Raw genomic sequence first — 144179 nt, 5'->3', positions numbered from 1 at the left:
TGATAGGCAGGGACGATGCCTCTACTCAGCCTGGAAGCAATTACAGAAGATAGCCCTTCTGCTTTCCTTAAGAATATAGGAGTAAAATCTTTGTGGGGGGAATGTAACAGGAGAGAAAGGGGCAGGGCACAACTTTTGAAAGAATGACATAGCCCAAGCACATAATATAAACCAATTAGAATCAGATGGGACCAAGATGGCAGACAAGACTAGATCCTGATCCTTAATCAGCAAGTGAAATGACACACCCAGAGGTGCCATGACAGTTCCAGTTTAGCTTAGTTCAGTCACTCAGTTGACCCAACTCTGCGACCCCATGGACTGCAATACGCCAGGCATCTCTGTACATCACCAAATCCCAAAGCTTATTCAAATTCATATCCATCGAGTCAGTGATGGCATTCAAACATCTTATCCTCTGAGGTCCCCTTCTCTCATCTGCATTCAATCATTCCCAGCATCAGGGTCTTTTCAAATGAGTCAGTTCTTCAAATCAGGTGGCCAAGTATTGGAGTTTCAGCTTCAACATCAGTCCTTCCAGTGAACACTCAGGACTGATCTCCTTTAGGATGGACTGATTGGATCTCCTTGCAGTCCAAGGGACTCTCAAGAGTGTTCTCAAACACCACAGTTCAAAAGCATCAATTCTTTGGCGCTCAGCTTTCTTTATAGTCCAATCTCTCATCCATAAATGACTACTGGAAAAACCAAAGCCTTGACTAGATGGACCTTCGTTGGCAAAGTAATGTCTCTACTTTTTAATATGCTTCAGGTTGGTCATAACTTTTCTTCCAAGGAGCATACATCTTTTAATTTCAAGCATCCTTTACATTCATCTTTTAATTTCACCATCTATATTGATTTTGGAGCCCAAGAAAATAAAGTCTTGCACTGTTTCCATTGTTTCTCCATCTATTTGCCATGAAGTGATAGGACTGGATGCCATGATCTTAGTTTTCTGAATGTTGAATTTTAAGCCAACTTTTTCACTCTCCTCTTTCACTTTCATCAAGAGGCTCTTTAGTTCTTCTTCACTTTCTGCCATAGTGGTGTCATCTGCATATCTGAGGTTATTGATATTTCTCCTGGCAATCTTGATTCCAGCTTGTGCTTCATCCAGCATGGCATTTTGCATGATGTACTCTGCATAGAAGTTAAATAAGCAGGGTGACAGTATACAGCCTTGATGTACTCCTTTCCCAGTTTGGAAACAGTCTGTTGTTCCATGTCCAGTTCTAACTGTTGCTTCTTTACCTGCATACAGATTTCTCAGGAGGCAGGTCAGGTGGTCTGGTATTCCCATCTCTTTCAGAATTTTCCACAGTTTATTGTGATCCACACAGTCAAAGGCTTTGGCATAGTTAATAAAGCAGAAATAGATGTTTTTCTAGAACTCTCTCACTTTTTTGATGATCCAATGGATGTTGGCAATTTGATCTCTGGCTCCTCTGCCTTTGTTAAATCCAGCTTGAACATCTGGAAGTTCACAGTTCACATGCTGTTGAAGCTTGGCTTGGAGAATTTTGAGCATTACTTTGCTAGCATGTGAGATGAGTGCAATTGTCCAGTAGTTTGAGCATTCTTTGGCATTGCCTTTCTTTGGGATTGGAATGAAAACTGACCTTTTCCAGTCCTGTGGCCACTGCTGAGTTTTCCAAATTTGCTGGCATATGGAGTGCAGCACTTGCCCTGCATCATCTTTCAGGATTTGGAATAGCTCAACTGGAATTCCATCACCTCCACTTGTTTTATTCTTAGTGATGCATCCTAAGGCCCACTTGACTTCACATTCCAGGCTATCTGGCTCTAGGTGAATGATCACACCATCATGGTTATCTGGGTCATTAAGGTCTTTTTTGTATAGTTTTTGTGTGTATGTGTATTCTTGTCACCTCTTAATACCTTTTGCTTCTATTAGGTCCTTACCATTTCTGTCCTTTATCTTGCCCATCTTTGCATGAAATGTTCCCTTGGTATTTTTAATATTCTTGAAGAGATCTCTACTCTTTTCCTATCTATTGTTTTCTTCTATTTCTTTGCATTGATCGCTGAGGAAGGCTTTCTTATCTCTTCTTGCTATTCTTTGGAACTCTGCATTCAGATGCTTATATCTTTCCTTTTCTCCTTTGCTTTTCACTTCTCTTCTTTTCAAAGCTATATGTAAGGCCTCCTCAGACAACCATTTTGCCTTTCTTTTCCATGGGGATGGTCTTGATCCCTGTCTCCTGTATAATGTCACAAACCTCTGTCCATAGTTCTTCAGGCACTCTATCAGATCTAATCCCTTGAATCTATTTGTCACTTCCACTGTATAATCGTAAGGGATTTGATTTAGGTCATACCTGAAAGGTCTAGTGGCTTTCCCGACTCTCTTCAATTTAAGTCTGAATTTGGCAATAAGGAGTTCATGATCTGAGCCACAGTCAGCTCCCAGTCTTATTTTTGATGACTGTATAGAGCTTCTCCATTTTTGGCTACAAAGAATATAATCAATCTGATTTCAGTATTGATCATCTGGTGATATCCATGTGTAGAGTCTTCTCTTGTGTTGTTGGAAGAGGGTGTTTGCTATGACCAGTGCATTCTCTTGGCAAAACTCTATTAGCTTTTGACCTGCTTCATTCTGTACTCCAAGGCCAAATTTGCCTGTTCCCCCAGGTATTTCTTGGCTTCCTACTTTTGCATTCCAGTCCCCTGTAATGAAAAGGACATCTTCTTGGGTGTTAATTCTAGAAGGTCTTGTAGGTCTTCATAGAACTGTTCAACTTCAACTTCTTCAGCCTTACTGGTCAGGACATAGACTTGGATTACTGTGATATTGAATGGTTTGCCTTGGAAAAAACAGAGATCATTCTGTCATTTTTGAGATTACGTCCAAGTACTGCATTTTGGAGTTTTTTGTTGACTGTGATGGCTACTTCATTTCTTCCAATGGGTTCTTGCCCACAGTAGTAGATATAATGGTCATCTGAGTTAAATTCACCCATTCCAGTCCATTTTAGTTTGCTAATTCCTACAATGTCGATGTTCACTCTTGCTATCTCCTGTTTGACTGCTTCCAATTTGCCTTGATTCATGGACCTAACATTCCAGTTTCTTATGCAATATTGCTGTTTATAGCATCAGCATCAGACTTTACTTCCAACAAAGGTCTGTCTAGTCAAGGCTATGGTTTTTCCTGTGGTCATGCATGGACGTGAGAGTTGGACTGTGAAGAAAGCTGAGCGCCAAAGAATTGATGCTTTTGAACTGTGGTGTTGGAGAAGACTCTTGAGAGCCCCTTGGACTGCAAGGAGATCCAACCAGTCCATTCTGAAGGAGATCAGCCCTGGGATTTCTTTGGAAGGAATGATGCTAAAGCTGAAACTCCAGTACTTTGGCCACCTCATGCGAAGAGTTGACTCATTGGAAAAGACTCTGATGCTGGGAGGGATTGAGGGCAGGAGGAGAAGGGGACGACAGAGGATGAGATGGCTGCATGGCATCACTGACACGATGGACGTGAGTCTGAGTGAACTCCGGGAGTTGGTGATGGACAGGGAGGCCTGGCATGCTGCGATTCATGGAGTCGCAAAGAGTCAGACACGACTGAGTGACTGAACTGAACTGAACTTACTTCCATCACCAGTCATATCCACAACTGGGTGTTGTTTTTGCTTTGGCTCTGTCTCTTCATTCTTTCTCCACTGATCTCCAGTAGCATATTGGGTACCTACCGACCTGGGGAGTTTGTCTTTCAGTGTCCTATCTTTTTGCCTTTTAATACTGTTCATGAGATTCTCAAGGCAATAATACTAAAGAGGTTTGCCATTGACTTCTCCAGTGGACAACATTTTGTCATACCTCTCCACCATGACCCATCCGTCTTGGGTGGCCCTACACAGCATGGCTCATAGTTTCATTGAGTTAGACAAGGCTGTAGTCCATGTGATCAGATTGGTTAGTTTTCTGTGATTGTCCTTTTCATTCTGTCTATCCTCTGATGGAGAAGGATAAGAGGTTTATGGAAGCTTCCTGATGGGAGAGACTGAAGGAGGGGGAAACTGGGTCCTGTTCTGATAGGCATGGTGATGCTCAGTAAATCTTTAATCCAATTTTCTGTTGCTAGCTGGAGCTGTGTTCCCTCCCTGTTATTTGTCCTGAGGCAAAACTATGGTGGAGGTAAAGAAGATAATGGCAACCTCCTTCAAAAGGTCCCATGCACACACTGCTACACAAAGTGCTCCCAACCCTGCAGCAGGCCACCACTAACCCACACCTCCCCCGGAGACCCCTGGACAGTCATGGGCAAGTCTGGGTCAGTCTCTTGTGGGGTCACTTCTCCTTTCTTCTGGGTCCTGGTGTGCACAAGATTTTGTTTATGCCTTCCAAGAGGTGGCTCTATGGTGGGGTAATGGTGACCTCCTCCAAGAGGGCTTATGCCATACCCAGGTCTACTGTTCCCAGAGCCTCTGCCTCTGCAGCAGTCCACTGCTGACCTCTACCTCCGCAGGAGACACTCAAACACAGTTATGTCTCATTTTCTGTGGGGTCTCTGGGTTTCCCGTTCAGTTCAGCTCAGTCACTCAGTCACATCCAACTTTTTGCTACCCCATGGATGGCAGCACGCCAGGCCTCCCTGTCCATCACCAACTCCTGGAGTTTACCCAAACTCATGTCCATTGAGTCGGTGATGCCATCCAGCCATCTCATCCTCTGTCGTTCCCTTCTCCTCCTGCCCCAAATCCCTCCCAGCATCAGAGTCTTTTCCAATGAGTCAACTCTTCGCATGAGGTGGCCAAAGTACTGGAGTTTCAGCTTTAGAATCATTCCTTCCAAAGAAATCCCAGGGCTGATCTCCTTCAGAATGGACTGGTTGGATCTCCTTGCAGTCCAAGGGACTCTCAAGAATCTTCTCCAACACCACAGTTCAAAAGCATCAATTCTTTGGTGCTTGGCTTTCTTCACAGTCCAACTCTCATATCCATACAAGACTACTGGAAAAACCATAGCCTTGACTAGACGGACCTTTGTTGGCAAAGTAATATCTCTGCTTTTGAATATGCTATCTAGGTTGGTCATAACTTGTCTTCAAAGGAGTAAGCGTCTTTTAATTTCATGGCTGCAGTCACCATCTGCAGTCATTTTGGAGCCCCCCAAAATAATGTCAGCCACTGTTTCCCCATCTATTTGCCATGAAGTGATGGGACCAGATGCCATGATTTTAGTTTTCTGAATTTTCAGTTTTAAGCCAACTTTTTCACTCTCTTTTTTCACTTTCATCAAGAGGCTCTTTAGTTCTTCTTCTCTTTCTGCCATAAGGGTGGTGTCATCTGCGTATCTGAGGTTGCTCTAGGTTCCCAGGCACTGTTAAAAGACCAAGGAATGGGCAGTGGCCCAAATCCTGGAAATCTCTGCCCTTTCCCAAAAATAGTTGGACTAATCCTCCCACTCATTAGCATATGAAATTACCCAGCGTAAAAACTAACCACACCATATTTTGCCCCTGCATTCTCCCTCTGCAATGGCCCACACTATGTCTGTGAAGTGTGCTTCTCTCTGTATCTGAATAAATCCACTTCTTACCAATCAAAAAAAGAAAAGAAAACATATGCAATACCCTTGGCAAAGTGGCTGATACATAATAAGAGATCAATAAAAATTAGCAACTAAAATTGTATTACTGTAAAGCTGAATTCCTCAAGGATAGGGACTGTGTTATCTCAGGGCCAGTATCATGCCCTAGAGAATAGGTTCTCTTTGAGTATTGTAGGTTGAATTAAATTGCCAGTTGAACTGAACCAAAATATATATTATATTTTATATATACATTTATACATTTTTTATTTCTGTTACTTTATAAAAGTATTTCATTATTGCAAAGAAAAAATTTATTAAGTATTTAAGTAGTTAACTGAGGATAATAAACTATTTTAAGTAATCTAAGTTAGTTTGGACTTCATTCTTACAAACCCAATGCTTTTAAACTCTATGTAGTCAGTAACCATGTTTGATAAGAAGACTTTTGTTTCAAAGAAATTGTAATCATTCTGTTAGTATTCCAATTGCTTTATTCATCAAAATATTTAATTTTTTCTTTGCTATTTCAAGTTGAGGAATTTGATTTCTGATCTTAAAAACTGATATTTCTTCCTGTCACGTGAATGTATGTTCCTCGGTTCTTTGTCTCGTCAGAACAAAGATTTGGAGCAACGGACATTAAAGCCCTCGGCGTGTCACAGCTCTCAGGTCTTGGACAAACTGTGCTACAGTTCTTAGGCAAATCAGTGTTACAGCTCTATTTTATTTAGAAGATAGCAGGAGAGTGAGAAGGAGAGAGAGAGAAAAGAGCGCACGCACATGGGAGAGAGACTCCAAGAGAAAGCGCTTTGGCTCCTCCTCTTATGTTTTTTCCTCCACCTGGGCCTGCCCTATGCAAATTGGGCTTAGCCAGGAGTGTTGTTTGTTCTGCCTGAAGTCTTCACTCTGGTCCTCGGACCTTCCTTTGACCTTCCTTGTCTTTTAGCCACTGCCATTTTGGACTCCTTTTCCCTATTCTACCTACCTAACATTCCCCCCTCAAGAGATGGGAGGCCCAATTCTTTGGGAATAGGGGCGTTGAGGTCTTTCTGGCTACTTCCTGCTGAACTGGGGCGGCGAGGGGTATTGGGCCTCCCCCTCTTGCTAGTCTCAAGCCTCAGAGTCCTTATAGCGGTGTCCGAGGGTGTGTGATATTTTCCGTGGTCAGGTGTAGTTTTATATCTTTGTTGAACTGGCACTGCATGTTGTAGCTGGTTGACCTGGGCAGAGACAAAACAGGTTAGACAATTGACAGTACATGGAATAATCATAAGCATCATCAATATAGCATAACAAGAACTAGTAGGGACATTGGTCAATTTTAAATTCACATTGCCAGGATAGCTCAAGTGCCTCTTTGTTCAAGAATCAGAAGATCTATCTCCTGTCTGTTTTGGAGTACAGTCTCTCTCAAGCTGTGTTGGCTCCTTAGAGCTATCCTGAGAAATCTTATCCCCAGAAACCAGATTTTGGGGGTGTTCATTAGAATGGCACTCATTGGTAGTTCTGAATAGGTATCTGAGATCTCCCAGGGGCTCACAGGTGTATTGAGTGTCCTCTTCTGTTTTCTTCCATGGCTTGACTCGTGAGTAGTGAATCCAGGAGTCATGTCCTGGTACCTTGACTGCTGTGGGTGTAGAAAGTATTACAGGGTAGGGGCCCTTCCATGTGGGCTGGAGTTGAGCCTTTGGGGACCCATCTTTCCAGACTTTAATTAGGACTTGAGTTCCTGGAGCATATAGCGGTGACTCTTTAGAGTCTTTTGGGTCCTGGTTCATACCCCACAAGCGTATATCCTGTTGGAATTGCCCAATGGCCATGGTATAAGACTGGAGGGTCTGAACCTCTGGATCTAGGAAGAGGTCATTGACATAAACAAAAGGTCTCCCATATAGCATCTCATAAGGACTAAGACCAACCTGTTCCTTAGGGGCAATGCGGGTGCAGAGAAGAGCTATTGGTAAAGCCTCCTTCCATCCCAGGGAGGTCTCCTGGGTTATCTTTTTTATCGCTGATTTTAAGAATTGATTGGCTCTTTCTACTTTTCCTGAAGATTGAGGCCTCCAGGCACAATGGAGATAATTAGTAATGCCCAATGCTTTTGAGACTCCTTGGGTGACCTTAGAAGTAAATGATGTCCCATTGTCACTTTGTAATGACCTGGGCAGACCAAATCTTGGAATGATTTCATGGAGAAGTTTTTTTACCACCTCCTCAGCCTTTTCAGTCCGGGTGGGAAAGCCTTCAATCCATCCTGTGAATGTATCTATCATGACTAATAGGTATTTATACCCTTGAGAAACTGGCATCTGGGTGAAGTCCATCTGCCAGACCTCTCCTGGGTAAGCCCCACGTCGTTGGATGGGCTGGGCCGGCTGGGGTCTTTGAGCTCCTTGAGGGTTGTTTAATTGGCAAATGGGACAAGAGGAGACCACCTGTCTTATAGTTGTTTGGAGGCCTGTTCCTCTGAAGGACCTTTCTAGTAATCTTTGGAGGGCCTTTTCTACTAAATGAGTAGTGGCATGTAAGGAGTTAACCAACTTCCATTGGAGGTTTCCAGGCAGAAAAAGGAGTCCCTCCTTTTGGAACCACCCCATATGATCTTCTTGAAAGCCCTTAGCTTTAAGAGTCTCACCTTCAGTATATGAAGGAGTTTCTGGCAAATTAGTCTGTGGAACTAAGGTGACAATCCCTATTAGGTCATGGTTCTGTAATGCTGCTCTCCTAGCTGCCTGATCAGCTGCTTGGTTCCCTCGTGCCACTTCCGTGTTCCCTTTTTGGTGTCCTTTACAGTGGGAGACTGAAACCTCAGTGGGCAGATGGACTGCCTCCAAGAGTCGAAGAATCTGATCACCATATTTGATTGGGGACCCTCGGATGGTCAAGTGGCCCCTTTCTTTCCAAACAGCCACATGTACATGTAGCACCAGAAAGGCATACTTGGAGTCAGTGTAAATGGCTATTCTTTTTCCTTTTCCCAGCTCTAAAGCTTGAGTCAGGGCTATGAGCTCAGCTAATTGGGCTGAAGTACCTGGTGGCAGAGGCTTAGCCTCTATGGTCTCAAAAAATTGGAGACTACTGCATACCCGGCTCTTCTTTTTCCATCCAAGACAAAGCTGCTTCCATCAGTGTACCAGATTTCCTCAGGATTGGTCAGAGGATCTTCTGACAATCCCTCTCAGTGTTTTGTCCAGTGGTCCAAGGTTTCTAGACAAGAGTGAAAGGGGAGAGAGCCCTCGGGGGTAGGGAGGAGGGTGGCTGGGTTAAGAACCTCACAAGGGGATATAGTGAGGCCTGGATTTTCTATCAGCATTACTTGATATCTGAGGATTCTTTGACCAGACATCCATAAGTGGCCTCTCCCATTAGGAGTTGTTTTACTTGGTGGCTGGTAAAAATAGTTAGTTCCCCCCAAAGGAGAGTTTTAAAGCATCTTCTATCATGATTGCAATAGCTGCAAGATTTCGAAGGCAGGGGGGCCAACCTCGGGAAGTTGGATCGAGCCTCTTGGATAAGTAAGCTACAGGCTGGGGCTCAGATCCCAACCTTTGAGTTAACACTCTCAAGGCTATTCCCTCTCTTTCATGGACATAAAGTTGGAATGCTTTTTCTGGGTCTGGCAACCTCAAGGCAGGTGCCTGAATTAAGGCCTGTTTTAGTGTAGCCTCTGCCTCCTTTTGAGGAGTTCCCCACATCAGTGGGATTGAATCATCTCGTCCCTTTAAGCTTTCATATAAGGGCTGGGCAATTAGACCATAATTGGGTATCCAGATTCTACAATAACCAGTTAGCCCCAGGAAAGCTCGCAATTGTTTTTGAGTCGTGGGGGAGGGCAACTGGAGAATTCCTTGTACCTGATCAGAGGACAGCCTCCTGGACCCGTGTGTAATCTGAACTCCCAGGTAAGTGACCTTTGTCTCGACCATCTGTGCCTTAGCACGGGAGACTTTATATCCCCTTTCTGCCAAGAAGTTTAGAACCTGAATTGCATGTTGTTGGGCACTTTTCTCATCTGGAGAGCAGATTAGTAGGTCATCTATGTATTGTAATATTTTCCCATTAGGTCCCAGGTCCAGATCTAGGAGATCCTGACTAAGGGCCTGTCCAAACAGGTGGGGGCTATCTCTGAACCCCTGAGGTAATACTGTCCAAGTCATCTGTTGGTGTTTTTCTACTGGGGCCTCCCACTCAAAGGCAAAAAGGTATTGGGATTCTTTAGCCAATGGTATGCAAAAAAATGCATCTTTGAAACCATTTGGCACTGGGTAGGATTTCTCCCAAGATTACATAGGGATTGGGTACTGTGGGATGGAGGGGGACTACAGCTTCATTTATGATCCGGAGATCTTGAACCATTCGCCAGGTTCCGTCTTTTTTCTTTACTGAAAGGGTTGGGGTGTTACATGGTGAACTGGTAGGGACCAGTAGCCCACAAGCAAGGGATTTATTTATTAAAGGCTGTAGTCCCTCCTGAGCCTCTCTTTTGAGAGGATATTGTTTCTGGTTAGGAAACCAAGTGGGATCTCGGAGGACAATGATGACCGGTTCAGCTTGGTGGGCTTGCCCAGGAATCCCCTGGTCCCATACCTGGGGGTTAATTTTGTCTTCCCATAGTTTTTGGTCCCTCTCTATTGAAGGTGTAATGGGTTCTTCAGTAGTAACCAGGAGCTGTAGAGCTCTAGGGGCTGAAAAACTTCCCATCACAAGGGTGGTCCCCAGTTTAGTGAGTATATCTCTTCCCAATAAGGGGGTAGGACACTCAGGGACCACCAGAAACTGGTGGGAAAATATTTGTCCATCCCAGCAACAAAGAAGTGCTCGGGTGAATCTTTTAGTAGTTGCTTTTCCTGTAGCACCCAAAATGGTACAGGTTTGGGAGGAGAAGGCTCCGGAGTAGGAAATCAAGACAGAGTAGGTAGCCCCTGTGTCAACCAAGAAATTCTCGGACCTACCTGCCATATCCAGTTGCACCCTTGGCTCCAGCCCCATGATGGTTATCTGTGACAGGCGGGCTGGCTGGAGCGGGCAGCCTCAGTCCTCTTGAACCATCGTGAGGGTAGGCTTGGCACTTGACCTTGAGGCTCTTGGGTCCCGAGGGCAGAGTGCCGCCCAATGTCCCAGTTGATGGCATTTGTGGCAAGCCGTTCTAGGAGACTTGTCACGGTTTGGACACTCTTTGGCCCAATGCCCCACCTGTCTACAGATCAGGCATTTGTCTCGTGCCTTGTCCCTCAAGGACTCGGGGTTTGCCATAGGGCTTCTCTGGAGGGCAGCCAACATCTGGGCATGCCTTGTCTCTTTCTTTCTCTCCTTCTCCTGGGCCTTGGCCTCCTTCTCCTGTTCCCTGTTATAAAAAGTATTGGTGGCTGTCTGGACCATCTCATCTAAAGAGGCAGCAGGGTCCTGCTGTTGTAGCTGCTGTAACTTAATTCTGATATCTGATGCACATTGGGACAGGAATTTGTCCTTTAAAATCACCCGTCCCTTGTAAGAGTCTAAGTCCAGGTTGGTAAACTTTTGGAGTGCCTCTTTTAGCCTCTCCAGAAAGGCAATGGGGTTCTCATTGGGCTCCGAGTTATTGCTGAGACTGGGCATAGTCCCACAAGTAATAGGCTTTTTTTTTTTTTAATGTTTCCATGGGTGGACTTCCTTAAGAGTGAGTCTTTCTAAAGCTTATCCTACCCAGAACGGTTGCAACCTGAGAGCCAGGCGTCCCTGGGTCAGGGTGCAGATCCCCAGGCAGGCTGAGGCGTGACAGCCTCCTAGAGATCGAATCCCAGGGCAGGTCGAGGCATGACGGCCTCCTGGGACCCCTGGGACTAGAGGATCCCCGAGCAGGTTGAGGCGTGACAACCTCTCGAAGACCGATCCCTAGGCAGGTCAAGGCGTGATGACCTCCTGGGACCCCCGGACTGGAGTTTGGGCGTCCCCAAGATCTCCAGTGTGACCAGATTGGGTAGGATTAGGGGTTGGATATTATAGAGTATTTCCCTCCCAAGGCATGAAACAGGAGGGAAGGGGGCAGAGCACAAACTTTGAAAGAATGACATAAACCAATTAAAATCAATTGGGTCCAAGATGACAAGTCAACTTCAAGTAAACCTTAATCCCCAATCTATAAGCCAACAGACACACCCAGAGGTGGCAAGACAGCTCCAAGGCACAAGGTCAGAAGAGGGAGAAATGGGTGGTTCCCCAATGGCTGGGATGATCCTCTCACTTATTAGCATATGAATTCCATCCCCTCACAAAACCTAGCCAGGCCTAATTCCATTGCCGAAGCCCTTGCCCTTGGCAATTGTTCACACCCTGAAGGGTGGCTTCTCTCTGGATCCTAACAAATCTACCTCTTATCGCTTTGTCTCTCAATGAGTTTTTGCAATGAGACATCAGAGCCTGAATTTCACTAGTTTTGGCCGGGCTTGAGTCCCGGAGAGCTGAAGGACAGGAGGAAAAAGCAGTGGGAAAAACATGCCAAGGAATCCCCTTCATAGCCCGCCGGAAAACTTGCTAAATATCTGACAGGTGCTCACAGTTTCATTGGTCTGATCTTTGGCACAGAAAAGAGAAAGGACAGAATAACCCCCACCGGCTTGTGTAACAGCTACTGGGGCTCAGCAGATAGCGCCTTTGGGACATGCTGAGGAGTAGCCTCTCCAGAGTCTCTCAATTGTGCCCCTGCCGCCCGCCTATTAGTGGGAGGTTCGAGGAAACAAGAAACGAGAGATTGTAAAGGTCCCTCCAGCCATAGGAGCGAGGATCTCTTACCTTAACCCGAGGTCTTCTGGAATCTGAGACTGGGCCGCATGAGCTTTCTGCTGAGTTCGTTTTTCGCTGTCCCGGTTTCCAGCATGATGGGGCTTCCCCTGCGCTGGGTTTCTTCACCTTCCGCTTCTATTGCGGGAGCTTCGCTGAGTTGGGCTCCTGTTGTGCTTGGCCTCTTCCACGCAGAGGTTGTTTCAGCCAGGTTAAATCCGAGTCACGGCACCATAGATGTCACGCGAGTGTATGTTCCTCAGTTCTTTGTCTCGTCACAAAACAGATTTGGAGCAACGGACATTAAAGCCCTCGGCGCGTCACAGCTCTCAGGTCTTGGACAAACCATGCTACAGTTCTTAGGCAAATCAGTGTTACAGCTCTATTTTATTTAGAAGATAGCAGGAGAGTGAGAGAGAGAGAGAGAGAGAAAAGAGCGCATGCACATGGGAGAGAGAGTCCAAGAGAAAGCGCTTTGGCTCCTCCTTTTATATGTTTTTTCCTCCACCTGGGCCTGCCCTATGCAAATTGGGCTTAGCCAGGAGTGCTGTTTGTTCTGTTTGTTCTGCCTGAAGTCTTCACTCTGGTCCTCGGACCTTCCTTTGACCTTCCTTGTCTTTTAGCCACCGCCATTTTGGACTCCTTTTCCCTATTCTACCTACCTAACATTCCCAAAGAAAGACAAAACATTTTGCTATTTCAGCTTTCAAGGGTCTGAAATCAGTTCAAGTCTCAAAGCTGATAGTGGCACAAATCCATTCAATTTAGCAAAGTGTGTTCTCTGTTCCTCTCTAAATGTTACAGAGAATTCATCATCATTTTTCCATTTAAAAAAATGAAATGATAAGCCAAGGGCATCAACACATCATGAACTCATGAGAGGAAAGCCTATCTTGATTGCTTACTTCTTGCTCTTACAATTTATCCCAACAAGATTTCTTGAAAGTTATACCAGAAAAATAAGACAGTGAGAATGTTTTATGACAGAAAGATTGTTTGCCGGGACAGAATTCAGGAATCCAGATTCCAGCCTTGATCCTACTAAATCACACCGTTTCTGCAGAATACCACTAAATTTCTCTGGATCTCAGCCTTCTTTTCTGGAAAATAGAGAGTATGATGTATATGTCCTTCTCCACAAGGATATGATTATGCTTCAAAAAGTAGTGAACACAGTTTAAATATGGGACATTTTTTTCTCCTATGTTGTCTGTTATGGCATATATTTTTCCCTATGAAAACAAGTATTGAGTAAGCCAATCCCACCAATAGATCTAATGTGGATTTAACAATGTACTCCAAACATTTACTGCATCCCAGCTGTGTATCATTTATTGCCTGCTTCTATGAACTAGGAGCTGGGTAGTTCTGAATATTCATTGAAAGGACTGATGCTGTAGCTCCAAACTTTGGCCACCTGATGCAAAAAACTGATTCATTAGAAAAGACCCTGATGCTGGGAAAGATTGAAGCAGAAGGAGAAGGGGATGACAGAGGATGAGATGGCTGGATGGCATCACTGACTCTATGAACATAAGTTTGAGTAAGCTCCGGAAGTTGGTGATGGACAGGGAAGCCTGTCATGCTGCAGTCCATGGGGTTGCAAAGAGTTGGAAATGACTGAGCAACTGAACTGAATTGATGAACTATGAACTTGAAATGTATGACTCTGATCTTTAGAAGGCAACTACTAGGTAGTCATTTTTATTCTAACTTGACAGAGAAAAAAAACCTTCAAGAGAGTCAGTCCTATATATTTCGTCCATCTGTGCTGAAAAAGTTCTAGGTTGGAGCCAGGAAACATGAGTATTCCCATTTTACAGATGGAGTTTCTGAGGCTCAGAAAAACTGAGTTTCCCAAAGTCAAAAAGAAGGTTTATGACCGATATAGGCTTCAACATTTCTGGGTGATGGATACTGGGAGTTCCATTTAACCTATGGGGAAACTGAGGCTCAGAGAGGTTTAAGAATCTGCCCTAAATTTCCCAGGCAGAAAGTACTAAAGCCAGGATTTTATCCCAGGTCTGTTGACCACAAAGCTAATGTTCTTTTCATTACCACACAGTGTAAAAGGAAGGACATTAGACACAAAATATACGTCCTCTTTTTATATAATACACATTATAAAATCAATCATTTTGCACTTTATAACTTCCTTGTTCAATTTTTCCTCCATTGTTGGCTACAAAGTCTCTCTTTTTTCTTCTACCTGATTTAGCTGGTCTCCAGAAGTCATATGTGTTCTGTTTCCTTTTCAGAGAAAAAGGCTTATATAGCATCATACCTTCTGTTTTTTTTTTTAATCAATTCTGCTTATATTGCTAAGAGTTCAAGGATTGTCTTCCTTAACAAAGCCACATCTTTGATGTATTCGATTTAGGAGAACAGCTTCAGCGTAAGGATGAATTGACAAAAAACTCTTTATTGAAGTTCAGATAGGAAAACTTTGTACCACTGCAAATAATCAAGATTTTAGCCAACTCTTTTTGTTCACCACGTACTATGTTGTCGATATTCTTTAGTGAACCTTCTCCCTAGGAAGCCTTCCTTCCTCAAAATGCCTTCTTTAGGTTAGCTGTTGGTACTTTAATACCTTTACTACTTTATTTCTGCTCAATGAAAACTTTTTAGTTTCTATTTTTCCTAGTTAGCACCATTGGAAGCCAGATAAAAGGCAGCTTCTCACTTTGCACTGATAGTTGATCAAGATAAACCCACAAACACAAAGGTTACAAAGATGATATTGTACAAGCTATGCTAAGGTCGGGTATCCAGAAACCCGATAAGGTGGATTAAGGGAAAAATCAGCACAGATAATCTTAAGCTTCCAATGTTTGCCCTGAAAAGACTCAGTGCTAGCCTATTTCCTGTGCTCTACATAAAAGAACACTGCTTTGCTTTGGGGGCCCTTCATTGTCATGAAATCAGTCATTTGAATCAAAATCCTTAAGGACATTTTCCATGCTGAGAGTCTTGCTTTGAAAAGTGTCTAATTATCTCAGAGTCCTGATAGCTATCCAGCATGCCCTACACTTGACAAATTATTTTCTATCATTGGAGCCCAGGAGAAAACTCTGCAAAGTAGATACTGTACTATCAGAAATATTTAACTCACTTCTTAGCCCCTAAATTCTTCTATGAACAAGAAAAAATCATTAGAGGATGCAGTAAAACATCATGGTTAGAAGGATGGGCTTTTAAAGTCATTCAGGCACAGGTTAAATCCAAGATTGACCACTTTCTACCTGTATGTCCTTGAGTAGTCACTTAACTGCTCTGTGGCTATAGTTTGCTTATCTGTAAAATAGGTAATTATGCCCACCTCATAGTAGTAGTAGTTTAGTTGCTAACTCGTGTCCAACTTGATTTAATTAGCTTGCTTCTCTTTCTCTAAATAATGACAATGATTAATATCATCCTGTACATAGATGGTATGTCAAAACCAAACAATAACTGTTGTGCAAGGAGTAAAGTGAGAATTATTGTATAGATTACTATAGAGGTTAAATAATATATGCAAAGTACATGGTAGGTGCTCTATAAACCATTACGAACTGACTCAAGCCAATTCAATATGCACAACTCTTAGATTCTTTATGGTAGATTATGTGGCTACCAGATCATGTTGAAAGCAAATCACAGACCAAATTGTGCAACACATATAGACCTTCTCCAGGGGATCTTCCCGACCCAGCAATTGAACCTGGGTCTCTCAGATTGCAGGAAGATTTTGAGCTACCAGGGAAGCCCCAATATAATGACAAATAGACATAAATCAGGTCACACCAAGAATTCTTTATAGCTTGATAAAGTTCCAGCTCTTAGTACAGTTAAGTGTTCCATGAACAGCTCACATGAAATATTTACTCAAAACAAACACATACTAGAAATTCTCTTACCCAATAGCTGGAACCAGTCTGTTTAGGACTCAAGTCTTAAGCATCATTTTTACTGCTAAAGCTTTCAGGCCTCCTTGAATTATTATACCCTGTTCAGGACTATGCCTCTAGAACAATTTTAGTCAGTGCACATATCCTGAAGAGCTTTAATTTTACCAATGAGACTGTCTTCTTATATTAATGATGTTGATCAATAAGCCAGCATTTTCACCTCTGAAAAATTATTTGCCATATAGTATGCTGTTTATGAATAATATAGAGTATTCCTATTTCTAACATATTTGCCATCTATGAAATAAGCTAGATTTAGATAGCATAGATATGGATGATAGAAGTGTGTACATTAGCATCTCATAGTGCATGGAACTTTTCACTTGAAAGCTAGCCGGCTAGCCCTGGACTAAAATTATTGAATAGGATGTTTTCAGCACGTGGAATGTACTCTCCATCAAATAACATACACACAGTACCAAGCTGCATATTTTTAAGGTAAATGAAAGATATCATAGCAAAAATCAATCCAATTTAAGTGCGAATTCTTTATAAATGAAAAAGAAAATATATATTTAAAAATCAGTGATTGTGACAATGATTATCTTATTTTTATCTACTGTCTCACCTTGGGTGCAGGCCTCAGAATAAGAAAGCTGATAACGAGGATTTGCCATGGGAGCCTCCATAGTATGCAATAACAGATTTGAATGGAAAAAAAAATTTTTTTTAAGGAAGGTGGGTGAGGGTGGCTGGTGTATATGGCTAAGATGACAATGTCTAGGGCTTACCAGCCAGTCTAAGCTTGGATTTCTCAACTCTGAAAGCCATCTCTTCCCTCAAGGCCTTTGCAGACCAGGTTGAAAAGTGGTCAAGATCTGCATAACCTCTAAAGATGGGGTCATTGCAAATAGTTTCTAGCTGAGGGAAAACACAGACAATAAGGTACATTGTTAACAAAAGTCTTTTATCCAAACTTGATAAGTGGTCTGATGACGCTGGAGGGAGACAGGAAAAATCTGCTACTTGTCTAGGCAAGTTGCACATCCACTTAAAAAAAAGAAAGTATCTACAATGCTTGTTTCAGACTTTGGAACCTACAATAGAGTTAAGTTTATTTGTTCTCTAGCTGCCTTAATGTCAAATTCTTTTCACCTACTGTGCTCCAGAAGAAGAAAGAGGAAAGTTCCAAATACACGATAGCTTCTTTGCCATTCCCTGTTTATAATTTTTAAAGGGAGATAACCAGGGGAGTCACATTACATTTCATGATAGAGCTTTACCAAGTACTAGTACATTTGTCTATGTCTCTATACTGTTCACTAACTGTGCCATTCAAGAGTTGAATATAGCAAACCTATCAATTAGGAAATACACTAGCAACTTTTCATTTAAATGATTCATTAGAGAACACATTTCAAAAGTACAATGTAAAAAAGAACACTGCTACAGTTCAAGTCACACATCTCTTTTAAATCAGATAAGAGAATAACATCACTGACAAAAATATCACCCTAAATTAATTTATCTAATACACATAAAAGTCATAATATCAAGGAAAATTCTGTAAAAATGTAGAATTATATAATATGTTTTTTAAATGTCATGGAGAAGAGGGACTTGTAGTAAAATATTAAAAGTTATAACAGCTCATGGTATTTGATCGTCATATATATATATATATGGATACATATATACATATATATGTATATAGAAATGCATATTCCCAGAAATACATATCAATTAGAAAATCAATTCTACCTTTTTCTCTAGAAATTCTTCTCTAAATAATCATAAAATCATTATCTTATTAATAATCACTCTTTACTATAAACAAGGTAGAATATTTACTCTTTGATCTGGATTTCTTGGAAGCAATACTTCCAGACGAGGCAGTCATGAGTCAGTTCTAGAGACAAATGTTCTCTTCCTCATTCAAATAAGACTCTCCGTGGCCTCCATTCTTCATCTGTAGATGAACTGTGTAAACCACATTTATCAAAATTCTTTTCTAGTTTTAAAACCTAGAAATAGTGAAATAACTGTTTCTGAAATCTTTAAGGATTAGAAAGACACAAAAACAGTTATATAAGTTGAAGGGAATAATTATACTTATTAAAAATACAACTTTGAGTCAAAACATATTTGCTAACCTTTTAGTAAAAAGAAAAAAAAATCACATGCAACTATTATCAAGCCCCCATGTGCATATTCTCTTGCTCGAGTGTTCCCATCAAATTCCCACAGCTCATTTTATTCTTTCTCTCAGCACATACTGAGAGTATCCTTCTCTCCTTCTCTGAATGAGGGCTCACGGATTACCAAATAACTTTCTCATTAATTGTAAGCCTAATGAATGTTATAAGGAGTGAGCAACCACTCTGCTTCTAAGAGGAAGTGTTATTTGAACCAGGATTTGAATGATGAAAAGGAGATTTCAGGCAGAAAATAGAGAAAAAGCTACTCCATGCAAAAGGAACAATGTGTGCACAGGAACAAAGGTGTCAGAGAAAATGCTGAGAAGTCCAACATGGCTAGCTGGAAGAAAGTAGCTAGTACAATTGATGAGTCTAGGGAGCTACAAACACGTATTGTGGCCAAATTGCCGGGAACTTCAGATTTTATTCTCTAGTTACGGAGAATCAGACTACATTTATAGACTATGAGGTACTGTGCCTAGATTATTATAGATGCTAATGTAATGTTGACAGTGATGATGAAGTGGATGGGAAGAAGAAAAGACCAGAGACGGGACGACATTAGGTGAATCTGTTCAAATAGTTTTAAATGAAATTCATGAGCTCTGAAGCGGGATAGTGAGGATTGAAATGAATAATACATTTTAGAGTAGATTATTGGAGGTAATTAAAAATTATGTTATAATTACTGAAAGCATTAAAAATATTTGTCAAATGAATTCATTAATGAATAAATGAGTTAATTCTACAATTTTTTTTTCAGGAACATAATTATTTACTGTTTTTTTTAAATTGGACCTGTGATTAATTTTCAGATACCTGTAAAGGGAAAAGAATGCTGACTACCAATTATTTAAGTATTTCCTATCCTTGGCAATGTTTTCTAATCTGTATTCTATAATCAAGAAAAAATAAACTAATGAGTTTGATAGTATTCCCTAAATATAAGAACTGTTGGGCTTTCAAAGAATACTCTGAACTGTTATCTTTCAGCATTTTTAAGACTGGTCAAACCAGACATCAATAGGATAAAGGGACCGTCACATTTTTGTGGCTTGTGGCAAATTCATAGGAAGAAGGTAACATTTCCAAGTAACTTTAGCAGGAAAATATTTCAGTGGATTCTGATTGGCCCATCTCAAGTGATGTAGCCATACCTCACCAATCAGGGGATTGGCCAGGATTCTAAATCCAGGCCTCAAATGAAGGGGGAAGGTAAGGAACAAAGGCTTGTGAATGACAATCCCTCCTGAAAGACTTCAAATCATCTTGTGTGATTTCTACAAAAGAAAGTGGGATGCTGGTAGCAGAGGAAGAAGAATAGGAGAGGTGCTGAGTAGGTAAAAAATCCTAACCATAGTTCACAGCCTGAATTAGATCATGCCTTTTTCACTTACCAATTGAGGATCTTGAATAAATTACTTAATCTTATTGGTCCTCAGTTTCCTTATTGATCAAACAGAAAAATTATCTCCCTTACATGATTGTTGTGAGAAATTGGTGATATCATATAAGCCATGGGCCTTGTCCAATTACTGCCTCCTGTCTAGCATCAGCAAACTAATCAGAATAATATTTAAGAGATTCACTGTGTTCTGCTCACTGCACTAAACACTGAAGGTAAAATAATGAGTGAGGATAGTCAGAGTGACTTTAATCATCACACAAACAAATGTGAAACTGCCTCTGTTTTATAAATGCTATAAAAGAGGGAATTCATACTTGAGTTTCTAGTAAGAGTGTGCATGTGTGCTAAGTCACTTCAGTCATGTCCAACTCTTTGCGACCCCATGGACTATTGCCCACCAGACTGCTCTGAGTATGGGATTCTCCAGGTGAGAATACTGGAGTGGGTTGCCACGCTGTCCTCCAGGGTATTTTCCCAACCCAGGGATTGAACCTGCATCTCTTATGTCTCCTGACAGGATAGTTCTTTACCACTGGCGCTACCTGGGAAGCCCTTCTAATAAGAGACATGCATGCTCAGTCGCTTCAGTCATGCATGATCTTTGCAATCCTGTGGACTGTAGCCCACCAGACTCCTCTGTCCATGGGATTCTCCAGGCAAGAATACTGGAGTAGGTTGCCAGGCCCTTTTCCAGGAGATCTTACTGATGCAGGAATTGAACCCGCGGCTCCTGTGTCTCCTGCATCACAGGCAGATTCTTTGCCCACTGAGCCACCTGAGAAGCCCCTCTAATAGGAGCGGGCTGATCAAATCAGAGGTTGGGGAAAACCTACTTGAAGAAGGGAATTTAGGGAATACTGAATTGAGATCTAAAGAATAAGAAGATATTTACTAGGCGAAGAGGAGCAAGTTGAGCAAAGCAGTCTAGGCAGAGGCAGAAGGAAGAGTACCGAATAAGTACAGGCTCTGAGATAGGAGAGAATTCTGAGGAATATCAAATGGCTCTTGCCTCTGGGGTAGGAGCACAGCATGAATTGACTTTGGAGAGGCAGTGAGGAGCCAGACCTCAGAACGTTTAAAGCCTTTCCTGTTTTGTTTTTTTTTTTATTCCAAGAGTAATGGCAAGCCACCAGAGTTCTCAGCAGAGGAGGTTATGTGATCGAAGTGTTACGTCTAACAGAGGGCAACCAGAAGGGGTGAATGAACAAGAGCTGTTTCGTATGCAGGCAAGACTTACCAGACTTACTTATTAAATTAAATCTATCTCTAAAAAACATCAGCAACAACAAATGTTAAAGCTCAAAAGAAAAAAAAAGAAGCTTTCCAACAATTAATCAAAAGCAGCATGATGGACCAACTAGCACTGAATGTATGCAAGTAAAGACTAGATAATCCTGGACAGACTTTCTTCCCAATGTATCAAATGTTGAACTCCCTGTACCTTATAACAGGAGCCTACTATTCTGCAGAAAAAATTCCTGATGCCTCTTATCCTTTTAGAGCACAGCCTTACCTCTTATTCACTTTTAAGTAGCTCCTGGTTTTCTTTTGCTAAGGGCCTGGATGCTGGCTTTTGTCTTCTCTCAAAAGCCTACCCTGAAGAGAGATCTTAGTTTTTCTGACCCACTTCTGACCTCCTGCTGAGCTTGCCCACAGTCTTCGATTTGTATACTAGCTCTTCTAATCTCTTTGATATCTTCTTTTTTGTTGTTGTTCAGTCACTCAGTCATGTCCGACTCTTCTGGACGCCATGGACTGCAGCATGCCAGGCCTGCCTGTCTTTCACTATCTCCTGGAGTTTGCCCAAGTTCACGTCCACTGCATTGGGGAGGCCATCTGGCCATCTCATCCTCTGATGCTGTCTTCTCCTGCTCTCAATCTTTCCAGCATCAGGGTCTTTTCCAGTGAGTCAGCTGTTCGCATCAGGTGACCAAAATCCTGGAGCTTCAGCATCAGTCCTTCCAATTCTCCAATGCTCTGCCTTCTTTACAGTCCAGCTCTCAAAACTGTACATGACCACTGTCTAGGTATGCCACAGCTTTCTTTCCAAGAAGCAATCATCTTCCAATTTCATGGCTGCAATCACCATCAGAATTGTAGCGTCAAATGAAGGAAACAACAGATAGAGTTATCGATAAGAAAGTCAATCATGCTATTAATGGAGCTAAAAAGCCATTGACTGTGGAGGTGGAAGAAGAAAACAGAACTGAGAGGGAAAAGAAAGGAAGAAGGGAGGAAGGGAGAGAAGAGAGTGAGTCATTCTAGGAGATGAGCATATTGGGTATTGAGATGAATTATCCAGTTGATTGAAAAGAAACTGGACTGAATTTCTGCTAGGTCTAAATCCTCTGGTTTCTTTAAACCTGTTCTAACCTGTAGGCCATTTCCTCTTATTGGTTTCATAAAATTAGTATGGTTAAATAGATGTTGGCCAAGCTTCAGTAATTCTTCCATGATGATTTTTGTCCATATCTATCTTCCTTTATTACCAGTTTTATTTAACGTTATAAAACTTCTTTTAAAAGTTGGCTTAAAGCTCAACATTCAGAAAACAAAGATCATGGCATCTGGCCCCATCACTTCATGGGAAATAGATGGGGAAACAGTGGAAACAGTGTCAGACTTTATTTTTCTGGGCTCCAAAATCACTGTAGATGGTGACTGCAGCCATGAAATTAAAAGACGCTTACTCCTTGGAAGGAAAGTTATGACCAACCTAGATAGCATATTGAAAAGCAGAGACATTACTTTGCCAACATAAGTCCATCTAGTCAAGGCTATGGTTTTTCCTGTGGTCATGTATGGATGTGAGAGTTAGACTGTGAAGAAGGCTGAGCACCGAAGAATTGATGCTTTTGAACTGTGGTGTTGGAGAAGACTCTTGAGAGTCCCATGGACTGCAAGGAGATCCAACCAGTCCATTCTGAAGGAGATCAGCCCTGGGATTTCTTTGGAAGGAATGATGCTGAAGCTGAAACTCCAGTACTTTGGCCACTTCATGTGAAGAGTTGACTCATTGGAAAAGACTCTGATGCTGGGAGGGATTTGGGGCAGGAGGAGAAGGGGACGACAGAGGATGAGATGGCTGGATGGCATCACCGACTGATGGACGTGAGTCTGAGTGAACTCCGGGAGTTGGTGATGGACAGGGAGGCCTGGCGTGCTGGGATTCATGGGGTCGAGAAGAGTTGAACATGACTGAGAGACTGAACTGAACTGAAGTTGACCCTTAATTTTTTTTTTTCTAAAAAGCAATCAACGTGGACTCATCTGTTTAATGTGATATATATGTTATATGTGTGTGTGTGTATTGCTCAGAGGTGTCTGACTCTTGCTGACCCCATGGACAGTAGCCTGCTAGACTCCTCTGTCCATGGAATTCTCTAGGCAAGAATACTGGAGTGGGTTGCCATTCCTTTCTCCAAGGGATCTTCCTGACACAGGGGTCAAACCCAGGTCTCCTGTATTGCAGGCAGATTCTTTACCATCTGAGCCACCTGGGAAACCCTATATATGTTATACATGTAAATATATAGTAAACATTTTAAAAATATGCATTTCAACTTATCCTCATTTGATAAACAAAGATGTAATATCTATACTCACTTGGGGAGCCTTAACAATTATGCATGCCACACTGTTTAATCCCTGATTGGAGAAAAGATCATAGAGCCTGCATACAGTCTAAAATAGAATCAACCTTCCTCAAACTCATTTCCCTTTCCATAATAATATTGGTCCATAATAATACATTTCAGAAGTGTAACTCCTTAGTGCGTAATATATATGCAACTCTTTGGAAGATTCTGGCAGACCAAAATTACTCCTAAAGGCTGGTTATATTAAGATTCGATTGCCAGGGAGAAGTCATTAGTTAAATGATTTTCCTCTACTGTCCAATTTGTTTCTGTTTTCACACTTCCACTCTGAGTAAGATCATTTTATAGCACTGTTTTGACTGAAAGTAATTATTTAAAACTGAACTTTGGTTGTGGTCTTTTTTCAAACACTTATTTTCATAGCTATGGAGGAGACAGTCTCCTAGCCAGAGATCTGTGGCTGCTTGGAGTAAAGGACTTGATGAAGGATCATAGTGAAACAAATCCACATTTCCACTCCTTGTTCTCCCAGAACTTGTTTGCTATTAAGTGTGGTGTGTGTTGAGTCACATCTGACTCTTTGTGATCCCCATGGACTGTAGTCCGCCAGGCTTCTCTGTCAACAAGATTTTCCTGGCAAGAGTGGGTTGCCATTTCCTCCTCCAAGGGATCTTCCCAAACCAGGGATCGAACCCTTGTCTCCTGAGTCTCCTGCACTGTGGGCAGATTTTTTTTTTAAACCAATGAGCCACCAGGGAAGCTCATATTGAGTGTGGCAAATAGAATAATGTCTGTACCTGCTGCCCCCCAACCCCTACCAAGATATCAATCTCTGGAACCTAATCTCGGGAACCTGTGAATATGCTATACTAAATGGCAAAGAGGAATTAAGATTGCAGGTGGAATTAATGATGCTAATCAGATGATTTAGGGAGCATACCCTCGATTATTCAGGTAAGCTCAATGTACACAAGGTCCTTCAAAGTGAAAGAAGGAGGCAGAAGGGAAGGCCAGAGTGGGCGATATGAAGACTCAACTTACCGTAACTGATTTTGAAGAGGAAAATATCTATAAGCCAAAAACTCTGGATTACTTCTAGAACCCTGGACAAGCAAGAAAAGGAATTCTCTAGAGCTTCTATAAGGAACACAGCCCTATCAACATTTAGCCCCGGGAGATCCATTTTGGACTTTTGACCTCCACACTGTAAGATAATAAATACGTGTTGTTTAACGTGAATAAGTTTTGGTTATTTGTCACAGCAGTGATGGAAAACTAATACTATGAGCTTCAAATTTTACCTAGTTTCTTGTTTTTCATGATTATAGGTTTTATGGCCATATGCCATAATATAAATATTCATTTCTTTAAAAAGGCTCACTGAATTAATTAATTTGGAATCCTACTCATTAAAATACCTAATTCCTCAATTTACATATTTTTTCTTATAGATTATTGACATATTAATCTCTAGTACATACTTTCTTCAAAGAATTAATAAAATGCTTTTTAGTGGTCTGAAATAAGAACAAATATAATGGGGCTTTAGAGAGTCAAGAATTGTTTTAAATATTTTTAAAAGCTGTATAGCCAAGACTCTGGATTCAAGTTAAGTTCTGCCATTTACTAGCTGTGATTTGGGGAAGTTGACCTAAGACTGTTTCATCAACTATAAAATGGAAATAAAAATGACAAGACCTATATAATAGATTTGTGGAGAGGATCTAAGTGAGATAATCGCTGTTAAGTACTAACACTTCTCAGGCACAGCGCCTGGTATGTAATTAAGTACATCACACAGTGGTTTTAGCTATTCTTGTTGTTGTAGCATTACCTGACTCCAAAACGTTCTCCAACAACAGAAAGTACAGGTTTCAAAACTGCCTGGTTCTGTGGCCTGCCTGTTACCTACCTCCTGTTACCTACCGCCTCTCTTTCCATCTTAATTTCTAAAGCAGCAGCCGTAAATCACTCTGGAAACAGCATCTCCCTTAGCAACATTCAACTCTGAGTCAACAATAATTTCAATGATTAAATATCCATTCACTAAAGTAATTGTTTAAAAAAAATTGGAGTGGGACAATGGCCTAACTATATAGATCCTAATTAAGCTTTAAACATTTTTTTTCCCTAAAGCAGGACTAGGTGAATTCTTCGCTAGGCCCCGAGTGACCCCTCCAGCCCCGCCTCTGCAGTAGAAAAGGAACTGCCAGCCCTCGCCCAAGCTCAAGGTTTCTCTTGAGTCCCCCGGCCGTGCCAGGCTAAGAGGCAGATCAGAGACTCTCCGCGCCCGGCGCGCAGCGCGAGTGGCGGCTGCAGCGTGTTCACCTTCGTCCTAGGCGCCCCCGCGCCCCAGTGGTCTCCCAGCCTTGCACGCACCAGCCCCCCAGCGCTGGAACGCGCTTCGCTTGATCTGTCCAACTTCTGGTGCTCCAGCCGCCCTCCAGGGTCTGCCCCCCTGCCCCCCTGCCCCCCTGCCCCCTGCCCCCTGCCCCAGCTCAGGCTTGCTTCCCCGGGGCTCCGGAAGAGAAGGAGGCGTGTCCGGAGTAGGCGGGCGGGAGCCGTATAAAAGTGCTGGCGGCGCGCCGGCCCAGGCTTCGCTCACCGCCTCGCGCCGGGACAGGGATCGCCGCGCCAAGCACTGGCAGTGGAGCGGGCGTTGCGCTCGGGCTCAATGCGTGGACTATCTGCAGCCGCTGCTCATGCAGTATGCTGGAGCTCCAGAACAGCTAAACGGAGTTGCCACACCGCTGCTTGGGCTGGATCACAGTGCTGCCTTTCCTTATGAAGAAGACACAAGTAAGTAGGGCGCGCCCGGGAGCTCGCCAGCTCTCCAAGAAAAACCGTGCCCGGAGGCCGGCGCGTCCCGGCCCCAACTGCCCCGGCGTGCGGGGCTGTGCCTGCCGGGCGAGCCTGGAGGGGGTGGTGGAGGCGGGAGAGGCGCTCGAGCCCCAGCCGCCCGGCCCGGGTGAGCCTGGAGAGGAGTGGGAGGGATGAGAGGGAGCGGGTGTCAAGTTGGGAGCCGTAGCCCGTAAGTTGGGAGCTGTCAGTTGGGAGCCGCAATTCCTGTAAGACAGAAGGATCTGTTCTTTGGCCGGAGAGTTGAAGTTATTCCGGAAAGGCATGTCCTTGCACGGGAGACATTTTCCCGTGGATTTCGGGAAGATTACACAATAGTTCCCCACGCGCCACGCTCGATCACTCGCGTACTCAGATTTTTGTGTGGCTCGGGTGTGGGTGTCGGGCTCGTGCGGACTCCGGTGCAGCCGCGGGAACCGAGCCAACCCCGAGGTCCTTATTCGCCGCGCTCAGCTGGGCGGAGAACCTGCCCCACCAGCCGGGGGAAACTTGGCTCCCGCGGCGTCTGCCAGGTTTGCGGCTCTGGGCGAGATCTAGATAGGGTAATACCTCCACATTGTACCCACTTTCTTCCATTACAGAAGAGAAGAAGTTGTATAAGTGTGCGCGCGTGCGTGTTTTAATGGGCACCTCTGGTGGTAGTTATGGAGGTAATTCCCGGTGCTGCAAAATTTGCATTATGCACAAGAAGCACAGAGGGTAGAGCACCGTCTAGGGGTACAATTAGTTGTTTTTTTTTTTTTTTCCTTTCTTTCCTTGCAGCAGATATCTCAGGCTTGTCCTTGATAAAGGGCCGGCGCGGCACTCCCATCCACAGTTCTTTTCGCCAGGTCTCACCTCTTCTTACTTCTCCCCTTAGGAATTTTTCTGTGTTATCTGCTGCGGGTTAGGTAAGGCTGCCCTCTCACCCCCCAGAGGTTCTGTCGGAGATTGCAATTCTTGACACGTGTCGAGGGGGTGGAAGTGGCGGGTGAAAAGATTGTATACGTCTTCAGTTTAGAATGTTGAAAATGCTTTATTTAATGACACACTCAGTGTCACAGTTTCAATAGACGTCTAGATCTGGGAAGGGTACCAACGCATTCAGAAGGGAGTAGAAAGACCCGAGCTCATTACATTGTGTGGAAAAGAGCAGGGGTTTGGGACTTGGCCTGGCAGAAAGGTTTGTGTAGTCTCTAGGGCAGCTGCCCAAGGCGGAGGACAGGAGCGCAGCGCAGGTTTCTTTCTTGCAAGCAGGTTAGTTTATAGGCAGAGCACCTGGGATCACCACAGCGGGCTGTTGAAATGCAAATGTGGAAGACTGGCAACAGAAGTTTTAAAGTAATTACTTGACTTATACATGCTTTCTGCTGTGTGAAATTAATAAGCATGGGCGGGGAACCAATTCTTTGTTACAGTAGCATCTGCTCACATGAATGGCAGTAGTGAGATCTGGGTGGAGAACCCCGCTACCTTCCAGTTCAGGAAAAGAGCCTAAACCTTCCTATTTAAACAAGATCTCTGGAGACAGATCAGGTTAATGACCAACAATCCAAAGGTGGGGGGTGGGGGGTGGTATGGGACGGTACTATCAAGTCAACTTAGACTCGGTAGGATTGATGATCCTTGCACCCTTGCTTGCTTTGCAAAACAAACGGTGAGCTCTGTAATCTCCTTTCTCACTTTGATTACATGGCTGTGTAAATCGGATTACATGGAATAATTCCATTGAAAACTAGAAAGAGGTCGAACTAGCCTGAAACTCCTTGGTGATAGTGAATCAGTACTGCTGACCAGGGACGTTGGAGACAGGGAAGTATTTTAGAAATGTGACCTGCTCAGGCTGAGTAAAAGTGCAAGCCCTTTGGGGGAACTTGCTGATGCTGAAGGGCTGGAGGCAAAGGAGGGCAGTGCCCTTGGTGAATGAAGGCATTCATTGCCTGGGATCTAATGACCTTCAAGGTTTCCTTTAAGGATACTTCTAGCAATTCCACATTCTTGCACTGAAGAAGGAGACCCTGGAAATAACATGAAATCAATGAAGTAATCAGTGGAAATGGGGGAGGGTGCGTAGGTCCTCATTCATATTTTTAGATTTTCTAATCCAAAAGTTACAAAGAAATTTCCTAGTGCAACTCTGTACGGAGGGAAAATAGCATAAGGTAATCTGACATTAAGAGATGAGATCAATTGTTCCAGTGAATCTAATGTTATACTCGAAAGGGTGGAATAGCTATTAATATTCAGTAGTTGAAATAGTCATTTATAAAGATGGAATCAATCCCGAGTTCTGTAATAAAGCAAACAGTTGTGTACCCTTCCATTACCCAAGATATAAAATGAGAAATTAATATACTTGAATTATGCAGCTCTCCAAGAATCACAGGGACACGAGGCATTCTAGCCTTATAGTCGAGCTAAATAAATGTGGAAATTCCACCAACAACCACTTGAGGTGTGAAAAAACGATTCTTTCATTTATTTAGCACATGCGATGGACCAGCAGATGGGCAATAATTACACGGCAGGAGTCGTGAGGAGCAATTTGAACGGTTAAGTTTTAATCACAAGTCTACAGAAATCAAAGTGTTTTGCATTTTTCAGATTTCTGAATGTATTTTATCCTTATTGTGTGGTTTTACGGTTTCTGAAGGGAACTGTGTCTCTGGCTTAGAACATCTATATTCACCATATAATAACAATCGGACATCTTAATTTGCAAGACCAATTAGGAAAGTGCTATCAGTTTAACAGGGCTGATGCCATGTTTATTGATGTTGTACTTACATTTTAGTTTTGAGATGGTTTGTGACAGTTTTCACAACTGCTGTTGGGTTTAGAAATATGAAGACAGGAAAATTTTGTCTGGCAAATGGTGTAGAGAAGACCACGTTAGGCACACATTAGTTCTCAGAAGAAGCAAATAGAATGATTATTAGCTTTTGTTTTTCCAAAGAAGATATTCTGCGCCCCCCCACTTTTTTTTTTTTTTTTGTCTGTGTGAAGTTTGTCATCTGGGTGATGATGCAAGTTTATAGAAAAATTTAACATTTATGAAAAGAGCATTTTTTAATCTTGTCCTTAGAAATCACTCCATTTGGAATGGGTGCTTTGAACAGTCCTAATTTATGTAGCTTTTAATTGATACGTTCTGCCAAAACTTGGAAACTCAAGTGCTAAATCGATTACGTTTAACATAAAACAAGGAAAATAACCATATGGAAATCTGAAGGCCTGAGCCAAACCAATTAAAATTGCCAAATTTTATTTATATCTAACTGCTGATTTGGAGATAGCAAATTGGTGAGTCACATTTATTCTATAATGATAGGTGATTGAAATCTTTCCATCACCATCAATAATGTTAAAAAGAATGAATTCTTCCCCAAGTAGCTAGTCTGAATATGGGAGGTTCTTGCATGGTCTGGCAAGCCCCACTCCATGTGCTCTTCCCCATCCACGTCCAGGGAGCACCTAAAAACAGTGAAGAGATCTTAAACGTTAGCTTTTCAAGACTGATTCTAATTCCTCTTTTACCACTGGTGAGAAAAATGACTTCAGGCACGTGGTTTAACGTCTTGGGATTTCCATTTTGTAATCTGTACAATGATTATCAAATAGTTATAAAGATTTGTAAGGATTAAATGAGATTTTATATATCCCAGCCCAGTGGCTTGCTGTGGTTACAGCTTAAATTTATTATCCCTAGAAGAAAGTTGCCTCCCGGCTCTCTTAAAAGCCAGGGATAAAACTAGCTTTTGCAGGTAAATGATGCTTAACCATCAAAGCATAGATACCAAATTTTGATAATCTGGATCTGTGGATTCAACTTTATAGGCTGATATGTGTTTGTACTCATCAAATCAAGAATGTGTGAAAAGAAGGGCTATCTCCATGGCATGGGAGATGCTAAATTCTTTAAAATTTTTTCTTTAAAAGTGAAAATGAGAGAGTGAAAATAGAAAAAGGAAATATCACTATCTCTGATTCACTTTCATATTTCCGCACTCTCGCTTTCTGAGCCCCCCTAATCTGAAATCTGAGGATTTATGTTATTTTGTTTTAGAAGGGACTGAGTCAGCTTCTTGTCCTTGATGTTCTTTGAACTTGCTGTTCTGAGTGAGGACAAGGATTCATGTCTGCAGCGTTCTTTATTGTCTTTACCAGGCAACAGGCAACACGCGGTGACATTTTTTTTTTTTTCCCATTATGCAATTTGGGGAGATTTTTTTCTTTTTCCTTGATTACCTTAACTTTCCCTTTTGTAAATTAGGGTAAGGCATTTGGATATAAATCTGTCAGGAATGGTCTTTTATCTTGGTTTTCTAGTACATGAATCATGAGCAGCTGCAGGAGACTGTCTTTTTGGTGTTAGTCGCCTGTGTAGTTGGAACAATTTAGAAAACAAATTGAAGAAACACCAGGATGCTTTTCTAATATATGCTGCTTTCAGGGTTATTTTGTTTGGACCTTGTCTCATAGAAACCATTGACTGTAGCCTTACTGATTTATAGATGCATGAGATGCTTTTGCCTTTTCACTTAATTGTGGGCATGCTAAAACTGTTTACTGGGGGTGGGAGAGGATTGTCATTATCTATTTCTATCTATTTCCTTCTGTCCAGAAAAATGGAGGTGATGGGGGGAATGTGACTTTCTTATAATTAGGCCTCAGGGACCTTTTTCTAAAATCACAATGTGTGTCAGGAAGGACAGGAAGACTGTCCTTTATATAACTCTCTTTGTCTTTGGACTACATTTTCCTATTTTTCTAGGTTGCTGCATTGACTTGGTTATTAGGGGATGGAGTTCTTTTTTAGCACAGATACTATGTTATCTGACTTTGGGAAGGTATTTGAATCTCTCTGGACCTCAGTTTCCTCCACTGTAAAATGAAAAAGTAGGACTAGGTGATTTCTCAGTGTCTTACACTTTTAAAATTCTCTAAGGTTCTAGTCAAATAGATATTTGAACCAGTTGGCATTTAAGCTTCCATTTGTCCTGAGGTTCATGTAGTCATTGCTCTGGTGTGAATAGAAATCATAACCATTGTCTTATATATGGTTATGGAGTATAACCATATAACATATATATATATATATATATATATATATGGAAAATAAATGCAGTGGGGCAAAATGAAGGAGATTTCACTTTAAACTGTTCTACTTTTAGCCTTTTCACCTACTACTCGATATTTTTTCTATAAAGAATGGTGTTTACACTTCCTATTTTAGCAGTGCCCTCACTAATGGGGATCTTTCCTTTCTCTCTTCCAATCTTTAAATTCTCTTATGTGAAGAAGAATCTTAAGAAAAAGTCAGGCAGCCAGAGAGGTCCTCTTACATAACTAATGTATGCCTGCCTCCCCATATTAGCTTGTCATTTCTGCCCCTGCGGTCTCTAATATCTGTGTGCCTGGAGTAGAAATGTATAGAGAGAGCTTTCTTGGAGGGTATCAGAGGTATCGGTCTTGCACTTGGCTCAGGATCCAGGGCCAGTCACTGAGTCTCTGTAGTCTTGGGCGAGTCTCAGACAAGTCTTGGGCAAGTCACTGAGTCTTAGTCATATCGTGCCCTAGAGTTAATCCTGAGAAGAGAGTGAAGAGGAGGGGTCTGCAGCTGGAGACGCAGAGGCTGAGAAAGGAGGGAGCAGCTCTTCTGCCTCCGGGAGAGACTGTTCCTGAGGATGGCTCGTTGCCATCTGAGTCTCTCCGTGTCCTGGGTTTTTGCAGGTCTAGGACCACTCTGGAACACCTCTTACTCGCGACTTTTCCTTAGCTTCTCTTGCCAACTGACGGAACTGGAACCTGGGACTAGCCTGGTAGCCAGCAGCTGGATTTCCTTGGCAGCCAGAGCCACTTTGCTCATGATTGACATGAGAATATTCAAAGATCAACTGGACCCCTCTCTTCCAGGCAAAAGACCACAAATTCTGCAGAAAATAGAACTGTGACAGTGACAACAATGTACCATTTGCTCTCATCATCAGCAAAATCTAGCGAGCTTCCTACTAAAACCATGTTCAGAATTGAGGCAGTGATCCAGATACTTGACACAGCAGCAGTGGCTATCTTTCGGTTATCTGGATGCAAGAATTCAGTGCTTGACTTTGCAGGTGTAAGCTGTTGCCTTGGGGCTTGCGGTGCAGCTGATTAGAATGTAGTCTCTAAGGGGGGCAGTTAGGGTGCCTTTTCTGTGTTCCTGGCACACAGACGGCAGCTCAGAAATCTGACAGTTGCCTTGCAAATAATGCCTTTGCTCTCCAGGGTGACCATGCAAAAGGGCGTACAAGACGAGAGCAAGAGCAAAGCTCTGTCACTGCTCATTTGCAAAAGCAAGCCCCAGCCTCCTTCACCTTTGCAGAAAGGGTGGCCCTGCTGTCTAATGTACCCTGTCTGTACACCGTGCCACCACTGGAGACCGGGAAAGAAAGAGCATAACCTGGAGGGAGCCGTTGTTTGTCTTACATACACATACTCTGTTGCCCTTTCAGGAGCAGAAGTTCACCTTTTGTGTAAAAGCCCTGTGGGTGCTTAGCACTTTTGCCTCTTTGTCACCTTGACATGAAATCTCTGAAGCCAAGGACCTTTCCTTTTAAGTGTCTTTACCAAAAGTCCAGGACTGAATCACATCTGGTAATTGGCCTGTTTCTTCTAAATGCCAGTGTTTGAGTGGTAGTAAACCGAGTTGCCTCTAAAAATTACAGCGTAATAATGGTAATCTATTGTCACAGACTGTTTTACTGAGTTTTCGACTGTTTACTTGGGGTCCCTTTCTGAAGCCTTCCTAGATGCCTTATGAAGACACGAATCTCTTGATTTCCAAGAAGAGTGTTGCAGAGAAAGTAGGTTGTGTTATAAAGGCTTTGCCCCTCTCCTGGAATGTGTTGTCCTTATAAGAAAGAAAAGAAAGATAGCGCTAACTCGTGTCCAACTCTTGCGATCCCGTGAACTGTTTGCCATGCTCCTCTGTCTATGGCATCCTCTAGGCAAGAATACTGGAGTGGGGGGACTTATAGATGGTTATTAAAATTGACATTCACTGCAGAACTTTAGATGGGAGGAAGGAGGAAGGGTAGAGATGTTTCATATAAGATGGTTTCTAATGTGATCTAGAAAAGCCAAGGATTGCAAAACAAACCCTAGCAGTTGCACATCATTATTTATGGCTCTGTGTAAACCTACAGTTTAACACTTCTGAAATAGTCACTGCATTAGGGATTTCCATTTCTGATGATCGACTAAAACCTCTGTGATTGGATCTCTGGCAATTTTAGAAAGCTGCTACCTTCAGCCAGCCCTACCCAGAGATCTCTGATGTGTTCTGTTAGGCAGAGAATGAACGCAGGTCATTCTACTGCTTATTAGATTTATTATCACACTACAGGAACTGGCTCTGTGCTTTATGCCTCCAGATGGTCCCAAGTGGGTGCTAAAATGCTGGAATAGTAAAGAAGTCAGAAAACATTCATGAAAAATCCAAAAGAAGTTATTAGCAAAATGTTTTTAATACTGGATGAAATTAATTCTATGTAGAAAAACATAGACGGAGAAGGCAATGGCACCCCACTCCAGTACTCGTGCCTGGAAAATCCCATGGACGGAGGAGCCTCGTAGGCTGCAGTCCATGGGGTCGCTAAGAGTCGGACACGACTGAGCGACTTCACTTTCACTTTTCACTTTCATGCACTGGAGAAGGAAATGGCAACCCACTCCAGTGTTCTTGCCTGGAGAATCCCAGGGACGGGGGAGCCTGATGGGCTGCCATCTATGGGGTCGCACAGAGTCGGACACAACTGAAGCGACTCAGCAGCAGCAGCAGCAGCAGCAGCAGAAAAACATAGAACTACAAAGTAGGGTTTATATAATCTTTCCATTGTTATGCAACAAATTGTAACAATATTGTTTTTGTTTTTTCTAATTCTTAACCCCTGCCCAGGAAAGTATTTTAAAACTTTAGGACACGTTTGTTTATAACGTACTGTAGCCATAATGGTACTCTATGTCTGAACAGTACTAGGAAATAGTGAACTATAAAAAATAGTCCCCCATTTGAAACTCGGATCTTTTATATTCTTAATTCCATAGACTTCTAACCCCCAAGTTGATTTGACCATTTATTGTTTGCATTTATTTATAAATGTCACACATAAATGATTTGGCTTGAAGGAATGATATTTAGTACAGTTTGTGTCAAGCATTTGACATTTAAATGTGTAGCCATTTTAAATAGCTTTCATGATTATTTTGTAAAATCAGACCACCCTGATAATAAGATTATGCCAAAATAGCACTTAGTAGAAAACAGTTCCAAGATGAGTGAATTCAGACCTTTTCTTCTTAAGTCCCATTTCACAGATGAGGAAACCAAGATAAAGTCTTTTCCTTGTTAACTCAAAGGGTTTTCTGGTCATGATCAACACCCAGAGATTCAGTTGGCACGACTGCAGTCCATTAGTGGAGCTTATTCAGAACCTCAAAGATACACATTCTGCTCAGAAGAACATTGAGTCAAAAACAAATGCAGTCAGATATTAAAAACAGCTGCCTGTAATAGAATTTGGTAGCAAAAATTTTGTGGAGTGGTTCATACTAGAGGCTCAATGAAAATAAATGGAAAATTGTGGAATGAATAAATGCCTGATATCCGGTTGTTAAGTGTCAATAACCTGTTTAAGAAGCCTTTTTCTTTCTTTCTTTCTTTCTTTTAACAGTAGGCAAATTTTAACTACTGTCCTGGCTGTGTCATACACAGAAATGTCTGGTTAATGATTGGAAAGGCTACTTTGGTCCCCATTTACAGCATTAATTTTCAGTGAATATGCGCTATTTACTAATCAAAACTGGTGGGCATGTGAGAATACAAAAAACACTGGACTGAAGCAAACACAGCAGTGGTTCTGCCACTTACTAGCAGTGTGCTCTTCAGTAAGTATTTCTCTCTGAGCTTTACTTTCCCAGTCTCTAAAATGGGTGCAGAAATAACTACCTGTGGCTAGTATTGATGTCGTGATTAAGTAAGATAGGCTGTGTAAGGGCACAGGGACTTGCTCCTAGTAAATAACCAGTTTCTTCTCAGCAAGAAGAGCAAATCACAGAACCTTTCCGCAAATCCACATACTGAAAGACATAAATGCATTATTCGCATTTCCTCACTTTGGGTATAGGGCTTGCATGAATAAGTGCATTAAGATAATAGAGCTTGGGATAGTTGGGGAATCTGGGATTGATAGGTACACACTGCTATTTTTAAAATGGATAACCAACAAGGACCTCTAGTATAGCACAGGGAACTCTACTTAATATTGTGTAACAACCTAAATGGGAAAAGAACTGAAAAAAGAATAGATACACGTGTTTGTATAACTGAATCACTTTGTACACCTGAAATGAATACAACATTGTTAATCAACTATGACTCCAACAGAAAAGTTGAAAAAAAAAAATAGAGCTTTATACCTTAACTGCCTTCTTTATACACAATCTACCTTCTTCAGCACTCCTAGCAGACTAAACAGAATTTTCCTCCAGTTTTACATCCTCTACCTCATTTTTCCCCTTGCTACGATGGTAACAGGCATACAAAATGGGCCAAAAGACAAGCTGCTTAACAAAATGAAGAATAAGGAAATAAAAAGACTAACTAATACGTTAATACCCATTGATTACTCACCATACCTGAGGCACTAGGCCAGACTGCACAGGAATTTCTCATTTGATTCTAGCCAAAAAAAAAAAAAAAATCTTATGAAGCAGATATCCTTATTGACATCATTTTTTCAACAAATAAGGAAACTAAAGTTCAAAGAGATTAAGAACACTTGCCCAAGATTACAAGTGGGGCAAAATGCACATAAGTGGAAGAGTTTGGATTTGAAGCCAAGCCTGTTTAATTCTACAAACTAGATTCCACTGAACCACGTCAATGGAATGCACCTATGTTTAATATACGTATAATCTGTAAGCCTTGAGACTTAAAAAGAAAAGTGTGTGTGAAGATGATGGTTTTTTAATCTTATAAGGGGAAGGCTGAGCAGGCAAAGCAGAGCTCCTGGGGTGAGTGAAGGGTTGCTTCTGACTCAGCTCCCAGGACCACCCAGGAGTGTAAATGGCGGTGAAGAGCAGTAACACTCCCACAGTCTGGGAGCCCAGCTTGGTCCTCAGTCTCCCTAGCCATCAGATGCTTGCCTCTGCTGACCCATTGTGAGGGAGGCCCCTTGTTAACTGGAAAAATGCCATTTTATTTTATGGAATTAAGAATCACTGCCAAGTTCTTGATGTCTGTCAAATAAAATGGTACTTTTGTTGGCAGAGGGGAAGGTTGTTAAATATTTGAAAATTGTTGCAAAATAACTTCGTGGGAGAAGAAAGCTGTTTCAAGGATTACCTTAATCAATTAGCTCTGACTCTTTTCATGCTGTTTCTGAAGACAATTGTCAGTGACTGTGATCATTTTTGGAAAACTACTGAATAATGTCTTTTTGCTAAAGCTACCAGCTGTTAAAGTTGTGACCTTTGCTTTGTAATTCCCTATCAGTCCAACTGCGTGAATAGTAAAAATTCATTTTCTGCATTGATATTATGATTTTTTGCAACAAATGACTGTTGGAGCATCCTTGGTGGCAGCATCACTTTGTAACTAATCAGTTTAGTGGAAATGAAAGTGTTCTTTAAAAGATCCTGGAATCCTTTGAACACAGGTGAAAGAAAACAGCGGAACAGAGGTGTGATAAGCTGAACAGAACTAAACAGACAGCAGTTAGATGGCCTTCTTTGGTTAGATGGCCTGCTGATCCTCTGAGCCTTGGTTTCCCTACCTGCCAAAAGGGAGAACAGTACATTTCTCAAAGGTGGTTGTGAAAATTATGTGAAATAATCCACAAAAAGTCCTTAGTCCAGTGTCAGGCACCTAGGGAATCCTAAGTAAATATTCACAGTAATCATTAGCATTAAACAAATGGTAAACTTATGTTTATATTGAACAGATGGCTTCCCTGGTGGCTCAGTGGTAAAGAATCTGCCTGCCAATGCAGGAGATGTTTGTTCAATCCCTGGGTCAGGAAGATCCCCTGGAGAAGGGAATGGCAACCCACTCCAGTATTCTTGCCTGAAGAATTCCATGGACAGAGGAGCCTGGCGGGCTACGGTCCATGGGGTCGCAAAGAATCGGACATGACTTAGTGACTAAACCACCACCACAGCCAAGCTTATCAATAGCAATGAAGCCTTGTGTTTTAAAGTGACTTTCACTGCAAAATCTCCATTGTCAGAATGAAACAGAAAATTGAAGCAATTTATCCAAATACCTAGAATTAACTTTAGTCCTAAATAATTGTTTTCATTCCCTACTCTAACCAAAAAAAAAAAAAAAAAACCAAACTGAAAAAGAGCTAAATGTGTATACTTATAATCACAAGATAGTTTACCTAGAGCAAAGTTAGTTCTTTCTATTGTGTGCCCAAGGTCACAGTGCTAACACGTGGCGGAGCTGGCCTAGGAACCAGGCGGTCTGGAACCAGAGCCTGCATTCCTCAGCCCTGTGCTCTACCTGGAATTGGGGGTACAGACCATGAGTCCTTCCCCTGAATTGGTGAGTGATCTCCTTTCCCGGTCTGGGATGAGCAGTCGTTTTCTGCATCAACAGAAATATAGCCACTTGTTGAGGGAGAAAGGAAAGAGCGTGGCTTTTGTGTCAAAAGCACCTAGGTTTTACCTCTAGCTCTTGATTCTAGCTTTCAAAGGGATCTTAGGCAAATTAGCTAATTTGGCTTGCTGCTGCTGCTGCTGCTAAGTCGCTTCAGTCGTGTCCGACTCTGCGCGACCCCATAGACGGCAGCCTACCAGGCTCCCCCATCCCTGGGATTCTCAGGCAAGAACACTGGAGTGGGTTGCCATTTCCTTCTCCAATGCATGAAAGTGAAAAAATAAAATGAAGTCGCTCAGTCGTGTCAGACTCCTAGCGACCCCATGGACTACAGCCCTCTAGGCCCTTCCGTCTATGGGATTTTCCAGGCAAGAGTACTGGAGTGGGGTGCCATTGCCTTCTCCGTAATTTGGCTTAGCCTTCTCTAAACTGAATTTCCTCTCTTGTAAAGTGGAATAATACTTTGCAGCTTTTTAACCTTAAAATAGTGTCGTATTATCTACTTTCGGAGGAGGCGATGGCACCCCACTCCAGTACTCTTGCCTGGAAAATCCCATGGATGGAGGAGCCTGGTAGGCTGCAGTCCTTGGGGTCGCTAAGAGTTGGACACGACTGAGCGACTTCACTTTCTCTTTTCACTTTCATGCATTGGAGAAGGAAATGGCAACCCACTCCAGTGTTCTTGCCTGGAGAATCCCAGGGACGGGGAGCCTGGTGGGCTGCCGTCTATGGGGTCACACAGCGTCGGACACGACTGAAGTGACTTAGCATAGCATAGCATCTCTACTTTGTGATTGTCACTCACAGAATTGTACTATTATAAAAAAGTGCTTTTCAGACTGAACACATGTTTTCCCGCTATACTATTAAGCACTAAATTGTGACTGTGTAAGTGTTTGATTCATTGGCCTCGTCAGACACTCAAAGGAGCATGGACTTTGGAGTTAGAATGAGGCTTAAGTCCTTAATCTTGTTATTCACCAAGACCCACTTTCTTTCTCTGGGCCTCAGTGTTCCTACCTGTATAATGGGGTAGTAAGGGTAATAAAATATAGTTGGAAGAATGCAAAGATCACATGAGATAATGTATAGAAATTGGCTGACCCAGAACTTATGTTCAATGAGTGGTATCTCTAATCTTTAGGGACTGGAAGACGCCAGCCAACAAATCCGTATGGATCAGTCTGCTCTGTCTCTTACTCCACTTGTGTAATAGATACAATTATTTAAACCTATTGTCACTGAAAAGCTGAAAAGCAAAGAGGGATTATGGGAAATGGGCTTGTGTAGCCATGAACCGAGACTAGTAAGGGTCTGGATGTGGGTCAGCCTCCTGCTTTGAAACCAAGGATGCTGATGCTTGTCTTGACTGCATCACCAGTTGTTGTGTGAGACAGAGATACTTAATAGACCAGTGCTCCTCACACTGTGTTGTTTCATTCAGAGGCCTACAGTCATGCTATTATTCTAAGCCCTGAGTAATGAATAAGTCCAACTTTCTAAATAATGAAAAATTTGAGTTTATTAATGTCTCCCAAAGTGAGCTTCACACTGCTTCATATAGTATGTATTAATAGTTTTGGAGACACATAGGTATGGAGTCACCTCTTCAAATTGGAGTGACTTTGAGTCACTTAATTCTTTTAACATTCTGACTTTTTCATTTGTAAGATGACATTTATAATAATGTTTAACTCATCAGGTGGTTTTGAGGATTAAAGGAGCCAATGCATGAGAAGGACTGTTCCATGCCAGATACCCAGGAAACCTAGGTAAATGTTAGTTGATTTTGAGCAAAATTCATTTTTGCATTCAGTTGGTTGCTTCTTTTTTTTTGGTTTTGTCTGCATGCATTGAATTTGCATGGGTGTAGGATCAACAGTTTGGGGATGTTTGCATTATAAATTCAGGTTTTATTTTCTTGTGGGTGATGGTGTTTTAGAGTTTAAGGGCTTGATTGTTGAGGTTAATCTTCAAGTAAGTGTTGTATCAATCACGACCAGATGCAAATTACTTTTATCAGTCCATTATTTCAGGTAAACAAGCATTCCCTTCTTGGACAGAACATTAAACTGTTGTGTTCCTTTTGATGGGGTGCTGACTTGCGGAAGACAGAAAACAGCTCCTATTTCCTGACATTGCATAATCTGAAGACTGTTTCTAGAGGTTTCTTGATTGAGTCTTTGACTCTCATGACTTCAACAATTAAGTTATCAATCCAGAGAAGCGCGAAATAACTTTGGGTTCAATTCACAGTAGGCTTTAGCATAACAACTTGAGTCAAGACTCAAGTGAAACTCAAAAGCAAAAAAGATCTCTTTTAAATGTTGAAAAAGGGGGAAAAAAAAAAAAAAGGTATGTCCATTCTTTTAAGGCCCAAAGGAGAATGGGGTGAATCATTGATATGTGTGTTATAAGTTATTTAAGAGGAGAGTTAGGTTATAAAGGGGCTTTTTGCATCTTTCCTTGAAAATTGTGTCCTGGCACATGAGGGGCAATGCAGCAGAGTCAAAACAAGCACTTGACTGACTGCACAAGAATCCGCATCCTGAATTCAACTCTATGGTGTTGGTATAGAGTTCGTCTCTCTGACGGCATCGATTTCATAACTCAACGAAATAAAGAGTGAATTCTGTAATGTTAAAGATTCTCTGTAATGTACACAGTCCAGATTATTAAAGAAGTTTGATCATGTGGCTGCCCTGGTTAAAATCTTCCACTGACTTTATATTACCTGCAGGATAAAGTCCAAACCCTCAACACACTGTACAGGATTCTCTGCGATTTGGCTGTTGCTTATCTCCCCTGCTCCCTCAGTGGTAAATTTCATGCCAGTGTCACCTAACCAACGTGCAGTGAAACAGTGATATACTCCACGCTGCACTTGGTCTTGAAAGCCCCAATAGCCCCTCTTTATCCTCCAGTTGATCTACCTGAAATGGTTCCTCTTCTTAGAAGCCCTCCCTGAAGTCTGTTGCCCTTCTTCCCTGCCTCCACTCCCCCTGTATTTAGTGATCTTACCCCATGCTTCTATAGCGTTATATATATATATATATATATATATATATATATATATATAAATAAAACAATATAACAAAATTTTCTTATTTGCCTATGTGGCTAAATTGGTTCATGTTGATATCCTCAGCTAGTGGTACAATACCAAAATCTTATTAAGGTTTTTGGAACCAAACTATGAGTGCATGAATCACATCAGCTGTTCTACTGAATCTTTGACTATAGCATTCTAAGCATGGGTCAGACTGCTTATCAGTTTAATGCCTGCTGACCTTGGTTGACGCATGGGGTGGTACCACGGAGGGCGATTTGGAAGGTAGGAGGAACATCAATCATGCACTGATGTCATACCTAGGAAATGCATATAACCATGCATGCAGTACCACTTGGCACAAACATACGTTGTTCAAACATACTTCTGTTTGGAGAGAGAAGTTGGCCACTTGGGTTTGTAGAAGAAGGTAGACTATGGATTAAAAAAAGAGTTGGGTGGGTCAAGTTGCTGGCCATCTTTAAGGAAATAACACACTAGGTTGAATAGCAGGTTGAGATGGTGCTGGCTAATTCAAGATTATATAGGGTCTAAGAGCCAGAAAGGATTTTAGGAGATGATACTGCCACTGATAATGGTAAAGAAAATGCTGATTCTGATTCTCATTTGGTGTGCCAGGTCCTGACCTAAGTGTGTCACATACTTGTATCTGCACTAGTTTCTCCACTTACGAGTCTGGTCATGTGATCCCTTCCATTTACAGAACAGGAATAGGTAGGTTGTGTAAGTTGCTCAGCATCTTTCAACTAGTTAGTCTTAAACCCAGTTTGTTTGCTTGGTATTAGTATTGCTGACATTTTCTCTTTTTGCTTAGGTAAGATGTTTTTCTTGATACATAATAATGAATAAGACTGTCATAAATAGAATAAATGAAATTCTTTCCAGCTTACCCACATTCAAGAAGCTTCCTTTCATATTTTCTTTTCACAGTTTGGGTTGGTTAATGGTTAGCCAGTGCAACAGACAAGGGAAGGATGTTGTGAAGGATTATACACTGATGTGTATAATCTCTATCAAGAAAGTGATGAAAGAAATATGAGACGATAGACAATATGAGAACTTTAGATGGTTCAGCCTAGTGATATTTACGGATTTAAGATTGATGTGATTAAGGAATTTAGCAAAAATGATGTTTCAGTACTCAGGATCAAAGATGTATTTAAGTGTGCAGGAAGAAAGTTGGAGAAGGATTTAACATGAAGTGATGTTTTCAAATTTTATCTGTGATTAGAAGCTACCATCTTAGTGACCCAAGGCAATGATACCACTTATAACACAGTGTTCTTAAACACAGAACTATTTTGATGCCAAGTTTTCAAAAGTTCTGAAGTTGTTAAAGTTATGCAACCTTAGAGCATGCCCTAGTTTTACTTTTTTTTTTTTTCTAATCAGGTAAGCTGCTTGGTTTGGGGTGTAGAACTGAAAGGTTAGCATTTCTGAAATCTGTAAAAACTTTTTAAGTTTTGGATAATACTACATTATAAGGAGCAAAATCTACCTCCTGTCTCCATTTACAAACAAAAGCTCCAAAAAGTACCATACATGAGAAGGGGAGATGACACACAAAAATTAAACAATAAATTTGACATGCAGATTTGGCACTCGAATCATATGGCAGCTGAAACATATCTTTGCAATTTCATTTAGTTGGATACACGGCCCTGTCTTCATTTCCTGAGGAACTGGATTCCCATTCTTTCCTGTATAGTGAGAGAATCTCTTTGCTCTCCAAGCACTCTCCATGTTTGTATGTATCCCTCTATCCACTTTTGATTCCTCAGCAAAACAGCTGCTTTGAAAAAAGCCCAAAGAACAGTTTTGCAATGGATACTCACTCATCTTCTTTCTTGACCCAAGGAAAAATTCCTTCTTTTTTTTTCCTCTAGGATTTTTTTAGAGTTAAGGCTTGCGGGTTTAAAGTACAGTTTCCATATTCTTCTTTTGTCTTATTATACAAGGAAACTTAATTGATCATCTTTCAGGTCATCTCTGAGAAAGAATTTCAGAACACAAAATAGTTGACATTTCCTTTGAAGATTGTTAACTGAGAACCTTTTAAAAGCTAGTAATTATAAAAAGTGTGTGATGCCACTCCTTACATCCTGGTACATTGTTAAAAAGTCTTCCTTTTTTATTTCTGTCTTATATCTTCCTTTCTCTAGTGATTTTGGAGTCTCTTCCTACGTAGTCATATTATGGAGAATGCTAAGCACAACTCTATGGCTATCTTGGTGAAAAATCGCAATAAAAGAGCTTGCAGAGTAGTCATGCTCATTAGCATGAAAATGTCTATTTTGGAGGGGGTGGTGGTGAGGGCAGTGCCATCTGAGTCCACTCCTGTGTAGTCTGGCATGCAGCTTTCTGTTTCTTGCAAACAAGTCTTGCAAGAAGGGAATGGTGATATTATGCCTGTGTTGCTCTGAAGAAAAGGTAGTTGTTTTTATTCTTTAGTCAAACTAGGAATGGGTCTGCTGACATAAAAAAAGTCATTTAGTTCTGTGAGTTTTTTTTTTTTTTTTTGCCTGCTTCAGTAGGGATGACAGATAGAGTCAACCAGTGCTTTGGGAAAAGATAAGATTAGCATTTAAAAGCTTAACCTATGTCATCACTTCTGAATGTGCCTGCTCCCTAGTGAAATCATATTCCCTGCATGTGTTTCCCAGTGCAGAGCCACCATGAATAATTTTTTATGAATGACTGCTTTAGAAATTTTGATGGATTGCAGTTCGCTGGGGAAACAGGGAGAAATTTATAGATGCATCTTATCCTGAATTCTAAATAAGAGTGTAGAATTGTACTTACTTCCACTGAACTTACTATAGGAAAGTGTCTGTATTTCAGGTCTTTTTTTTTTTTTTTTAATGCCTTTGTTGAGTCAATAAAAGAAAGTAACTGCATGTGATACTCATCTAGTTCCTTTAGAAAGGGAATTGGGATTTTATAGGCGGGTCAGTACTTTGGGTTATTACCACATTTTGGCCAAATATGCCAGTAAAAACATTTAGTTTATTTAGCATTTAGCAGAGCACTGTGCTAGAGGCTAGAGCTACAGTAGTGAAGAAAGCACATCATTCCTGCTTTTCATGGGGCTTATAGGGTAGCCTTGGTTTTATATCCTTATTTTCCATTTTCATGGGGCTAGAAAAATAAAGGTACAAAGAAAATGGTTTAAAATTCAAACTGAAAGGCATTTAGCTGATGTTGCATTTTGGATAATTAAAATGTCACAACCTTCATATGTGTCATCATTAGGCTTTGGCAGTTAGTGGATTCGGAAGGAAGACAGTGGTTTATGCCCAATGGACGAGCAAAACTGTTTCATTTATCCTTCATTCATTGATTCATCTTATCCTTCATTCATTATGGATTTATTTTATACATGTTAATGAGAAGCTCCTCTGTATTTAGCACTGCTCTACTCACCCTGGACAAAACAGTGAGAGACAGAAAGTACCTGCCTTATGGGGCTCAAACTCAAGAGCAGGAGACAGGTAACAAGCATGCTAACTCGCTTCAGCCATGTCCAACTTTGTGTGACCCCATGAACTGTAGCCCACCAGGCTCCTCTGTCCATGGGGATTCTCCAGGCAAGAGTCCTGGGGTGGGTTGCCATTTCCTTCTCCAGGGGGTAACAAGCCTGCCTGGTGGGTAATGCCAGTTTCATGTGAATAAGGATACCATCTGCTAAGGATTGAATCACACAGTATCCTGGCTTCACCTGTGCCTCCTTCCACATACCCGAGTTTATTCTGTATACAAACACTTTTACGCATGCTCCCACCAGGTCTGTACTATATAAAAGAGATGGTAGGAGTGCTTAAGTAGTTCAAGGAGCTAGAGATAAGAATGATGAACAACGATAGCAGTATCCTCCTCCTCACCCCATTTTCCCACTTGTCAGAAGGAACAGGGATAAGAATAAATGAATTGAGCCATCAAGACAGTTTTCTCATAATTTCTGATGAAAAGTGCTTCAGTGGAAATAAAACTGTGATCTGAGAGTGCTCAACCTGCTTAAGGCAGGTCACCTGGGAAGGTTTTTCCCAGAAGGTGATATCTGAACTGAGTCCTGAATGATCAGAAAGATTTGCCTCATTCACAGCCCAAGAGGGAGAAAGCTTGTAAGGGTGGTACAACAGCTTAGGGCAGAAATATATCCCCGGTGTTTAAGGACCAGAAAGGAGGCCAGTGGAGCTGGAGTATGGTGAGGGGAGAGGCATGGTGAGACTGAGCATGGAGCAGGACAAGTCTGTGTTAAATAGGGCCTTGGAGACCTTGATAGGGATGTGCATTTTATCATAAATGTAATGGAAAGGCATTCCGAGGTTGTAAGCATGTGGTGGTGATTTGCAATGCCTGAAGACCACAGTCTTGTGAGTAGCAGGCATGGAAGCGAAGGAGGCTATTTAGAAGGTCCTTGGAGTCTTCCCGGCAAGACTGATGGAGCTGGGGACAAGTGGTACTGCTCCGAGATGAGACGGAGGGAAGTGAGTGTTTCAAGACTTTATTTTGCTGGTAGAACCAACAGGACTCGACAGAGTCAGTGTGGAACTAGGGGAATGGGAAGGATCAAGGATGGTGCTCAGGGTTGGAGCTTGAGCCGCCAGGCTTCAGGTCTGGAAATGACATTACTGGGGATGCTTGTTCTAGGTGTGGTTGAAAAGACAGCATTGATATCCACAGTAGTGGGCATCTAGGAGGGTGAGCTAGCTGTGAGAGACTCCATACCAAGTGCATGTGTAACTTAGTCCTCAAAAAGCTTGTGAAGTGAGTTCCATCATTAGGGCCATGTTACAGGTGAGGAAACTCAAGCAGAGAAAGATAACTTTCCAAAGGCCATGAGGCAAATCTGTGGCAGAGTAGAGATTAAATCTAGAGCAGCCTGGTTGTAGAATCACTGCCTCCCACTCCCGCACTCTATAACGGTTCTCTGTGCCTGAGTAAACACACTGTTTTCTAAAACCGTCTTGGATTATTACTAAAGCTGAAGTTGACTTTTGAAACTCTACTATTCGGGTTAACATTCACCCATTGCCCAAACAATTCCGTTTCACTTTTGCTCCAGGTGGAGATGAGCCTGTTGCTGCTGGGAGAGCTGATCCGAATCTAAGCTCAGGGGAGTAATGATAAAATAACTACAGGCATACCTTCTTTTATTATGCTTCACTTTATTGTGCTTCCTAGATATTGGTTTTTTTTTTAAACAGACTGAAGGCTTATGGCATCCCTGCCTGGGCCATGGCTTTCAGCATCACTTTTCCAATAGCACTTGCTCACTGTGTGTGTCTGTGTCACAGCTTTTTGCAATGTCTCAAACTTTGTCGTTATTATAATACGGTGATCTGTGATCAGTGATGTTTCCTGTGACTTCTGTGACTCACTGAAGGCTCAGATGATAGGCAGCATTCTTTAACAATAAAGTGTTTTCTAATTAAGTTCTATACATTGTTTTAGTTGTTAGGCTATTGCGCACTTGATAGGTGATGGCATAGTGTAAATACAACTTTTGTATGTGATGGGAAACCAACGTATTAGTGTGACTTGCTTGCTTTATTGCAGTGGTCTAGAACTGACCCTGCAATCCAAGATATGCCAGTATAGCTTTAATGGGATTCCCAGGTGGTGCAGTGGTAAAGAATTTGCCTACCAGTACAGGAGATACGGGTCCAATCCCTGGGTTGGGAAGATCCCCTGGAGAAGGAAATGGCAACCCACCCCAGTGTTCTTGCCTGGGTAATCCCACGACAGAGGAGCCTGGCAGGCTATAGTCTGTGGGGTAGCAAAGAGTTGGACGTGACTGAGCATGCACACATGCATAGCTTTAACAGTCATGTCTTGGTCTCCTGGGTGCCAGTCCCTTTGTATAACTGCTTTATATAACACAGTCTTCTTTACTAATCTTTTCAAATATCCAAAGGAATGTTATCACCATGAGAAATCCAAAAGGAACCTCAGAGTTTCCATAATTTGTTGGAGTTTGCAGCATGTAAGTGACAGAATCAGGATTTGAATTTACATCTTACTTTGCTGATTTTCTTCTTTTCTAAACATCATCTCATCTCTTTCATAAGCAGTGAACCTGCAGTTAAAATATACTGTTACCAGAGGGACATGTCCTGGGCATGTCAAAAATAGATGCTTTGCTGGGCTTCAGGTGGTAGAATTACCAGAGGAACGTGTTTTAGGCACGCCATAGATACATGATTGCTGGGCTTCAGGTGGTAGAATTACATTAACAGTCTCATGAATTGCCAACCAAAAACTGCCTTTAAAAGAAAAAAAAAATGATTCTTATTTTACAATTTGAATTTTGAAATATTAATGGAAAATTCCTAAGCAGAGTTTAGACTGACCTTTGTGAGAAATAAATGCTCAGTAACTTAAATGTTTCTCTCCTAGCATTGCTTGGGGTTTAATTGCAGATAATACAATCTACTCTAGCTAGGTTAAACATTAAGGGATATATTGAAATATATTTGATGGCTTATGAAACCACTGGAAGGGCGAGAAGAACAGGTTGAGATTTCAGAACACTCCCACACCCAGAACGCAGTTAAGTCCGAGGCAGCCTGTGAAGCAGCTACATACAGCCGGTGCTGTCCAGCCAGGACTGCTCCTGATGGCAGGCCCTCCCTACCCCCAACCCCACCAACCACCACTCAGCAAAATGCCTGCCCAGCATCCATCCAGCTTCTCTTCTCCTGGATTTTCTTTCCATATCAAATCTTACAGAGTTGTGCCTGACTGATAAAACCTAAGTCACATCTGCAACCATCGCTAACTGCAAAGGAATCCAAGACATGGAAATTTTAATTTTGAAGCCACTACAATACAGAAGAATGTGGTCAGAGAGAATGGGAATGGGGATTAAGGGTCAATTGACAGTCTCCTCTACACTCACTATATTTAACTCTTCTTTTTTCAAGTTCCTCTAAATCAGGAGTATCTAATGTGTAATGCTTGAACCAAATGCAACCTCTCATACCTTTTCAGACATTTTCATTTTCTCTAATGATATAGCACCCATGAGCTAGTGCAGCCTAAAATAGTATGTCTCGGACTTCAGAGAGTACCTAAGAATCTTGTTTAAAGTACACATTTCTGAGATGGACCCTCGGAAATTTGGATTCCACATGATGCCCAGGAACCTGCATTCTAAATAAATACCCCCAGATGATTATACTTTGATCTAAACATAAGACAGCAGTTCCCCTTGTTTCAGTTGGGGCACCTTTCATGAAAGTGGGGGGAACATTTCAACAGTTTATTCAGTTCACCCAGAGGCATTTGGTATGTCTAGCACACACTGCATAATCAGGGAAGCCGTGCAGTGACCTTTGCAAATCTGGCTTGTCATCTGATGTGATGGAGAAGATGATCAAGATTGTGAGTGTTCTTTGAGCTCATGCCTTTGACCTCCTGGTTTTGATGCTGTTTAGAACAGTCCCAGCAGAGTATAAAGATTTAGTTTATGTGTAGTCCAAAAACTCAGGTGGGGGAAAAAAGAAACTTCGTCTGAGATTTCCTGAGCTGCTTCCTCAGATTGAATCTTCTTAAAAATGAAAAGGGCCCATGAGACCAAGCTTGTCACACTCCCAATAGCTGATAGGACAAGACATCTGAGCACATTTAATTACAGCCAGAGGGGGGGTGAACACAAGAAGTTCTAAGAAGCTCAGGCATTCGGCCCAAATTCAGTGCATGAAATCAGAGAGCAACTGGAGCCCAAGCTTATTTTCCATCCCTGAATTGTTTGGAGTTCAAAAGATTGTACAGATTTTGCAGAACTTTTGATTTACAGGAGATCACAATTTCAGAAGTGAGTCACATAGATGAAAGATAAATTATCGTTTAGGTTTTATAACTGTTTTTGGAAAGCTACAAACCCTCAGAATGTATGTCATGATGATTCAATTTTAAGAGCAATTAATTAACATAATAGTGAATACTGCCATCCCTAAAGAATCAGTGCTTGTAAAGTGCTGAATTTTTGAGTATGTGGATTTCAGAACTGTCACAATTTTTTTTTTGCATTCCTATACTTTCCAATGTTGAGGGCCTGTTGCTCTTATTAAAAAACAAAGAACACTGATAGCAAAAAGAATTGGCAACAGATGTGTAAATCTAGGTTCAACATTGAGCTAGCACCCACTGGTTTTCTAGACCAGTTTGGTTTGTTACATGTCCTCTTCCTCTTAATATTGATTAGAATTAGGTCACCAGCTAGCATCTCTATAAAATACATCCTTTCTCTCTGCATTAATGTAACTTCTGAAGACCTATATTTATGAATAGCAATGATCTATTACCATTGTTTCTAATGAAATCTCCACTGCTGCACAAAGCTTATTCTATTACATGTGCTTCTATTAAAAGTAATAACAATAAAACTTGAACACCTAACCCCTAGATTCTAGCCTGAGGTAGAAGTCCTTTGTAGATATTTTCATACAGGGGCAAAGTCTCTGAGCTAACTTGGTTCTCATTAACCACAGGGGAGTTCTCCATGCTCAGGCTATTTAAGGTGGAAGAAGGCTTAGTTACTCATTTTAGCCCATTTTTTTTTAATGCGGGCCATTTTAAAAACTTTTATTGAATTTGTTACAGTATTGCTTCTGTTTTATGATTTGGTTATTTGGCCTCGTGGTATGTGAGATCTTAGCTGCCTGACCAGGAATCAAACCTCCACTCCCTGCAGTGGAAGGTGAAGTCTTAACCACTGGGCCACTAGAGAAGTCCCACCCCATTCTTATAGAGGTGCCTTTCCTTATCTATCAAGACTAAAGTTAACTTTCTAGCCATTCCAGGCATTAGCCACTCTCTGTTGTGGTAGTTCAGTTCAGTTCAGTTCAGTTCAGTCGCTCAGTCGTGTCCGACTCTTGAAGCCCTTGAAATTTCCTCACTCTCATTGACCCCTATGGTCCATCCTCCATGGTCTCACTCCATGGAAACAGCCCTCATGAAGGTCAGCTCCTCTAGGTCCTCTTCCAACAACCAACCGGTTGACATCTTTTAGTGCTTGTTTTATTGATTATACTCTCCCTTTTGTACTTTTTTCCTCTATTGGCCAGGGTACCCCCAAAGCAACGAATAGGCATCTCATTTCTGTTTGACTTCTCATTCTCTCATCTTCTATGTGGCTAATTCTTTCTTCTTATACGATGGTATTCTCCAGGGTTTGGGGTGATACCTTCCAGTCCCCAGCTGCCACTTCTGATGGGACTAGCACCACTTCTGCCTCAGTTACCCATGGAAGTCATGTGACTCCCTCCCTTACACCCCACACCTTCTTTCTGCCTACTTCCACATCCTCTTGAACTTGTCTGTTTCTCTATTCCCACTGCCATTTGTGAGAGTTAAGGACCTCCTCCTGTGGCCTCTGGATGACTCCATTGACCTTTTAACTGACCTCCTGCCCCAGGCTTATTGCTTGCCCCCCTCCACCCCATCTATCCTTTATTCCGATTACTGACAAAGTTTTCAAAAATAAATCAGATCTTGATACTCCTTGCTGAAAATCCAGCAGGAGATCCCCATTGCCTTTAAGATAAAATTCAAATCAATTAGTTTAGTGAAACTGGGAGGGCCTCCCTCGTCTATTGTGTATTCCTTGAGACTCATTTTTCATTCAGTCATAAACATGAAGATCTATGAAAATGCCTCTCTCGCTTCTGCAGGCACCTGCTACTTTAATGTCTCTGCCACTGGTCTTTGTCCCAGCTCCCTTTGACCTGGCTACCTTCCTCTCACCTTTGAAAAAGAGGTCTCCTCCCAGAAGCTATCACTGAGCCCCTCCTTTACTCTCCCAACTAAACCAAAGTCAAGTTTAGTTGTCTCTCTGGGCCCTTCCCCTCTTAGATGCTCTATCACTTAGTCATGTTCGACAAGAGTGTGAGCTCCTGGAGGCCATGACCATATATTCTGTATCACTACCTTCTGTACGTATCAGGTACTCTATATGGATCTGATGATGAATAAGTAGCTCTTCTTAGAAGTCTGAAAGCACTCAATTTTGTTTTTATCAGAACAAACAACTTATCACTTCCTTTTTTGAGCTCTCCCTTCCCTCTAGCTATGCAATTTTTAAGGTACAGCAATCATAACCTGATTTTCATGCATTACTTGTTTACCCAGCCTGGTCATAATTTGAGATTGTTGTTTCACTTAGAAATTGATGCAGTTAAAGAGACCTATATGCTGTCCACAGTACAGGTGTTGTGAACTGAAGGTTGCTCAGTCGTGTCCGACTCTTTGCGACCCCATGGACTATATAGTCCATGGAATTCTCCAGGCCACAATACTGGAGTGGGTAGCCTTTCCCTTCTCCAGGGCATCTTCCCAACCCAGGGATTGAATCCAGATCTCCCACATTGCAAGCAGATTCTCTACCAGCTGAGCCACAAGGGAAGCCCGAGAATACTGGAGTGGGTAGCCTATCCCTTCTCCAGTGGATCTTTCCGACCCAGGAATCAAACTGGGATCTCTTACATTGCAGGTGGATTCTTTACCAACTAAGCTATGAGGGAAGCCATAGTAAATAAAACTTAATTGTTCATCAGATATAACAATTAAGTTGTTTGAGCAAACTCCTGGAGCTGGTGAATGACAGGGAAGCATGCTGCAGCCCATGGGGTTGCAAAGAGTTGGACACGACTTAGTGACTCAACAACAACAGAAGTTTTACTAACTGACCAGTGTTTTTCTTTCCAGTGTAGTATAGGTCTTGGTGTAAACTTGGTCCAGGCATACAGATGGCCTACAGGCACATAAAAAGATGCAACATATCGCTAATTATTAGGGAACTGTAAATCAAAACTACAGTGAGGTATCACCTCACACTTGTCAGAGTGGCAATCATTAAAAAGTCTACAAATAATAAATTCTGGAGAGGGTGTGGAGAAAAGGGAGCCCTCCTACATTCTTGGTGGGAATGTAAATTGGTATATCCACTATGGAGAACAGTATGGAGGTTCTCAAAAAAACTATAGAGTTGCCATATGGTCCTGCAATCCCACTCTTGGGCATATATCCAAAGTAAACAATAATTCAAAAAGATACATGCACCCCAGTGTTCATTACAGCACTATTTATAAGAGCCAAGGCATGGAAGCAACCTAAATGTGCACCAACAGATGAATGGATAAAGATGTGATACATGTATACAATGGAGTATCACTCAGCCATGAAAAAGAATGAAATAATGGTATTTGTAGCAACATGGATAGACCTCAAGATTATCATAGTAAGTGAAGTAAGTGAGGGCTTTCCTGGTGGCTCAGCAGTAAAGAATCTGCTTGTCAATGCAGGAGACACAAGAGATGTGGGTTTGATCTCCAGGTCAGGAAGATCCCCTAGAGAAGGAAATGGCAACCTGCTCCAGTATTCTTGCCTGGAAAATTCTATGAACAGAAGATCTGGGCAGGCTACAGTCCATGGGGATGCAAAGAGTTGGACACAATTGAGCATGCATATGCACACTGCTGTTGCTGTTTGCTCAGTCGTGTCTGACTCTTTGTGACCCTGTGGACTGTAGCCTGCCAGGCTCCTCTGTCCATGAGAGTCTCCAGACAAGAATCCTGGAGTGGGTTACATGCACATTACTGTATGTAAAATATAGTATGCACATAAAATAATGGTGTATAGAATGCATATTACTAAATATAAAATAGGTAAACTCGACCTACTGTGTAGCCTAGAGAGCTATATTTAATCTTATAATAAACTAAGAATTTAAAAGAATATACATGTTCAACTGAATTACTTTGCTGTCTACCTAAAACATTGTAAATCAACTATACTTCAAGAAAATTAAATTAAGAGAATAAACTTGATTTCGGGGGTTTACTAGCAGAGTGGCCATAAACAAATTACTTGATCTCACTGAATCATGTTTTACTCACCTACAAAATGGGGTAGTAGTTATCTACCTGGTTGATGAGAAGATCATATGAAATATCACAGATTGCAATGTGTGGCCCTTCGTAGGAGTGAATCTATTGAGTCATTTCCCCTTTTAAATAGTATTTACATATAGAGTAAGGATGAACTGTCCTCAGGATATTTCTCCTCCCGCCCCCATTTTTTCCTATAGATTATCTTGAAGTCCTTAAATTCTCCTTTTCCTTTAAAGCCATTGTCTGCCTTTTTCTGTTAAGCAGTTCCCTTCAGAATGTTCAGATTTTGTTATAAGAGCATACTTACCCATATTTCAAAATATTCTACTTCACAAAAAGACCTGCATTGAGAGAGAAGAGTGAATATCTTTATAGGATTTTATTGGACCAACTTGGACTTCAAGCTGGTTTGAGTTTCACTTAACTGGCCTGTTAACATCTCCTTTCCTGATAATGGTAAAAACAACCAATCTGCTGTTTCTTTTGCATCTTCAAGATTACTGGACAATCACTAGAGAAGAATTCGAATCTGTGTAGGATGCTTCTGTATTTTCTTTATAAAGTTGGATGGTAAAATCTTGTTGAGCAATAAAAAATCTGAAGGAAGAAGTCATATAGAACTAAATAGTTATTCACTGACTGACAATCTGCTGTTGCTTTAGGTCAAGATTATTTGGGGAGGATATGGTTTGTATGACCTCAGAAAATCTGAACTCAGGACTCATTTCTATACCTGTATCTTGGTAACTTGCTATCCTGGCTCTGGGTGGCTGAGCCAGTTGGCTGTCTTCCAGAGCACATTTGGGCTACAAGGGAACTGCCTGCTTGGCTAGCTGGCAGGCGAGATTAAAGAGGAGATGAATGTTGTTTCTGGCAGCAGCTGCTGTTTTGTTCGGGGCAGTCCGAATACCAGTCTGTAGTTCTCTGCATAAAGAAAAAGGCTACACAGACACCCTGCTTACCTTTTCGACTTCGAAAAGTCTGTAATGTGGACCCTGGCAATGCATATTTTAAAACCACTTCTCAAGTGCATAGAAAAGTTTGTTTTTTTTCCCAAGTTTAGAGAATTAGAATCTTCTGGTTTCCCGAACAGCATATGTTGCCCTGATGTTCTTGGTCTACATTCATGTTAATTTCTACTAAAGGAAAGGAGTCTGCAACCTGACTTCTGTGTAATAACACATGTTCAGATCAAGTAGATTGTTTGCTTTAGGGGGCTTTGCAGCTCCTTTTTCTGGCATGTGGCTTTTTATTGTAAGGAAGGCTGTTTTGCTTCGGAAGAATTGATGAATGGGTGAATAGTCCACTAGAGTCTCTTGAAATTGGTTCTCAACAAAAACGAGATTTAGATAACACTTTTGCTTTAGGGGTCTCCAGCCTCATCTTCCCGTAAATTTTGCCTTTTAAAGTTCCTTTTCAGTACTCTCTGCCACTGTTAAAACCTGCTCCCAGAAAAAGACCCGCTATATCTTGTCATTCACAATTGAATGTGAATTTTAGTCTCTGTTACCTCCCTCTATTAGGACTGTTTCTAATGTATGTTTTACTTCTAACAGTGCCTATAGATTTCTCATTTTTCATCATGTAAATAAGCTAAGGGCTCTTTTAACTATGAAAGGGTTATTGGAATTTTGTGTGCCATGGGGAGGACGTGGGGGACACTTTTGACGCATGCCTCTAAATTAAAAAAAAAAAAAATCTAGAAACAGCCGACAATAAGATTAGTTTAATGTGTCTGTGCAGTGAAAGGTTATCATGAAATGAGGGGTTATCATACAATGAGCGTGACCTAGAGAGAAAAGTTGTACAATGCTAAAACAAAGTAGCCAAAGAAAAATGTCTGCAGAAGCAGGGTGTTACGGAAAAAACAGCAAGATGATTACCCAAGCCAAAAAGACACATTGTAGAGCTGAAGTCACAAACGAGGGACACTTTGCTTCAGCTTTCTATCTCCATAGGGTGTGTGTGTACGCATCTGCCCACGCGTTCAGGCACCCGCATACCCTTGGTGGAGTTGCCAGAAGTTAGAGAAAGAGGAAGGGAGAGAAAACAAAGATAAATATTTTGTCGATATATTGGAACACCTCACTTCATTGGAAGTCAATTGTCTGTTAACCCAAGCTACTCTCAACACTGCTGAGAACTAAGAAATACATTCAGAAAGCCATCTGACCCCCAAATTAGTGTCAGAATACCTATGCACTAAAGATCAGGCTCTTTGTTCATGCAGGATTGATTCTATAAAGTCCTTTCTTGGGCTCTTATTTGTATGGTTTTGAAGCAGTTGTTTCCCTGACTTCCTAGACAGTCCGAAACCTACAGGGCACACAACAAATCACGGCACAGCACCTGTGGTTTGGAAAGTTTTCATTTGATTCTCACCAGCACTCATGAACACGGAGGCAAAAATGATTCTCATTGTAGACACTGATAAACAGATACTCAGAAGGACTCACTGGCTTGTTTGAAGTCACACAGTGAGGGGCTCAGAGGTTTTTCTGGATCCACCTTCAGTCCCCTGCCATCACACTACAAGTTTTCAAAAGCGTGAACTTTTTTTCTTTCTTGTCCTTGGAAACCTTTGTTCAAACAAAATCTTACCCAGAAGCATGAACAAACAGAACAGAAAAACAATAAAAAGCTGAGTTGCTTGCTTAAAGCAAGCTTCAGGGGCCCAGAATTCTGGTGAGGCAGTATATTTTCTTTACCAGGAACAACTTGAACATTGCACACTGCTCCATTCATTGCTTAATTCATCCAGAAAGTAAATGTATTGAGCTTTGATTTATTTTTCTATTGCTGTTGGAACAAATATGATCACCAATTTAGTGACCTAAAACAATACAGATTTATGACATTATGGTTTGGAGATTCTGAAGTCCAAAATGGGACTTAATGGGCTAAAAGCAAGGTGAGACCCTTTGCTGTCTTGAAGTCCGTAAGGGAAACTCTTTCCTTGCCTTTTTTCAGCTTCTAGAAGCCACCAGCGTTTCTTGACTCCTGGCCTCTTACTTCCATCTTAAATGCCAGCAGTGGCAAGTCAAGTCCTGATCGTTGTCACATCTTGCTGACCCTTTTTCCATCATCGCATCTCTTTGACCAGCTACAAATGTTCTCAGTTTGTAAAGACCAGTATGGTTAGGTTGGATTTAGAGAATCGAGGATAATCCTCTCCCATCTCAACGTCCTTTGCTTAGTCACATCTGCAAAGTCCATTTTGCCATATAAGGCAGTATATTCACAAATTCCAGGAATTAGGGCATGGCCATCTTTTTTGCCATTATTCTGTCTACCATAAGTACTGCCCCGCCTGCCATGGGACATGTATTTGCCATGGAGACTACAAGAGGCTAGATATGGGCATATTAACAGTAAAACTATGTTGCAAATCATTACCTGATGATATGGGAGAAATAGGTAAATTAAGACACAAACCAACAAAACTAAAAATACAATTGAAAACCATTCATTCAAACAAGTACAGTAATTTGGAGCTCCTTGTAGAAGGACAGTCACAACTACATAACCAAAATGCTTTCCCCCCTAACTGCATTGAGGTTGTTCAGTCGCCCAGTCGTGTCCAACTCTGCAATCTCATGGACTGCAGCACGCCAGGCTTCCCTGTCCTTCTCCATCTCCCGGAGTTTGCTCAAATTCATGTCCATTGAGTTGGTGATGCCATCCAACCATCTCATCCTCTGTCATCCCCTTCTCCTACTGCCTTCATTCTTTCCCAGCATCAGGGTCTTTACCAATGAGTCAGCTCTTCGCATCAGGTGGCCAGAGTATTGGAGCTTCAGCGTCAGTCCTTCCAATGAATATTCAGGGTTGATTTCCTTTAGGATGGACTGGTTTGATCTCCTTCCTGTCCAAGGGACTCTCAAGAGTCTTCTCCAACACCACAATTCAAAAGCGTCAGTTCTTTGGCACACAACCTTTTTTATTGTCCAGCTGTCACATCCATCCATACATGACTACTGGAAAAACCATAGCTTTGACTATACAGACCTTTGTGGGCAAAGTAATGTCTCTGCTTTTTAATATGCTGTCTAGGTGTGTCATTGCTTTTCTTCCAAGGAGAAAATGTCTTTTAATTTCATGGCTTCAGTCACTGTCCACAGTGATTTTTGGTGCCCAAGAAAATAAAGTCTGTCACTGTTTCCATTGTTTCCCCATCTATTTGCCATAAAGTGATGGGACCAGATGCCATGATCTTCGTATTTTTAATGTTGAGTTTAAAGCCAGCTTTTTCACTCTTTGACCTTCATCAAGAGGCTTTTTAATTCCTCTTTGCTTTCTGCCATAAGAGTGGTGTCATCTGCATATCTGAGGTTATTGATATTTCTGCTGGCAATCTTGATTTCAGCTTGTGCTTCATCTAGCCCAGCATTTCACATGATGTACTCTGAGTATAAGTTAAATAAACAGGGTGACAATATACAGCCTTGATGTACTCCTTGCCCAGTTTAAAACCAGTCTGTTGTTCGATGTCTGGTTCTAACTGTTGTTTCTTGACTTGTATACAGGTTTCTCAGGAGGCAGGTAAGGTGTTCTGGCATTCCCATCTCTTTAAGAATTTTCCACGGTTTGTTGTGATCTACACAGTCACAGAACCAGAGATCAAATTGCCAGCATCCTTTGGATCATAGAAAAAGCTAGAGAATCCCAGAAAAACATCTACTTCTACTTCATTGACTACACTAAATCCTTTGACTGTAGGTCACAGCAAACTGTGGAAAATTTATTGAGGTGTGACTGACAAATAAAATTGTATGTATTTAAGGTGTATGATGGGATGTTTTGATATATGAATACGTTGTGAGATGATGGCTACAGTCAGACTGTCTACAGTTACCCATGTGTCTTTGTGTGTGTGTGTCTGTGTGTGTGATGAGTACACTTGAGATCTACTCTTAGAAACTTTCAAGTGAACAATACAGTATTATTAGCTGTAGTCAAAGTGCTGTATTTAGGCCTTCAGAACTTATAAATGAAAGTTTGTAACCTTTAATCAATATCTCCCCATTTTCCTCCACCCCCCAGCCACCTTTCCATTCTACTCTTTGTTGCTATGAGTTCAACTTTTTTTTTTTTTGATTCCACATATATGTGAGATCATATGATATTTGTCTTTCTGTGTCTGGCTTCTTTCATTTAGTCTTTCCTTTATTTGAGAATGAATCATCAAAGAAAAGCAAAGTTTAATATTTCTAGTCACTGTTTAGGATATCAGGGAAGTGTGTGTACTATATATTAGAATAATTTCTGCATAGAATAATATGGAAAAAATACTTTTCCATTTAAAGAAGTAAGCTCCTCATTTCAACCCTCTCCCTGAAATAGTGATAGGGAGGTATTACTACTGCTGTGCAGAATGCTCAATACATTTCTACCCTGACTGTTCCTCCATCCTAATGTTTAGTTATGCCTGAGTGAATGATTGGATTTTATGAAAGATGAATACTTATCAGTAGCAAAGTACATGACCCTTGAAGAACATGAATATGAACTGCATGGGTCCACTTATATGTGGATATTTTTCAATAGTAAATACTGAGGGTACTACACAGTCTCAGATTGCTTGAATCCCTGGATGCTGAGGAGCCAGGGATAGGGTGGGCTGACTCTAAATTATACCTGGATGACTGCTGCATTGCTCAAGGGCCAGCTGTATATGCAATACCAAATTACAATTTCAGTGTGATAGCTTTAACATAGTGCTTCATGAAATATGGTTTTCAGAGATACTTGTTTCTTTTTTTTTTATTTTGTTGAAGTATAATGGTTTTACTATGTTGTTTTAATTTCCAGTGTGCAGCAAAGTGATCCAGTTACATTCATACATTCTTTTTCATGTTTTTTTTCCATTATAGTTTATCCCAGGATATTGAATATAGTTCTCTGTGCTATAGAGTAGGATCTTGTGTATCCATCCTATGTATAATAGATTGCACCTGCTGGTCCCAAACTTCCACTCCATTCCTTCCCCGTCTCCCCTCACCTTTGACAACCACAACTCCTACGTCTGTGAGTCTGTCTCTGTTTCCTAGGTGAGTTCATTTGTGTCGTATTTTAGATTCCAGATATAAGTGATGTCATACGGTGTTCGGCTCCCTCTGCCTGACTTCACATAGTGTGATCATCTCTAGGTCTACTCACGTGGTTGTAATTGGCACTGTTTCAGTCTACTTTATGGCTAGTGTGCCATTCCATACGTGTAGCACATCTTTATCTGTTCATCTGTTGATGGGCATTTAGGTTGTTTCCATAGCTTGGCTATTGTAAATAGTGGTGCATTGAACATTGGGGTGCCCTTATCTTTTCAAATTATAGTTTTCTCATGATATATGTCCAAGAGTGGGATGGTAGAATCATATGGAAAACATATCTTTAGCTTTTTTGAAGAACCTCCATACTGTTTTCCATAGTGGGTGCACCAATTTACATTCTCTCAGGAATATTTGAGTGCATTAACAGATTTAAGTTTAGTCCTGCTCAAATGGACCCTAATAAATTGAGCAAAGTCATCTTTACAGATGTTTGTATATAGTTGATCCAAAAGAAATTGTTGCCCTGGTGAAATTACTTTGCAATTGTTAATAGATTTTGAATGTCTTACAAAACTTACAATTAATATATATTTTTAAACTATCAAAAACATATAAAATTATAAAATTAAAAGTTCTGAAAAATTTAAAATATTCAGCTTTGACTTGGAAACAAGCTTGTCTTCATATGCATTATATTTAAATAATTATTGAAGTCTTTGAGAGATGGTGTCAGAGTCCTCACCAATGATCTAACAGCTTCCTGGGAGTGCTATGACAGTGTGAGGTGGTGAAAGAGGACAGGATTTCAAACTGGACACACTTGAGTTTTCATTCTGATCTCACCATGGAGTGAAAGTGAAATTCACATTCTGATCTTACCATGGAGTGAAAGTGAAATTCACTCAGTAGTGTCCAACTCTTTGTGACCCTATGGACTATACAGTCAATGGGATTCTCCAGGCCAGAATACTGGAATGGATAGCCTATCCCTTCTGCAGTGGATCTTCCCTTCCCAGGAATCGAACCAGGGTCTCCTGCATTGCAGGCAGATTCTTTACTAGCTTAGCTATCAGCAAAGCCCTCACCACGTAGAAGTCACCAAATCTTTCTTTATCTTGGTTTCTTCATTTTCAAAATTAAGATAGATGAATCTTAAATTTTTTTTGTGATCAGTTGGACAAAATGTTTGGTACCCAGTAAATATTCAGTAAGGGAAAGCTGTATTCACTGCTGTTCAGAAAGCAGCAGCGTTTGTGCATACATTCAGACATCCTGCCTGGTGGTACTGATGACCTACAGTATACACTCTATTAAAAGCCAGGCCCTCTGTTTGAGACCTGGATCTCACCCCTTCCTGTCCTCAAGAACATCGCTCTAATGTACCTTTCTTCTGATCCACAGTGCCAGTTGTAGCTCCTTCTGGATTGTCCCCATAGGTATACAGACATCCTGGTATTTCTACCGTCTTACAAAAAAAGTCTCCCCCCACTCCAACCTAATTCTTCACCAACCACATTCTCACTTTGTTTTTATTTCTTTGTTCATTTATTTATTTGCTGTCCTTTGAAAGACACCTCTTTTGTTTATTTATTTTTTAATATACATTTATTTATTTTAATTGGAGGCTAATTACTTTACAATATTGTATTGGTTTTGCCATACATCAACATGAATCTGCCACAGGTGAACATGTGTTCACCATCCTGAACCCCCCTCCCACCTCGCTCCCCATACTATCCCTCTGGGTCATCCCAGTGCACCAGCCCCAAGCTTCCTGTATCCTGCATCGAACCTGGAGTGACAATTCATTTCTTATATGATATTATACATGTTTCAATGCCATTCTCCCAAATCATCCCACCCTCTCCCTCTCCCACAGAGTCCAAAAGACTGTTCTATACATCTGTGTCTCTTTTGCTGTCTCGCATACAGGGTTATCATTACCATCTTTCTAAGTTCCATATATATGTGTTAGTATACTGTATTGGTGTTTTTCTTTCTGGCTTACTTCACTCTGTATAATAAGCTCCAGTTTCATCCACCTCATTAGAACTGATTCAAATGTATTCTTTTTAATGGCTGAGTAATACTCCATTGTATATATATACCACAGCTTTCTTATCCATTCATCTGCTGATGGACATCTAGGTTGCTTCCATGTCCTGGCTATTATAAACAGTGCTGCGATGAACATTGGGGTACATGTGTCTCTTTCAATTCTGGTTTCCTTGATGTGTATGCCCAGCAGTGGGATTGCTGGGTCATAAGGCAGTTTCTATTTCCAGTTTTTTAAGGAATCTCCATACTATTCTCCATAGTGGCTGTACTAGTTTGCATTCCCACCAACAGTGTAAGAGGGTTCCTTTTTCTCCACACCTTTTTCTCCACACACACACAAGCATTTATTGCTTGTAGACTTTTGGATCGCAGCCATTCTAACTGGTGTGAAATGGTACCTCACTGTGGTTTTGATTTGCATTTCTCTGATAATGAGTGATGTTGAGCATTTTTTCATGTGTTTGTCAGCCATCTGTATGTCTTCTTTGGAGAAATGTCTATTTAGTTCTTTGGCCCATTTTTTGATTGGGTCGTTCATTTTTCTGGAATTGAGCTGCAGGAGTTGCTTGTATATTTTTGAGGTTAATTCTTTGTCAGTTGCTTCATTTGCTATTATTTTCTCCCATTCTGAAGGCTGTCTTTTCAACATAAATCACAGCAGGATCCTCTATGACCCACCTCCCAGAATATTGGAAATAAAAGCAAAAATAAATAAATGGGACCTAATTAAAATTAAAAGCTTCTGCACAACAAAGGAAACTGTAAGCAAGGTGAAAAGACAGCTCTTTTCAAAAAGCTACCTGTATGCACTGTTTCTAATCACTCACCCCTCACTCTTGAATCCGCCCCTCCCTGGCCTTTTCCAAACTGTTTCAATAAAAATGCTCTTGTTAATGTCACCAGTGACCTCTGTGCTGCTAAATTCAGTGATCAGTTCTCAGTCCTCATCTTACTTGATCTGTTATGAGTACTTGATATAGTTCATAGTTTGACCTCCTTAAAGTACTTTTATTGTTTCTGTTTTTTTTTTAACTTGGGTTTCTCCTCCTCCTCCTCCCTTGGCTCTCTCTCAGGCTCCTTTGTGTGTTCTAAATCTTTTCCAGACCTCTTAAGGTTGGAGCACCATCAGTTGAGTTCAGTCGCTCAGTCGTGTCTGACTATTTGCGACCCCATGAATCATAGGACCCAGTTATTTGTTCTTTTTTCTATTTGTATTCACTCCTTTGATAGTCTCATCCACTCTTTTGCTTAAAATTCCATTTATGTATCAAAGGCTGTCGTATTTATATATCCAGCCCAAACTACCCTCCTCAGTCCAGATTCAAATATCCTGACCTACTTTCATCACTAGGATATCTTAAAGACATCTCAAACTGATGACATTCAAAACTTTACTCCTCATATGACCACCCCCCCAAACCTTCTCTCCCCTCAGTCATTCCCATATTGATAACTTGATGGCAACACTATCCATTCAGTTGCTCAGACCAGAATCCTTGGAGTCATCCTTGACTCTGAGCTAACCACCTCTAAGCAGTACACTGTGACAACCCTTTCTTGCTTGGATTATAGCAGTATCCCCAAATTGGTCTTCCTGTTTCTACCTGTTGTTAAAGCCTGAGTCTATTCTTACCACAGCAATCCGAAGTGATCTTTTAAAAAATTTTTTTTTTTTTTAGGGAAAGAATTTACATTTTTAGAGCAGTTCATAGCAAAATTGAGAGGAAGGTACAGAGGTTTCCCCAGTGCCCCTTACCCCCACACATGCAGGGCTTCCCTCATTATCAATAATCTCCCACCAGACTGGTGCATTTGTTACAGCTGATGGACTTATGTTGATACACCTTAATCACCCAGAGCCCATAGTCTATGCTAGGGTTTACTCTTGGTGGTGTATTTTCTGAGTTTGGACAAACATATAATGACATGTATTCACAATTATAGTACCACATAGAGTACTTTCACTGCACTAGAAATCTTCTGTGCTCTGTGGGCTTCCCAGGTGGCCGAGTGGTAAAAAGAAAATCTGCCTACTAATGCAAGGGACATGAATTGGATCCCTGGGTTGGGAAGATCTCCTGGAGAAGAAAATGGCAACCCACTGCAGTATATTTGCCTGAAGAATCCCATGGACAGAGGAGCCGGGTGGGCTGCAGTCCATAGGGTCACAGAGTCGAACACAGCTGAGCACACATGCGTGCATGCTCTGTCTGTGCATGCCTCCGCTCCAACCCCTGGCAACACTGATCTTTTTACTATTTGCACAGTTTTGCCCTTTCCGAATGACAGAGGAGTTGGAATCAAATGGTGTAGAGTCTTTTCATATTGGCTTCTTCACTTCGTAACGTGTATTTGTTTACTCTATGTCGTTTTATGGCTTCATAGCTCATTTCTTTTTAGTGCTGAGTAAAAGTCCATTGCCCAGATATACCACAGTTTATTCATCTATTCACCTGCTGAAGGACATTCTGGCTGTTTCCAAGTTTTGCAGTTTTGAATAAGCGGCTATAAAAATCAGTAAGCAGGTTTTTGTATGGATATATATTTTCAGCTCCTTGGGACAGGACCAAGGAGCATGATTGCTCGATCATATGGTAAGGGTATGTTCAGTTTTGTAAGAAACGACCAGGTTTTTAGTATTATTATTATATAACATGTCATCTGTCTCCTATGCTCAAAATCCTGCAACGAATCCCTCTTGGTTCACAGTAAAAGTCAAAAATCCAGATGCGTATACAAGACCCTACATGATCTGACCTGTTCCCTTTGACATCATCATCTTCATTGCTCCCTCTTTACTCTCACATGCATGCATGTGTGCTAAGCTTCAGTCCTGTCCAACTCTTTGCAACCCTATGGACTGTAGCCCACCCGGCTCCTCTGTCCATGGGATTCTCCAGGCAAGAATACTGCAGTGGGTTGCCTTGCCCTCCTTCAGGGGATCTTCCCAACTTAGGGATAGAACCCAAGTCTCTTGTCTCCTGCACTGGCAGGTGGGTTCTTGACCACTAGCACCACCCGAGAAGCCCTGCTTTCTTCTTGCTATTCCTTAAATAAAGCAGGTTCCTTAAATCAATGAGATGCATTTCTTTTATAATGGTGGGGGGAGATACACTTTCTAAAAATTGTCAGGGTAGTGACTTTCCAAGCAGGTTTTTTCTTTATTCTCCAGGTGTTTGGTAATGATAATATATTACTTTTATAATAAAATATCTTGAAAGATTCAATTGAAAACAACAAAATAGACCTTAGGCACTTAGCAGTAGCTTCTCTTTCTCTGTCTATAACACTCTCCTACAGACGTCTGCATGGATAATTCCCTTAGTGCCATCTAATCTTTGGTAAAATGTTGCCTTCCCAATGAGGCCCCACCAAAATAGCATTATTTTTGCAGTCATTCAGTCTCTGGGGAAAGAGAGGTGGTGTTAATAGCTGGTACTGTGGCCTTTTCTCTAGATTCAGAGATGCCTGGGGATTTGACCTCTCTACCTTCCTCACTTGATCTTAGCCAAAAGGCCGAGAAGCGATCTACCTTCCTCTTTGTATCAAGAACTCAAGTAACTGATAGGAGTATACCTAAACTTCACCCAAGAGAGTCCTGCTGAAGTTACTAGGTAGCAGAACAATCACCAGTATGCCTTTTATTGTTGAGACTGTTACTGGTGGGAGGAGCTGTAATGGAGAATGAGTGGCAGCTCATGGCATGTCCCTGAAGGGGCTACTCAACTAGCGAGGTATAAGCCTGAGAAGTGGTCCTGCCCACCCAGCATTGTGAATCATTGCCACATGCCCCAAGGGTGTAGTGATATGTGGACATTAGAGATGGTGCAGCAGTCAGTCGTGAGTTCTATTCTGCTGTGCGTGCTCTTTGTCATCTCTCCTGTTTCCTTTCTCAGAGCTCAGTAGTACACTTGGTGCTAGGTGAAACCTCCAACGCCTCATGAGTGTGACTGTCACCTTGAACCTAAGACCCTGTTGCTAGTAGAGAACAGTAGGCATTGTAATTCCAGTCCCTTTACTGAGATCTAATTTTTCTCTTTTCATGGTACACTTTTGACATACTATATAATCTGGTTATTTATCACTTTTATTGGTCATGGTCTGCCTTCTCTCATTAGAAGCTAAGCTTCATGAGGGTAGGGATTTTTGCTTTTTTTTTTTTTTTACTAATATATCCCCAGCATCTAGAACAGTGCCCAGCACACAGTAGCACTAGGTGCTTAATAAATATTTGCTGAATGAATGAATGAGTGAACAAATGTTTGTGTAGTGTTTCTTAAATGTCAGGCATAAAACATGGTAAAGAGAAATCAACAGAATTTCTGCCCTTATATTTATTTTTTTTAATTCAGTCTTACTGAGATATAATTGACATATACCCTATATAAGTTGCACAGCATAGTGATTTGACTTACATACATCATGCAGTGATGACCATATTAAGATTAGTGAACATCTGTCATCTCATATAGTTACAAAAGTAAAGAAGCAGAAATTTTTTTTTCCTTGTGATAAGAACTCTTGGGATTTACTCTCAAACAACTTTCATATATAACATAGAGCAGTGCTAACTATATTTATCACATTATACAGTACATCCCTAGTGGTTATTTTATCTTTCAACTGAAACTTTGTACCTTTTGATCACCTTTATCGAGTCCTCCCTCCCTCATCCCTGTGCCTTTATATTTCTTACAGCCTAGAATATGAATAAGGTTATTAGAGATTGGCCCATTATAGAGATACTTAGGGAGGATTCCAAAGTTAGATCATGAAAGAGGGTGTTGGAGAAATCTATTTCAAGGGAGGGTTATATTTTAGCGATGACAGTGTGAGAGACACTTTGAGTTTAAGCATTGTATTTACATACATGAAGGGAGACTCTTAGAGGAGATGTTATGTGTTGGGATTGTCCAAAAAGTGGAATCCCCCAAACAAATCATTTACACTAGCGGTTCCCAACCTTTTCAGCACCAGGGCCCAGTTTCATGGAAGACAATTTTTCCACAGGCCAGGGTAGAGATGGGGATGGTTTGGGGATGATTCAAGCATATTACATGTATTGCATGTTATTTCTATTATTTATTACTTGGCTTCACTTCAGATCATCAGGCACTAGATCCCAGAGGTTAGGGACCCCTGATGTACACAATTTAGTCTTTATTTTGGCCCAAGGGAGAAGAGCAGGATCCCACCAAGGTCTAAGTAGTCTTAAACAAAATTAAGCAGGATTACTTAACATTCATAGATTACAATGGTAAAACAATGAAGGGATTTTAGTTTTGTTTACACTACATTTTTATATGTAGGAAGCATTGTAGTCTTAGAAATTTTAGTAAATGATCATTGTAACTTGGTCCAGTATAATATCTATTAAGCTGGCAGATATTAATTGAAAATAATAATCCAGTTCCATTTAATACATGGCTGGTTACATAATAAGTAGGAAAGATTTCTAGCCGTGTGCAGATGGGCCTTTGTGTAATTTTAAAATGCCATAGATGACTGTTAACTCATAAAAGAATTCTCACATTTTAAAATATCATCACATCTCCTGTTGTTTATTTTTCCTGGAATGCTCATCCCTTCCCCGTCAACTCTTGCAAATTCCTCCTCTGTCCACCAGAATCCAGTTGGAGTCACATTTTCTCTGTGGCTTTTCTTGGCACTACCTTTCTGCCACGAGTTCTCTCCCTTAAGATTAATTGATTAATTGCTTCCTCCTCTGGGTTCCCAGAACATTTATCGCAGGGTGTGTGTATTACTTATTTCCCTGAATCTGCATTTCAGGGGAGTCTTATCACCTTTGTACAATTCTCCGGCTGGCTCAGTCCCTGTCTCATACAAGTTCAATAAATAGGTATCAAATTTGAAACATTAGACTCTTTTTTAACCTTGATCACTGATTCATCTAGCAAATATTTAGCAAGAGCTTTTTATATTCCAGGTGCTGTTATGTCTTGTAAAGATATTGAGGGGAAAAAAATAGATGCCCTAATTTTTAGAAATATAAAACACAGGGTAATAAGAAAAAGTAAGCCAGGCATAAAAGTAACTATTTAACATGGTTGAAAGAGTTATTTGGAAAGAGAGGTAGCATGTGTGTGTGTGTATATGTGTGTGTGTGTGTGTGTGTGTGTGTGAGTACTTCATGCTGGTGTTCAAAAATGGCTTCTCATTGACTAAGAAAATATTTTTCCTTGTTAAATCGCTAAAAAACTGTGATTGAAAACAATGACTCTTTTGATGTCTCACAACTTAAATTCTCTCCTAGATCTAAATATCTCTCTCTCACTTTAACTGGGTGTTCTAGTAGGTTATTGGGTTAAAGCAATGCTCAGAGTTTTGCTGTTACTTGCCAAACAGTCTACATTTAAAGTAGAGAAAAATTTTTTTTGGTGCCTTAAGGTACAAATTTTATGCATTCCCTAGTTTTTAGAAAATAGCTTAAGTGATAAATTCTTCTCATGTTGCTACAAGTTCATTTCTAATTGCCATTGGGGAATTGCCCATAGAACGTTTTTGACAAAAGTTAACGATACTGTCATTGAAATGAAAAACCAAACCATATTTTAACTGAGAATTTTTAAGAAATTTGGTTAGCATAGTTTGTGTGTAAGGTATTTAAACCAGTAGTATTCAAAGAAAAAAAAAAAAACCCACAAGATAGATTCTTTTTTCCACATTAAGGCAGAAAATGTTAGTTGTTAATAGTTTGAGTGACTATGGATATTTACTGATGGTCACCAGCATTTTTTCTCTTTTCATTTAGACTTGGATTATCACTTGCATTTATCTTCAACTGCTCCTATTTAATCCTCTCGTCCACACTCAAGGGATCTGCAGTAACCGTGTGACTGATGATGTGAAAGACGTTACAAAATTGGTAAGGAATGCTTTCAATTGCTCTGACTCTTGTACTTTTTGAAAAAGATTTCCTTTTTTTCTTGCCCCAGATTAGTGTCTTTCAGAGATCAGGAGAAAAGTCACCGAGTTGTGCTGAAGGGTTTGTAGGGAGCAGGTCAGGCGATACTTGCGGTCACAGAGCGTCTTGGTAAGGGTGGCCCGCCGCACCTCACTCGAGGGACTTTGTTTCCTTGCTGGCCTCTTCATCTCCTTTGCAGGCAGTGAAGGACGCTGGCGGGTGCTTTGTCTGCTGATGTGTGAGCACTAGCTTGTTCCCCATTATCTCGTAGCCAAGTTTCATTTTCCCTCCACACGTCTTCCTGCTCTTCTCTAAGGAGCCTAACAAAAGGAGGTCCGAGCTGCTCATTCTCCCGTTTCCAACTGCTCTAAGACCCGTTACACGCGGGTGGGTGTTTGCCCGCTCAGTAAACACAGTTGGAGTCGTTTGTTGCCCCAGCGTTGACCAGACACATCTCCCACATCCATCCCATCGTAGCCTTTCCCCCAGCAAAAGCCGTTTTTCACTAGTGCCCCTTTGTCACTGCCAGCCTCTCTCAAGAGGCAGACCGCAGAGAGCGAGGGCGTGACCCAGCCTCTGAAATGGATTCCTCCCGACCCTCATGATCTAGCGGCGGCTGTACGTGTTCATTGGAGCTACACTCTGTGCTTTCGGAATGAACACACTTTGAAAAGCCGTTTTGTAAGTTCCTGATTTTGTAAGTGCCCAGTGGCACTCAGTTATATGAATATTGTTTTGAGAGCAGAGTGATGTGGGTTGTAGTATGTAAAAAAGAAAGGAAAGTATATTTGTTGAGATATTTATCTTTCCTACTTTGATATGCATTTCCTGGTGTATATGTTGTTATTTTGGGTTCATAACCAAGCTTCAAAACAGAAGTTTAATGTTACAATCTGAGTCTTGCTTAGCTTAGTCTCAATGTACAATTAAGAATATACGCATACATGCACACACACACACCATGCAGATTTCTTTGGATACCTACAAAGTCCAGGCTTAAAAGTATTCTCTGGTGCAGTATCTGAAGGTGTATCAACATGTTTTATTTGAGGGGCTGGTGATCCAAGCACTATAACATTTGCCTCCTATATGCCCAGCTGGGTTTAAGGATGGGCTGGGGGAAGTACTTTTTTCAAAACATAGATCATGATCCTTTTCCTCAAATTGCTTGTTAGTTTGTTAGCCAAGGAACTATACTAAGAAGAAAACATTTATATTCAAAATTTGGTATGGGTCAAAGACCCTCGTGAAATGTTTGTTCAATAAATGAAGTAAGGATGTGCATCACTATGCAGCAACAAAATTATCTGTGGCGTTCATGAAAGTCACAGGTGTCTGGGCCCCACTGTTTAAACAGGTCTGAGGAAGGGCTCTATGCATCTACATTTTAAAGATATTCCTTAAAGGAGATTTAAGAACCATTGCTTTAGATGGTTTATGCTGTCAAAGTTTAGAGACCAAAATATTGTGACCTTACTTTAACCTCATTTCTTATTATGACCAGTTTTATCTACATTGTATCAGTTCAGTTCAGTTGCTCAGTCATGTCTGACTCTTTGCAACCCCCTGGACTGCAGTACTCCAGGCTTCCCTGTCCATCACCAACTCCTGGAGCTTGCTCAAACTCATGTCCATAGAGTTGGTGATACCATCCAAATATCTCATCCTCTGTTGTTCCCTTCTCCTCCTGCCTTCAATCTTTATTAGCATCAGGGTCTTTTCTAAGGAGTCAGTTCTTTGCATCAGGTGGCCAAAGTATTGGAGTTTCAGTTTCACCATTAGTCCTTCCAATGAATATTCAGGACTGATTTCCTTTAGGATTGACTGGTTTGATCGCCTTGCAGTCCAAGAGACTCTCAAGAGTCCTCTCCAACATCACAGTTCAAAAGCATCAATTCTTTGACACTCAGCTTTCTTTATGGTCCAACTCTCACATACATAAATGACTACCGGAAAAACCATAGCTTTTTCTATGTTGTATGGGTTTACATATATGTTAGATTAATATGAGTCTCCAAAATAGACTTAAAGTAGGTCACAGCTGGGAAATTAACAACTCTTATGGGGTTATTTGTGGAACCATGGAGCTACAATGAGCAGGGGAGATTGGAAGTAGTCCTAGGCATCCAATTTCAAATATGTGGGCAAGGAATCACAGATGGAAGGTGATGGTGTATCTGACCACAGGCTAAGCATGTCCAAAATTAAGTTGGCATTTAAGAAAAATTACTTATTGTCAGTATTTTTTGCTGTTTGAAGAATATTACCTGATGAGCACCACTTCCTGTGAAATGTCAAACTGATATTTTCAAGTGGCATAAGTAGGTATTGTAAGCACCTTCCAAGATTTTCTGTTCTTGTCTTTAACCATCTGCTTATTTTCAGTCTGTTACCTATCAGTTGAAAAATGCAAGAAACTTTGGGAAAGAAATGCCTGGAAAGAGATACTTATTAACAGTAAAATATTAATATAATTCCTTTCCGCAGGGGGAAATGTAAAATCATTAAGCTGGAAAAAGTCTTTTTTCTCCCTTCCAGCAACTGACTCATAGGGGAATTTTTTAATTTCAAGAGTTGATCTAAATGAAATTAGTGTGTTTACTTCAGATTATTGGGGGAAAAGTCAAGTTAATAACAAAAAAGGATTTAGAAGATCACTTCTGATTGAATAAAGACCTACTTAATGCACAGCCGGTATTTCATAGAGTAGGAAATTGAAAGATATAAAATAATCCCTGGTCTCAGAGTGTTTATAATCTAGTTTGGGGCTAAGCCATCTCTATGAATATATGAAAGCAGATCACTAATACCACAATAACCACATGAAAATGGATGCTATTTAAAATATTTTCTGGTAAAGTATGGGATCCGACTTGTACTGATTTTTTGGTTAGAATGGATTTTAGCATCTGACAGACATGCTTTTTGACCTTAGATAAGAAACTATCTTTCTAAAGCTCAGTTCTTCCCAATTTTATGGTGTAGATGGAATAAGAGAATGTGTATGTGTGTATATATATATACATACATATATATGTATATATATAACCACAGTTATTGTCACATGATCTCTCTGTGCCTCAGTTTCCTCATCATTATAATAGATTAATAGTACAACAGGGGTTAGCAGTGCCAACCTTTTGGCAGTGGAAAATCGTCTCACAGCCTATAGTTGGCCTTCTGCATATAAGGTTCCTCCCTAGCTGTGGTTTTTGCATCCATGGATTCAACAAGGGTGGATTGTGTAGTAGTGTAATACTATTGAAAAACAGGAGTATGAGTAGACTCACGAAATTCAAACACGTGTTGTTCAAGGATCTACTGTACTTAACCTCATAGAGTGATTTCAAAGATTAAATAAAAGAACAGTGCTAGGAACATAGCAAGTGCGTGCTAAATATTATGTTAGTAATGGTAGTATAGGGCTCCCTTGGTGGCTCAGTGGTAAAGAATCTCTCAATGCAAGAGACCCGGATTTGATTCCTGGGTTGGGAAGATTCCCTGGAGGAGGAAATGGCAACCCACTCCAGTATTCTTGCCTGGATAATTCCATGGACAGAGGAGCCTGGTGAACTACAGTCCAGGGTCACAAAGAGTTGGCCACACTTAGCAACTGAGGACAGAATGGTAGTGTGATGGTAGTGATGTTTGTGGGGTCATAGTCCATGGGGTTGCTAAGAGTCCGATACGACTGAGCAACTTCACTTTCACTTTTCACTTTCACACATTGGAGAAGGAAATGGCAACCCACTCCAGTGTTCTTGACTGGAGAATCCCAGGGTGGGTGGAGCCTGGTGGGCTGCCGTCTATGGGGTCGCACAGAGTCGGACACGACTGAAGTGACTTAGCAGCAGCAGCAGCAGGATACTGGAGCTGAATTTAGAGAATTCAGAATTTCATAAATAGGAAAACTGAGATCCGTGAGTGGTGAGTTCCAGCTCCTGGTCCCATACCTGTGTTGTCTTCTAGGACAGTGGTTTTCAGACTGGCTTCAAGAGACTACCCAGCAGCTCTGCTTTTATTTATGTTTCTGGGTTTCTGAATAAAACTTGGGTGGAACAAAGAATTGAGCTTCTGGGAAAATGTTTGCAAATCACGTCTCTAAACCACTGTTTTGTGGAATATTACTTGAGAACCATCCAGTCACAATCTCTGAGGGTCCTTATGAAAAGTTTAGCCATCAGGGCCCTGCCTCAGAAATATAGGATTGCAGCTCATGGAGATGAGATGTAGGAAGCTTAATGTGTTGGACTGGCGTCCCAGGTGATAGTTATTTGCATAGGTCAGGACTACTCAGGTAATAAATTATACTTACAATATGGGGTTGTTTCCATATTTGAAAAGAAGTGGCGTTCCCATCCTTAGCCTAAAACTCATTGATTTCACTAATTCAAACCGGGACATGAGTGACTTTTCAGTTTTATGGCTACAGATAACCACAGTCTCTCTCTGGAGAACAGTGGAGCAAAAAAGCATCTTGAAGTAGGTCAGGCTTACTGGGGTGTTTGATACCAGCTCTGCTATTACCCAGCTGTGTGACTTTGGACAAATAAATCTCTGAACCTTTCTGGGATTCAACTTTTGGTTTTGAAAATGAGGAATTAGGACATGATCAGTAGTTCTGAATCTAGAATTCATAAACTTTCAAACTCTTTCAAATGAAATTCCAAATTATGCTTGCTGTGTGCCTTATGTGTTTCTGCTGCTGCTGCTGCTGCTAAGTTGCTTCAGTCGTGTCTGACTGTGCGACCCCATAGACGGCAGCCCACCAGGCTCCCCTGTCCCTGGGATTCTCCAGGCAAGAACACTGGAGTGGGTTGCCATTTCCTTCTCCAATGCATGAAAGTGAAAAGTGAAAGTGAAGTCACTCAGTCGTGTCCGACTCTTAGTGACCCCATGGACTGCAGCCCACCAGGCTCCTCTGTCCATGGGATTTTCCAGGTAAGAGTACTGGAGTGGGTTGTCATTTCCTTCTCCAGGGGATCTTCCCAGCCTAGGAAATGAACCCGGGTCTCCTACATTGCAGGCAGAGGATTTACCAACTGAGCTATGAGGGAAGCCTAGTGTGTGTGTGTGTGTGTAAGAACATGTATAACTTTTCATGCTTCCCAGAGAAGTCTGTAACCCTCCCCCCAAAAGATAAGAACTAGCAAATTGGATAACTCAGGAGGCCCATTTTAGCCCTGAGATTCTCTTATTCCATAGTCCTGCCTCTTCAGATTGTACATGTTGGAATAATCCAGTTATGCCTTGACTAAAGGAGGTTATATCAGATTAGATTTACTTCCTTTGCAGGCATAACATATGTACATTTTATCTGAGAAAAAGAAAGTGGGTTGAAAATACCTTTGTACCCTTTGCTCATTGTAATTTATTCAACTAAAATCATTCCTTTGCCAATGCTGCCAGTTCTGCCTTTGCTGTGGGTGGCAACTTGCACTCTGCCCACAAATCTTAAGTTTGTTTGCTTGGGGTGACTCCCGTGTCACAGAAGCACATGGTTTGTGACTTTACTGTCATTTTCTTTTTAATTTCTTCTTGGACATTTTGTACTACACCTGTAGTCCCCATGGTTTCTATTTTAAATCCTTCTGGCATGTTTACTCAGCATAATAGTTCATCTGTTTACAGAACTTTTTGCTTTGTTTCTAAAAAATGTTGCAAGACTTGTGTTAAAAGGCAGACTCAGACCTACCTAAAGAAAGGGTGTTTGCCATACACAAAAATAAACTCAAAATGGATTAAAGATCTAAATGTAAGACCAGAAACTATAAAACTCCTAGAGGAGAACATAGGCAAAACACTCTCTGACATACATCACAGCAGGATCCTCTATGACCCACCTCCCGGAATATTGGAAATAAAAGCAAAAATAAACAAATGGGACCTAATTAACCTTAAAAGCTTCTGCACATCAAAGGAAACTATTAGCAAGGTGAAAAGGCAGCCTTCAGAATGGGAGAAAATAATAGCAAATGAAGCAACTGACAAACAACTAATCTCAAAAATATACAAGCAACTCCTACAGCTCAACTCCAGAAAAATAAACGACCCAATCAAAAAATGGGCCAAAGAACTAAATAGACATTTCTCCAAAGAAGACATACAGATGGCTAACAAACACATGAAAAGATGCTCAACATCACTCATTATCAGAGAAATGCAAATCAAAACCACTACGAGGTACCATTTCACACCAGTCAGAATGGCTGCAATCCAAAAGTCTACAAATAATAAATGCTGGAGAGGGTGTGGAGAAAAGGGAACCCTCTTACACTGTTGGTGGGAATGCAAACTAGTACAGCCACTATGGAGAACAGTGTGGAGATTCCTTAAAATCGGGAAATAGAACTGCCTTATGATCCAGCAATCCCACTGCTGGGCATACACACTGAGGAAACCAGAAGGGAAAGAGACACGTGTACCCCAATGTTCATCGCAGCACTGTTTATAATAGCCAGGACATGGAAGCAACCTAGATGTCCATCAGCAGATGAATGGATAAGAAATCAGTGGTACATATACACAATGGAGTATTACTCAGCCATTAAAAAGAATACATTTGAATCAGTTCTGATGAGGTGGATGAAACTGGAGCCTATTATACAGAGTGAAGTAAGCCAGGAGAAAAAACATAAATACAGTATATTAACGCATATATATGGAATTTAGAATGATGGTAACAATAACCTGGTGTACGAGACAGCAAAAGAGACACTGATGTATAGAACAGTCTTATGGACTCTGTGGGAGAGGGAGAGGGTGGGAAGATTTGGGAGAATGACATTGAAACATGTAAAATATCATGTAAGAAACGAGTTGCGAGTCCAGGTTCGATGCACGATACTGGATGCTTGGGGCTAGTGCACTGGGACGACCCAGAGGGATGGTATGGGGAGGGAGGACGGAGGAGGGTTCGGGATGGGGAACACATGTATACCTGTGGCGGATTCATTTTGATATTTGGCAAAACTAATACAATTATGTAAAGTTTAAAAATAAAATAAAATTAAAAAAAAAAAAAAGAAAGGGTGTTTGGGAAGGTAGTGAATCAAACTTTAAAAACTTGTATCTTTGGGTGGTTCAACTGCAGCTCTTAATGATTGTGTTGATAAAAAAGGAATCCAAACATTGAAATAGATCAAATTAGTTTTTCCTTCTGTTCTTTCTACTGTTTCCTTCATTTATGATCATTTTTCTTCGTTTGGGGGAGTTTAATTGAATGTGACTTTGCTGCTTTTTGAAAACATTTTTATCTTTATCTGTTGGGTAATTGTTTGTCTTCCTTAAAATGTTTAAGGCAGGTTGCTGTTCTAGCCCCCATCTTGTAAAAGTGGAAATCACTCTGTCTTTTCAAGGTCAGTCTATAGATCAGTAGGGTAAAGTCAGAAATTTGTGGCTTTCCTGGTCTTTCAGTAGGCAATTATTTTAAACAGATTATATTAATACATGCCTCTTATAGTTTGACATAATAGGAGATTATAAAAATATTCTTAGATAACAAATTTCACACTTCGAGTGGACTGTTTTGAATAGTGCTGAATTTTTATTCTCTTCAAGTACAATGTTTGGATAGAATTATCACTGCATTAAAATGGAGGATTGGAGTCTCTGCTGCTGCTAAGTCGCGTCAGTCGTGTCCGACTCTGTACGACCCCATAGACGGCAGCCCACCAGGCTCCCCCATCCCTGGGATTCTCCAGGCAAGAACACTGGAGTGGGTTGCCATTTCCTTCTCCAATTGGAGTCTCTGAGTCTCCCCATTTCTAAGTATATCTTCTCTTTAAAAGCAGAGGTCCCCCATAGTTTTGTTTGACCATTGAAGAACAATGGTTTGATAGCTGGATAGTTTTTAAAGTTGATTTTTTATTAATTTGCAATATTTAGCATTTTACTTTCTACTCCTGTAGTCAGTACATTTTTTTTTCTCTATTTAAAGTAAATTTTGGACTTAGTATTTAAAGGACAGAGTATATTAGAAATAATATTTGTAAAAACTGACTAGCTGTGTTGCCAAGCATGTAAATCTTATCATAAAGAAAATGTTGTTCTTCCTTTGTAAGATAAACCACTTAGGTACAGTATCTCCTGCCCCTTGACTTTTTTACAGCAGATATTATTGTGTGAACATCTAAGCACCATGCAAAGCACTGTCTGTGGATTCTCTGTTTTAGTCATTGCAACCCTAGAAGGTAATGATTTTGTCCACCTGTGTATTCTTTACTGTCTGGGTCAAAGGGAAGCCTGACTAATGCACCACTGTATTGATTAGGCAGCTGAAGCCTAGTGATGGTTAGTAACCTGATGATTCTCACTTGGAAGCTGGGAGATGAATAGAGGTATGAACCCATAACTGCCCATCTCTGGAACATAAGAACCCGGTTCATAATATATGATGTCTTTACTTATGTCAGTATCAACTGCAATTTAAGAACTATCATTCTATCCTCTTGAATTGTACTTGCTAGGTAGAAGTCATCTTATTTTATGATTAGGAAATTATAGATTAGTACTATTTAACAGGAGTCATCATCATAAGGTATGTTTATGAAGCAGACCAACATTTTAAAATTAATTTTTATTGGAGTATCATTGCTTTACATGTTGAGTTAGTTTCTGCTGCATACAGAGTGAATCAGTTATACATATATCCCCTCTTTTTTAGATTTCCTTCTCATTTAGGTCACCACAGAGCATTTAGTAGAGTTCCCTGTGTTAGATGGTAGAGACCAAATGTTTTTAATCTCTTTTATTTGAAGGAGACAAGGATCATCTAAACTTATTTAGGTATTCTTCACTGAGAAAAGATGACCCAGAAAGGCTTGTGAGTTGTCATGTTAATTTTTTCTAAATCACTAATTGAGTTATTATTTAAAAAAGAAAAAAGCGATTGACCTGGTTAGATTTTTAGTCAGTATTAACAAGAAATGGCTTATAAGGGGAAATAAAAAGGCAAAAGCTTTGTTCTGTGTTATTTCTGAAGAGTGAACAACCATTGTTACACTAAGCTGTGGCATGGAGTAAACTGGGGTATTACTGGGATATTTTAAGTACATGCATAGAAGGCTTTTTTTGCTCTAAGAATCAGCAGTGATTCTTAAACTTCTCTGTGTCTCAGAGACTTTGAGAACTGGACTCTTTCCTCAGAAAGGTCAACTATGTGTGCGCTGCTTTATGTAGGGTCAAGGGAATCATGAGTTACTATCATTGCGTTTTGATTCTTATCAAGATCTTGACAGAAACAACTGAGACGAGTATCTCACCAAGGATGTCCAAAAAGCCACTGATTTCACAAGACTGAGAGACCTCAGTGATGTTTGGATCTTGAGATCCAAGTCTTTTAGATCAGTGATCTAGAGAGGGAGTTAAATGTTCTGACTTTGACTTCTTTTTCTGCAGGGCATGGTAAGCAGCCAATGACTGTTTGGCTTGCAAAGACTTTTTCTTGGCCGAGTTTCTAGCATTTCCACATGCTATTCTCTTAGGCATTTCCCCCCTAGTGTCACTGAGTATGATCAATCCTTAAGATATCCAAAAAAATGAAAAGATAGCAAGTGGGCCTGTCTAGTAATTGAGTGAAAGTGTTAGTTTCTCAATTGTGTGCAACCCCTTGCAACCCCATGGACTATAGCCCACCAGGCTCCTCTGTCCATGGGAGTCTCCAAGCCAGAATGCTGGAGGGTGTTGCCATTCCCTTCTCCAGGGGATCTTCCCTACCCAGGGACTGAACACAGATCTCCCGTATCCCAGGCAGATTCTTTACCATCTGAGCCACCAGGGAAGCCCATCATATCACAAAGTGACTTGTTTCAGAAGTTTTATGCATTTTCTAATCTAGTACAGTGTTTAAATCCTTACACTCCAAACCATTTCTTTCATTGGAATAACTTGAGATTTGGTAAATTTTCCATCATTTAGGTTCTATTTCATTTTAATTTTTGCCCTGAACTTATTTTACCAGGACAGTTAGGTTTACAAAATCTGTAGCCTTGGATATGAATCCATATAACCTTACCAGCAGGATGCTTCCTTGGAATCTAAAGCACATCTCTGCTTTTTCAGCTTTTAATCTCTGTAAAAATATTTAATGTGTGTTCAGTACTCTCCCACTGGTCTTCTAAACTGCCCCTGGTCTCTCTTCTCTCTTTGCTTTAGTACATACTTCCAAAGTGCTGCTGCTGCTGCTAAGTCGCTTCAGTCGTGTCCGACTCTGTGCGACGCCATAGACGGCAGCCCACCAGGCTCCTCCGTCCCTGGGATTTTCCAGGCAAGAGTACTTCCAAACTAACCTTCCTAAATTGACTGTCACGTTTTCTTCCTGCTTAAACACACTCAATGTAGCACCACTGCTTACACGAGGAAGGTAAATCCGACTGAATTCTTAGTAATTTTCTCCTTCAACTTCTTCATCTTACAGATGAGGGGTATAGGTTCCACAGGGAGGAAGTGATGTGCCTAAGACAACAGTGACCTGTAGGGATCTAGTGGTGGAACTGGTTCCACTGAACCTTACTGCTTCCCACCTGGCCTCCGTGGCCCAACATTCAGGTCCCTCACTGATGTGGGCTGGCTAGAGCCTGAATGATCTGCCCCTGGTCTACCATGTCTCTGTCTTTGCAGATGTCCCTCTCCCTTGCAATTAATAAGTACTCGTTTACACACAACACTAAATAACTAAGTATTTTAAATAAGTTACATTATCCTTGTATAGTCTTCATACCAGCTCAGTTCTGTGATTCCCATTTTACCTATGTGGAAATTGAGACTAAAGAAGATTTGGTAACTTGCCCAAGATCTCTGAATTAGCACGTGGCAGGACCTGGATCCAGCCTGAGCAGTGTGTCCCCAGGACCTGTGTTGGGAGTCCTTTGTCAAAGTAACTGCCTCGAAGGAACAGCTTATCTTCCTAGTTCCAGGCCAAAGGCTCCCTCTACTCTCTCAGATTTCTGCAGTGCTCACCATGCATAAGAGAAACTGAATTTATCACGAGATTATCTGTGCCTTTTGGATGCTATTCAACATACTGTGAATGCTTAGAAAGTAATATAATAATTCATGAAGTGGCCATAAAAAATATACAACTTGACTTCCTTAATTCTCTTCCAAATGTGATTGGAAATGAACCAGTGCAATCCAAGAAAGTAATAACGCGCAGACTGATCCACAGATAACTGCTGAGACCAGCACTCAGAGCCGGGATTTGTGTGCTCACTCGCACTGTGTACTCATGTCTGTGACCCTGAGATGCCAGTTAACCCCTCTGAGCCTCCATGTATCGTTCAGTAAAATAGGCCCAATAGTATGTATCTTGGTTGTGGCAGAGACTGTGTCCAAAACCTTTTAAAATTTTAAAGCATTTTTCAAAAATAGTATTCCTTTTCAGCTCCCTTAGAAACTAAATATCAGTAAATCAGTTTAAGGCAGAAATTATTATGATATACTGCCCCCCCCCAACCCAGTGTGGTAAGATTTGTTTGATTTTTTTGCACCAATTTTTTACATGTCAATTACTAACAAAACAGAATTGGCCAGCGGATCTTTACATTTTCTCTGTTCTCTTGGTACATACTCAGATCATAAGTTTTCTGAATACTAATTTGGTCAGTTCTGTGTTTATTTTCCAATAATGTTAATTGTGCATAAGGAAGGGGGCTAGATTGTCAAGCGCCTGTGTTCAGAACACCTGCCATTTTGTGCCATTTCTCCATCTGGAATGGCTTTCACTTACCTGTTGGTTCGTAACAAAACAGAATGGTGCGCTCATTCTGATTCCAGCTTTTATACCTGTGAAGCTGTTAGCTCTGTTTTCCACCAGGGCTTACATAAAATGATGAGGTCCATCTGCTTTTCAAATATGGGGGTGAAGATCCACAGACAGAAGAAATCCTGGAAGCATGATGGGAAGTTTGACCAAGAGAAAGAACGTTACTGTGAAAAGTCACCCTGAACTTAAAGAAGGCCACCTTCTGTGGCAGTGCAGATATGTTCTCAGTAAGCAGTGCAGATTTGACTGTTCTCTTGCGGGTGGCACGAGGAGGGATGTTGGTGAGCCTCACAAGTGGGAAATATCTGGGACAAGTGTGCAGAGAGTAAATGGGTGACCATGTGTAAGTTGAGCTGAGAGGTAATGGAGGCCCCGCTGTCAGAGACCTGAGTTCTAGTCCAGACTTGACAGGTAGTAGTCGTGTGACCTCAGTCAAGTTACTTGACCTCTTGGAGTCTTAAGTTCTTCATTCATTAATTTAGCAATCCTACGTGAAAGTGATTCTGAGGGTTGGATGCGATCACACAACATAAGCCCATAATGAGCACAGTGCTAGAACATGGTAAGTATTTGGTAAGTGTTAGGCTGGAGGCTGAGATGAGAGGGAGGTGGTTCCATTGGACGTTGGATGGTAGCACGCATGATGGGATCCCTTCCTCCCTTGGCTCCTCTCTGACTGCATATGCCTTTACCTAGATTCTTTTCTCAGCAAATTGTTCTCAAATTCTAGAAGCTATTGGCAAAGCCAAGAAGAAACATAAGGGTTGTGTTCTGGGAGTCTTGTCAGAGATGAACTAGCCTGAAAATATGCACCAGGTACTAGCTCACGATGGAGAATAGTGATGATTTAAGAAACAGGGTAAAGGGGAAAATGAGTCTGCCGGAGCAGGGAGACCCACTGAAGATATAATAGAGCAAAACCGCATTTTTACATTGTCTATTGTTTTAAGACCCAGCGGGCTAAGTCAATTTGTACATAAAATAAATGGGCCATATTCTACAGAAGGAAATTTTAACTGTTCTAGAAGAGTGAGATGTCAGAGCTGGTGATATGTAGAAAAGGAGACAAGTGAACTTAAAACTCTGTGACTTACTAGAACTTGGAAGTCAGTTTCCAGTATAGCTCTCAGTAAAGAATATGGATTGATTGTTTATGATGTTTGGCACACTCATCTAAATTCTTAAATTGACTCTTAGACACGGGTACTTTTTTTTTTAATTGGAGGACAACTGCTTTATAATGTTGTACTGGTTTCTGCCTTACAACCATGTGAATCAGCCATATGTATGCATATATTCCGCCCGCCGAGTCTCACCCCCATCCCCACTGTGATAGGTCACCACAGAGCACCAAACTGAGCTCCTGTTATACAGAAGTTTCCCACTAGCTAGCTATTTTATACGTGGTAGTGTATATAGGACATGGATACTTTTATCTCCACTTTACAGATGAGAGAAACCAAAGTAGAGTTGAGATTTGTTCTAAATTTCCTGGTTCTAAATCAGGTGCTTGTTCAACTTATGCCACAGTGAATGATGGAAATGGGTTAGATATTTTCTGAAAGTCTTTAAAGGAAGCTAGTTAAACATTTGAGGCATCTCATACGTTTAGTCCCAGGCAAGTAGGTTACATTATATCACAAAACTGAATCTTTCTAAATTAATTAACTGATAAAGCATGTGCAACTTGTAAGTATCATTGTTCTTTTGAAACGTAACACTTTTTTTTCTAGGATTAACATAGAACAGTAGTTCTCTAACTTGAGCACACATCAGAATCACCTGGAGAACTTGTTTAGTAAGATTCAGTAGGTCTGGTGTGGCCTGAGACTTTGCATTTCTAACAGGTTCCCTGGTGCCGTTGACGCATCACTTGGAGAATCACTTAACGAGAAAAATACACTGTGTTACTGATCCTTCAGAGGAATAAATAGGAAAATAGTCCTGAAGGGAAATTCCAAGACCACAGATGGAAGCTGAAATTCAAATCATGTTTCCAAACTCAGTAAATTATAGTTAGCCACCCATAACTGAATTTGGAGTGAAAAAAGATTTGTATTATTATTTCATTTCTGGAGAGTGCTTTTGATTGCAAAGGGAAATCAAGAATGAAAAATCACTATGTATGTAAATGTTGAAAATCAGAGGTAATTTAAAAGCATCCTGGGTTTGCAGGTGTTTTTCTCTAAACCCCTAAAAACAATATGATTTACTGATGTGTATGGATTTTCTTACAGATTTTTTTTTTCTTTTGGTCTCTGTAGGTGGCAAATCTTCCCAAAGACTATATGATAACCCTCAAATATGTCCCCGGGATGGACGTTTTGGTATGTAAACTGTACATTTCTGGGTTTCATTGTGGTAGCTGACAAAAGAAATGGGGTCATTCATATTGAGATAGGAAGTTATCTGCCATTTAAGAGTTTGCTAACTGTCAGAATTTGAAGAAGGTATCTTTGGAATTTGACTTGTATATTTATATTTTTTCCTCAGGCAACTGCTAAATTTTGGTTTGGGGTGAACATTTCAGCATGTATCTTACCCCTATACTCCCAAAGCACATAAGATCACCTTCTTTATAGCTAGCCACTGACTTCTGTTTTTCTTTCAGCCTTCCTACAAACAAAGGCTCAAGTGTAAAATTATGTAAATTACTTTCATACCTGAAAAAGGTCCTATATAAGTCTATTTGAGAACACAAAATGTTTTATCTCTGAATTTATTTGCAGTGTGATTGATTCTTCAAAATTTACAGTAAAAAGGTAGCTATGATTGTATGTATGCTTTTATGACTGTAACCAAAAATCTTCATTGATGTTCTAATTATGTAGTGTTAGTATTAAGACATGAAGAAATATTTCACGTATAGGGACTAATGTAATGCCTGTGGACCCGTCACATAACTTGTCAGATGTTCCCATTTTGCAATATTTGCTTCAGCTGTATTAATTGGAGTATAACTGCTTTACAGTGCTGTTTCTGCTGTACAATGAAGTGAATCAGCCATGTGTATGCATATCCTTTCTTTCTTTGGACTTCTCTCCCACCCACCTCCACCCCACCCATCTAGGTCATCACAGAGCACCAAGCTGAGCTTCTTGTGCTTTTATATATAGATAGCAGGCTCCCACTAGCTATGTGTTTTACATATGGTAGTGCATATCTGTCAATCCTAATCTCCCAATTCATTCTACCCTTTCCCCCATCCCTCTCTTTCCCGTCATGTCTGCAAGTCCAGTCTCTACCTCTGCATCTCTATTCTTGCCCTGGAAATAGGTTTCAAATGTACTTTTTAATAGTGAATCATGATAAATATAGTTAAAGCCCCATATATGCCTCTCTCCTATACCCTTAAGTACTAGTTTTCTCTTAGGGAGAGCTTATCTCTTAGGAATAAGTATTCTGAGCTGGAGTTTCTCATTCCAATGCATGTTTTCAGGGCTTGACATGAGGGTACCATCCCCTCAGAGTTGTGTTGAGTGTAACAGCCCACAGTAGCCCTACTCTTTCTTATACTTTGATAGCAAACTCTACATCCATATATATATGATTCCATGTTTTGCATATTTTATGTTGATACCATTATAATGCATATATGACTTTACAACTTGCTCATATTTTGCAAAATGCTTTGACACATAATATGTTCCATGTTGATTCACTTTAACTACTGTATTGTGCTCCTTTGAATTAATTTAAAGCCACTTGGGTTACTCTCTGCTCTGCAAATTGACATCTTTTTATAACACCAAAAATACTTATTACACATTGACTTCTTGCAAGTTGACTTTGAGTCCTTTCTGTGGACACATCCATCAAAATTATTACCAGTTCAAGTGTGTTAATAAGCATGTCACTATGGCAATCCACTCCAGCGTTCTTGCCTGGAGAATCCCAGGGACGGGGGGCCTGGTGGGCTGCCGTCTATGGGGTTGCACAGAGTCAGACACGACTGAAGCGACTTAGCAGCAAATTGTTGTTGTTCAGTTGCCAAATCATGTCCAGTTCTTTGCAAGCCCGTGGACTGTAGCTTGCCAGGCTTCCCTGTCCCTCACCACCTCCCAGAGTTTGCCCAAGTTTACCATTGAATTGGTGATTCCATCCAACCATCTCATCCTCTGTCACCCTCTTCTCCTTCTGCCTTCAATCTTTCCCAGCAGCAGGGTCTTTTCTGATGAGTCAGCTCTAGCACCAAGTGGCCAAAGTATTGGAACTTCAGCATCAGTCCTTCCAAAGAGTATTCAGGGTTGATTTCTTTTCAGATTGACTGGTTTGATCTCCTTGCAGTCCAAGGGACTCTAAAGAGTCTTCTACAGCACCACAGTCAAAAGCACCAATTCTTCAGCACTCTGCCTTCTTCATTGTCCAGCTCTCACATCTGTATGTGACTACTGGAAAGACCATGTGAAAGTAAAAATCACGTGGTTTGTCTGACTCTTTGCTACTCCATGGACTGTAGCCTGCCAGGCTCCTCTGTCCATGGAATTCACCAGGCCAGAATACTGGAGTGGGTAGCTGTTCCCCTTCTCCAGGAGATCTTCCCAACCCAGGAATCAAACCAGGGTCTCCTGCATTGCAGGTGGATTCTTTACCAGCTGAGCTACCAGGAAGCCCTAGACTTCACTATATGGACCTTTGTCAGCAAAGTGAGGTCTTTGCCTTTTAACACATCGTCTAGGTTTGTCATGGCTTTCCTGCTAAGAAGCAATCATTTTCTAATTTTGTGACTGCAGACACCATCCACAGTGCTTTTAGAGCCCAAGAAGAGGAAACCTGTCACTGCTTCCACCTCTTTCCTTTCTATTTGCCGTGAAGTGATGGGGCTGATGCCATTATCTTAGTGTTGTTTTTTTTTTTTTTTTAATATTGAATTTTAAGCCAGCTTTTTTACTCTCCTCTTTCACCCTCATCAAGAGGCTCTTTAGTTCCTCTTTGCTTTCTCCCATTAGATTGATATCATCCACATATCTGAGGTTGTTGATATTTCTCTTGGCAGTCTTGATTCCAGCTTGTAACTCATCCAGCCTGGCATTTCACATGATGTGCTCTGGGTATAAGTTAAATAAGCACATCACTAAGTGCTTGTGTTTAAAAAGTCTTCCAAACTTTGTAAGGTTGTCATTGCAAGAGCATTCTCTTGAAAGACATATTTCTTTTCATTAGTCCATGCTAAAATCTTTACTGTCTACTAAATTCCGTAGAATTCCTTAGAACATGTACCTTCTTGTTGAACCAGGTACCTCTTTGTTGACCTAGCAAGTCTAGGTCAATCTCTGTCCTATTGAACAAGGGAAGTTCTTTGACATAGTAATGTAAATTTTATAGCAGCCTGAACCTTAATTGATCTAATCATCTGCTCATTCAGCAAGTACTTGTTTAGGGAAAACTATGGAGCGAGCACTTTATGAGACACTTTAAGAAACAAACAAACATACATCAATTAACCTTATGTTCAAAAAATAGTAATTATGGGGTTCGGTGTAGCTGGCCTTTTCATAATGCTTTTCTACTTGCAAAATGACTTCACATTTTTATCTTCTTGGATGATTAGAAAAATAGGAAAGCAGGATGGCTACTGTGATTCTTATTATACAAATGACACCTTGAGCTTTATAAACCAGAAGCATTTTGACCAAGGTTAAACAATTAGAAAGTGATAGTCTTAAAAAGAAATCCTAGGCCATCTGACTCTTAACCCTTCATGTGGGTATCTATTAATAGCAAGGTAAAGAGTTCTCAGTGAAGCATCTACATAATAAAGACATACCCTGTTCTGACTAGAGAAGCACTTAGGCTGGGACTGCCAAATTCATTTAAATAAATCATGCAACTCTTTGAAAAACAATTGTGTTAAACTAAAAATAGCAAAATAGATTCTTTTGTGCTGGTATAATCATAGATTGTGCCGAATCATAGATTTCCGTATTGGCTGGTGCTAACAAGAGCTAACTTATAAAAATAAAATGATTCATTACCACCTATTTTTTCCCCCTTGTTTCTGTAATTGAGAAAAATCCTCTATTATTTGGTCTTGGCATACCATCCTGGCACAATTGGAGGAACTCTGTTCTTGGCTACCACAGTTGGCAAGAAAAACAAACCCGAACATAGCCTTTGGGTAGAAACAGGGGGTCATATGCTTTGTTTTACCTTCATTTAAAAATGTTAGTTTCTTCCAAGACCAGAGGAGTTTCCCAGTGGAGAGGCTCAGGCTTATTTGCCTTATCTTTTGTCTTTAAACAATACAGGGTGGAGTGGGAGCCAGAACGGGTACCAGAAATAGTCTCTGGGGCCAAACCAATAAAATTCTGCTGGAGGCCCTGGGCAGAAGAAAGCTCTAGAATAGAATACTTTTTTTTTTTTTTTGGTTTGGTTTTAAAAATCAACCAGATACTCCTGAAAAGGGGAGGTTACTTTTCTAAGTGCCTTTTTAGAAAATTACCCAGCAGATTGTCTCTCACAAATAGCCGGGTATGATCCACTGGTTGGTATTTAAATCTAACGATAATTACCAATTTTAGTTTAAACTCTTTGAAACTATAATATTGTCAAACTTAGGATTTCCTTTAAATTCTTAGCCTAAAAATCCTAAATGTTTCTGATCCTTTTCACTTACTAGTCATGTTGTAGAAAGAACAGAAATTGAGTTGCTGAATCTGCAGTCATTCTGGCCTCTCTAAAATGATATAAACTATGAGTTGCTTGTGGTATTGGCATAATAAAGTTAATTCGCTTTTAGTTAAATTACATACTTACCACTTTTTATCTAACTTTTTAGTTGAAAATACTTCGAATTTACAGATTATAAGAATATACACCCATATACCTTTTAATACAGATTCAATTGTTTTTAACATTTTGCTTCATTTGCTTTATAAATTCTTGCTTTCTGTATGCTTATATCTAAACCTTGAGTAAGTTGTATACAAAATGACTGTTTACCCCTAAATACTTAAGTGTGTGTTTCCTAAGTATTTTCTGTTACATAACCACAGTTGTCCACTTGAATAAATTTAGCAGTAACTGAATACTTCAATCTGTTGGCTGTATTTCAATGTTACCAAATTTTTCTGGCATGTTTTTCTTCTGGTACAAGATCTAATCTAGCATCATGATTTGCATTTTGATACTATGATCGGCAGAATAATGGTCCCCCAAAGATGTCTCATGCTGTGACTATATTACCTTCCATGGCAAAGAGTCTTTGCAGAATTAATTAAGGATCTGAGGATGGGGAGGGTATCCTGGGAATATCCAGGTGGACCCAATCTAATCACATAAATCCTTATGAGAGGGAGTTTAGGAACCAGAGAGAAGGTGTTACACCCCTGGCTTTGAAGATGAAGGGGCCACAAGCCAAGGAATGTGGGAGATCCCTGAAACCTAGAAAAGACACAGAGAAGGAGATTCTTCTGTAGAGCCTCTAGAAGAAACACCATGTAATCTGTGGTCACTTTGATTTCAGCCTGTTGTTTTTGTTCAGTCACTCAGTCCTGTCTGACTCTTTGCAACTCCATGGACTGTAGCACACCAGGCCTCTCTGTTTTTCACCGTCTCCTGGAGCTTGCTCAAATCCATGAGTCAGTGATGCCTTCCAACCATCTTGTCAGAATACGCATCCCAAGGCGTGATGCTACATTAAGGAATGATGTGTCCTCTAGTTATCACACCCAGAGGCACAGTGTCCATCTTCTCCCCATAGTGCTGCTTGTTTTAATCCCCTGGTTCAGGTGTTCCACTATTTCTGTGTATTTACTCATTAACAACTAAGCTGGGATCTTTGGGAAGATACTTGAAGACCATGTACGTTCCTTCATCAAAGTTCCTCTTGTAGATTGATTTTTACATGAACCAGTCTTTACTGTCATGTCAGTTTTTATTTTTTTAAAAGTCAAGGTTAAACAAAGAAGTCATTGGCAATACATAATGTTATCCTAAAAACATGGATCCCAGCCATCTCCCCTTTGGACGATTTTACTTTCTCAACTATTTGTACCTTTTTTTGCTGGTCTGCCCCCTCTGGGTCTTCTCACATCTCCCTCACCAGTCAAGGATTTATTACTTGATATTTCAACTCTTCTTTAAAGGACAGTGGTTCTTCAAAACAAATACACCTGGTCATTTTATCCCTCTTCTTCATATACTTTGAATGGTTGCTCTTAGGAAAAGAAGCTCCTTAAACATGGCCTCCAAGACTCTGGTGATCTGGCACCTTTCCAGATTCTTCTTCAGTCCTGCAGCCTCACATGTCCCTTGCTGCCCCTGTTCCTTTCCTGCAAGTCTTTCTCTGAACCTAGTGTGCTGGTCAATCCTTTTCTTGGGATAACTCCTCTTTCATTTTCTTTTTTTTTCTTCTATGATTTTTCTTTTTTAAAAGAAAATGTTTCAATTGAAGTATAGTTGATTGTTCCCAGGAGATAGAGGACAGGGAAGCCTGGTGTGCTGCAGTCCATGGGGTCACAAAGGGTAGAACATGACTTAGTGACTGAGCAACAGTAGTTGATTTATAAATGTTGTGTCAATCTCTGCTATACAGCAAAATGACTCAGTTTTACATATACATACATTCTTTAATATTTTTTCCATTATGGCTAATCGAGAATATTGGCTATAGTTCTCTGTGGTATACAATAGGACCTTGTTGTTTATCCATTCTAAATGTAATAATTGGCATCTACCGACCCCACATTCCTTCCCCATTTCCTGGCAACCACAAGTCTGATCACTATGCCTGTGAGTGTTTCTGTTTCGTGGATAGGTTCATTTGTGCCATATTTTAGATTCCACATGGAAGTGATGTCATGATATTTGCCTTTCTCTTTCTGACTTACTTCACTTGGTGTGAAGTTTTATCCAGGTAGCTGCAAACGGCATTATTTTGTTCTTTTTTAAGACTTAGTAGTTTTCTGTTGTATTTATGTACCACATCTTCTTTATCCATTCCTCTGTTGATGGAGATCGGAGAAGGCAATGGCACCCCACTCCAGTACTCTTGCCTGGAAAATCCCATGGACGGAGGAGCCTGGTAGGCTGCAGTCCATGGGGTTGCTAAGAGTCGGACACGACTGAGCGACTTCACTTTCACTTTTCACTTTCATGCACTGGAGAAGGAAATGGCAACCCACTCCAGTGTTCTTGCCTGGAGAATCCCAGGGACGGGGGAGCCTGGTGGGCTGCCGTCTATGGGGTCGCACAGAGTCGGACACGACTGAAGCGACTTAGCAGCTTAGTTGATGGAGATTTAGGTTGTTTCCCTGTTTTGGCTATTGTAAATACTGCTGCTATGAATATAGGGGTGCATATATCTTTTTGAACTGTAGTTTTGCCCAGGTATATGCCCAGGAGTGGGATTGCTAAAGATCATATGGTAGCTCAAGTTTTAGTTTTCTGAGGAACTGCCATACTTTTTTCTACAGAGGCTGCACCAATTTACATTCCCACCAACAGCATAGGAGAATTTCCTTCGCTCTGCACCCTCTCTAGCATTTGTTGTTTGTCTGACAAGTTCATTTTCAATTTCACTTCTTTAAGGAAGGAAGCCTTTACTCTCCTTGAGGAAGCCATACCCTCATATTAGAAACTTTTAATAGTACTCCTAGAATGGTAGTGCTTTTGTTTATTTGTGCAATTATTTAGTTGTAATCTATTTACTTATAAACTTCCTGAGGGCAGGAGTTCTGTAATTTTGCTTGTCCATCCTTACTGTCCAATGTATGACTATTGTTCAGTTGCTCAATCATGTCTGACTCTGCAACTGCATGAAATTCAGCACTCTAGGCTTCCCTGTCCATCACTATCTCCTGGAGTTTGCTCACACTCATATCCTTTGAGTCAGTGATGCTATCCAACCATCTAATCCTCTGTCATCCCCTTCTCCTGCCCTCAATCCTTCCCAGCATCAGGGTCTTTTCTAATGACTGGGCTTTTAACATCACGTGGCCAAAGTATTGGAGCTTCAGCATCACTCTTTTCAATGAATATTCATTGAATATTGGGTTGATTTCCTTTAGCGTTGACTGGTTTGATCTCCTTGCTACCCATGGGACTCTTAAGAATCTTCTCTAGTACCACAGTTTGAAAGCATCAATTCTTCAGTGCTCAGCCTTGTTTATGGTTCAACTCTCACATCCTTACATGACCACTGGAAAAACCATAGCTTTGACTCTACAGAACTTTGTTTGCAAAGTGATATCTCTGCTTTTTCATATGCAGTCTAGGTTTGTCATAACTTTTCTTCCAAGGAGCAAGCGCCTTTTAATTTTGTGGCTGCAGTCACCATCTGCAGTGATTTGGGCACCCAAGAAAACAAAATCTGCCACTGTTTCCACTTTTTCCCCATCTATTTGCCATGAAGTGATGGGACCAGAAAATTAGAGATACCAAGGGAACATTTCATGCAAAGATGGGCTCAATAAAGGACAGAAATGGTATGGACCTCACAGAAGCAGAAGATATTAAGAAGAGGTGGCAAGAATACACAGAAGAACTGCACAAAAAAGAGCTTCATGACCCAGATAATCATGATGGTGTGATCACTGACCTAGAGGCAGACATCCTGGAATGTGAAGTCAAGTGGGCCTTAGAAAGCATCACTAGGAACAAAGCTAGTGGAGGTGATGGCATTCCAGTTGAGCTATTTCAAATCCTGGAAGATGATGCTGTGAAAGTGCTGCACTCACTATGCCAGCACATTTGGAAAACTCAGCAGTGGCCACAGGACTGGAAAAGGTCAGTTTTCATTCCAATCCCAAAGAAAGGCAATACCAAAGAATGCTCCAACTACTGCACAATTGCACTCATCTCACACGCTAGTAAAGTAGTGCTCAAAATTCTCCAAGCCAGGCTTCAGCAATATGTGAACCGTGAACTTCAGATGTTCAAGCTGGTTTTAGAAAAGGCAGAGGAACCAGAGATCAAATTGCCAACATCCACTGGATCATGGAAAAAGCAATAGAGTTCCAGAAAAATATCTATTTCTGCTTTATTGACTATGCCAAAGCCTTTGACTGTGTGGATCACAATAAACTGTGGAAAATTCTGAAAGAGATGGGAATACCAGACCACCTGACCTACCTCTTGAGAAACCTGTATGCAGGTCAGGAAGCAACAGTTAGAACTGGACATGGAACAACAGACTGGTTCCAAATAGGAAAAGGAGTATGTCAAAGCTGTATATTGTCCCCCTGCTTATTTAACTCATATGCAGAGTACATCATGAGAAACACTGGGCTGGAAGAAGCACAAGCTGGAATCAAGATTGCCAGGAGAAATGTCAATAACCTCAGATATGCAGATGCCACCACCCTTATGGCAGAAAGTGAAGACGAACTAAAAAGCCTCTTGATGAAAGTGAAAGAGGAGAGTGAAAAAGTTGGCTTAAAGCTCAACATTCAGAAAATGAAGATCATGGCATCTGGTCCCATCACTTCATGGCAAATAGATGGGGAAACAGTGGAAACAGTGTCAGACTTTATTTTTGGGGGGCTCCAAAATCTCTGCAGATGGTGACTGCAGCCTTGAAATTAAAAGACGCTTACTCCTTGGAAGGAACGTTATGACCAAACTAGATAGCATATTGAAAAGCAGAGACATTACTTTGCCAACAAAGGTCCGTCTAGTCAAGGCTATGGTTTTTCCAGTGGTCATGTATGGATGTGAGAGTTGGACTGTGAAGAAAGCTGAGCACTGAAGAATTGATGCTTTTGAAAAAACTGTGGTGTTGGGGAAGACTCTTGAGAGTCCCTTGGACTGCAAGGAGATCCAACCAGTCCATTCTTAAGGAGATCAGTTCCTGGGTGTTCATTGGAAGGACTGATGCTAAAGCTGAAACTCCAATACTTTGGCTACCTGATGCGAAGAGTTGACTTATTGGAAAAGACCCTGATGCTGGGAGGCATTGGGGGCAGGAGGAGAAGGGGATGACAGAGGATGAGATGGCTAAATGGCATCACTGACTCGATGGACGTGAGTCTGAGTGAACTCCGGGAGTTGGTGATGGATAGGGAGGCCTGGCATGCTGTGATTCATGGGGTCGCAAAGAGTCAGACACGACTGAGCGACTGAACTGAACTGAAGTGATGGAACCAGATACCATGATCTTAGTTTTTTGAATGTTGAGTTTTAAGTCAGTATTTTCACTCTCCTCTTTCACCTTCATCAGAGGCTCTTTAGTTCCTCTTAGCTTTCCACCATTAGACTGCATATCTGAGGTTGTTGATATTTCTCCTGGCAATCTGGATTCCAGCTTTTGAGTCATCCTGGCCTGCGTTTCACATCTGCATATAAGTTAAATAAGCAGGGTGACATTACACAGTGTTGACATACTTCTTTCCCAATTTTGAACCAGTCTGTTGTTCCATGTCTGGTTCTAACTCTTGCTTCTTGACCTGCATTCAGGTTTCTCAGGAGACAGGTAAGGTGGTCTGGTATTCCCATCTCTTGAAGAATTTTCCACGTTAATTTTGTGATCCACAGAGTCAAAGGCTTTAGCGCAGTCAATGAATCAGATGTTTTTTTGGAATTCCCTTGCTTTTTCTATGTTCCAAGCAGATGTTGGCAATTTAGTTTCTGGCCCCTGTACCTTTTCTAAATCCAGATTGTACACCTGGAAGTTCTTAGTTCATATACTGCTGAAGCTTAGCTTGAAGGATTTTAAGCATAATCTTGCTAGCATATGAAATGAGCACAATTGTATCGTAGTTTGAACATTCTTTGGCATTGCCCTTCTTTGGTATTAGAATGAAAATTGACCTTTTTCAGCCCTGTGGCCACTGCTGAATTTTCCAAATTTGCAGCATCATCTTTTAGGATTTGAAATAGCTCAGCTACAATTCCATCACCTCCACTAGCTTTGTTCATAGTAATGCTTCGTAAGGCCCACTTGACTTTGCACTCCAGGATGTCTGGCTCTAGGTGAGTGACCACACCATCATAGTTATCTGGTTCATTAAGATCTTTTTTGTACAATTCTTCTGTGTATTCTTGTCACCTCTTCTTAATCTCTCTGCTTCTTTTAGGTCCTTAAAATTTCTGTCCTTTATTTTGCCCATTTTTGCATGAAATATTCCCTTGATATCTCCAACTTTCTTGAAGAGATTTCTAGTTTTTCCCGTTCTGTTGTTTTCCTCTATTTCTTTGCGTTGTTCAACGTAAGAAGGCTTTCTTGTGTCTCCTCACTATTCTCTGGAATTCTGCATTCAGTTGGGCATGTCTCCCTTTCTCCTTTGCCTTTCACTTCTTTTCTCAGCTATTTGTAAGGCTTCCTTAGATGGTCATTTTGCCTTCTTGCATTTCTTTTTCTCGGGGATGGTTTTGGTCACCATCTCCTGTACCTTGTTAGGAACCTCCATCCATAGTTCTTCAGGCACTCTGTCTATCAGATCTAATCCTATGAATCTGTCACTTCCTCTGTAAATGATAAGGGATTGGTTTAGATCATTTCTGAATGACCTAGTGGTTTTCCCTACTTTCTTCAATTTAAGTCTATATTTTACAATAAGGAGCTCATGATCTGATCCATAGTCAGCTCTAGGCCTTATTTTTGCTGACTGTAAGGAGCTGCTCCACCTTCAGCTGCAAAGAACATAATCCATCGATCATTTGGTGATGTCCACGTGTAGAGTCATCTCTTGTATTATTGAAGAGGGTGTTTGCTATGACCAGTGTGTCCTCTTGGCAAAACTCTGTTAGCATTTGCCCTGCTTCTTTTGTACTCAATGTATGATAGGCACTTATGTGCTGAAAGTGAAGATGGAAGGAAGGAGGGAAGTTCTCTCACATGTAATCACTTGTAATTTCCCTGAGGTACCAACTGAATAGAATCCATAAGATTATGATGATGCGGTGAATGACTGTAACTCATCACACAGTTTTTGCACCTCAGTGTTTTACTCATCTTCTTTTAGATATGTACGCATTTCGTAAAAAGGTTTAGGTCTAAGAGTAATATCATGCTATTTTGACGAATCATGATTTCCAAGAGCCTTCTGTTATGCTGCCACTTTTAACTGAGTCATTTCCTTAATCAAGAACTTTCTCATTGTTCTCAGTGATTGAAGGCTGAAAGCCAGATTCCTGAGTCTGATGTTCATAAGCTTCCATAATAACCTTCTTGCCCCACACCAATCACCTCATCTCAATGCCCATTATTTAGCAACACAAACTTGTCTCCCAGTCAGGTGAGTCCCACCCTCCTAGAATCACCTTGACGTGAAAGTGTTAGTCACTCCGTCTTGTCCTACTGTTTGTAACCCTATTAGCCCGCCAGGCTCCTCTGTCCATGGAATTCTCCAGGTAAGAATACTGGAGTGGGTTGCCATTCTTTTCTATTCTCAATTCCAAGACTGCATGGTTTAGCTTCTCTTTGCTAGGAATATTCTTTCCTCTCCCACCCACTCATCCAAATTCTATCCACAGAATTATGCAGTATCCTGGGACTGAGTGCATCTTAGTGGTCATCTCCTCCAAGGTCAGCTTAAGATCCCTATTTCTCATAAGACCATTTCCTACTGTCCCAGAGCACGCTCTCTTCCCTGCATCAGTGGCCAGTAAAAACTGACACCACCCCTAATCTATGCTTCTGCTGGGTGCTTGTGTGGGACAGGGTGATGAGCAATACTGATGTGGTATCTATTCTGTGGGCCTTATCTGTTACTTTATTATCTCTGAATTTCTATAGAATTTGTCTCGAAACTAATCATTTGGGGTGAGTGAGTGAGTGATGTCGCTCAGTCGTGTCTGACTGTTTGTGACCCCATGAACTGTAGCCTACCAGGCTCCTCCATCCATGGGATTTTCCAGGCAAGAATACTGGAGTGGGTTGCCATTTCCTTCTCCAGGAGGTCTTCCTGACCCAGGGATTGAACCCAGGTCTCCCACATTGCAGGCAGACGCTTTACTGTCTGAGCCACCAGGGAAGTCCATCATTTGGGGTAGTTAATCATATATTGCTTACACAGCTATTTAAACTTGTATGTGTTATGGATCTGTCTCATAGTATTGTTATGAGAAGTGATTAAGATGTGAAAAACCCAAGATATAGTGTACATGCAATAATTGTTCTATGTCCTCACAATTATTTTTATGTTATATTTTCTCTTTTTACTATATTTATCTAAAGATTAGGGATCAACCCTTTTACCCTGTTGTATTTCCTTACCATTTGAGCAGGTAGTAGCTACTCAAAAGCTACTTACCAGTAAACATTTAACTGCTGGCCCAAAAAATGTCTGATTTACAAATCTTGAGGGAGCCTCCCTTATTTGTTTAGATTCCTTTGGTTCTTGCTAACAGTAATGAACTCAAGCTTCATCAAAAAAAAAAAAAAAAGTCCCATTACTATAAGGATACTGAAGAATAGCTTTTCAAGTCAAGGGGAGGGATGCAGCCAGGCCTCATGAAGGGATTCAGGTTTTCCTTTCCCCTTCTCTGCCTCTCTGCCTCTCTGCCTCGTTCTGTTTCACCTGTGCAGAATTTTTTTGTGTGTGTTTTCAGTCACCTGACGGCTTAATAGCTGCCCCAGAGCTCCCACACTCACATAGTACAGTTTGACCCTGCTCAGAGACTAGTTACCAGTTCATATCACTACTACCTTTTTGGGGGAGGGACTTTCCAATGGACCCATTTGTCTCAGGATGCCGTTATTGTCCAGTCAGCTGTGGCTGCCGGGCAAGGCCACTGTTTGTAATTGTGGATCCTGAGGATCCACCCCTATGATTTGAAATGCTTCCTATAGAAATGGAAGTCAGTCTGGTAGACACTGTACTTGTCTACTTCTAGCTCTCATATAATATTTCTTTCAAAGGAATAAGTATAAAATGTTAGGTAAATGAATAAAACGTTAACATTAAACACTATTTTTTAGATGGCTCTTTTGTATACTCAAACTACAGGGCCCATCTTAATAAGTAAGTGGTTACATTAAGATACTTTCAGAACATCTAGACCATTACTACCTGAAAAAATAGCATAGAAGCCACATGTTGTTAAGTTGCTTAGTCGTGTCTGACTCGTGCGACCCCATGGACTGTAGCCCACCAGGATCCTTTGTCCATGGAATTTTCCAAACATGAATACTGGGGTGGATTGCCATTTCCTCCTCTAAGGGATCTTCCTGACCCAAGGATCAAACCTGTGTCGGCTGAGATCTTGGCAGGCAGATTCTTTACCACAGAGCTATCTGGGAAGCCCAGAAGCCACATATATAATGTTAAATTGTCCAGTAGCTGCATTAAAATAAAAAGAACATGAAAATTATAATAAAGTTTATTAGTCTAATATATTCAAAATGTGATCACTGTACCTTGTAAACCATATAAAATTATCAACATATTTTAATTTTTAATATTTATTCAGAATCTACTGTGTATTTCATATCTACAGTACACTCCAGTTCAAACACTAAATTTTCATCAGAAATATTTACTCATTTAGATTTTTATAAAACTGACAATTGAAAACACAGATTCACATACCTAAGCTTTTCCAAACATTCTTAAAAGTGTTCCAGTCACCAAATCACATAATAATTTTCTAACTTTCAACATGTTGAATTAGTTAAGCAACATTAATATTTTAGTTCTTCAGTCATACTGGCCACATTTTGAGTGATGAGTAGCTGAAGGTGGCAAATGGTCCCTCTATTGGCTCACACAGATTAGACAGAGATATTTTAGAGACTTGCCTAAAATCATAACGTGTGTTAACAGAGTTAGGACTAGACAGCCTCTAGTTCATCAGGGCCGCCCTCATCTCCCATGTTGACCTTTCTTCCTGGTGCTATTTTGTATCTGGCTCAGAGGCCATTTATAGGCCCGCCTGGGGAAACAACATGTATTTATAGTGTTTGGACTGATTACCATCTTAATCAGATTGAGGTTTCTACTCGCTTTAATTAAAGCGAGAAAATGCAGTTAGATGTCTGCAGTGAACACTGAAGACCCAAATTAATTGTTTAGAGAGAGGACTAAAATAAATCATGACAAAACCCAGCTCAAAAAAGGAGTTAAGATTTTGGAGACTCTACAGCAGTTAACTTGAGCACACAATATTTTACGACGTGTTTTTGTAGGAATGTTTTAAAGTTGCCTGCCCATGAAATGTTCGAGATTGGCAAGGAGTGTCTGCTTTCTGGTCCTAAGAGTAAAAACCAGAAGGAGTAAGGAGAGTCCATTAAAGTCAATTGGTGGTGATGGTTTAGTCGCTAAGTTGTGTCCAACTCTTGTGATCCCATGGACTGTAGCCCACCCAGGCTCCTTTGCCCATGGGATTTCCCAGGCAAGAATACTAAAGTGGGTTGCTATTCCTTTCTCCAGGGGATCTTCCTGACCCAAGGATCCAACCTTGGTCTTCTGCATTGCAGGTGGATTCTTTACTGGCTGAGCCACCAGGGAAGCCTGCTGAAAAGCAATTAGCATTTGCAACAGTTACTGGAAGAAATCTGGTTCCTATAATATAGTTCTGGATTCATTGAAATGAGACAGAGCCATTTCTAATTCCTAAATAATCTCTTAATCGAGTTTAAGGACCAGTGTGTCTCGTCCAGAAGTTGGACCACACGAGTCATGGAGAACCCAGCAGAAGAAAGTGCTACAGCTGTATGTGTTTTGACTGTATTTACTGATGAAAGAACTAGGCAAGGGCTTGGGAGTCTTGGTTTCTAATATTTGTTTTAAATTTGTTGTGTAACCTTGGTGAACCACTTCACTGCTTGAGACCTTCCTTGATTTTCCCATTTATGACATTGGTGGGACGGGACCAGATGGCCTTTAGCATCTCTTCCAGATCTAAAGCATTGTGATTCTAGTGGCATAGTGCCAGATTCTTTTTGACTGACCAGCCAGGAGGTAAATGCTGGAAGCACAAGAGGAAAGAAAGGGGTGCTTTGTGCCTGTGGGCATTCATACTTCTAATTCTGGCAAGATTGAAGGTTGACACACATTAAAGAAAACAAAACAGAAACAATCAAACTGGGCGGTAATGCTGGTAATTAGATTAGTTGGATTAGAAGATGGGGTGGAAGGCTGATTGTGAATATTCTTCAGAAGCCTCATAGTTTATGAGCCAGGGCTTTGCTCCCTCAGAATCTCTAATGGGTGTTGTACCCCAGCTCCCTTGTGGAGAATTCCCTCACAGTGCACATACCTCCGTGAGGCTTCCTGACGGAGCAGACACATATCTCCCAAAGAACAGCTACTAAACGGAAAAGTAGTGCCAAGTACCTCCGTGAAGAAACGTTAGTGTGTGTTTTGTCCACTTTCAGATTCTAGTTCCAAAAGGCTTCTGGACTGCTCTTGGAGACTCTTCATCTAAGACTGATGCAGAATCCTGTGTCAAATGTTTTCAGCTAATAAACCAGAACAGTTTCTTAAATGAAGCAGGGGATGGAGAGAAGAAGGCAGGCCAGATTTAGCAAGTCTCTCGGATGTTTTTATTTCAGTCACGGTCTCAAATTTACCAGTTCTGGATCTGCAGAGATATTATATCACACATCCTGTGAAATTCACGTATCTATTTTATACTTGTGTGAATGTGTGAGTTTTCATTGTTGGTTTTTGGAAGTGGTCATATTCTTAATTATGTTTAGAATGCTTTCAATCATAGTTTTTCTTTTTTTAATCTTATTAATTTGGTGCTTATGGTACTTTAAAATCCTTAGGAAGTTCATAGTTTTTACCCAAATCTTCTGTGGTGGTGGCATGCGAGCAGGTCAAGGACATTGATTCAATGTCATCGATTCAGTTAGCATTCTAGAATGATACATGTTATATATCATTTATATACACACACACAAACATGAATAGAAAGCATATGTTGCTCCAATAAGCCTAAGTAGAGCTGTTATAATTGATCCAGAAAATGTAAGACAGAGGCTACCAAAAAAGAAGGTAAGAAATTAAGAGTATGAAGTTAAGGAAAATCCAGACAAATTTTCCCTTTCAAAGCAAAAAAGTATATTTCTTTTTGTGTGTATTTGGGTGAATAAAACATTACGTTATATGTACTTCAGGAATTTGAAACATACTCTTTACATCACCTCTTTGATGTCCTGTCTGACTCTATCAACTTTACTGATCTTTCACATTCTTCTAGTGAAATAGAGAATGTTATTTATATCTTACATTCTTCTAATATCTATTGTGAGTTAATAGCTGTGCAATATAAAACTATTTGTTTAAAATGGTCTCTGAAAGATGAGTGACAGTAATGCCTGTTTATTAAGGTAAAGGAAAAATTTAAATTTGTGAATTGCACACTTTTAATTATCTATTTCCTAATCATAATAATCTTGTAAGAGTTGAAAAACAGACTTCATATCATCTCACAAATGAAATATTTAGGTCACTGTGTTTTGCTGTCTACAAATCATTGACTAGATTTAATTAAAAAGAAAATGCGAATCTGCTTGATGTTCTAGTCAAGGCTGGTTTCCTTTCTTGTAGGCAGACAAGTTAAAACTGGCTGATAGTTAATATTGTTTACCTCAGTTTTATCTTTCCTAAATTCAATAAACTTTAAAAGCTAAAATATAGCTGTTTAAACAGATTAGTGAAAAGAAATAACTTTGAATTGATTATATAGTCTTTCCAAGAAAATTATGCAAGAATGTACAATGAATGAAATACAGTTAAAGGTGTTTAGAAATATATTTTTCAGCAGTGTAGTCTCGATGTTTATGTCAAATATCAATGAATTTTTCATAACTTTAAAGGGGCAGATATTGGGCTAGGATTCGATTATGGGATTTCCATGATTTAACAGTAAGAAATTACAGGTTTAGGGTTGGAAATGTTTCTGGGAAAAGTTGATTGCTTGGACTGTTGATTAGGTATGTGAAAACAAGGGTGGGTGGCCATGGGGCGAGTAGTCATAGCTAAATAAGAACTTGAATGAGGAATGTAAACATAGAGTTCAGTTGAAGATAGAGATAAACAGAAGTGACATAAGCACCCCAGAGTTCCCAGTTTAAAACTAAGAAACATATAAACAAGCTCCTTTCTGCTTTAACCACAAAAAAGCAACAAACAAAAAGAAAAAACAACCTGTTCATTTAAGGCAAAGACCACAGTACCTTAATTCAGAATAGGGGAATTTGATTTTGGTTCCTACACGTCAGAGCATCAGAGAGAAGGACAGGTGAGCTTGTTCATAAAGTGGAGCAAGGACAGAGTTTGAAAAGATTAATACATGAGCTGTACTTGCCATGGAAAAATTTGCACAATTTCAGTGGGATGAACTAATTGGTGAAGGCTGTTTTACCATATAAATACTACTAAAGTAGTATTTACAGAATGTACTGTTTCCCATATCCTAGGAAATCTGCCCCTTGCTGATAGGGATGACTATCTAAAGGGAATTATTGCTGTCTAAGTGGAGGGAAACTTGGGAGAACAATCAGCCTCCAAAGAAAGACTGACAGCTTGTAAAGAGACTTGTTAATGATGCAAATATGAACTTGCATGTGCTTAAGATAAGCACTGATTTTATAAAACAAGGAGTTCATTCTCAGCATATTTTGGAAACAGTCTTTGAGAACTTGGTTGGTGAGTCAAATGAAACGGCCAAATTGAACTAATTCCCACTAGGAGTTTGTTTATTCTACTTATCTGAAGTCAGAGCCAATACTCCCTAAAAGTTTTGAATGGCATTTAATGCTTCCAGAAATTGCAATGTACCTATCTGTAGAGAAACCAGTTTCCCCTTTGGCTGGGTCATATTAATTAAAATTGTTCTATGAAATAAATATAAAATGGCTATCTTGTATAATTTAGAAAACACGAATTACATGAGTTTCACCCACAGAGATATTTTGCTGGTAAGTAGAAAAATAAAGTATAGTGGGTTTTGTTCATTTTACATGACATCGGTTACCCTCTCTGATTATGTGTTTTTATTACAATAGAAATAATTTAAAATTATGTGAGATCTTAATAAGCCAAGACCATTTTACCTTTTCTATCTTATTTTTTTCATTATAACATTTTAACAATTAAAAATATAAATCAGAACCTAGACTTCAAAGTTTTTTATAAGAGAAAAAAGAATATTACAATATACAATGTATGTAAATTTCCAATTATTTTAAGTGGTGTCACATTCATTTTTAAAAATGTTATAATTCATTCTAATATACTAAGAAGTTTTCCCTAATAATCTAAACCTTTATTTATCTGCAAATGTATAAGAGGGGTTGGCAAACTACACTCTACAGACCAGATCCAGTATGTTGCTGATATTACATGGACAGCCAGCTGAGTCTGTCTTTTTACAGATGAACATTTACAGTCTACTTGATAATAGAGAATGCTTTTAACCCTAAGTGAACAAAAATGTTGACCCAAAATAAAGAATTCCATTCTTCTTATTGCTAAACCTGTGTTACAAAAGAAGCTAAATAATTATGCAAAAGACATTGTATCCAATTATAATCATTACTTTTTAAATGGTAATAAGAATGGGTAGAAATTAATTTTCTCTTATATAACTGGACCTACACAATATTCTTGATTTTTGCCTTTTGGCATACAAAGCTTGAAAATATTTGCCATCTAGCCCTTTCCAGAAAATGTTGGGACCCTTGTTATGTAGTATTTTCTCTCACTTTTTTTTTTTTTCACTTCTATATCAGTTAAGCAATTAGTTTCTGAGCAACACCCATATGCCAGACAGTATTCTAGGTCTTAGGAACACCACAGGGAACACAATTTTATAAAAAAATCCTACCCTCATGAAACTTAAATTCAAATTATGTACCTCATCTCCTCAAAACTACCTTACTTCCATTTTCCCTTTCTGTAGAGGGACAAAATGAGGTTCAGAAAATTTATGTAGCTTGTCGGGATTCTCTCAGCCAAAATTGAACCCAGTTTTGCTTGATTCCAAGGCTTGAGCTTCCAACCAGTGGATAGGGCTGGCTTCATGAGTGGGGCTCCACACTTGGTTTCATGCTCTGCGGTCACCATCGTGAAACTCTTCATCATTTTTTGAACACGTTTTGAGCAGTAAATACATTTCCATTTTGCTATTAGCCCCACAAATTATGTAGCTGGTCCTGCCACTAAAGCAAAAGTGCTTCTCTCCCAGACCAGGGCTATTTTTTTAACACCCACAGAAACTCAGCTATGAAGAAGTTTTGAAATCTATCAAGATCCTGAGAAAAATAAGCCATTATTGATCCACTGATTCATATTCTAGTTGCCCAAAAGACTGGAAGTTCCTTGAAGAACATAGGAACCTTTCCCACTATAACTTTCTAAAAAAATTTCTCTGGGTTAAATTCATTTCAGAATACAGTAAGTAAGAAATAAATATGCTTCCATAGAATTAAATTTTGCAGTATCTGAACCTTGTCAAGAACTCTGTCTTAATTTTATCTCCATGGAAGGGCAAAATCTTTACCATCAACAATTTCTTCTGATCTTTATGCATTTGGAAATTTTGAAACAGCTGTTAGACATGACTTAAGAAAAACCTAAGAACAAACCTGTTCTGATATAAGGAAATCTTTTGTCCAGTAATCAGTGACTGTACTTAAAACAGGTGCTTTGTCTTCTTTTCTTTTAATTTCTTACAGCCTAGTCATTGTTGGATAAGCCAGATGGTGGAACAACTGTCAGTCAGCTTGACTGATCTTCTGGACAAGTTTTCAAATATTTCTGAAGGCTTGAGTAATTATTCTATCATAGACAAACTTGTGAAAATAGTTGATGACCTTGTGGAGTGCATGGAAGAACACTCATTTGAGGTAACTTTGTATTGGGACTGCTTTTTATTACTCATCTCTGTAACCTATGGCTGATAAGTGGTGGCAGGGTTGGGGACGTGTTTGTGAGATTTTTAACTTATTAATTTGTAATTAAAAAAATTTTTGAAGATGAGCACAAAACAATAAATGTTTGTAGTTATATCACAACTGAAATGTATATTAAGACAATTAAATGTTGTCACTTAATATAAAAATAAATGTATTCACAATACACTTATAAAAACAACCCTGACTTTATCTCATGGATAAAGTTCTCATAGCCTTCCTATGAGGTTACCAATGTTCATTTACCTTTAAATGGAAAATTGCCTATAATGAACACTTGACCTCTTATCTATAGTAATAATATCACAACAGAAAAGTGCATTTTAATGTCTTTGGGTCATTTGATGATTAGTTGTCACTTCAGAGTATGGGTATAGCAATGCTTTGGATTCGAAGCATATTAAAGAAGCAATGTACCCACTAGAGATTAAGGATGAGATGCTGGAGGTCAAATCCTGGCTTTGTTCAAAAATAGTTTTGCTCACCTCCTTTCCACATAAAATGGGGACAATAAGAGGAGTCGATATTACATGATTAATGATGAATTTTTATTCATTATGAATGAATTTTTATCATTCAAATTTGGCAAAGTAAAATGTTAACAGTTTTTTTAAGTTTTATAACACTGTGTCTATATAATAAATGACCTCTTGGGACACCTGTTTTGACATAGAGTTCACAAGACAAGGTTTAGCCTACAGGCCTTCTTGAAGTTCAAACCTAAGGCTTTAACCATGATGCTGTATGAAAGTGAAAGTGAAGTCGCTTAGTCGCGTCCGACTCTTTGCGACCCCATGGACTGTAGCCTATCAGGCTCCTCCGTCCATGGGATTTTCCAGGCAAGAATGCTGGAGTGGATTGCCATTTCCTTCTTCAGGGATCTTCCCGACCCAGGAATCGAACCTGGGTCTCCCGCATTGCAGGCAGACGCTATACCGTCGGAGCCACCATAGTAACAGTCAAGTACTCTGTCTCCATTCAAATTCTAGTCACTCTCTAAGACCCAACCTCCATCCCATTTGTGCTCTCCAATCTTGAAATTCTCATAACGCCAGTAACCTAATCACGACTGAGCGACTTCACTTTCACTTTTCACTTTCCTGCATTGGAGAAGGAAATGGCATCCTACTCCAGTGTTCTTGCCTGGAGAATCCCAGGGACAGGGGAGCCTGGTGGGCTGCCGTCCATGGGGTCGCACAGAGTCGGACACGACTGAAGTGACTTAGCAGCAGCAGCAGCATAATTCATCTTTTCTACTGTTTTACTTTCTAATTTCCCTATCAGAATGTATCGTATATTCAATGACATCTTAGAGTTAGCATCCCTTTTTATCATATCAGTATGAATGATGTACTAATGGCAATGATAAGGAGAGGTCACAGAAAGTAGAGTATACCAGACAAGGTGTCATGAAGGAAATAAGATATGCCCTAGGTCCTGAAAGATGAATTAATTGGTCAATAAATGACAGTTTATCTAGAAGAGCATTCCAGACACCAAAAGGTGTACATTTACTAACCATGGCACTTTGGCTAGAACCCAAGAGATTCATACCAGGTGGTATCTCTCAGTTGTTCCAGAGGTTAACATATATATAAAACACTTAGAGTAGTACATAGTAAGTGGTACATAGGTGTTAACTCTAATTAATATTACCTGCTTTTATTTGTAGATAACCATGTTTGAGAAGATCCCCTGGAGAAGGGAAAGGCTACCCACTCCAGTATTCTGTCCTGGAGAAGTCCATGGACTGTATAGTCCATGGGGTCACAAAGACAGACTGAGAAACTTTCACTTTTCATATATTTATGAATTCCTAAAATATAGCTTTGACTTGTTTGGGGATTTTATAGAAAATCATATTCTTTTTATGCTTTTGAGACTTGCTTCTTTCATTCCACATTGTTTATAAGATATCCACATTGATTATTACAGCCGTAGTTGATTTTTTTTTTTTTTTTACTGTTCATAAACATTTCATTGATTCAATATACCACTAATTTATTAAACCACTCTCCTGTTGATTGGTGTAAGAATTTATAAACACTGCTGGCAAGAACTTGCTTAATATGCCTCCTGGTACATCTTGCAAGAGTTTCCTTAAAGTAGTTACCTAGGAGTGGAATTTCTGGGTCACAGGATGGCAGCATGTCCAACCTTACTAATATCAAAGGGCCAATTTATGTCATTCCACTGGAGTATAAGAGACCCCCTCTGCTCCAGATCCTTGCCAGTATTTATCATCATTAGACTTTTTAATTAGTGCATATTTGGAGCATGTGTTGTGTATATTTTTAATGAGAAGTAATGATTTTAATGAACATCTTTAAAGAGAACAGTCTATAGTTTGTTGTTAGGATTATTTCATTGTTTTGACGTTGCTTTCACCTTATTCGCCCTCGCCACCACCCTCTTCCTTTTATCCGGAATTGAGCCCCAGACTGAACTGCATAGAGTCATTTGTCCTATAGTGCCAGTTTGAATTACGAGTTTTAAAACAGTTGTCTAGAGACTTCCCTGGTGCTCCAGTGGTTTAAGACTCTGGGCTTCCACTGCAGGGGGTGCAGGTTTCATCCCTGGTTGGGAAACTAGATTCTGCATGCCCTGTGGAGAGGCAAAAAAAGACTGTAAAAATCTAATTCAAATTTAACTCAATAGATATGTTCCTAAAATATTAACAATGTTACTTAAAAACAAACAAACAAAAAACTGTTGTCTAAAAGTGTCGGTTTCACTTGAGTCTGTCAAGGACATATTTGTGGTCTATTACTTTGACATTAGTTAAATCTGCAGACTATTTGAAAAACCTAATCTTGTGGGTTTGTTTTTTTTTTTTTCTTCTTCTTCTAGAATGTAAAAAAATCATCTAAGAGCCCAGAACCCAGGCAGTTTACTCCTGAGAAATTTTTTGGAATTTTTAATAAATCCATCGATGCCTTCAAGGACTTAGAGATAGTGGCTTCTAAAATGAGTGAATGTGTGATTTCCTCAACATCAAGTCCTGAAAAAGGTAAGATATATATTCCTAATATAAATGTAGAAAGCAAGACTGAATCTTTTATGTATAGGTAAGAATCTACCTCTGACTTAAATATATATGTAGCTAGAAACAGACATGTGTGTGTATGTATGTCTAATATAAAAGCAAATATCAGTGGCATGAAAAAAAAAACAGTTATATATTTGTTGGTGTTCAAGCCCAAACAACACTTAACCATCTTCAAAGTACAGAATTGCACATGAGTAAACGATACATGAGATAGTCACTCATTTTCACCTGATATTTACTAGTAATATACAATTATATTCTTCACTTCCAGTCTTCTTAATGTCCCCTTCTCAAATCTTTTCCTTAGGGGTCTAATTCTGAGTCATGAATTCTCATCTTCATCACTTACCCTGTACTGAGACTTCCTCCCTGCTACCATCCCTATGATATGAAATTTTAATTTCATTACTTATTTTGAAAAAGTGATCAATTGCCAACCATTTGCATTATTTACATTTATTAGTGTGTGTAGGCAGTGAATCTTTGTTCTGTAACGTGACTTTGGTGAATTTCTTAATAAAAATAGAAAAGCAGGACCAAGTATGAAATAGGATCTGAATGATCCAGATTTGGGAAGCAGGCCTGGAAAGTACTCTAATATTGCACTTCACCTTTTGAGGACTCTTTAATTTATGTAAATCGCCATGCAACACTGACACATTATTGCTTTCTATTTAGATTCCAGAGTCAGTGTCACAAAACCATTTATGTTACCCCCTGTTGCAGCCAGCTCCCTTAGGAATGACAGCAGTAGCAGTAATAGTAAGTACATATATCTGATTTAATGCATGCATGGCTCCAATTAGCTTCTGTTAGGAGTATTGCATGAGCTTTAAAGGAAATTTCTACAATCATTACTATTAATTCTGTTCTCTTACTATTCTTCCTGTTATGATTTTCCTGAGAATTAAATAATTAGGTTTGCACAATTGGATTTCCCTAAAGCTGGAGATACTGTTTAATTGGGGTAATACATTTTCTGCTAAGATAGTTTTCAATAAGGCATGAAATTACTTTTAGATGATTTAAGCTTTTTTCATTGTTGACTTGAAATATATTTTGCATGGAATTTGCCTGACAAAAAAATGGAATTTTAAAATGGAAAATAGAGGTGCAGGCTGTGTAAAATTCCAAGGATATCTTCTGTTTTGTTGTGTATAACACTATTTACTACTGTATGTTTGGAAATTTGATTTTTTTTTTTATTTTACTATAAAATCATATGTTGGGGGACAATATGCTTCTTTCTCTGAAATTTCTATCCTTGTTCGTGAAGAAGAATCAAGTTTCCTGGAAGTCTAATGTCCTTTTTTCTTTCAAATGTAATCCCATGGACAGAGAAGCCTGGAGAGCTATACAGTCCATGGGGTTGCAAGAGTTGGCCACAACTGACAGACTAAACTTACCGACCTAGGCAAAGGTCACTATAAGGGTCATTGGATTTACTAAATATTCTGACCCTCTAGTCTCATGGATGCTGTAGGAGGAAAAAATTCATCCTGTGATCTTAGCTGAGAAGATCATCTCTTAAAATTTAGTGATGGAACACTCTCATATGTTCAAGAGCATCAAAGACCTATCTGTAAAAAAGAGTAATCAATTTAATACAAATCCACAACAGCAATGCTGCAATTCAGAAATTAAAAGGAAAACCTCTAAAATCAATCTGTTTTGGATGTTTTGCCACCAAAACCTGACCTGAATTGTGATGAGGCTATTTGTAATCTTTACCCTCTAAAAGTGGGTATGCCTTTCACTAAGGATGCCTTTCACTAAGAAGTATTAATGTGTTTGACTATAGGGTGCTACTCATACCTCATTGAGGATATTATATAATATACAATATTTATAGGACAGAAATATTCTAAAATCTAAAATTCTGAATACCCATTGGATTTTAAAAATTTGAAGACACTATATATGTTAAGGTCTTTTTTACTAAGAATTTTATTAATCTTTTCAAAGAAGCAGTTTTTGACTTTTAAAATTCTGTTAGTATTTCATTGATTTATAATTTAACCTTTCATAATTTCCCTACATCTGCCTTGGGTTTAATTTGTTCAACTTTTTCTAAGTTCTCAAGGTAGAAAAATTAGATCATTGACTCTAAACCATTCTTCTTTTCTAAAATAAGCACTTAAAGGTATAAATGTCCTTATAAGCAGCTTTAGCTGAATTCCACATATTTTGATATATTGTGTTTCCATTATCATTTCTTTAAAAATAATTTTCCTTATAATTTCTTCTTTTGTTCATGGGAATATAAAAGTGGGTTGTTGTCTAAAAATATGTGATTTTTCTAGATATCTTATTCAGTTCCGTTCAGTTCAGTTGCTCAGTTGTGTCTGACTCTTTGCGACCCCATGAATACGCAGCACGCCAGGCCTCCCTGTCCATCACCAACTCCCAGAGTTCACTCAAACTCGTGTCCATTGAGTCAGTGATGCCATCCAGCCATCTCATCCTCTGTCGTCCCCTTTTCCTCCTGCCCCCAATCTCTCCCATCATCAGAATCTTTTCCAATGAGTCACCTCTTTGCATGAGGTGGCCAAAGTACTGGAGTTTCAGCTTCAGCATCATTCCTTCCAAAGAACACCCAGGGCTGATCTCCTTTAGAATGGACTGGGTGCATCTCCTTGCAGTCCAAGGGACTCTCAAGAGTCTTCTCCAGCACCACAGTTCAAAAGCATCAATTCTTCGGCGCTCAGCTTTCTTCACAGTCCAACTCTCACATCCATACATGACTACTGGAAAAACCATAGCCTTGACTAGACGGACCTTTGTTGGCAAAGTAATGTCTCTGCTTTTCAATATGCTATTTAGGTTGGTCATAGCTTTTCTTCCAAGGAGTAAGCGTCTTTTAATCTTATTAATGATTTCTAAATTAACTCCATTATTGTCAAAGAACATACAGTGTAGTCTTGTGAGATTTATTGAGACATTTTGTGAATATTAAAGTTTCAGGTGTAGCATTCTGAAATTTGATACAAGTGGTTGATAAAGTTCAGATCTTCTGTCCTTATTACATTTTTTTGTCAAATTTTTAATTGTTTACTGAGAGGGGAGCATTAAAAATCTTTCCTTTTGATTGTGGATTTGGTTATTTCTTATTTTGGTTCTATGATTTTTGCTTCACCTACTTAGCAGCTCTATTATTAAGTACTTACATATTTATTATTGTTATATCTTTCCTGATTTACATCTTACTGAAATATTCCTTATTAACTCTGCTAGAGCTCTTGTCTTGAAGCATATTTTGTTTGACATTGGTAGGGCCAGCCTTTCTTATATTTACTGTTTTCATATATATTGTTTTTCTTCCTGTCTTTATTTTGAAAGTATCTCTCTGATAGGATGCAGTTGGGCCCTGCTGTTTTATCTAGTCCCTTATTTTCATTAATTAGGCTGTTTGACCCATTTTGTATTTAATGCAGTTATCGGTGTGGTTAGATGTGGGTCTACCATTTTGTGATTGGCACCACATGCTTACTGATCCCCTGTTCCTCCTTTCCAGCCCTCTTTTGTGTTCATTGATTGATTTTTAGTGCTCTATTTTAATTACTTCTGTTGTCTTTTCAACAGCACCTCTTGACATCATTTTGTGGTTGCTTTAGGAATTGCCATATACATCTTAACTTGTAACATTCTATTTAATCTTGTAGCACTTCAGAAACAAAGTAAGAACCTTGCAACAGGATGTTCCACTTGCCTATAACCTCTTTTGTGCTGTGTTGACATATATCTTTATGCAGGTTATAAACCTCACAATACAGTCTTAAAATTATTGCTTAAAACCATCTTTTCAAGAGAAGGAAAAAAAATCTTTTACATTTACCCACATATTTATTATTTCTTGTTACTCCTCATTTCCTCTTGTAAATCCAAGTTTCTGTCTGGCATTAATTCCTTTCTGGCTGAAGAGCTTCCTTTAGCATTTCGTGCAGTGCAGATCTGTTGCCAACAAATTCTTTTTCTTTTAATAGAAAAATGACTTTGTCTTCAGTATTGCAGGTGCTTTTTACTAGATACAGAATTCTGGGTTAACAGAATTTTTTTCCTTGAGTCCTTTAAAGATGTCACTCCATTGTCTTCCTGCTTCTATTGTTTCTGACAAAAAGGCAGCCAGCATTTATATGATGTTTTTCCTTATATGTACTGAGTCATTTTCCCCCTCTGCCTTTCAAAATTTACTTCTGTTTTAGGAGTTCAAATAAGATGCGCTTAGGAGTGGTTTAAGCTTCTTGGATATGTAAGTTTAAGAATCACACATACATACAATCACACACATAATCCACATATATTATTGATAAAATCAGTCTCACAGATCATGGACGTTTTGTTCATTTTTTTCCAACCTCTCTTTAATCTTCAAGATGAATAATTTTAACCTATTTTCAAGTTCCCTGACTTTTCTGTCATCTGCTAAATTTTTCTTCCAGTAAGTTTTCCTTTTTCCATTAATTTTTTTATTAAGACTTTATTTTTAGAGCAGTTTAAGGTTTGCAGCAAAATTGAGGGGAATAGAGATTTTTCACATACTCCCTGCCACACATGCATAGCCTCTCTCATTATCAACATGCCCCTCTAGAGAGGTACATTTGTACAATGGAGGAATCTTCATGGACACCTCATATCAGCCAAAGTCCACAGTTTACATAGGGTTCACTCTTGGTGCTATCCATTCTATGGGTTTGAATCCACTGCATTTTTTTCATTTCTAAATTTGTACTTTGTGTTCTAGAATTTTCATTTGGTTCTTTTTATATTTTATATTTTTCTGCTGAGATTTTCCATCTGCATATTCATTATGACAATATTTTCTTTTTTGGCTCTTGGATATAGTTACAATAGCTTCTCTAAAGTTCTTGTTTTCAAATTTCAATATGTAGGTCATCCCAGCATGGTTTCTATTAAGTGATTTTTTTTTCTTCCTGATTGTGGGTCACATCTTCCTTTAGATGGCTAGTAATTTTTGACCATATGCTGGATATTATGTTGTTGGTATAGGTATTATGTTGTCGAATATCTGGATTTTGTAGCATTCCTTCAGTGACTGTTTTGTTCTGATAGGCAGTTGGTTCAGTTCCTAGCAGATCAGTTTTCTCTTCCTTTCCAGGCCTTTTTTTTTTTTTAGGCTTTCTTAGAGGGTGGAGGGAGAGTAGCCTTATTTCTAAGGCATGGGGTCACTGAGCTATTTCTTGAATGCCTAGAAAATCTCTCCATTCTTGCTTGTCAGAGCTTCTTTGTCTCTGAATTGACTTCTAGGGTCTTTGCTTAAGTCATAGCTTCCTGGACACTGTTTATTGCCAGCTTTTGTGAGGTTTCTCCCTGTGCATGTACAGCTTATTATTCAAGCAATGATTGAGTCTCCTCCAGACACGTATAGTGCTTCTTTTCTACACAGTTCCTCTCCCCAAAATAACCCTGCCTTACAAACCTCACAAACAGCCCCGCCTCCAGCTAAGGCAGCAGCCCTCAGCTTCATTCTCTGATTTCCTATCGTAGTGAGACTACTCAGTCAAAAGGTGTCACCCAGCCAGCAAATCGGGACAGTTGTGGGTCTTATCACTTGCATCTTCCCTCTCCCAGGGATCACAGTCTCGTGTTGCCTTTCGGCCAAGATCTGAAAGTAGTTGCCTAGTATAATTTGTTTAGTGTGATAATTATTTATGTTGGGAAGGTTAAATTGCTATCATCAGGGTTGAATGCAAAATCTTTGCTACTTACAAGACAACTGAATATAAAACACCTGTTCGGTCCTATACCTTTGAGACTATCAGTAGTTTTTAAATGGCAATATGAATGACCAGACTTGTTTTTTGTTTCCCTTTTTCTCCCTTTCTTCTTTTTTTGCTTAAAAAAAGAGTGGATCTTGCATGATCAGCAGCTTTTGGCCAGGTGTTCTCACTCATGAAAATGGCACTTTAGATACCCATGGATAGGACTAGCTGTTATGAGTATACAGTCTCATCCGAGAAGCAGACACAAATAAAAATATTCATATTTTATGTTATTTATGCTATATTTAACAGAAGTATGTAAATGTCTTTAGTTGTAGCATAAGGAAAGTAAGACACTCTGGGGAGTAGGGAGTCAGGGAAATTTGAAGAAACCATGCTGTTTTCAGGAAAAAGACCCCAAATGTTGCCATGCTGGTCAGAGGACCATGGCATATGATGAAGCAGCCCAGAGGTGTAAGTTCCCTCTCTGTATCTTATAAGGGAGAATCATGGGATAAGGTAAAAATGTAAAAGTTATCCAAAGGGAGTTGTGCTTTCAAAGTAATGGTAATATTCTTTGTACCAAGCTAAAGTGTGTTTTCGGAGAAGGCAATGGCATCCCACTCCAGTACTTTTGCCTAGAAAATCCCATGATGGAGGAGCCTGGTAGGCTGCAGTCCATGGGGTAGCTAAGAGTCGGACACAACTGAGACACTTTTACTTTTTACTTTCATGCACAGGAGAAGGAAATGGCAACCCACTCCAGTGTTCTTGCCTGGAGAATCCCAGGGACGGGGGAGCCTGGTGGGCTGCCGTCTATGGGGTCGCACAGAGTCAGACACGACTGAAGCGACTTAGCAGCAGCAGCAGCAGCAAAGTGTGTTTTAAAAATGTTCAAGTTTGCGATCCTTACAGACAGTATATTTAAATGATAGAGAGAAGATCCTTACTTTGACATTACCTTACACATCTTCTAGAAAGACCACTGCCCAGCTCTAGCCCTTGCTTGGCTAGCTGTGTGATCTTGGGCAAGTGTTTTAATCGCTCTGGACCCCTCAATCAAATGGAGGTTGATAATCTTTCCTTCATAAGTTTTCTGTGAGTTTTAAATGAGTTAGCCCATGTGTACTTAGCACTGTGGCTGATGTATAGTACATGTTCATCCAGAATTATTAGAACAATTAGAGGCAGCGAGGCTGAGTCAGTAAGTGGTGAGTTTGTGGTGAGCTCTGAATCAAGGGAGAGTACTGAATTGCATGTTTTCTAAGGACCAAGAAGAGGGACATATTCCTGGGCATGGTGCCCATAAGCAGACTCACTCTACAAAGAAATTCAGCAGAATTGCAGCACAGGTTTTTGTGGTCTATGTTTGTACAGATGTCCGGCATTATTAAGTCAAACCACACAAGTCAGTTCCCACCAATTTTGAACACCGGAAGGTTTTCATAATAATGAAAACAGCTAATAAGATAAGAACTCAGGAATTCAGGATTACTCAAATCCTGTGCAGATGAGCTCCCCCACCCCCAGAAACTTAGAGGCATTTTTATATAAAAGCAACGCTTTGGACCCAATAGCCTTCATTTGTGCTTCCCAGGTGGCACTAGTGGAAAAGAATGCAGTGTCTCCCTTCCAATGCAGGAGACAGACAGTTTTGATCCCTGGGTTGGGATCCCTGGAGTAGGAAATGGCAATCCACTCTAGTATTCTTGCCTGGAGAATTCCATGGACACAGGAGCCTGGTGGGCTACAGTCCATGGGGTCGCAAGGGTCAGACACAATTGAAGTGACTTAGCATGCATGCATACCCTTCCTTTGGCTCTTGAGGCACATAATTCAGATCTCATTGACCCCTGATGGATAGCAACTGTAGCAAGTATTGGGAATCATGCCTTGGAGATATAAGCAAAGCCTCTTCTAATAAAGTAGATTTTCTCTCCTGGAAGAGGGATGGCAGGATCACTGAAGAGAACCCAAGGCCTAGCTGTGAAGCCATTTACATTAGGAGAAGAAATAAGGAAGTGACACCTCTGTAGAAGGTGAAGTCGGCTCCTGTGGATCTGACCACCTCCTGTCTATCTCCTTTTCCCTCTCATACAGGAGGACTGGTGCTAGGTGTTAGTCAAATTCCAGAACTTTGTTCAGGGCCACAGTCCTAGGGGTAGGACTTTGGTTAACAAGTCACAGTGTTCTGCGAGAGCGAGGTGTGCTTTCTTTAGTTTCTCCTCCAGCTTGGCTTTATTTGCAACACCTCCCCTGGGGGCTGTCCTTCTAGCTGAGAAAGATTTAGAGTGGGGAATCCCAGAGCACCTCACTCTGTAATAAGTTCCTTCAGCTTGCTGCTGGTGGGTGTGGTCTTTCCTCTGGTCTGACTAATAACAATTCAAGATTTGGCCTTTGGATAGAACAGGAAGAACAGATGTCTAGCTGCCTTGACTCTGGGGCATCTGGCTGCTCAAACATAGGTAATGGAGTTCTCCGTAGCACCATCCCCACTAGCTACTTTTCCATTGGAGTCTGGGGACAAAATATTTATAGCTTCCTTTGTTCTCTGGATATGTCACTTGGCCAAATCATAATCACATGCCAGCAATCAAAATAGACAGTGTGGGTCATAGTGGTTTGGCCATCAATGGGAATTCGAACATGTCACTGGAATACAAACATAAATACCCAAATTATTATTTATTGATAGTGATACAAACATTCTAAAATGGTCAGAATTGCCTGTAACTCCAAACACATTTCCTCATAGAAATCACTTTTATAAATAGTAGCAAAATCTGAGACAAGCACATGTAATCTTATATAACCCTTAAAATGGTTTTATTATTGTAATAATAGTGTTACTTCAATTATGCCAAATCCCATTTTATAACTCAGGCTTATTTTGGTGATAGAATTCATGTTGAGCTTTCAGTTCAGTTCAGTTCAATTCAGTCGCTTAGTAGTGTCTGACTTTTTGCGACCCCGTGAATTGCAGCACGCCAGGCCTCCCTGTCCATCATCAACTCCCGGAGTTCACTCAGACTCACGTCCATTGAGTCAGTGATGCCATCCAGCCATCTCATCCTCTGTCGTCCCCTTCGCCTCCTGCCCCCAATCCCTCCCAGCATCAGAGACTTTTCCAATGAGTCAACTCTTCGCATGAGGTGGCCAAAGTATTGGAGTTTCAGCTTTAGCATCATTCCTTCCAAAGAAATCCCAGGGCTGATCTCCTTCAGAATGGACTGGTTGCATCTCCTTGCAGTCCCAGGGACTCTCAAGAGTCTTCTCCAACACCACAGTTCAAAAGCATCAATTCTTTGGTGCTCAGCTTTCTTCACAGTCCAATTCTCACATCCATACATGACCACTGGAAGAACCATAGCCTTGACTAGATGGACTTATGTTGGCAAAGTAACGTCTCTGCTTTTCAATATGCTATCTAGGTTGGTCATAACTTTCCTTCCAAGGACTAAGCGTCTTTTAATTTCATGGCTGCAGTCACCATCTGCAGTGATTTTGGAGCCCCCAAAAATAAAGTCTGACACTGTTTCCACTGTTTCCCTATCTATTTCCCATGAAGTGATGGGACCAGATGCCATGATCTTCATTTTCTGAATGTTGAGCTTTAAGCCAACTTTTTCACTCTTCTCTTTAACTTTCATCAAGAGCTTTAAGATGCCTAAAACATATTTCCCATGGAGTTGGCCAAAAGGTCTGTCAGTCTGGTCTTAGGAAGTGATTCATAGTTACATGAAGGGAAGAGTCCAGTTCTTTACTCAATCTCCTTTAAGTATAAGGGGCACATGACTCACTATGTTTCCCCTATGCTGCCCCAGCACACACCCAAACTTACTATTATGAGAACCTCTTTGGAAACATAAGAATCATAGAATTAATGAGTTTCCTCTTCCAAGTTTACAAATGGTAGGGAAATGGGCAATTCTTATTCTCACGACAATAGATAAGATTTGTTTCTTGCCTCTGAGGTTAAATCTATGAGTTAATTTTTCCCTCTTAAATGCTGATACACATACTGTGGTTTGATTCTTTTAGATCGTGTACTTTAGGTACTTAATATTAAATAGGTGACTGTAGGCTGACACAGTAGCCCGAGTATCATTGCAAAATATCATAACCCAAATCAGTCACTTTTACTTAATTGGCTTACATTTTGATCATATGATGGCTGAAAGTATATAGTTTATAAATGTATTACATCTTCCAAAGAGAACTGAAAGTTTAACTCTTACAAGTTGACATACACATGTCCATGTTCTCAAACAAGGAAGCTGTTTCTTGTAAGGAGACAGAGAGGAAAAATCTGTCAAAATGTTAAGTTTTGTGATGGGAGCAAGAGACCCTTAGGGGAGTTTTGTTGTTTAATTCCTGAATCATTCTGCTTCTCAAGGAAGATCAAAGCAGGATTCAGGGAGGTGTCCCAAGTTGATTTCATGTGCCCATTCTCTCTCTCACTTAGTTACATGGGGAGACACTGGTGTTTCCAGCCATTCTTCCCTGTTCAGTCATCTCTGGCTTTCTAACATAGAAAGTCTGAAAAATTGAAACCTTTAGTCCATAGCACAGTGCAAAGCACTGCTCGGTATCCAGTAAATGCCAGCTGACGATGCAATGAAGAGACACTGCAATTCTAAGCTTGAGGTCCCTGAAAATACCCTAAGCATAATGTGCAGATATTAACTTAAAATTTGAGGCAGGCCAGACATAGCTTGATTCATCGAGACCTTGATCGGGATGCAGAATGTCTTTAACTTTTCTTGGCAAGAGGTGATGTGTAAAACAGTGAAAAGGTATTAGAAGATAAAGGCATAGAAGATGGATTTGCTTGATTAGATAGAAATCATTTTCAGGTAGATGTTATCTGCGTTCCATATGGGTCCACATTAACCAAGTCAGACAGCCTTCTGTCTGTGGGGTTTCTTTTTCACCTTATATCTGTCAGAAACAACATGAACTTGTATTGAAAGTGGAAAAATCAGCATGTTAAATACTTTAAACAGATGATAGGTCCAGAGTATATTTCGGAAACAGTTGGGAACAACCACAGCATTAAGAGCAAAACCTCTGGCATGGGTATGCGTATGTGGTGTTCACCACTGTACTGTTTAAATTACAGGGAAGGCCTCAAATTCCATTGAAGATTCCAGCCTACAATGGGCAGCCGTAGCATTGCCAGCATTCTTTTCTCTTGTGATCGGGTTTGCTTTTGGGGCCTTTTACTGGAAGGTAAGTGCTGTTATTTTTTTTTTTCCCCCTTAATCAAAAACTTTACATATTTATTTGCTCATACCACATTACATAAATGATTAACAAACTGCCCTTTTCTAAGAAAGGATCCTACCAAGAAAACAGTAAGACAGGATATGTCTTAACTTATAGCCTCCACAGAATATAAACCTTAGAAAGGTTCCCCCATTCCTCCTCATGTTTTGAAGACCACTCCTGTAACTGAGAATGCATACTTAAGAAAATGAAAACTGGTTTTATTAGTCTGCTGCTGCTGCTGCTGCTAAGTCGCTTCAGTCGTGTCCGACTCTGTGCGACCCCATAGACAGCAGCCCACCCAGCTCCACCGTTCCTGGAATTCTCCAGGCAAGAACACTGGAGTGGGTTGCTAGCACCTTCTCCAATGCACGAAAGTGAAAAGTGAAAGTGAAGTCACTCAGTCGTGTCCGACTCTTCGAGACCCCATGGACTGCAGCCCACCAGGCTCCTCCATCCATGGGATTTTCCAGGCAAGAGTACTGGAGTAGGGTGCCATGGCCTTCTCCTTATTAGTCTGAACTAAATATAAAAAGGAATAAATATATGATGTGGTTAAAATTAGCTAGAAATGCCATTTGTATGATGTGCTATTTTGGATTTCTACTCTTACACTCTCTTCTCATTGAAACCTGTCTGAAATTTTTAAATGTGCTAAATGATTGCAAGTCAGCTTTTTGAAATGTCTTTTTAATTTGATTACTATTTAAATCTTTCAGTTTCTTTACTACTCTTTCATCTCCAACATCCTAAAACTTTTGAGTGATAATACCATGCATTTTTCATAATTTCTTACTGCAAAAGTATTTTCATAGACTGCCTGCTGATGAAAACATAGAAGTGGAGACTATTTACCTCTTAAATAGGACATGATAATTTTACAATACATATCATTGTTCTTTTCCCAGAAGAAACAACCAAATCTTACAAGGACAGTTGAAAACAGACAGATTAATGAAGAGGATAATGAAATAAGGTATTTCATTTTACTGAATATGTTCATCAGTAAGGTTGACCTCGCCACTTCACATACCATGCATGTGCTCATAACATCTTTTAAGAAGTGTTTCACCCTCATGATGGTAGCTCCTAACCAGTGTCTTCCAACTTTTAGCTCCATTTCTGATCTCCCATTCTCTCTTCAGTCCCACATCTCCACTTACCTGTGAAATACCTTCACAGAATTGTCTTCCTGACCCTTCTTAGGGTATGCTCTCTCTTTTCTATAAGCAGCAGAATCTTGCTCATCATGTTCCTGGTCATGGAGCTCAGGAGGCACGTTTACCCTCCTCTTTTACACACTATAGCTGAGACATGCTGAGTTCCTTCTTTAGCAGCAGTCATTATTTTCATCTTGTCTGAGTTGCTGCCACAGAACCTTCCTCGGCCCTTCTAAATTCCACCTTTGTCTCCTTCTGTAAACCCCATTCTTGATACCACCTCCTAGTCAAGATATTTTCAGTGTTTTTTCTCTTTCACACTTCATATATTAGACCTCACTCTGGCTTTTGGAGCCTTTAACTTATCTCAACTTACTCAGTATTTTTTTAAAGCCAGATACAAAATTTAAGATACCTTTCCACTTATGATAATTGACTTCTGATCACTATTTTACTCCTACCACATACTGCCCAGGACCAATACTTTGACTTTACATTCAGTTATGGTTTTTCCATTTGGCATGTTATTTTTTCTTATATCATGTTGCATGTGTACACATTCACATATTAAGCACATATAAGCATTTTCTGTATATGTATCATATGCATAGAGAATTTTTTAACTACTTGAGACTGTGTTGAAGTCCTCTCTATAGTAATATTACGAAAGTAAACTTTCCACCCAATTTTGCAAGCTTTTTGCTCCTATATTTATAGAAAAGTAAAAACTGCCCTTTACAGTACCCAGATCATGGTATACTTCAGAATCTATCTTAAAGCAAATAAGCATGTTTCTTGGTTTTCAGTATGTTGCAAGAGAAAGAGAGAGAGTTTCAAGAAGTGTAATTGTGGCTTCTATCAACACTGTTACTTTCGTACATTGGTAAGTTTTCAGAAATCAAGCTAAAAGATATAACAGGAACTACACAGCATCCTAGATGCCAGAATTTATTGTCTTCTATCAAGCTGATGTCAGTATGTCAGCTGAAACTGTTACATTGAATTGTGCATTCTCAAATTTTGAAAGACAAGCAGTGTTATTCCAGATTAGTGGATTCATCTTGTAGAGGAGTTATACAAAACATTAACAGTTGAGTGCTTCCTTTTTTTTTTTTTGGCCACACCATACGGCTTGTGGGATATTAGGTCGCTAACCAGAGATTGAACCCACATCCTCAGAAGTGAAGGTGCAGAGTCCTAACCACTGGGCTGCCAGGGAATTCCTGAGTGCTTTTATTTTTGAGGCCAGAAAATAAGAGGGATAGAGCAAAGTAGGATTAAAATAAAATAGAAGAAGAATAAATAAAACCAATTTCAATTACGTGTGATTACTATAACATGATAGGAGAAGTATCTCATTTGTTAAATGCTCAATCAAGTGAAAACCAAAAACATTTCCCTGCTATTTTAAGGAAAAGGAGTAAAGGTCAAAATCCCTTATAGTCAGGAGAGGGAAAGTGTCAAGGTAAGGGGCCACCTGCCACATGACTGGTCCTTATTGTGCCTCATCACAGTCCAGAATCCCAGATGCACTGAATACAAGCCAGGGATAGATACCGTAGTTGTGTGGGTCTGTGGAGGGCTCAGGGAGAAGGGAGACCAGGAGAACATGACTAGAGGGCGCTGTTTTTTACGTCTCCTCTCCCCTCTCCTGTCTTAGCTTCCAAAAAAGTTGCAGATGTGGTGCGGGGAGCACCCCGAATGGCATTAACCTGATCCAGCATCATGCATGCTCTTCCCATTGTACTGCTGCCAACTGGCTATCAATTCTGTTCTGCCCATTAACTCCCGTGTATTCCAGTGGGGTATGAGTGTTCTTTCATTTTTCTAAATCTTCCATTCTTCCCCTGCACCCCCTCGTGGCTGGAGGATCATTTATTTGCCCAGATTATTATAGACATGGTCTCTGGGGAGCTTTGCCCTTTACTTTCATGTCACTGTCCTTCCAGCTCTCCCTTCTGTCCCAGATTCAGAGATTTCTCTCTACAGTGAATCTTCTGCAGGGAAACTGGGTCACAGAGTCTCTTGTCTCCTCCAGGAAATCACTTTTTATCAAACGCCATTTTTTAGCAACCCAAAATAACATCATATAATAATAGTAATTATGTCGCATATGTCTCTCACACTTAACCCTGCTATTATGCAGACTTCATTTTTACCTTGAATCATGCCCTTGATCACCATGTCTGGGGCATGAATAGCACCCTCTCTTTTTTCTGCTCCCATCCTAGCCCTCTCTAGACTCTGTTTCCTATCAAATACTGTAAAGGAACACTTGACTCTCTTTATTTTCAGGCCCAGTATTCCCTAAGCTGAAATCATTGTTATTCCTAAAAACTTAACTTTTCTGCCCTTGAATCCCAGTACAAACCTACTGCTTCTTCCCTATCTGCCGTTTCAGTTCCCTTAAGCCAGACATCCACCGAGCACACATTAAGTGGTTAATTGAACCTTCAAGGTTCAAGTAATGTCCTCTGTAATTTGCTTTTGGATGGCATCACTGGGATCCTGTTTTGGCATACAGGTCATGTGGTGTTTAATTGTGGTACTTGTCCTGTGACATTTGGAGAATGGATTTTGATGGAAAAGCCCAGGGCACTGGCCAAAGAGGGTAAAAAATGATGGCATTTTAAAGGCTGTAGTCAAGCAACTAACACATGTCTACCAGAGGACACGCAAGGGCAGGAACCAAGGCTGTCTGGTTCTTGCTGTATCTCCTCACGAGCACCCCACTTGTTGCCTAAGCATTGTAGGCACTTAGTCAATGTCTATTGAATAAGTGATTGAGGCAATAAACAAACCCTAAATGAAAAGCTTAATAAGTGGTAAGGAATATAGTTCTTGTGAAATGACCTTTTTTAAAAGGTTTTTTGTTTTACAAGATAAGTATGTTTTAGAGATCTGCTGTACAAGATAATGCTTAGAGTTTAAAACAATCTATATTGTGTATTTAAAAATGTGTTCAGAGGGTGGATCTTGTGTTGTGTTCTTACTGCAATAAGGTAAGATGAACAATCTTTTAAAAAGTGCAGTAAGGTTTATTTTTATCTTATATGTGTGTGTTTAAGTTGCTGATTTTGGTCAGGACAGCAAAGTGTGTACAGCAAGGGGAAGATAGTCATATAGGAAACAGTTAACTTATTTTCTTAGAATCTGAGATATTACTCATATAATTAAATTAATGAAAATGAAGCAGGTTAAAGAAGCCCCAGATTGTTTAGGAATAAACTCATCACATAATAATTGAGGAGTTGGTGTGAAATAGATGACCTTACCGGAGAAGGCAATGGCAGCCCACTCCAGTACTCTTGCCTGGAAAATCCCATGGACGGAGGAGCCTGGTAGGCTGCAGTCCATGGGGTCGCTAGGAGTCGGACACAACTGAGCGACTTCACTTTCACTTTTCACTTTCATGCATTGGAGAAGGAAATGTCAACCCACTCCAGTGTTCTTGTCTGGAGAATCCCAGGGACGGGGAGCCTGGTGGGCTGCCGTCTATGGGGTCGCACAGAGTCGGACACGACTGAAGCAACTTAGCAGCAGATGACCTTACTCATCATCATCTTGGCAAAGCTCTCTCAAGGCTCAGGTCAGAAACCATCCCCTCTGAAAAGCTGACTTTCCAAATGAAAGTAATCTCTATGATTTCCCAGGTGGCTCAGTGGTAAAGAAATCCACGTGCCGATGTAGTAGACACAGGAGGTGTAGGTTCAATCCCTGGGCCAGGAAGATCCTCTGGAGGAGGAAATGACAGCCCACTCCAGTATTCTTGCCTGGCAAATCCCAGGGACTGAGGAGCCTGGCAGGCTACAGTCCTTGGGGTTGCAAAAAGTGGGACCCGACTGAGCATGCACACACAATTATATTTCATATTACATTTCATACCATACTAATAAATTAGGAAGGCATCACATTTACTTACATACACTTTTTGTGTCCTCTTGTAAACCATAAGCTCTGAGAGGACAGGACTCATTTCTGAATTTCTTTATGGAATCCCAGTAAGCTATATAGTTTATACTAAGCACAGGCAAGTGATGATGACTGTATCTGTTGAATAAACGAAGAGATGAATGACTACATCAAAGAACTGCAATAATGTGAGAATAAATTTTATGTAGTAAAAACACATGTGTGTGGGTAGAAGTAATTAACAATCAAATGTTGAGGGAAAGATAGATATAAAAGGAAGTAAAAAGCAGCTCATTATCATGAATCTGCAAACCCCAAAGTAAAAATGTGAATGTATCATTTGTGACCATTTATTGAGCACCCACTACATAAAGAAAGCTTTGTTCTCTGTAACAATAGAGATTAAAACCTGCCAAGGAAATTTGAATATAATTTGGGGAAAGGGATGTGGTGGAGGGAGAATAGGCTGTGGCATGCTAGGCGAGGAAGTCTTCCAAGAAATAAGAGTAACCATAGTAAAAAGTATCAAAATAGAAATGAAATGTGAAGTTGTAATTATATATTTTAAAAATTGGATATAATTTGTATTATAGAAATTTTCTTGGTTAACAAAAAAGGGAAAATATAAGGAATGACTCAGGTTTGTAGCAAAAATTTCTCCCTGAACTAAAACAAATTAAACCAGGACAAATATTGGAACGCTAGAATTGAAAACATATGGAATAGTTAGATCTCCAACCTATAACTGGAAAATGAAGAGGAGGGTTTGATATTCTAAATACAGGGAAGGGATGTAGATAATGAGCCAGAAAGAAAAAGAAGTTGCCTCTAGGAGAAAATATACTAAAGCTGCGATTATTTGACATCAAATGTGAAATTATCTCTGAAAAGTTAAAAATGTATTTAGTCAACTAGCTGATGACAAGTATTCATATGTGACATCCCAGAATTTTTCACTTATTAGGTTGCCTGTAGCACAGTTTAGGAGAGAGAAATAGAGTAGATCATAGTACATATTCCTCTTCATTCTAACCACAAATATGATACCAACAAGCTCTAGTATAGCAAAACTTACTATAACCTAGTTCTGTCCTCAGATTGCTTATGGCCTACAAAAGGAGATAAGACATATGTATAAATAATCTATTTTTTAAAGCACCAAAGGAGGTGTTGGTTAAAAATCAACAGAAGGAGCTGACAGAAATGTAGTAAAGAATCAAAGATCAAACCATTGTATATGGTTGTCAAGGATATACCCTCAACATAACTCTAGATAATGAATGATATGGACGGCATCCTTTAGAATTGCACTACCCACATACAGTTGTCTTAGAACTGACTCATTGGAAAAGACCCTGATGCTGGGAACGATTGAAGGCAGGAGGAGAAGGGGATGACAGAGGATGAGACGTTTGGATGGCATCACTGCCTCGATGGACATGAGCAAGCTCTGGGAGTTGGACAGGGAAGCCTGATATGCTGCAGTCCATCAGGTTGCAAAGAGTTGGACATGACTAAGCGACTGAACTGATAAAATTGTTTTATTTAACAGGGGAGCGAAAGCACTAGGGGAAAAGCTTCACTGTGTAGGTGATGGAGGTGGCATTTGTGTTGAGCTAGGTCTTAAATGATTGGTAAAATTTTATTGGCAGTCAGGAAGGTGCTGCAAATGGAATAAGCTAAATCAGAAGACCAAAAGTACAGACTGTGTTCAAGGGTTTATACAGCTGGAGATCACACATAGAGGGTTTAAATGCTAAGAAAGGATGGACATCAGTGTGAAAGGGTCTGAATTCCAATATATAGGGCGTACACACTATTGAGTCACATAAGGAGTTGTTGGAGGGTTTAGAAAAAATGTGAGTAATACAATCAAAGCAGAGGTTTAGGAAAGTAATCAGATGTTGATGTGGCCGGATGGATGGGAGTGGTGAACTGGAGTCAGGAAGTCCACTTAGGAGTGGATTTTCAAACAGATGTGAGAGAATGACAACTTGAGCTAGGGTCACAGCCATGGAAATAGGAAAGCACAGGCCATTTTGGAGACACAGCAGATAAAGAATCAAGTCCTAGTTGCTGATGGGATGTAAGGCTTGATATTATAGCACTCAGGGATGCATGTGCTCAGTCGAGTCTGATTGTTTGTGGCCCCATGGACTGTAGTCTGCCAGGCCCCTCTGCCCATGAAATTTTCCAGGCAAGAATACTGGAGTAGAGTGCCGTTTCCTTCTTCAGAGGATCTTACTGACCCAGGAATCAAACCCACATCTCCTGCATTGGCATGTGGATTCTTGATGATTTAGAGCCTATAAGACCAACCAGATGTCAAGCACCATTAGAAAAAAATGGGAGAAAGAGATGTTAGTAATTATTAACCAGTGGCCAAATATGTTGCACTGGAACTTCAGTGAACAGTCAGGGATGGAAATAATAGATTTGGGATTGGGAAGTCATCTACAAAGAATTTTAATTGAGACCTCAGGGGAAGGTTTTGCATAATCATGGCAAAAGCCCAGTTTGGTTGGGGGTAAACAGCATAAGTCCACAGACATTCAGATAGCAGTGTTTGTAGACTTATCCCAGCATAGTAAGTGGAGAAAGTAATTCTTATTATAATTAGGCTGGCGGAGAGATTTATAAAAGAAACACAACTTGGAAGTTTCCAGTGGATCTGAGCTAAGACAGAAGAAGGGAGATCCTAGAATTGGAATAGGGATGAGGGCAAGTTGTGTGGAGACATTTAATGTACAGGGCTCAGGAATGGTTGGTTACCAAAGGGCCGGATCTCTGACTCTTTACCACGTATTTCCTAAGGTTTGGTTGATACACTGTGATGCAGAGGATTGGAAGGAATTAGTCTTAGGTTCAAACCTTGAGCTGCACCTTAACCAGCTGTAGGTTCCTGGATGAGTCAGTTGTTTTTGACCCCAGGTTTTTCAAATATAACTGAAAGGATAATAATGCTCACCCTGTTTATTTCATGAGGTTGTTGTAAGAATCCAGGGTATCATTATAAAAATAGTAGTTTTGTTCTATAGGAAACCAGTTGTTGGCTTTTAAATGTTTTGTGGTTTTTTTTTTGCTAAATGATCCAAAGGCAAAGTCAGAAGACTTTCTGACTTCTCTCTTGTTTCTCTCTGCTTAAGTTTAGAATTTCAAATTCTTCATAGCTTTCCAAAAAAATATGTATTTTTTTTGCCTTTTGTTAGTTCCTTCTGCTTTTCTAACCAAGCTTTATTTTTTAAACTTGGTAATTTGTATTTCTGAAATTTTCTCTTAATGTCTGTTAATTTTTCCTTCAGGATTTAATTCTGCTTTCCTAAATATAATTTTCCTATTTTTCAGAGTTTGGCAAATTGTCATATAATACAGTTTTTAGTATATTATTACATTTTATATATTTATATTTTTAGTAAATTACATTTAGAGAATATACAAAATATTATATTTAGAGATTATATACATCTAGTATATTACTGGAAAAAACACTCATACACTCATAAAGTTTTTAATATAGCCTGTGTATTGATCTCAAACATTTTAAAACCAGTGACCTCTGATTCTTTGGATTGATAAATAAGGACAAAAATAGGTAAAGAGTAGGGGGCTTCTTTGGGGGCTCAGATGATAAATAATCCACCTACAAGGCAGGAGACTCAGGTTCCATCCCTGGGCCGGGAAGATTCCGTGGAGAAGGGAATGGCAACCCACTCCAGTATTCTTGCCTGGAAGATCCCATGAAGAGAGGAGCCTGGTGGGCTACACTCCATGGGAGTCATTCATAGTCAGACACAGCAGAATGACTAACACTGTAACTTTTCACAGGGAAGAAACTAAATGCAAAATACACATTTATTTAGGGGTTGTGACTAAAGATAACATATAAATGCTGCCTATAATTAAAAAAAAAAAGGAAGTGCAAACACTTCAGTTGAGAGTTGAAAAATCCGGGACTTCCCTGGTGGCATAGTGCATAAGAATCCACCTGCCAGTGCAGATTCAATCTCTGGTCCAGGAAGATTCCATATGCTATGGAGCAGCTAAGCCCGGGTGCCACAACTCCTGAGCCCACGTGCCTAGAGCCTGTGCTGCTCAACAAAAGAAACCACCGCAATGAGAAGCCCTCGCCCTGCAATGAAGACTAGCCCCCACTCACCACAACTAGAGAAAGCAATGAAGACCCAGCACAACCAAAAATAAATCAATTAATTAAAATAATAATAAAAAGTTGAAAAGTCTGAAAGCTGAGTCTGTAGCTCAGCGGTTTAACCCCAGCACTGAAAAGCTAGAACAGAGTCTGGCTTTCATGATTCAACAAGTACAATAAGCTGCTCTGAGGCCAAATGAACTTCCCCAGAGGCTTTGTCAGAATGTGGTGACAGGATTTCTTTGTTTCTTTTTTGGCACACAGTACTGGCGATCTTGCTGCTGTTCTTTCCTTGGTTGGTAGACGTGATTGCTAGAACCTGGGTAGGCAGTCAAGACCCTGGTGCTGCTCAGTGGCTGGGAGGCTGCTATTTATGGGATCCCTGATATATTTCATGCCACTCCACTTCTCCACTCTGACACCGCCACTGTCCCTCATGCCTCACTGCCTGTCTACAACCTTTTCATAGCCTTGTTAGAGAAGTTCACGGCTACACAGATTGATAATTCTCATCACAAATGGAGATCATCTGTGGTGTGCCTGGGGATATGAAAGCCACAGGGCATTCATTCATCCACTCCATGTTCAAGATGTATTTATCAAATATAAGTGGGACTTCCCTTGTGGCTCTGTGGTAAAGAATCTGCCCACCAATGCAAGAGATGCTAGAGACATGGGTTCAATCCCTGGGTCTGGAAGATCCTCTGGAGGAGGAAATAGCAACCCACTCCAGTATTCTCGCCTGGAAAATTCCATGGACAGAGGAGCCTGGTGAGCTACATACAGTCCGTGGGCTCACCAAGAGTCGGGCATGACTGAGCACGCACAGACCGACCACTCCAGCACTATCCAAGAGTAGAGCATTCCTATGAAACCTTTCTTAAACCAAAACGGCTTAAAGCAAAGACGCAATCATCTTAGGGCACATCTTACTAACAGGATGCACAAAATAAATTGAGGTGAAGCACAGACGCTTATAGACACAGTTCAAAGATAGAGTAACTTTATGCTGAGATTCTAAGTGTAATTCCAGGGAAAGAACTCGGTGGCAGTGCCAACTCTTACTGATGGGGCTGCACACTTACTGATAGGCTTATTGCAAAACAAACCCTGAATGCTTTGTCACTTTTTGCCTTTTTTCATAGAAGCAAAAATCCTCTTGAGATTTCTGTCGTGTGTTGAAAACAGGTACTAATGTAGGTCTTTTGTAAAAGCAAAGTAAAGGGAACTTGGAAAAAGCAGGGGATAACTGTATGGATTTTGTACCAGGCACTGTAGTTGCTGGAATACAGCAGCGAAAAAGATCAACAAAGCTCCATGTCCTCAGAGGGCTTACATTCTAATGGGAAGACATACTAAGTAAAAAGATCATTTCCGATTTTGTAAAATGTTACTAGAGAGATCAGAGAGTGATCACTAATATCTAGGAAAATATTTGTCAAGTTACTCTAGGCTGTGAAGCATACATTGTAAATCTAGTACTCATTCTGTAGGCACATGAAGTTAGCTACTGAGAATGAAAAGAAGGCAGAAAGCAGATATGCTATATAATTTCTCTCTTTTCCTTTCTTCTCTAGGCGGGTAACAGTTCATGTTTGCTTCATAAATGAAGCAGCTTTAAACAAATTCCTATTCTGTCTGGAGTGACAGACCGCATCTTTATCTGTTCTTGCTACCCATGACTCTCTATGGATGATTGAGAAATTGGAACAAAGTGTTTTACTGTGAAACTGGCACTGAATTAATCATCTATAAAGAAGAACTTGTATGGAGCGGGACTCTATTTTAAGGACCTACAGGGAGTTGTGGTCTCAATTAGAACTTGCAAACTGATATTGGGAGAGAAAGCACGTGTCCCAGATTGCACATACAATTTTGCATGCCTCCAGAAGCATCTAACTGCTGAAAAAAACCACATAGCTTTATTTTACAGTGACAACCTGCAGTTCATAGTTATCTTGGTCTGCAAGTAGATTTCAGCCTGGATAGTGGGGGGTGGGGGTCATCATTTGTATCAAAGGGATCTAGAAAATGTTCAAAAAACAAAAACTCAATAGCATCATCCACTGTTCATTTAGAAAGCAGTGGACACAGTGTGGGAGTAGGTGCAGGTCCGCCTCATAGCTGCTGATCAGTGAGGGATGTGGGTCTGAGCTTGGGTCTCTTCCTGACATAGAAGGTGCTCACACGTATACCACGAGACAAATGGACATAGTTGGCTGGCTCTATCCATACAAGCTAGCCAGTACTGAATGACAACATGATGCCTTTGCAGAGAAGAGACTCCTAGAGGGTTGTCACACGAAGAAGCTGTGGACACTGATCAGCAGAAGCATCTGCCGAGGAGGACATCTGGCACCCCTAGTGACGCCGGCCTTTGCCCTTGCCCACTCCACAGTGTATAAATTGTGCTTGCAAAATATATTACAAAATGTTTATATTCTAAAACTATTACAGAGTTATGTAAAGGGACTTAGGAGGAATCACTGAATGTATGGAGGCCCCATTTTCAATTTCTGCTGTGGGAGAGAGGAAAATAAACTAAATAAGATATTTAGTATCTAAGATTAGAAAACTACACTCACATGCTGATAATGGGTGTTGAAAATTAGGTGACTTGGCTTTTACAAGAATGCAGGGAATCAGGTAACTTTAGTTATTTATACTATAATCACCATTATCTGTTTAAAGGATCCATTTATTTAAAATCAGGCACTCTATATTCATTAAGGTTTATGAATTAAAAATAAAAAGAGAGCTTTATGTAGTTATGCATGTCAGTTTGCTATTAAAATATGCGACAGCGTTTTTGTCATATTAAGTGAATTTGGCAGGAATTCCCAAGATGGACATTGCGTTTTTAAACCAGAACTTGTAAAGACATTAAGTGAATTTCCCTTGCCAGTTTTCTTTTTTTATATAAAAGGAATATCTGACTAAGGTCAAAGAATGATTTCTTATGGTTTATTTTGATGAAGATTCTTTCAGTATGTCATGAACATAAAGGAATCCAAAGCTTTCCTTCTAACTTCATCCTTGTGATAACATTATTGCCATATCCTACCACCATAAGATGACCTTCAATGCAGTGACACAGAAGGGCATGAACAACTGATACTTTTTATTTGACTTTACTAGTCCAAGAATTTCTAGTAGAGTTGGATTTTAGCTTATGTTCACTGCTAATTAGAATACAACTCCAGTAAGTGGCCTTTGCTCTTTTTTATACCAAAGAGCTCAGATGATTTCTATGACCCTTGTCTTCTCTAAAGTGCTGTGGTTCCTCAAATACTAGTCATTTCTCTAAGATACAACCCAGGTGCTTTGGGAAGCTGCATGAATTTATTTAGGCCCTCAAATATCCCATGATACAACTATGATATGTATAATAAAAGAGATCAAGTTAATGGCTGTAAGGACCTGTCTCAGTGTGTGATACTGTTTTGAATAGACATAGATTAACCTGAGTATGTGTAAGTCACGTATAGATTGAGAAGACTGATACTTCTCAATCTAATAGTTTATTTCAGCAATGGTTTCGATTTTCATATGTATGTGAAAATGCTGCTTAATGAGCTTCAGAGTACAATAAATGTACTTTTGTTCTCAAAACTGGTAGCTGGGTTTTTAACACTCAAGGACATGGTCCTAAATCAATAGAGTTAAATAAACAAATTCAGCAAGTTATGAAATCTGGCATGGTAGGGTGTGGGGAGATGTATTCTGCCTAATTAAATGTATTGGTTCATTGATAGTTGTATGGATACCAATATTTTAAAACACTAAAATTCAATAAAATACATGAACAATAGAAAAATGCTGAACATTACTTTGGATGGTAGTTGCTTGGGAATTAACTGTCATATCTGCTTGGAGATTAACGTATATAGCTTTGCTTTATTTTATCCAGTATGTGTTCTGAATAGCCTTCATAAATCATGGAAAACTCATAACTGATATCTTAAACAGTGAAATCACCCTATAAATTGGTGCCATGTATCTGATAGTCTTCTTTTGTAATGTTTTAAAATTGTCTTTTAAAATAATTTCAGAAGTCTTCAGATTCTAAATTATACTAAAAGCTTTGTACCTCTTTGGTAGAACCCAAATCTATACAGAAACTGGCTCTGTGATAAATGATGCCTGCCCAGTGATATCGAAGTGTTGCTGGATTTTGTATTGTAATCTGTTGTGCTTACCACACTGCCACTTTTTAATGAGTCAGAGATGTTGATTTTTTTCAACACTTTAATAGAACAATACCCTCTTTAAAAAGGACTAAGTATGTGAAAATGACAATTTATGATAAAGTATGTTCACAATGAAACATTTGCTTTTAGTAAGAATTAAAGTACTTTGGAGAAACTTTGTGGCATATTTTGATATTCCAATTCAAATGAAAATTTAAATTAATAGAAAAATCCATTCAGAATTCATAGATAGTTCTTCATGTTTTTCTGCAGCTAGTTTCTGGTTTCAAAATGTAAGTATGGGGCTTTTAGCCATTGCCTACCTATTCTGACTTAACTAAAAAATACATTTTTCAAAAAGGCAGTTTGACATAGTGGGATGGATATTAGGAAAAATTGTCAGGAGCTTCCACTTTGCTGTTAACCTGTATTGATAAATCACTGCCCTTCTTTGGATCTCAGTTTTTTATTTATCTGTGTGGTGAAGTCAGGTCATACCATAGACGTGAGAGAAACCTATTGATATGTGAATGACAAAGATGATAGATAAGAGCTGAAGCTATTGTATACAGAATATCCAACTATGATCTCTGTGAATAAGCAATTTGAACATAAAAAGCTATGGCTGTTCTTGTTTGTAATGTAAATATGGTCCATTCTTAAAGTGAAATTCAGTCTACTGTAGGTTGAATTGGATAACCATTTACACAAGAGATGGCTTTTTCCTTTGCTTAAATAAACATTTTTGGATTACTTCTGAAGAATGAAAACCAAGAGTGTATTTTATCCAGGAAAATATACTATAAGATATGTGTAGCATTTGGAAGTGCACCAAATTAAGCATTTAAATCTCTCATTTTCTTAAAAGCTAAGGGCAGAAAATGTAAGATGTTCATAAAGTTTTTAACTGCCAAAAGATACTTTAGAATCCATTTGGAGATGGGTAAACCATAAATTAAATTTTAAAACTGGAAAATGGGATAAGAATTTTAAAGAAAGCCAGCTTGTTTTGAAACAGTATTATTTTGAAATTGGCATTAAAATACAAATATTCAGATTGAAATTCCAACCACTTTATTTGTTATAATGTTGCTGGAAATGCCCTTTGTGAAGATAAAATAATGGTACTTTCATTTCCTAAAAAGGTATTGTTTTAGAAATAATCCATATTATAATGGATATTCATGATCCTAAAAATGTTTCCTAAGCATTGTAAATTTATGTATAAGTGCCATCTACAATTACATCTTAATTGTATTTTTTTAAATAACATTATTTAAACTAAAAACCATAGTATTTTCAGTTGCTTAATTTCTGAGCTGTGACTCAATAAAAGTTTCCAATCAAAACATCCTATTCTCCTATATTCTAAGGATTAATGTGTGATTATAGTGTCCACTTGCCACTGTTTTTTTTTTAAATCAATGGACTTAAAGTATTCAGACATTTAGATGGATGTATAGATATATTGCTAGTTCAGTCATAGATTGGAGTTTGCATATTGTAATGTAAATGTCTTTCAACACTATTCTATAGTTTTATTATGACTGAAGTTTAATTAAATAAAAAAAGTTGTAAAATGTGATGTGTATGTGTATGTACTGTATGTGTACTTTTTAAAATAGGTATATGTTCTGACCCTTTTTTATACAGGTTTGAATTTGAAATTACATTATATATACATATACTTTATTGTTATAAATAAAGAATTTTATGCACCCAAAGTTGTCCTGTGATTTGATATCTTAAGGTTATCACACATGTTCATAATGTAGTTGATTGAGCATTTAAGCTAATCTCAATTTTTTTCTGTGGAAACATCAATCTGGATTTTGCTGTGATATGCACACAAGGAGATAAGAAATCAGTTTATTCCACAAAATAATGCCATTTGCAGCAACATGGATAGATCTAGAGATTGTCATACTAGTGAAGTCAGACAGAGAAAGAGAAATATCATATGACATCTCTTGTATGTGGAATGTAAAAAGAAATGATACAAATGAACTCACAAAACAGAAAGAGACTCACAGACTTAGAGAAGGAACTTACAGCTGCCAGTGGGGAAGGGATAGTTAAGGAGTTTGGAATCAACATATGCACACTGGTTTAGGCAATAAATAATCATCCTGCTTATAAACCCCTAGTTGGTACTGGACTCTTGAGAACATCCTCCAGCTTTATGACACAACACTTCACCCACCATTTCTTTTCAATTTTTCTGCGGATTTTCTCTGTACTCACATATTATGAACTTCCATCAATATAAGCCTAGATCATAATAGCCTTGTAATTGATCACAGTTCTCAATTACTGAGCACTTTTTCAATCAGTTCCTCTGTTAGAGTGAATACTATGGAGACGATGGATAATATTTTTCTCTGGTTAAAACACTGAAATGGCTTCTTCTTATTTTTAGGAGAGAACCCAAACTCAACATAGTTTTCAAGGCCCTCCTTGACCCACCTCATTATTTTTCTTGGGGGAGAGGTGGGGTGGGGACGTTTGCTAATAGTTTGTTTTCCCCTTTAAGTTATCAATTATACAACGACTAGGACTGAATATTTATATCACTTCATTCTCCAAATTTGCACTTTTCCTTGTGGATCGGCTGATAAAGAATCCACCTGCAGTGCCGGAGACCTGGGTTCGATCCCTGGGTTGGGAAGATCCCTGGAGAAGGAAAACGCTACCCGCTCCTGTAGTCTGGCCTGGAGAATTCCATGGACTGTACAGTCCATGGGCTGGCAAAGAATTGGACACGACCAAGCAGCTTTCACTCATTCTCATTCTCCAAATTTAATGCAAATAAAGTATGGAATTGAAACAAATTTTATCTGAATTAGATATTACCTATTGCAGTGTTCAATAAGTTATTTTCTGTAAATTTTTGTGGACAATTTGATACATATGCAAAAGTAGACAGAGCAGTGTAATGAAACTCCACATAAACATAACCTAACTTCAACCTTACTCAACTTGTGAATGATCTTATTTTATCTAAGTCTCCTATTTATTCCTCTTATCCACTCCCCCTTTCATATTATTTTTAGGCTGATACCTACAAATAGTTGATCAGTAAATATATATGCATCTCTAAATTATGACTTTTAAAACATCATCCTAATACCCTTGTCACACCTAGGAGAAAGTAATAATTCTTTAATACCAAAGACCCAAGGGACTTTCCTAGTGGTCCAGTGGTTAAGAATCTGCTTTGCATTGCAGGGGACATGGGTTCAAATCCAGGTCGGGGAACTAAGATCCCACATGATATGGAGCAACCAAGTCCACACACCGCAACTACTGAGCCCATGTGCCACAGCTGGAGAGTCTGCACCACAATGAAAGATCCTGTGTGGCACAATGAAAAGCCCATGTGCCACAGCTAAGACCCACTTCAGCCAAATAAATATTAAGAAAAGACTCAATAAGTATTCATATTTTGATTTTCTCACATCATCATGCACTGTAGTATTTCAGTATAAAATAAAGGTAAAATTCTCCCTCCAACATTAGTTAGTTCCTCCAGAAGAAAACACTTATCTCTTGTTAGCCATCAGAAATACTGTGTATATACATTTATATGCAATACTATATTCTCTAACCTTACCCCCTACCATAGCCCGGAAATTATATCTGGACATAGAAATGGTAATAGAACATGTGCCCTTTGGAATTCCAGTCCATACTTAGCAAAATCCAATGTACTTTTAGAAATTTTTCTTCCAAATTAAAATGAGGCTCTCTTTTGAGGATATATCTGCCTCTTCAGCCCTTTCAGTTGGTGGCTGCATTTCTTCCATAACTGGGTCTGGAAGTGGGTTATCTGCTCCTCATTGCTGCTTCTGGGTATTTCTTTCCTATTCCCTAATTCCTCCAATTATTTGCACCTCATTTTATCAAATTACATACCCATTGCTATTCATTGTTACTTTCATGTACTAACTCCCAGGTTCTTCTTCACTTCTTGTTGGTATGAGCACCAAGGTTCTCTGTCACCCAACTCATTTGTACTCCTGTCTTAATTCTTGGGAATTTGATACACATATAAGGGATCCTTTCAATATCCTGTCCTTTCAGGTCTTTGAAAAGTCTCTCCCAGTGAGCCAGTCCTCAACACCACCCTACCCACTCAGTCTGATGCTAACCCTGCAGGCTTTGTCATTGCCATTAACAGCAACTCATCCGAATCTCAATTCCATGCACCCCATTTCTTGTCATCATTCCGTGTCTTTCCAGTTTACTTCCTCATGCATTCAATTCTAACAATCCTGTGATCCACAAGACCTCTCAACCTATTGATTTTTACCACTTTTCACTAACCATCAACTTTTGATAACCTTTCTCCTCTCCTTACACGGGTTAAAATTCACAATCCAGTTTTAAAATCACTCTCTGCAACATCTTCTTCCCCCTTGATCCCTCTCACTTTGCAATATTTGCTTGGCAATGATGCCCTGTTCAAATCCAGTTCTCCACCCACTCTTTGGTCTATAATTGTGTGACTAAACATGGCCAGAGTGTAATACACCATCACACCTACTGGTTTTTCTATAAATTCCTCCCCAAGAACATGAAGTAGGTCCTAATGCCATTCAATAATTATATTTCCCTAGTCTATTTCCATTCTCATAGATACTTCATATGTTATTTTCTTTCTCAAACTACCCACTTCATTCCTCATTCTCATGGTTATCCATCCTGATTGCTATTTCTCCTTGAAAGATGAAGAAAATAAAAGAGACCTTCCAAAGACTCTTGGGCACATGGAGGGTGATTTTCTGTGAAGCTGAAGAAGCTTAAATGCCTGGTCCTTTCTTACACAGTTCTTTTATAAGTCATAGGAAGGGGACTAGCAATGTATTCTCACAGAAATATATTTTTGTAAAATTTGCCATCATTTCCATTTATCTTTAGGTTATTAGTAGGTTTTCTGTGTGGCAGTGGCTTCCAGCAACTGTCCCACTGACCACTGTGGGCACTAGGGCATCATGACCCAAAGGTGTGTGGTCAGAGGCTGTATTATGAGGCCCTGGTGAATGTGTCCTGTGGACTGACCCCAGAAGTATATCAATGATGGAGGAGAAACAAGGTTTAAAATGAACGGAACCGAAGCCAATTTAGGGAAAACTGTCACAATCATCATAAATGATTGTAAATTGTAAATGGAAGACTCTGCAGGTCTCATTAATGCTTCATCAAAATAGTAGCTTTCAGGCTTCCTTGGTGGCGCAGTGGATAAGAATCTGCCTGCCAATGCAGAGGGCACAAGTTCAACCCCTGGTCCAGGAAGATTCCACATGCCTTGGAACAACTAAACTGGTGAGCCTCAACTACTGAAGCCCCTGCGCCCTAGAGCCTTCAGGCCACAACTACTGCGCCTGCGTGCTGCGGCCAGTGAAGCCTGAGCACCCAGAGCCTGTGCTCTGCAACAAGACGTCACTGAAAAGAGAAGGCTATGCACCACTTGCTAATACTAAAGTCTGCACACAGCAATTAAGACCCAGTGCGCACCACTTACTGCTGCTCGAGAAAGCCTGCGCACACCAACAAAGACCCAGTGCAACTGGGAAAAAAAAGCAGTGTCTTTCCTCAGCCAGAAAATCCTCAGTCATGCAGAGTATACATTTATTAACAAGTCATACTTTGTTCCCCCTCTTAATAGTGAGGAAGCACAATAGAATTTAACTAAATTGCCATGTTTATGGAACCAGAGAATCTGTACATAAGGACACATGTTCTAGGCTTCTCCATGTACTGGTCTTGACAAATACACAGCACTGTCTATCCCCATTATAGCATCAGGCAGAACTGTTTCATTGGTCGAAAATATCCCTTGTGCTTTACATATTCAATATTCCTTCCCTCCCCTGTACCTCTGGAAACCATTGATTTTTATCTTTATAGTTTTTTCTTTTTCCAGAACGTCATATAATTGAAATCCTACAATAGATAGATAGCCTTTTCAGACAGGCTTCTTTCATTCAGCAATACAAATCAGAGATTTGTCTATGTCTTTCATGGCTTAAGCTCATTTCTTTTTCTCACTGAAGAATATTCCATTGTATGACTATGCTAGAGTTTTTTAATCCATTTACCTATTAAGGACAGCTTAGTTGTTTCCAGTTTTGGGTGATTATCAATAAAGCAAATGTAAACATTCCATTTTTTTGTGGACATAAGTTTTCCAATTAGTTAGGTAAATACCCTAGAGCACGATTACGGAGCTGTGTGGTAAGACTGCTTAGGTTCCTAAGAAAATGCAAACTGTCTTCTAAAGTGACTGTACCATTTAACATTCCCAGGAGCTATGAATCAGAGGTCCTGCTGCTTCTCACCCTTGCCAGTGTTATTGTTATTGTCAGGTTTTTTTTTTTATGCTCTCCTAATACGTAGGTAATAGTATATTATTATTGTTTTAATTGGTAGTTCCCTGATGATAAATGAGCATCTTTTCATATGCTTATTTGCCATCTATACAGCTTCTTTGGTCTGATGTCTGCTCAAATCTTTTGTCCAGTAAAATTGGGTTATTTTCTTACTGTTGCATTTTAAGAGTTCTTTGCATATTTTAGATGCAAGACCTCTGTCAAATATGTGTTTTGCACGTATTTCCTACCGGTCTGTGGCTTGTCTTATCATTCTCTTAACAGTGCCTTTCACAGAGCAGCTGCAAGGATTCTTTTAAAAAACACATGTAAGAACCTAGAGTATGTATCCTGTTCAGTTCATTCCCTTAAGCTCATCAAAGTAAAAGCAGTTCACACAGTATCTACAATTGTTCATCACTTTGGTTATTTTAACTCTTACATTTTTTCTTTTCAGGGTCCTCTTAATAGAGTATTTTAAACACATGCAAACTTGGACTTTCTAATGCACTTTAATATAACAAGATGGTCTCCCCAGTATCAGGCTGTTGGGACATGATGACATTTTAAAGACTTCCAACACATACTTTTTAAAGATTCAAAACAAAAAATCAAAACACATGAGGGAAAAAAAAAAAAAATACTGATAAAATTCAGACACATCATTTAACTCCAATTTGGAAAGATATTTTGGAATGGCTTACAAAAACAATTCAGAAATTACAAACTCCTGATTCAAACATGTAAAACAAAGGATCTGTTTCTGTCACTTCTGTGCGTGCATGCTCTATCACTTCAGTCATGTCCAACTCTCTGCAACCCTATGGACAGTAGCCCACCAGGCTCCTCTGTTCATGGGATTCTCCAGGCAAGAATACTGGAGTGGGTTGCCATGCCCTCCTCCAGGGGATCTTCCTGACCCAGGGGTTGAACCAGAGTCTCATGTCTCCTGCACTGGTAAGCAGGTTCTTTACCATTAGTGCCACCTGGGTAAATTGTGTCATTTCTGTATTTATTTATTTTTCAATAATAGAAAAGCTACTTAAACAAAAAATAAATAGATGTGAAACAAAATCAATGAAGATGATGGAGGAAGTAAATTTAAATGACTATGAGGTTAAGAGGGGCTTCTCAGGTGGTGCTGGTGGTAAAGAACCCAGCTGCCAATGCAGGAGACATGAGACACGGGTTCAATCCCTGGGTCAGGAAGATCCCCCAGAGAAGAGAATGGCACCCACTTCAGTATTCTTGCCTGGGAGAATCCTATGAACACAGGAGCCTGGTAGCCTACGCAGTTCATGAGGTCACAAGGAATTGAACACAACCGACACAACTTAACATGCATGCTCATGATGTTAAGAAGAAAACTGTAACAACAACAAAAAAAGTATCACATCAGAAGCGGTAAAAGAAAATGTAAATGTGCTATTATTTATCTTAGAAATGGGAAGGTATTATGAATGTAATTGTATGTATCATTGCTTATATTTATAATACAGAATGATAAATAAAAAACTAAATAACTAACTATAGGGGAAGAAGAAAACTGCCTCCTATGGAAGGAGAAAGCAAAAAGCTAAGCTTCTTTGAATGTTGGTCTTGTAGATTTACGGTGAAAACAATTTTGGGGTCCTAATTCTTATAATTCAATTAGAAAAGGTTTATTAAGCAATTCAGGATATCAAAACTCTTGCTGGATAATGAATTATATGAAAAGCATTTTTCTTCCCTTAAGGAGTTATAATGGTAATACTGCTGATGGGTAGCAGCATCTCTGATCTCTACATACTACATGTCTCAGATAATCCAAATATCCTCTGAAGGGCAAATTCAGGTGCCTCCCTATTGACTGTCTTAATTTAACCAGATGGTCAACATGGAAATCTGATGGAAAAGTTCTATACACTGAAGAAAAACAAGACCTGGAACTGACTGTGGATCTGATCATGAGCCCCTTATTGCAAAATTCAGGCTTAAATTGAAGAAAATAGGGAAAACCACCAGACCAGTCAGGTACTACCTAAGTCAAACTCCTTACAATTATATAGTAGAACTGACAAATAGATTCAAAGGATTAGATCTGGTGGACAGATTGCCTCAGAACTACAGACAGAGTTTTGTAACCTTGTACAGGAGGCAGTGACCAAAACCATCCCAAAGAAAACGAAATGCATGATGGCAGGGTGGTTGTCTGAGGAGTCCTTGCAAATATCTAAGAAAAGAAGAGAAGTGAAAGGCAAGGGAGAACGGGAAAGATATACCCAACTGAATGCAGAGTTCCAGAGAATAGCAGGGAGAGAAAAGAAGATCGTCTTAACTACATAGATAACCATGATGGTGTGATTACTCACCCAGAGTCAGCTATCCCAGCTGTGAAGTCAAGTGGGCCTTACCAAGCATTACTACAAACAAAGCTAGTGGAGGTGAAGGAAATGACAGCTGTGCTATTTAAAATCCTTAAAGATGATGCTGTTAAAATGCTGCACTTAATATGCCCGCAAATTTGAAAAACTCAGCAGTGGCTATGGAACTGGAAAAGGTCAGGTTTTATTCCAATCCCAAAGAAAGGCAATGTCAAGCAATGTTCACACTACCATACAATTGCATTCATTTCACATGCTAGCAAGGTAACGCTCCAGATCCTTCAAGCTGGGCTTCAACAGTACATGAACCAAGAACTTCCAGATGTGTAAGCCAGATTTAGAAAACCAGAGATCAAATTGCCAACATCCGTTGGATCACAGAAAAAGGAAGAGAATTCCAAAAAACATCTACTTCTGATTCCTTGACTGTGCTAAAGTCTTTGACTGTGTGGATCACAACAAAGTGTGGAAAATTCTTCAAGAGATGGGAATACCAGACCACTTTACATGCCTCTGACAAACCTGTATGCAGGTCAAGAGGCAACAGTTAGAACCAGACATGGGAAAAAGGACTGGTTCCAAATTGGGAAAGGAGTATGTCAAGTCTGTATATTGTCACCCTGCTTATATAATTTATATGCAGAGTACATCATGCAAAATGCCAGGCTGGATAAAGCACAAGATGGAATCAAGATTGTTGGGAGAAATATCAATAACTTCAGACATACAGATAATACCATGTTTATGGCAGAAAGTGAAGAGGAACTAAAGAGACTCTTGATGAAGATGAAAGAGGAGAGTGAAAAAACTGGCTTAAAGCTCAACATTCAGAAAACTAAAATCATGCCATCTGGTCCCATCACTTCATTCAAATAGATGGTGAAACAATAGAAATAGTGACAGACTTTATTTTCTTGGGCTCCAAAATCACTGCAGATGGTGACTGCAGCCATGAAGTTAAATGATACTTGCTCCTTGGAAGAAAAGCTATAATAAACCTAGAAAGTGTATTAAAAAGCACAGACATCACTTTGCCAACAAAGGTTTGTATAGTCAAAGCTATGGTTTTTCCAGTAGTCATGTATGGATGTAAGAGTTGGACCATAAAGGAAGCTGAGTGCCAAAGAATTGATGCTTTTGAACTGTGGTGTTGGAGAGGAATCTTGAGAGTCCCTTGCCCTGCATGGAGATCAAACCAGTCAATCCTAAAGGAAATCAATCCTGAATATTGATTGGAAGGACTGATGCTGAAGCTGAAGCTCCAGTACTTTGGCTCCTTGGAAGAAAAGCTATGACTAATCTAGACAGCACGTTAAAAAACAGAGACATCACTTTGCCAACAAAGGGCCCTCTAGGCAAAGCTATGGTTTTTCTAGTAGTCATGTATGGATGTGAGTGTTGGACCATAGAGAAGGCCAAGAGCCAAAGAATTGATGCTTTCAAATTGTGGTGCTGGAGAAGACTTTGAGAGTCCCTTGGACTGCAAGGAGATCAAACCCGTCAGTCCTAAAGGAAATCAACCCTGAATATTTACGGGAAAGCTCCAATACTTTGGCCACCCGATGTGAAGGACTGACTCTTTGGAAAAGATTCTGACTCTGGGAAATTTGAGGGCAGGAGGAGAAGGGGGTGACAGAGGATGAGATGGTTGGATCGCATCACCAACTCAATGGACCTGCGTGTGAGCCGTCTCGGGAGATAGCGAAGGACAGGAAACCCGGCATGCTGCAGCCCATGGGGTCACAAAGTGTCGGACGTGACTTATCAACTGAATAACGACAACCATGAGAAACTCAGACCTGAAACTAAATCTGGATCCCTGGGAGGGTCCATTTATTCCTATCCACTCCAAAATTAGGGTCCCAACTCAATATTGGGGATTTTTTTTTTTTTTTGAACCAGGGCTCATACCCCTTGGCAAACCCCAGTGCCAGTGTTCGTTCACCAGCCCCGAGAGTTTGTTGTTAGTTCTGCCTAAACTTCTTAATCCTTTAGCTGGCAATTCCATTACTCACAGACAGTTCTGAGAAAACAGCACCCCTGAATGCTTTGCATTTCTCTGTGAGTTTTCTCTTTTAGTCCACCAGACACTTGAAAAGACTTTAACCATTTTGTCTAGCTTATTTTTCTTATCTGGAGCGTTGATCCAATTTACCTACAGGATTACTGAAGTGGAAATCCTCCATTCTTTGTTTAATCCAATCAGATTTTCATTTCCTTTACTCCAGTGAAACTCTTCTTATCAAGATCACTACCCCATGAATTCCATTGGGTCAGTTCAGAATCCTGATTCTCTGCGCACTCTCTGACACTCATCCTCAGTTTTGTCTTCCTTCCTAGTTGCTCCATCTCCTCCTTCCTCATCTTCCTCCTGTCCAGTCTGTGTTGGAATGCTATATGGCTCAGTCCTTGGCCCTCTTTTCTCAGAATATACTCACTCGGTGATTTCCACTCAATTTACTTTAAGTAACAAACACAGATATAGCAAATACACTCAATTAATGTATCCAGCCCAGATCCATCTCATGGATATCTGAGTGTAATCTCAAAGTTAATGTTCAAAACTGAACTTTTGATCTTACCACAGAAACAAAAACAAAGGGAAAAACAAAAACCCCTGCCTCAATTTAATGCTTTTAAATTGAGTTGTTTCTATTAGCCAAATAAAGGCTTGGAGATATTAAAATTTTACCCCAGGTTTATACTTCTATTAATTGACAATCGCTCTATGACTAGTGTTGTTTATTACAGTTAAAAACTTAGCCAATGATTTTATGCTAATACTAATTTGGCTGTGATTTAAATATACCTGAAGTATATTTTTGTATATGAACAGTGTTTAGTACCTGTTTATCTGTAAGTAACCCTCATAATTCTCATTCTGAGATGAACTCACTCGTGTGTATTTATGTTGGGTTGTAAAGACTCTCTAGGATTTTAATCTTAGGCAAAAGGAAATCATGTGTACAATTAAATATATTCATGTAATAGTCATATAATGTAAAGTATTTGTCATTAAAAATATTTTTAAATGTGTCAGAATAACACTCCCCTAAAAGCTTTCAGAACATTATGTAACCTTAGAGACTGCCATTTAAAACTAACTCATACTACAACTCTTTAGATGTTTGATGATTAAAACTACTATAAAATAGGTTATCTTTGTCTACTCTTCATGCACAATTATTTTTGCATAGAAAATTGGGCACTGCTATGCATAACTACTTACTGGAAGTATTTCTTTTGTGGGAGAAAATGGGGTGGGGAAAGAAGAATTTGTAGCCTCTAATACTCTCAAAGGCATATTACATTTTAAACAATGATGTCCTTAAATGATTCATGTCAAAGGTAGAGAGCTAAGTTTTCTAAGACACGTGGATACACTTATCAATTTAAAAAAATGAACACTGAAATATATATAATAGTAATTCAAACTTTCTATATTTCAACTCTAATAGCTATAGGGTTTATTGAAATATCAAAAGAGTCAGATGTGGTTTTTTTTTTTCCTCTAAACTATTCATTCTTTTGGCAATGCAAGTACATTTAAAAGCTTATTTTAAAATGCAACTGATTCTGTATTTTTCTCACAGTAAAAACCAAAGTTCTTTAATGGCCCCTATAACTTGCCTACTTGACCTTATCTCCTAGCATTTTGTTTTTGGCTCACTCTGCTCTAGCTACAGTAAACTCCTTGCATGTTCCAAACACACTCCCATCTGGGGGTTTTTGCACTGACCATGCTCTGGGAACAGTTTCCCTTAGGTATCCATCCTGGTGGCTCACTCCCTCACCTTTCCTAGGCTTTGCTCAAATGCCTCAGCCAAGTCCAAACGATCCTGGCTATTTCAAATAGCAATCTGTCCCTTTTTACTCCCAGTACTCAGACTAATTACTGTGTTCTGCATTTTTTTCATAAGTTGATGGTGCCTCAAAAGAAATATTTAACAATTCCATTTATTAAATGTGTGTGAGTGTTTAGTTGCAAAGTCGTGTCTGACTCTTTGCAACCCCATAGACTATAGCCTGCCAGGCTCCTCTGTTCATGGAATTTCCCAAGTAACAATACTGGAGTGGGTAGCCATTCCCTTCTCCAGGGAATCTTCCCGACCCAGGGATTGAACCCACGTCCCTTGGCTGTATCTCTTGCATTGACAGGCTAATTCTTTACCACGTGAGTCACCGGGGAAGCCATTTATTAAATAATTAGGTCCAAACAACTTAATAGCCATTTGAAAAAAGTCAAAGACATAAGTTAAAAGAAAATAATATGTTCAGTTTTAATTAATTATTCTTACCTACTAATGGCATATGTTTACCCGTCGGGCCTTGAATGGCTTGTCAACACTTGGAATAATAATAATGGACAACACTAGTCTTATTTCCTGATGCACCTTGGGTTTTGTAATGTTTGCTTGTTATTGCAGACATCTGAGCAAAGTCTACAAGAGGTGAGGGAGTAAGCCACCATAATAGATACCTGAAGGGAGACCATTCCCAGGGCACAGTCAGCACAAAAGGTGTGATGCCACTAAAAGAAATTTGGTGTGATCTCGAGAAATTTTGAGCTACCTCAGCTGGTAATGGTATCTTGTCTGATAGATGCTTCTGTGCTTCCCTTGAAAACTGAAATAATCTGCACTGTCGCTGTCCTTCTGCTGGATTAGAGATGTCTGGGCATACAGTTGGGGAAGTTTGGGACTGATACATTATACAATTATTTGTTAGGTATATTATCTATTGTCTTTTCCACCCTCATAACTGAATGTACTCAAGTACTAGAATTTGTATCTATTTTGTTCTCTGATATTACTTTAAGCACAGTGAATAGTGCTGGTATATGTAAGCTTTCAGCACACACTCATGGCATAAATAATTGTTAATTATTTATGTTTCTTTCTGAACTCGGTTTATATTTTTGCCAAATTTTCTTTCAGGTGTTATCTTTTTATTGGTTTGTGAATATTATTTGCATATCTAGGAAGCTGGTCTTCTGATTATATGTTTGGCAAGTATTTTTCCTAGTTTGTCTTTTTGCTTGTGACATTTTAATCATACTTTCTACTGCATAGATACTTTAAATTTTTATATAGTTAATTTAGCCATTTCCCTCTCTTTAAAACCGATAGCTGACATTTTAAATTTAAACTGATTTTGCCCATTACATGATCCTAAGTGAAGAAAAAAACTGCATCCAATTTTCTTTCTTATTAGGATTTGTTTTACTATTATTATTTTCAATCATTATTTTACCAAGAATTCATTAGACTCTAAGACAGATACAGCTTGATCTTCATCCAAATGGCTAGCCAGCTGTCTCAACACTGCCTATTAAATAATTGATTTTTCCCCACTGCTTTGAAATAACAGCTTAGCCACACACTAAATCCCCATGTGTATTTTGGCTCTGTTTCTAGAACTGTCAATTCTGTTTAGCTGTTATTTTGTTCCTTCTCAAGCACTAACCTCTCTGACTTACTGTGATCTTGAAAACTGTTCTTAGTTCCGTTTTACAAACTAATGGATTTTTAATTTGGGA

General features: G+C 39.9%; 1 protein-coding gene across 3 annotated transcripts; it reads left to right on the top strand.

Annotated features, from left to right (window-relative positions):
- The first annotated feature begins 25985 nt into the window (after nt 1-25985).
- On the top strand, nt 25986-131630 carry KITLG (KIT ligand). Of its 3 annotated transcripts, XM_061415701.1 has the most exons (10): nt 25986-26209; nt 67737-67850; nt 81918-81980; nt 102224-102394; nt 105311-105470; nt 106188-106271; nt 116352-116461; nt 117406-117473; nt 118464-118540; nt 127294-131630. In XM_061415701.1, the coding sequence occupies exons 1-9, from the start codon at nt 26195-26197 to the stop codon at nt 118501-118503; spliced, it is 825 nt and encodes a 274-aa protein (XP_061271685.1). In that variant the 5' UTR covers nt 25986-26194; the 3' UTR covers nt 118504-118540; nt 127294-131630. The 3 variants fall into 3 exon arrangements, with proteins under 3 accessions (XP_061271685.1, XP_061271687.1, XP_061271686.1); XM_061415703.1 differs by lacking the exon at nt 106188-106271; XM_061415702.1 differs by lacking the exons at nt 117406-117473; nt 118464-118540.
- Nucleotides 131631-144179: the final 12549 nt, after the last annotated feature.

The sequence above is a fragment of the Bos javanicus genome, chromosome 5 (genome assembly GCF_032452875.1).
Source record: "Bos javanicus breed banteng chromosome 5, ARS-OSU_banteng_1.0, whole genome shotgun sequence".
NCBI lineage: Eukaryota > Metazoa > Chordata > Mammalia > Artiodactyla > Bovidae > Bos > Bos javanicus.
Note: the sequence above shows the minus strand (reverse complement) of the source record. Positions and strands in the feature narration are given on the sequence as shown.

Bases quoted from the DNA above. Each gene is read 5' to 3' on its own strand.
- KITLG (XM_061415701.1), top strand. The intron at 102,395-105,310 runs GTAACTTTGTAT...TTCTTCTTCTAG, and splicing joins TGGAAGAACACTCATTTGAG to AATGTAAAAAAATCATCTAA. The intron at 105,471-106,187 runs GTAAGATATATA...CTTTCTATTTAG, and splicing joins AACATCAAGTCCTGAAAAAG to ATTCCAGAGTCAGTGTCACA.